At 36.2% G+C, this 144,179-nt stretch overlaps 2 protein-coding genes across 15 annotated transcripts in view; both read right to left on the bottom strand.

Moving 5' to 3' along the window:
* Positions 1 to 11,754, bottom strand: part of SLC38A11 (solute carrier family 38 member 11) — a 23,943-nt gene extending 12,189 nt beyond the window's left edge. Inside the window, exons 1-7 of the mRNA XM_065638079.1 lie at positions 11,710 to 11,754; positions 9,350 to 9,467; positions 8,819 to 8,893; positions 6,903 to 7,037; positions 5,169 to 5,234; positions 3,376 to 3,482; positions 2,922 to 3,001 (exon numbers count right to left, since the gene is read on the bottom strand). Of these exons, the coding sequence (XP_065494151.1) occupies positions 2,922 to 3,001; positions 3,376 to 3,482; positions 5,169 to 5,234; positions 6,903 to 7,037; positions 8,819 to 8,893; positions 9,350 to 9,467; positions 11,710 to 11,754 (626 nt within the window). The remainder of the gene's footprint in view (positions 1 to 2,921; positions 3,002 to 3,375; positions 3,483 to 5,168; positions 5,235 to 6,902; positions 7,038 to 8,818; positions 8,894 to 9,349; positions 9,468 to 11,709) is intronic.
* A 40,374-nt stretch (positions 11,755 to 52,128) lies between these two features.
* LOC135990081 (sodium channel protein type 3 subunit alpha) lies at positions 52,129 to 111,765 on the bottom strand. Of its 14 annotated transcripts, none has more exons than XM_065637428.1 (26): positions 111,499 to 111,765; positions 108,438 to 108,560; positions 107,461 to 107,555; positions 105,791 to 105,919; positions 105,012 to 105,103; positions 103,821 to 104,093; positions 103,455 to 103,518; positions 102,551 to 102,692; positions 102,192 to 102,398; positions 99,220 to 99,519; positions 94,447 to 94,794; positions 92,483 to 92,615; positions 89,650 to 89,888; positions 86,825 to 86,998; positions 85,128 to 85,484; positions 82,589 to 83,074; positions 72,362 to 72,482; positions 71,637 to 71,791; positions 70,462 to 70,635; positions 64,613 to 64,735; positions 62,449 to 62,730; positions 59,250 to 59,303; positions 57,834 to 57,971; positions 55,993 to 56,097; positions 54,617 to 54,887; positions 52,129 to 53,318 (listed from the first exon to the last, which is right to left on the bottom strand). In XM_065637428.1, exons 1-26 carry the CDS (start codon positions 111,763 to 111,765, stop codon positions 52,129 to 52,131), a joined length of 6,042 nt encoding a protein of 2,013 aa, XP_065493500.1. The 14 variants fall into 14 exon arrangements, with proteins under 14 accessions (XP_065493500.1, XP_065493499.1, XP_065493503.1 ...); XM_065637427.1 differs by lacking the exon at positions 105,012 to 105,103 and adding an exon at positions 105,200 to 105,291 and having other exon boundaries at positions 94,417 to 94,794; positions 107,461 to 107,550; positions 108,442 to 108,560; XM_065637431.1 differs by lacking the exon at positions 105,012 to 105,103 and adding an exon at positions 105,200 to 105,291 and having other exon boundaries at positions 107,461 to 107,550; positions 108,442 to 108,560.
* Positions 111,766 to 144,179: the final 32,414 nt, after the last annotated feature.

The following is a 144,179-nucleotide window of genomic DNA, read 5'->3' as shown; positions in this document are numbered from 1 at the left end:
AGTGTAACATTCCAAAGACTTATAATTGCCATTTTTCAGCCTACAGTTTCAAGTACATCAAAGCATTAAAACCAGCAACAATGTTGTTTCACTGATCATCTAACACATAATATTCTCTGTTGTCCAAATAATAGATACAATTTTCAACTACCAACATGAATTGCATTTAAGCAAAAAGGCAGTTTTATGATCCCCAGATAATCTTGTTGTACTTCTCAAAGGGAAGCAATCTTCTCTTTGAAAAATCTAAAGGTAAGCAAAAACTGATTACTACTCAGAGAGTAATTATCAAAGCAGGAAGATATCTGAACAGGATTCCACTGGAACCTGACCTGAGCCCAGCACTTTCTAATGCATGCAGCAGTAACTTGAATGATGGAACAAAAAGTGAGAAGCATCCTTAACAGAAAGCATGAAATGTGCAGTTATCACAAGCATGCTAGAGAACAGAGTGAAAAAAAGAAATATCATCTGAGAAAGTGGTATTAAATTCTGTAGTGACAAATTCTGCAGTTATGTAGGGGGAAAAAAGGCTTCATGAGAGCAGAGCAGGGGGCAAACAAGCAAAAAAACCCCAAAACTTCATGAGAACAGAGTAAAAGAAAGGAAAAATTGCCAGCTCACTGTTCTGTAGAGAAGGGCTTGATGCTTCTATTAGACTGCAAACCCAAGACACTTCCACAATGTCATGCTGTTTTCCAAAAAGGCAAACATCAAACTAGGTTACATAAACAGGAGCATGGCAATCTCCAAAATATACAGTTGAAAGGGTCCTCAAGACGCTTTGCACGTAAGATACTTCAATCTTTCTTCTCTGCTCCTCAGTGGGAATACCACTGGCAGGTGGGGCACCACGATCTCGCTTCAATTTGCAGAGAGCTTAAGGCAGCCATTGAGCATGATGGTAGCACAGGAAATCAGAAGAACACTAAAGGAACTGTCTTTGCTTAGTCTATAGAAAGGATCACCAAAGGGGGACAAGTTACAGCTCTTTACAAGTGTTTTTTAAGCATTTGAAAAAGAATGAACAGTTTGCTGTCAATTTCTGCTGTGGTTAGGCCAAGAAGCAACCAACACAAAATGCAGTAAAAGAGACATTTGATACACATTTAGGAAGAACTCATAAGAAAAGCCTAGTTAAGAAATGGAATGGGAAATCATGGCATCGCCAAGAAGAAACTAGGTAACCACCTGTTATCAATGACAGGCACGCCATCAGTTCTGCCATGTAACAATGGTAGGGATTAAACATTCTGTCTTTGCCCCATCAAGCCTTTATCTAGGATTGTACAAATTCTTTTCCCATATGACAGATCTGAGGACTGCATTTAATAATCATTATTTTTAAAAAAAGTCTTTGAAATCTCCAACTTCTACTGTACTGTAATAAGGATTCACAGTAAATGACATATTTACTTGGTTCACTTGTTATAATACTATGAGGGACCCACACTAAAGTATATTAGTGTTCTTTATTCTCATTGAAAAAAAAAGACATGGCATATCATTATACCATTAATGAAATACTAGCAGAAAGTTTTAATAATTAAAGCATATGTCTATTTCTAACTGTAAAATACAAATCGCAAAAACAGTAAAAACAGACTTTGACAGAATGTTTGTGAGGCAAAAAAAATTATCAAGTTTATCAACATGCTAGATGTATTTTTGAATACAAAAAGTATAAAGGCAAAATGGAAGTCTCTAAAGAATTAAAAAGTAAAACTTCAAGAATCACTCAAACCCCAGCTTTACTTATTGTAACAAAAAAACCCCACGCATTCCATAATTTTCAATACATCACAGCTGTTACCATACTATACAATACATAGCTTCTTCCTTTTTTAACAGGAGATTTTGAGATTACCCTGTCAAATACTCCTTTAACACACAGTATGAAAAACATGCTGCCTCAGAAAGATGGTGAGGGGGAAGTCCCACGCTGTCCCAAGTGCCTCATTTTATGTATGACAGACAACATCATCTGGTACAACTTTAGAAATTGCTATTCTAGTCATCTTCCTAGCATTAAACATGAATGCCCTGCAATTAACCCATGTATCACAGTAGTAAGACAAAGAATTATGCATAACGCTGCTGAAACAATCATGGTGGAAGAATCCACTACTTACAGAAACAGCAGAAATACTATATAAAACTACTGCAATAAATAAAAAAGCACATTCAGAAACAGAGTTTGTCATCTTCATTAATATATCTTCACATTTAAAAGATAAGGAAAAAGGCAGACCTTCTAGGTCATAAAGGAAATATAATAGATTTGTAACACTTTCTTGCAATATAGTTATAAAAATATTGCCACAATAAATGCTTGTGTGTACTAAATTGTCTAGAACACTCCAATGTCCAATGTTAAATACTACTTTCAGAGTAGGAGCACTGGAAAACAGTTCTGCATGCTTATATTGTTGTTTTCTCAAATGACAGAATAAAGTTTTTACTATTGTGTCCTCCATTTTCATTATTTTGAAAACAAATTTTATTATGAAATAGATATTAACAGAAAAAGAAATACTCCTAAGATACTATCTATTTTAAGATTGCTAATATAGGCCTTCTGATGATAATGGACAGAATTAAAGATACCTCAAATGACAGATAACCTCACATGCCCATTCAGAAGTCACTTGCTATTAGCCATATACCTGCAATTTCCAATTAATCGGTAGGTTTTTTGAGGCTTCTTCTACATTTGTTTATGTACAATAGAAGAAGAAAAAAAAGGATAAACTAGGTTTTAGCTGTTCAGTTTGTATTACTGTTAATACAGATTTATTTTTTCAATTATTTATCCCTCCGAAAACAGCCATGTTCCAAAACTGTGCAGATACAAGTAATAGCGAAATAGCAGATTCCCCATGATCAAAAATTCACTTTGTGGCAAGCATAAGAATACTCACACTTGTGGACTGAGTGTTACTGTTCTCACCATCACAATAATCAGTATGACGATGGTTAAAATCAGAGAAATAAGAGATACCTGTAAAGGTAAAAACACAAATTCAGTCAGTAAGCTGCTGAAAGGTTGTCCCTGATATTCCCATTTAAACATTTCTAATCAACAGAGCTCAGCATTTCAAGATCAGGCCTGTATCACCCAGTGCTTTACAACATTTGAGTTCTACCAGCAGTAGATGGAAAAATTCCAGCGATTCATATTGAGACCAAAGTTTTGCTTAAACTATTCCAACCTTTCTGATATTTCTTGGGACAGAAGACAGTCTGAACTTCCAAACTATTTAACGTGCTCTAGCCAGATGTAATTGAGTTCAAATACATTAAATTATGACTCGAACTTATTTTCTAGTGGCATATAGAAAAGTAGGCTAAAACTCAACCGCTATTGTGATTTACCTTTCCCAGTTTTGCTATGTCTCGATATAAAGACAGAGGCAAGGTAAAGATGATGGTGGTAAGAAGAATTATGAAGTGATGATCAGTAAGCACATTATCTGGTCCAACTAAATAAAAAAAGAAAATAATTTATTTCTCCAGGAGACTAACACGAGGAACAGATTATTAACTTTTTAAAGGCTAGGAGTAACAAACTCCAACATTGAGCAGGTTTTTATCCCCTTTATTCAAGCTAAGTAACACTGAAATAAAGACTAGGCCTTAACTAACTTTGAGAAAGCTATACATAGTGTGTACATAATCACAAGAATTATAGCAAAATTTGGACGTCTGGCATTTCTACAAATAGATTAGTATGAATTTAATTCATCATGCCAGGTTTGATGTTGGCAAACTGCAAGTAAAATATTCTACTACTTCTTTCAGCTATTTACTCTTCAGGATTTTTGACACTGTGTGTTGGCATCAATTACTGTGCTGTTGACAATAAGCAAATTCTTAAAGAACAATCCCAAAACAAATTAATGTTGAGGTTTCTTTTGAGCACCTTTTTTCTTGCCGTCAGCTGGCTTCCACTTGCAAAATACAGACTATCGTGTGAAGGCAACAATAATGTTATAATATTCCCTGCAATCAGTGGGAATTATTTGTACAACTGGTGTTTTTTTCAAGCCAATGACAACTTACAATAAAACATATCTCAGTTTCAAGTCAGACTACCACAAATCACGGGCTTGAAAGAAAGCTTGCTGCATAATTATGGCTGGAAAGTGGCAATTGACATGGGAAGTCTCCGTTCAGTTTCCTCTGTTCTTTGGGAGATCATAATGCTTTGCCACCTCTTTCCAGGCAGGCATTCTACCAGCCACTTGAAAAATATGTGCCGTGCCAGGGTTTCCTCCTATTACAGAAGTCATATTGTGTATAAATCATTGGATATTCACTGTCACTATCAACCTGATCAGGTATTCACAGAACAACAGAGTGTGACAGTTAAAACTGCATCCACACCTTGCAGGCTTCACCTACCAAAAATTATAGTCCTCCCGTGGAAATCAAACAGTTCACACAAATACTGATTTCCACTTCATTGCAGACACGTTCTTTTTAGTTTACTTTGCCAGTGAAGAATGTTTTAACTTAGTTGGCCTCCCGCTAAAGTAGATGGCAAACATGCACATAAATTGCTCCACTGATTCTGCTGTGAAAACTTAACAACAGAGGAAGTGTAACAAGTGCATGAGCTAAAAAGCTCAAAAAGCCACATCTGGCTTTGCAGTGAATATCCAAGAGAACTGAAAGTTACATATGCAGTTCGTGACCAACTATTACAGATATCCTTAAGTATTAAATCCATTATATTACAATATTTGCGAGCCATCCAGAATTATTCACTAGAAAAAGTGCCATTTCAGTATTCAAATGATAGAGGAAATATCTAAAAAAGATTACAAAATATTATGATCTTGTAAATATACCACTGTGGAAGACTCATTCTATTCGCTTAGTATTTCACTGAAACATGTGGTCTCTTCACTGACACTGAGTTCAATGATAACCAAGGACCAGGATTCATAGTATTTATTTGAGAAAGACTTATTAAAAAAAAATCCCCAAACCACATTCATATAAATTTACTTCACGTTCTCAACTGGAACTATATTTAAGAGTAATTTAGAAGCAAATTAACAGATAGAGCTTCAGATTCACACAGGATGCTAATCCCTTAATGCTTATGCTATATTCCTACCCAATACATTTTCCCTGTTCTGAATTTTTTAAATGCCTCTTACCTCCAGGAATTCTCTGAAAAACTTTAGTTAAAGTATCTCCTGCTATTATGTTGTAACTGATCATAGCTTGAAGAAAATAATATTTTTTGTTAGTACAAGTTGAATACGAAATATTTGATAAACATTTAATACACATATTTCATAGACTTCAGGATTATAGACCAGTATCCCTCTTGCATGAATTCTGGCTAGCACGAACAACTTCTAAGTTTCAGGTTTCAAACAAAATTTTAAAAAATTCTTTAACACTCCCTTTTTTTTTTTTTTTTTTTTTTTTTTTTTTTTTTTTAAACAGGTACAACCTAAGTAAGAATCCAGTGTGATAAGCAAGACTGTTGTGCTGCCCTGCCATCTACACTTACTTCAGAAGAGGAAAAAAGGCTTTTAAAAATTGTTTGTTTCTAACAGCAGTTCTTTGTAAGTTTATTTTCAAATTCTTGTTTCTATTTAGTAAACATCATGCTTTGTCTAATAACCCATCTCACAATCAATTGCACGGGACTTCCTAGTTCATGTAAAACGTTAGCAAAATCTTTAATCAAGAAGAAAGGAGGAGAAAATAGATGAAGACATCAGATATTGACACCCATTCCTTCTTCTCATTAATAAGAACTATGGCCATAACATTAATATTTCGTTCTTATCTTATTCTACACTAGAAATGTGTATATGTGTGCGTGTATACATACACACAAATTATATACATGTGGTCTTCACCATTTAGACAGCATACATATAGGTATTGACCTTAACTATTGCATAAATATTCACTGTTGTGAAATTTTAAGTCATCATCACTACTTATAGAAACAAGTTCAAGCACATATGTATAACTAGTTCCATGGCAAAGACTGAGATCTTTACAATTCTTTTTCATTTGATCTATGAAGTAGTAATTATACTGTTTTTAAGTCAACATATATAACATTGTTGCCTGCAGTAACAGTAACTCGACTCCCTTGAAAATCTCAGCTACCTGTAATAAATTCAGACTGATAATTACCAAAGTAGGAATTTTGGTCTGGGACTCTGTGGTCACTGAGTCCAGACTTGGTATCTCAAGTTACAACCTCTTGCAGCCCCATGTGTGAACATATCAAGCCTATTTAAGATTCGATTTCAGGCTATGAATTTATTTTAAACTTCTGGTCTAATTAATTCCTGCCCAGATTATACCTGTTTGTTCTTTTATTAGTTCTTCTTCAAAGGGGTCTTGACCGCCCAGTCTCCTAGTACCTCATTGTGCATAAGGCTGAATTAATGCTTTTAAAGAGCAATGACATCACATAATATTCAGGCAAGATCTGATGAGTGGCTTCTCCAAAGACAGCAATACTACATTTTTGGAAAAATATTAATTCAATATACTCCTAAGTCATATTTTTCTTTTGTTTCAGGAACATCAAATGTGTATTCTGTTCCTCATTCTAGAACAGAATCTCTTCTTTACTATTTCTCATAGCTACTTTTGTCACTAATTCTTAAGTGTGCAATCGCGAATTTCTCTGCTATGACATTTCAGTTCATTTCTATTATTCTGGTCCTCCAATTCATCGAATTCTTCCCCAGTCCTTCTTCAGAAAACACCAAATAATTTTTTCTTTTTTATAGGAAAGAGGCATATACAATGTATTCCTTACAGAGTTCTTAATATTTAATCAGTGAAAGAATGAGGTAATGTGAAAAAGCTCGCTATTTATAAAACTTAAACATTTTTATTTTATGTGATCTTACCAATAAATGGATATAAAAATTGAAGAGTTGAAAGAATCAGATAACCTACAAGACCATATGTTTTTCTGACCAGCTCTTGATAGGTGTTGGTACTGGAGAGGTTTCCTCCTTTAATCAGTAATATAATGGAATAATCTGTTAAAATATAAAATTACTGTTAAAGACAGTATGAACCAACTTCACTCTTTAAAAAAAGTCTGTAAAAACAATGACACTGAGAAGAGCAAGGATGAGAAATCTCAAAAAGGATCTCAATCCACCAACACCAGGAGTTATAGGCTCATATTCGGAGGACATTCCATCTTTCCCGGCTCCGGACAGAAGAAACAGACTCATTTTCATTGGTTTCCGGTATGGTCAAAGGGAATGAGAACTGTCACAAGCACCAGAGAATAAAAAATTAAATTAATAATGCAGAGGGCTCCAGAATGGATGGAGCATTTGTTTATATCCTGAAAGGGAGTAAAATGCGAGGACTGCCTGTGTCATGGTGCTAGAACTCTCAGTCACTTTACACAGCTATTTATCCAAGATTGTGAAAGATAAAGCCTGGTTAGTATTTTGTGTCTTCTTCATTGTTTACAATAAAGTGTTAAAAATATTTTTATTGGATACATTTAAAACAAAATACATGCAAAGTGATTTATCTGGAAAACCATGAAGCAATGTGCCTTGAAACAGATGATGTCGAGGCAGAATTAATTCCAGACTGAACCCCAAGATTTTATGAAAAACTGTTTGGAACACTGCTGTTATGTCAAACTATGCTTTAGTATTCATTCACAAAATTTGGAAAAGAGTTATCATTAAATGACCTAAAATTGTATTTGTCTGTCAATCCAGGGCTACACGCAGTAATATTCAAAAACATCCTCCAAAATGAAATGCAGTGAGAATTGTTAAATAACAGCTATTTGCCAATTATTCAGTAAAAACTAGGTAAACTAAACAGTAATGTTACATACTTAGCCTGTACTTTAAGTGCTACAAGTCATAAAGTTGTAACTAAAGTTATAATTTGATTGTGCAAGATATATTGAGCTACAGCTTTAACAATAAAATGCTGAGTTTAACTCGTGGGTTCTGGGCCTATGCCTATAAAGTCTTCAAAATACTTAGAAATGCAAAGGACAAATCAGATTCTTACTGAAAAGTAACTGAAATTTCTGAGCTATGTGTATGATGTGATTTCATTAATGTATAATCCCATCAAATCAAAATTTTACATTCATAAGGAACATATTGCTTATGTTATATTGCTCTCCAGTCAAACCTCGATCATTTATGAAGACTCCTAAATGATATTTTAAGCAATGAAAAGCATCAACTGCTGCACAGCATATGGGTAACAGAATTTATGCTATTCATGTTGACTTGGTTTGTCATTTTAAGACTTCAATCCACAGTCTTTACAAAAAAATCCCCCTTGATGACAATGGATTTATGTGATTTCAAAACTTCTCCCTTTCTGAAAGTAAATCTGTTATTTTTTTGATGAATGACAACTAAATATAATATTCAAAATCATAGTACAACAAAGGTTTTGATTCTGTGAGATATTTTTTTAAAGTGATATACAACCCACTCAAGGATCAGTCTCTTAATTAGGGTAGAAACAGTGGAATAAAACAGGTGATTATGAAGCACAAATAAGAGCTATTCTTCTAAATGTCACCTTGACCTAGTCTAAGAAACTGGGCTTTACAAAAATAAAATGCATACAAAAAGCAGCTTTATAGGTTGTACAGCATAATTCTCTACTTTCACTAATCTGCTCAAGGGATGAGTGAGGTAAGGAAAACATTTGTCATTTTTATTGTCATAGATATACTTGTTTAAGATATCATTAAGCTCAACATCAGCTAAACTTTGCAAGACTAATTTTCATTTTACAACAGAAACTGCTTTTAGAGTACCTGTGATATAGGCAACCACAAATAAAAGCAGTACTCCTAGCGGAAAACCGGCTTCCTTCATTGAATATGGCAATCCTGTAAATAAGAGGAGGAGAGATTATACAAGAACCTTTCCAAATACTTATTTGTGATCACAAAAACAAAGAAATATTCAGTTTTTTAAAAATCTGAATTTTTAAAAATCTTTAAATAGACTGGTGCTATCAATCTCTCAAATTGGGCCAGCATGCTTAACAACCTCGGAAAGACCATTTTTATTGGACAAAGTGTTGCCCAGATATGAAGTTCAGTGAGCATCTGCCCAACCAGTTCTCTCTGATCACTATGGCAAAGAGGCTGTAGGGTATTTATCACTGTGAGACATGATCTCAGCTGACACCTCTGCATTTCTGCATAGTAAGCAAATAAAAATAGAGAAAAATCATTAGGAACAGCAGCAGAAAGTAAGACAACAGTCTTATTCTTCAAAATGGATAGTCATCCATGTAGAAACATGGCTGAACACAGGACAGTGAAGAAAAGTGCACTTACCTATAATGCCTGATCCTATGATGGAGTTGATAATGTTAAATCCAGCTGATGCCAGATCACCGTTTCCTCCTTTATTCCTGGGCTTACCAACGAGGGCTGTTCGGTCATCTGTTTCTGCCTATTTCAGGAAGACAAAACCATTATACGTGAGAAACACAGGTGAGAACAACGATTTTACACATATTCTGTTCAAGATTTTAAAAGTTATAGACTCAGATTCATAGAGGTATTTTGATAACTCAATCTCATTTTTTTCAGTGAGAAATCAAAGGGGAATTAGGCATCTAATTCCTGTATAAGTCTGACCCATAATTAATTCTTCTCTGAAAAATATAAGTGGAAAGGCAGAAATGTATTTTAAATTAAGTCTTATAATTCAAAAGAGGAACATGCATTTAATGAAGAAAATGCCTGCCTGTGTTCTACAAAAGCAAAGCATTGTGTATTTACCATGAAAATAAAACCACTATTTCTGGATGCAGGAGCCTATTTAACATATATATTGGGTAGTACAAACTCAGATGCTTGTCACTAATACTGCTGGAACAAAAATTAAATGACTGATAAATTTGAGCCATCTGTAGACAAGCATAACGGTGCCTTGAGGAGGGCTACATAGATGACTGGAACCTTTAATCCTTAAGCAGTACTAACATAAGAAGAGTAATACTGGCTCAGATAAATGCCAGTGTAGCCTGGTATCCCATTTCTGAGAAAGGCTATGGAAAGCACCTAGGGAAGCCTATAAGAACATGAAAAATAGATAGTTAGTAAATAACTCTTCTGTTCCAGCTTTCATAACTTTCTATACTCTGGACTTCCCAAAGCGGATATGTTCTTGGTGCATCACATCCCTTAACGGATTGCTCCTTGAATTTGCTCTGTTTTGAAGCCACATGTATTTTTTAACATCTGCAATGTCATGTACCAATGAATGCCACATCTTAATAATGCAACATATGAAGAGATACATACTCTCCTTTGTTCTGAATCTACCATTAAATATTTCCACTTGGTGTCCCAAAAATGTTTGTATCATCACAGACAAACCAACCACAATTTCCTACTTATCCATATCACATGCAGTTTTATAGGTAACATTCTCCCTCGGCTGTTTCTCATCTAGACTTACAGTTGCTACATTTTATTTCACCACTGATTTGAGCAACAGAAGCATCACTGTCATTGTCTCCTGAAATTTTAATGCTCTCTGCTACTTACAGCACAGTACACGTGAAACTGCACTGAACTAGAACAGTCCAGTTGCCTCTACTCAGTTGGTACAAGAAAATGAGTACAATGTACACTCTACAGCTCAAAGCCTCTGTCATGAACCCTGGTCCCTTTCCCACTTGGAAGAGACACATTTGAATTGGCAAAAAGGACAAGAAACAGAAATTGTGACGGGGTGAAATGGCTCCTGTGTGAAGACTGGTGCTTTGAAGGTGCATTTGGACTGCAGATGGGGCTGGAATGCCTGTTGGGAGGCACGCTAGCGAGCTACGCAACACGGACCCAGGGACGAGCTGCGGGCCATGAGACAGCCTGGGCCACCCGATATCCTACTGACAGCGCTGGGCCCGCTGGGAGACCAGGTGCTCGAGTTCTGGTCCTCAAGCGAGACTGAATTTTAGCCGTGCCAATCAGCCACAGTTCCCCTACCTCACACGAACAAGGCGACTCTGATTGCACCTGTGAGTCTTTCTTCCCCATATTAGTTCGGGGAAAGCTGGACAGAACGGAAAAACCCCCTCACAGCCGCTGTCAGCCCCTCACAGCCGCCGTCAGCCCCTCACAGCCGCCGCCAGCCCCTCGCAGCCGCTGTCAGCCCCTCGCAGCCGCTGTCAGCCCCTCACAGCCGCTGTCAGCCCCTCACAGCCAGTGTCAGCCCCTCACAGCCAGTGTCAGCCCCTCACAGCCGCTGTCAGCCCCTCACCGCCAGTGTCAGTCTCTCGCAGCCGCTGTCAGCCCCTCACAGCCGCTGTCAGCCCCTCACAGCCGCCGTCAGCCCCTCGCAGCCGCTGTCAGCCCCTCGCAGCCGCCGTCAGCCCCTCACAGCCAGTGTCAGCCCCTCACAGCCGCTGTCAGCCCCTCACAGCCGCTGTCAGCCCCTCACAGCCGCCGTCAGCCCCTCGCAGCCGCTGTCAGCCCCTCACGCCGCCCAGCCGCCCGGGACGCCTCACGCGGCCGCTCGCGGTGAACCCGCCAAAACCGGCCGCGGCGCCCCCGACCGCCCGCAGCCCCATCCCGCCCAACGTCCCGCGACGACGGGCAGAGAGAAGCGAGGACAAGTCCGGTGCAGGCCGGCGGAGAGCCTGGCACCGCACCCCTCCTGCCGCCGCTGATCTCAGCCCCGGTACCTGGTGAGCAACAGCTGGCGGCGGCTCCGGCCCGCCGTGCTCCATCGCCGGCTGCCCCGAGGGACGTGCGGCTCTCCCCTCCCGGCGCTGCCGGGCTGCTGCGGGCCGCTCCTGCTGCCCCAGCCGCACGGGCCCTGGGGAGGCAGGGGAGGGAGCAGTGTGCGGCGGGCAGCTCCTCCCGGGCGGGCGGGGAGCGGCGCAGGCTGCTTTCACACGGCTCGGGAGGGTCCCGCGGCGCCTCCACGAGCTTTGCAAAGGCGGGAGCTTTCGGGCCTCAGTAGCCCGTGCCCGGCACCGTGTCCGCACGGAGCCCTGTCGAGCCGGGCTGAGGTGCTGCGGGGAGGGCCGGGCCCGGAGGGGGCGGGCGCCGCCTCGGGGCCGTGAGGCGTGAGGGGGGCGGCGGCCGCTCCTCCGGTCGGCCTTTGGAACTTTGGAGAAAGCGAGCACTTCTGCCTGGTGTTTGTGAGACCCCCAGTTTACAAAACGCTCATCTAGAATGAGCAAGGAAAGCTTTCCCCGTAGGGTGTTGCGAAAACCGGCTCCAATGTTCGTTGCTGCTTTTCAATATCGATGTTATTGACAAGGCTTCGCTACCCCAGTCGTCGTTTGTTCTTTTCAGGGACGGCGATCTCTCGCAAAGAGGGCTAGGTCATCAATACAGGGATAAGTCAGGTGGAGAACATAATGGGTTTACAGTGAAAATAAAGGAAGAAGCTGAACTAATTAAAAGATGTAAAACTATAGTGCTGAAACTTTGGAGTCTGTAGATTCCTCACTTAACTGAGACCAGGCAGTCTCCAGCAGAAGCATGCTTTGTAAGCATAGGACAAACCACACAAAGAAATATGCATCTTAAACAAAAGCATGTAGGAAGCAGTAAGCAATAATAAAAAATTAGAGGCAGTCATTAGGTTTGCAAAGCATTACTGGATGTGAAATTTAGGGCCTACAAGGGTCAAAAAATAACTTGGAGAACTTATTCCAATTAACTGGAGGGCCCTAGCAGTAGAATGCAGACCAAAAATTTTCAACAAGATTAAATCATCATGGGAAAAAAACCCTGAGAGATGGCAACTAAAGAACAGAAGAAAATAGAGCATGCTAATTTCCTTTCTACAGTCCTAAGAATTCTTATATTTGATAATTCTTTGCTATGGTAAACTGCAGTGGTTAAAGGAGTGCATATGCCGTGCATCAGTAATTTTGTCCTTAAAGATCTATGATGCATATGATTTAATATGGAGAACAAAGTGTACATAAAGAGCATATATGACATTTTTGTTCAATAGCTTAAGCACATTAGCTTCAACTCCTTCAAAAAAATCTCTGATCAACTCCGTGACAAGCTACAAGCTGACATGTATTCTTGTGTGACCAGTCAGATGACATGACTCAGCAGAGAAAATTTTAGAGGCCCAAGGTGCAGTGAAAGTTCCTGTGATTTAGAACAAGGGTTTTTTTTTCATAGACTGTACAAAGAGTTCTGTGTAAAAATAGGGAATTAATCTGTTTTAAAGCAGAGTGTAATAAAGCATATAGTAGGTTTTCATGACAGTATTCTACTAGACTCTGCATGTTTAAGTACTGTAGCAACTTCCTCACAAAGCCTTTTTATCGAACACCCACATGCTCTACAAAAGTCCCTCTGAGCTCTGCGATTTTGTTTTAATTCCAGTTTGGAGTATGCATTTGTTACCTCAGAAAATAATTTCTGGTTTGTGCAAATGCTTTCTCCTTCATGTCCGTGTTATTAATCAGATACATTCTTCAGGCATTTATTTGACACAAACTAAGTTAACCTCCCACTATGCAGTTGTTGATATGTGAGGGGGCTGGTGCCTGAATGTGGCACCCTCTTATTTAAGAGTCCAAGAATTTTACTTGTATCAGTCATACTGGCACCATGCTGAGCACTGTTTGTAAACTTGAAAGCTTTAATTCAGTATGCTAGCAGTGAGTTAGGGAAAGAAACTGACATTTCCCAAAAGGTTGTGTGGAGGGTCTTTTTTCCTGTACTATGAGAATAGTCTTTGATCACTTGGATTGCTCTGTGCTCTTTGCTGTGCGTTGGGATGTGGTGATTATGTGGAAAGCTTAATACTGGTTTTAATCTTAGCAATAAGGCAATTATAAAAAAACAGAAGGCATCTTCCAAAAAGAGATGATAAAACCAGAACAGAGAAAGTAAGGAGGTTTTTTTGTTTACTGGAGAGTATCTTGGGAAGATTTCCACAGCATAACTCTTCCTATATAGAGGACTAGACAGAGAATATGCTTTAAACTGAATTATCAATAGAGTGAACGGAAAAGATATGCAATGATGGTTTGAGATGATCAGATGAATTAATCTTAGAATCTTAAATTAACCTGCAGCTGGGGAAAGTGGAATGCTAATTTTTTGCTTGATATCAGTGGTACTAAATGGTATTGGAAAATGGCAAATGTACTGTATATGTGCCTGCCCAAAAGGACTCCAGGACTGATCCAGGAAACTACCAATATGTGTGAGAGTTCCACTGGGCAAGCTAGTAAAAACTATTAATATAATAAATGATGAGATGGCATTGAGTTGTGTTGGCAAAGCTTTGTGTGGAAGCCTGTGCTGTTACAGCTTTTGCTTTGCTAGTGATACTGCTTGAGAAGTAAATATCTGTATGCCAATAAAACCATCATCTTTCACAAGCATTGCGTATATTAAAGCAAGGCATTAAAAAAAACAGAGAAAACTCAATACTATAAGGTTTTTGTGTACTCCAAGGATGTGGTTTAGGTCATCTGAAAACATATGAGGTAAAACATGTAAGAAAGATTAGACACAAAGCAGGCCTAGAAAAGGACAGCCATATGATGTGAATTGACCTATATGAGAGATCTCATTTTCTTTTTTTTTTTTCCTTAAATGAATGTATAAAATGAAAAAAATTTTTTAAAGGGCATTTTTAATAGGGGATTATTGTTATAATCACATGACACTTTAATGTCAGACTTTTTAGTCTTTCCTGAAAAGGTCAGTAACCTTTAACTTTTTAATAGTGTCTTTGTCTGTGAGACAAACATTTAAAAAGAGCTACCGTTTTCAGCAGTAAATTAATTTAGCTGTAAGATAGCTAATAGTCTGGCAGGAAGAGTGATTATGGACAACTTTTAAAAAAAGATTTTGCTGAGAAGTGAGCTTTGGCAGTGTGTCTGAGAAAGATGGAGTGAAAACTGTCCAGTCTAATCAGGCACCTCTGCAAGGGTAGTCAGGACTACAGGGGAATGCAGCCGCCCAGTGTTACAGCTGTGAGCAGTCTGCTTGTGTTGCTTAGCTGGTGAGCTCAATAAACACTAAGCACCTTGTCTCCATGGGGAGTATATAGAGCATTACAAAAACTACTTAAAAGAATTACAGTTTGAGGAAAATGTTTGTTTACACTCTAAAAGTTCTAACCTGGCTTTAATAAGAACCTGTAGTCTTTGAAGTTCATGGACAAACACTAAACAACTGAGCTGGAGGTTATCAGTACAACTTTTCCTCTTCTCTGAGTTGTAGGCACCATAATCTGTTTTGGAGAAACATGGAGTCTTTAAACATATAGGTAGTAAATCTTGTGTAGGTAGTGTCAGTAACCTTTTGTTGATGGTCCTCATTGTGGATCCTGGGTCTTCACTCTTTTGTGGTAATGAAATTATCACATTATAACATGTCCTGCACAGTTATGGTCAAAAGAAACACCTGGAGGGAAAAAATATTGAACTACAACTGGATCTTCCTTAATAGTTGTTTGTGACAAATAATATACTATTTATTTAATTTACATCTCCCACAAACTCAGCTAAATAAGAGAATTTGAAGATTTACATGTGAATTTTTTTATGGCAGGTTTCAAATTTAAAATGATCATTTCTCTCCAACTCATTAATTCATCGAATCTGTATTCGGGAAAATGACAACCAAAATTCTTCTGGTTCAAAACAGCCCCAGTGAAGCCCAGAGGTCAGGCATGGTGGTATGGGAGAACTGCACTGTGATCTCTAGACTGTGAATTGGGAACTGCTTTGCTTTGTTACACCCCATAACCTTCCAGTGAAGTTGTGTACTTTTGACTCCCAGTAGCTAGACTGTATTTACCATAGACTATTTACTATAATTGAGAAAGAAAATAAGAGAACAAATGGTTGCTTCATATTCAGATGACTGTAAGTGAAGAGCATGTGAGTACAGCTAACTGTCCATGTGCTTAGCTGAGGGTTTAGGATTGAAGTTAATATCACACTTTTACCTGCTGTGCCACCTACATTGGGGAAAAAAAAAAAAAAGAGAAGCTGAAAACAGAAGCTATTTGATTGTTTACCTGAGTATGAGTTAGAATTTGAGTGATGAGGAAGCTCTAAAAATTGGGATTTACTCTTAAGTGTTGCTGTAGCAGATCTGGATATCTCCTTTTGTGCTGCTTGGACAGATTTTAAAGGGTAGTAGAAAGCAGATCAAGTATGGTCCTTCACCACTTGGAAAAAGTCTTTTGTCCTCAGTCCAAACAGATCTGACTTTCTTATAAATCATAACAATAGTAGTGAAATTGTTATACCAGGTGTTTCAAACTCATTCCTTATATAAAGATATAATATAGCATGGTTGTCAAAGTTGTTATTAATGTAGGTGTAAATCTTTCTTGAGGATCATTGCACCTGGCTAATTCCCTCTCCATCTGAGTGTTTGGCACGTAGATATATGTAAAACATGAGGAAGTTTAAAGATACTGCCTGGTCTACAAGAAACTTGGTTTCCATACCCCAACTCCATGGTCCTGAACATAGGATGGAGGGCACTGAGGGCACTGATTTAAGAGTGCAAAGAAGCTTGCAAACTTTAGTAGGGCTGTTGGATTATAGGAAACTTTGATATTTCGACAGTTCTAATATAGAACTTAATCTAAAAACTGCAATTGGGGGAGGGGGGAAACAACAAACAAATGAAAAACAAACAAACGTAAAAAAGAGTACTTAGAATTGTGAACTGATTGTGAAATTTTCACAAAAAGAACTTTTCAACAAATGCCTAAAACATTTTCTTACAGGAATGCAGAAAATATCTGGGGGAAGAAAAAGTATGAAAAAATCTTCCCCCAGGTTTGTAGAAAAGGATTGTTCTAGAGAAGACATTTACAGTTTCTCTGCAATGGTTTTGGGCTCTCAAAAGTCAAGGTAAGATTTTTTTCCAGTGTTTTCAGCCACATCTACCAAAAAAAGTATAAACAAACTGTCTCAATATACCTGATATTCAGTGGATAAATTTTTGTGCTGGTAGGTGGTGGGGTAAGTTAACTAGTTGTCAGGAAAAAATATTAAAACCATTTTAATTCATGAAGACATATAAGAACTGATTTAGGTAGCTGCCTGAAGCTGTCACCATAATAAAAACAGCTTACTCAGTTATGTCACTCTGTGCCCCTTCAGTTGCATTTGGCTACAGCTTTGGATTATTAAGTAGGCTGTCTCACCCTGCTTCTCCTTTAGAGGCTTTGGCTTTTAGTATCTACTATCTTTTTCCTCTTATCCTGCATCTTATAGTTTTATTTTTTAACAATCTCTGTTCTTCTTCATCCATGTTTATTTTACTGTAAGCCCTTCATGTCAGATTTTATTATTCCTAGATGGTAGAAATTGCTATCCTGATAATCTTTAAAGAAATTATAATATACAGTCTATATCATAGGTTGCTCAGTGAATGTGCAATAGCAGATAAATGGGTGTTGTCATGAGGAGCTTTTATTTAAAATTCTCTTCTGACTACAGGATTATAGACATAAAAACATAATATAATGGAATTGTTTTAGATGAAAGCATGTAGACATAATAAAGGTAAGCAGGAGTCCTGGAGGCAAGAGAGTAAGGTGCAAGCCTGCAGCCAGCCTGAGGGCTTTCAGTATTCAGAGAATGAAAGGTAAGGGTAGAGATATGTTTGGCGGGTATATATTTATGTATAAAGCGTGTTTTCATGAAGCGTGCTAAATTTGTTCGCTACATGCATAGTTTTGATTTATGCTGAGTGCAATGGCATTGTGGTTACCAGCTGGTTAGCTTAGTTGGTTCAATTATCTTTCTGAACAGCAGCAGAAGCTGGTGATACTGCAAGTGCTGCTATTCTGCTGGATGTTTGTGATTCACCGATGACATGTAGCTATGTGCAGTCCTAGCACTTTTACTATATCTCCAGTGCCTTAACAGGTCCTATACAGAAATAAAACAAGTTTCTTTGATTACTACTTACACGCTTTAGTTTTCAAATGATTAAAATTGGTGTTACTGTATCAATTTCTGTTACTAGCACTTGCAGTTTTGGCCGTGCTTTTCTGTGCTTTAGTGCTTTAATATCTTCAGAATGACTGCTAATCAATGGCATGATTCTTTTGCTTTTTAGGGAATATCTCTCTCTGTTTTTTGAAGTGGATGGTGCACTGAATGTACGCTTTTAGTAGCTTAAAAATGCTGCCTTCAGTATGATAAGCTATGGGCTCATTTGGAAAACTATGGTCAATTTACTCAGTATTTTTCTTCTAGTTAAAAGCAATCTACTTCGATATGCATATTTTGATATGCGTATCCCTTGTATCCCTAATACACAATATGAATTCTTTCCTGAAATTCTTTGCTGATGTTTTTAAGTGGTTCTTACTGGGGTATATACCCATACAGCTCGTTTCTGAGCTATGTTGTGATGGACTCACCCAGCAAGGGTTAAGGAGCACAGTGTTTGTTGGGCCTTGGAATGGCGCATCTTGACACCCCTCCGTGCTGCCGCTGCCAATTCCCCTTGAGAGACTCTGTGGTAGTTAAGGTGATGTCAAACAAGCCGTGAGGGACGTGCTTTGTGCTGCGGGCACTAGGGGGCAATACTTGACCGCTTTCGCTCCTGTGCTGCTGAGTCCCAACGAGCCCCTGTTGGGTATTGCTGTGTATAGCCCAGCCTGGCTGGTGTCTGGTAGGCGCTGAAACCCGTGTCAGGAGCCGCACTCACTCCAGTTCCTGCTTATACAGGCCGCAGTGGAAACGTTTTCTACAAACGCAACGGCAATGGGAAACAAATAGTGAAAACAGCACCTGAACTCAGAATCCATTGTGGGCATTTTGATACGCTCAGAAAGATTTGTCAGGGATGGAAAATGAAGTCAAGTAATACAGTTCGATTTTTTTTTTTTTCAAAAGAGAGTGTCATAAAAACATGACAAAAATTAAGCACAGTAAGTCATAATTGTGTCAGAGATTAGTCAATATCCTTCTTTCTTTTGTTGGCTTGTTCATAACAATCTTGCTAACTTGGCATTCCTTATAATTGTTTGTCCATTTATGAGTTTTGATCATTTTCAAGCTTATATTTCTCTTTGTTTCTATGTAGAGGGTGAGGAAATAAGATGTTGCAAATCTCATTTAAAAAGTTGGTGTTTGCTACATGAATATTTAAGATATTTACTGTGTAAAATGTTACAGGCAATAAACAGATTATTATTTATTTATTATGTACCAAGAGACTGAACACTTTTGCTATGCTTTTGGAAACTGTGAACTCCCCATAAGTTTTTGCTTGTTTATTATTTTAAAATCTGATTTAAGGATAGAATATTAATGATGAAAACTTGGACAAAGTGAAGTCAGTGGTGTAATTCTAAATGCTCTGTGGTACTGTATGAATACAGCATAAGAGCTAATCAATTACATACACCTGTAGAATGTAATGGATTATTTTGTTACGCTTCTTGTGTGTTTTTGTTACTTGTATATCTGGCAGAATTGTTTGCATGTGTAAAGTTCTATAGTAGTTCCCACACTAATGCAGGTCTGGAGTGCATTAGAAAGTGAAAGACTGATGTATTTTGAGAAGGAGTAGAAGAAAAAGTAGTTTTTGTTTTGCCAAAGGGACTAGCAAGGGGAAGGAGGAAAGAGGGAGAAAACAAGAAATGGACTGTGGGAGGTGATGATTTTAAAATGATAGGACAAAAATAAGTAGGAGACAATTGGGCTTGTTAAATGCTGTTTTACTAATGACTTCCCTGCCATTTAGTTTCTCTTCTGATTGTGTTTGCAGCCTCTCAGATTTTTCTTTCAGAAGTATTTTCTGATTTGCCACTTGTAACATTTTATCTTGGTTAGGTGATGAAGTGCTTCCCAATCACCGTTCAATTTGTAATCATATCTGGTTGCTCATTTTAACCCTAAATGAATACATTTCATTGTGAAAGGCAGCCAAGAAGTTTTTGGCAACAGTTCTGGATTTTCTTTTAGTGTGAGTTTGAAGAGCTGCATGCAAATATGGTTTCCTTATTTTTTCAGTATTATAAATAAAGAGAAGTGAAGAAAGAGGAAGAGTCTCAAGAGGAAGGAAAAAGAGAAGTCTAGCAGATTTCCAATGTTGTGTTGTCAATATGTCTGTTTAAAGTTCAGTGAAATAGTAAATCTCTTTTAAATATCTACTTGAGATGATCCAAGTGATTTGGTAAACACATAGAGAGCAATGTTTAGTCAAATATACCCCTACTGCTATGTAGCAGCTCCATAAAATCAAATACAGAGATTAGCTATATAACTTCTATTAGCTATAGCACATACAGCTATTTTCTATTAGTAGGATGTGGATGTGCATTATAAATGTGTCTTCTGTGTCAAAGTGTAAATGACAGATGGTATCAGTGACACCTTAGTTCTGTGTCCTGCTTCAAAATAGACTTGCTGTCAATTAATTCAGACTAGAAAAGAATTAGATTTGGTTATCTGTTTTTTTTGTTAGTCTATACTTAGTATTTTTAGCATTTTCAACTCTTTGATTTGTTAACATTTGGCAGAATGAATCCTGACCCATGACTGGGGCTCCTGCCTATTAAGGTAGTATAATGAATAAGATCAAATCAAAGGTTGCATTCAGCATTCCATTTAATTAGCATTATGGAACAGCAGTAAGAATATCTAGCAATATTTTCCCAAACACTGAAAGAATTAGGAATGAGAAAGATTGTATTTTCAGAAAGGTATTCCTGATTTCAGTATAATCTTCTCTCAGAACACGCAGTACGCTTTCTCTGTCCATGAGTTCCCTATTGCTAAAATGAGGATGATGATATTTTCCATTTTACAGAACTATTGTGAGGAAAATGCCATTATTTTTTTCCTCAGATATTAATGTGATAGATACTATAGAAAATGCTACAAGAAAAAAACAACCACAAAAATCTATTAGCTTTATTTGAATTTGAAAAAAAAGAAAAAAGTGTTTTCAATAATAAGTTAAAGAATAAATTCCCTTAGAGCAGTGAGCTGAATTTGTTTCACTTTTGTTCCGTTTGGAGAGTGACTTATGTAGGAAGAAATTTGAGCGAAGTTAGAAGTTGCTAATGTGGAGCCTGCATGAGGCTGCTAAAAAGGAAAGCTATGTAGGAAGAGCCTATAATTTTCATTTCTATCTTTGAACTTGGATTAATGCCCAGAATAGTGACAAATACATCATCACTGGAGAAAGGCTAAGAATCACCTCCATAGGCAATAACAACTAACTAAAAGAATGGGTAACTCCATACAATTAAAGCAATGAAGTATTTGCTAATAAAAACAATATTTTTCTATTTTTAGTACAGATAACTGACAAGAAAGAATTTTTTAACACTTAAAGTAGCATTTTCAATGGGGGAAGAAAAGGAAATGTTGATACCTGTGTGTGTCACTGTGTGAATATGTGCATGATATATATACACATATGTACAACAGAAAAATTTAGCTGAAGATATTACAAAATATCATCTCCCTCTCAAGGCCAAAACCATACTTTCTCTAGACGAGTTATTGAAGAGGTACCTTTTTGAAGAGCTTGACATAGAGGTGCATAATTTATCTGAGAACATCTCTTTGATAGAAGTAGGGGTGGCACGTAATATGATGGCTGTATTTATTTAATTTTTCCCCTCTGTCATTTAATATAAAAAAAATGTACATACAGACACTGGTTTAAGCGTTAAGTACTTCCCCACACATTTTAGTCCCATGGTGTTGTTGCCTGACTTTACCCTCTTCTCCTCAAGAAACACTGCCTGACCTTCTCCCCCATTTCTGCCGTTCTTCAGAAGACCTGCAGAAAACTTCCTTGTGCTGTCTGAGTTGATAATATCCTTGGAGAGAATGGGTAATGGACTTTTCTGGCCATCTTTGGAGCTTGAGGGAATAATAGTGTCCCTGTAGTTCTCACGTCTCTTATTCAAGAGTCAAATAGTTTTTCTGTCTGGTTTGGGGGTAAAGCATTTGTGACTGTAAGATGCAGTGGCTCTGTCTTTTGGAAGAGTTTAAGAAAGTAAGGCTCTCGCAAAGGAATAACAAAAAGAGGGCCAAATGGAGCAGAATGGTAGTATTTTGTAATGAATAACTGCATAAATTATTTTTAAAGTGTGTGGTGGGGGTTGTGTTTGGGTTTTGTTGTTGTTTTGTGGGGGTTTTTTGTTTTGATGATTTTGTTTGTTTGTTTGTTTAACATGGTTTTATATATGGAAAAGGGAAGCAAGTCATACCAGCTAGGTCTGTGTATGGAACAATTCATGCTATAGTACTGCATGAACAAAAGTTCCCCTTGCGTGCTGAGGTATTAATTTTATTAAATTTGGGGGGTTTTGCTTCCTTGTAGTGCTTTTGAAGCACGGTCAGTCTAAAAGGAATGTGGAATTGTAAGAAGTCTGCTCCTAATATTGGCCAAAAAACATCCAGAAAGAAGATGTGGGATTTGAACAATAGACATATTTTCCTTATGGAATGGAGGATTTACTTACAGAGATGTCAGCTGTTAAGTATTTCTGCTGCTGGAGTATTCTCTGACCTTATGACTTCCCTCATTTCTGAACATTGTTACTGTCTTAGGAAAGGGATAAATTGTAGATGATAGAGGGTCTATTCAGGTGGAGTCTATGTTGAAAGACCTGCTGACTTCACTGAATCTGCTTCATGCTTAAAGGTGGTCTTCCAACATTCCTCCCTTTATTATACCAAAGTATGCTAATGCAAACACCTGATTCTAAAGTTAGATATATTTCTTTAAGTCCTTGGATATCCTGCACCTTTTTCCTAGTGAATATAAAATTTGATTGCGACTATTGAAACAGTTTCATTTTCTGTAAAGAATTTCAGCCTTATCTCTTCTATTTGGAGTAAAAATGCATAAAATACAGTAAATATGGAGTTTTAAAATAAAAAAAGGAGCATATATGTTTACAGGAATAATTTTCACTGTGCAATTAAATATTTTAGGCATTTTAACATATCTGCCATGGTTTTAATTATAAAGAACAGTATTATTTAAGGCAAAACCAGAGATATATATGTATACTTTTACACTAGAACCAAGGCTTAATAGGTATGAGCTTAGTACTAGCTGGCAGAAAGATCAGCTTTTGCGCTGAAAGACTGCAGTAACACAAGCCAGTGACATTGCTGGGGAAGTAGTGACATGTTTTAAATATTAACTGGTATGAAATATTTTGTTGAAGGCTGTTGTTGACACGCATTCTTCTTCAACAACAAGAGTGTGTTTGCAAGCAGAATTAGGAACATGTGATGATACAGCTGAGCAAAATACAGTACTCCATATTATGTGCGGTTGCTAAGGATATAAACCTATCAGTGATATCTCATTTTAGGAGTTCAGGGAATGAATAATAGCTCTATGACTAATGATTAATGATATGGAGTGAAAAAGAAGCACCGTTGGATAACAGAAGGTAGAATCATTTTACTATATGCAGCAATGAACATTACCTTGCACAAACAGTACAGCCTTGAAGTAGGGTGGGTGGAGGTACAGCTGAGTGGGAGGCAGAAAAGAGGACTGAGAGAATAAAATTTATGGGTGAGAAATTCAATCCTGTAAATAAATTTTACCATTAGAAGTTTAACACGAGAGATGCTGCAGATTGGACTTCGAGTTTCCAGATGCTCTCTGCTTTCAATTTTGGGTTAATGACATCATTATTTCCACAGCAACCATTAGTGACAATGCAGAAAGGACTGCAGCTAGAGTTTTTGTTGTTAGATATATTATGGATTACTGCTATTGTAGTGTGAACTATTTAAGATGATCCTCCATCAATTCCTTTCCTCTTTTCCTCAATGTATGTTTTTAGTAACATAACATATGCAAATAAGCATCCAATTTGTATAATTGAAAACTAGCTGAACAGCCTTGCCCAGGCTTTCCAAATATTGTTTTCTTGGCATAGCAGTAGAGATATCATTTTATTTAAATACTTTTAAAAGTGATTTTAAGGTTACTGGTGGTACCTTAAAAACATAAGCACAACTGATTATAAAATTGGAAATGTTTTCATGATCCAAGTAATGGCAAGCAGGTTATTGGTACAGGTCACCAGATTCGGTTCAGAACTGCACTAATGTGGTCACAGTCATTATAGGCAGGAGAAGCATAAATCTGCTTAAAGCCAAGAAACACACATTTCTGTGAAGGAGTTGAATGTCTTGATTCCTGTTACAGCCAGGAGATGGAACTGCATAGTGAGTTTTCAACTTAAAATCAAAATACTTTTTTCACTATTGTTTTATGAATAGTTATTATTGAACCAAGTTATTATTGAACCATAATATCATATTAAAAGCTCGTCCGACTGCTTTCTCTTGTGTCAGTTTTATCTGCAAAATAAATATTTAGGGGTCCTGATCTACAGTGCCAGTTCAGAAAAGAACGCTTGCAGTTGTGTTAAATCTGTTGTGGTGTGTGTGTTCGTTCGTTTGTTCGTTCGTTCGTTTTGTGGTTTTGTTTGGGTTTGTTTTTCTGAGTCCTCCAGCAGCAGCAAATTAAGGCCAAGAAGCTCTCTCCCGTGCATGCAACTGCTATGTCACTCCCTTCCCATTGTGCATCTCTATTGAAGAAGCTGCACATTGTTGGAACAAGTCAGCTGGAGCTATTGCATTACCACAGCAGCTCACAAGAGCGCAGTGTAGGGGCAGCCTGAAAGGAGGTTGCAACCAAGAACTGAAACAACTGATGTAGTAAGTCTAATTTTAGGTGCAAGAGCCGCAACAGTTTCTTTACAAATAATGAGAAACAGACTTAAAACTATCTCAGTAGGTATTTATACATGAACAATGTTCTTTTCAGTGTTATATTTTAATCTGTGTCTGATTTGTATTTTGTGTATGTATTTGTATGCATTTTTTTAAAGTTTCTTCATTCCTTTCTTCTTCTCAAATTACAAGATATTTCAGTCACAATTTCCATAGACATTTTGCAGCTATTTGAGTTTTTTAATACATCCCACTGCATTACATTTTTAATTGGTGTTTAATAATGTAAGCAAATATCTATTATACTGAAGGTGAATATAATCTACAAAGCAAATATCTAACATAATACGTTTTTAAAACAGTAGTTTCTGAGAATTTTAATTCCTTTAAAATAGTGGCTTTTGTATGTACAGCATTTTAAGGTGTTAAATCATTAAATGAAGTACTGCAACACATCTAGTACATACATAGCTATAAATACTCTGAGTGGGCATAGAATAACACCCAGTGAGATACATGAGCAAAATGCATGCTCCTGGGTTGGTCAAATCACTTAACATCTATAAATAGCAAGGAATCAATTTATACAACATAAATCTAGTTATTGGGCAACCTTGGCTCCGGAAGTATAGCTCACGTTACTTTTACCCTGCTGCTTGCATACATTGAACTCAACTAAATGAAATTCTCTGTGCCTTGAGCTAGATGAGAGACCTTTTGAGGTGCTTGATAGTAGAACTCTGCTTAGTATTGTAGAAACTGACCCAGCGTAATTCAGTTTCCGAGTTTGGTCCTTCCTGAGCTGCCTGACAGCAATTGAAGCATGGAGGATTTAAAATATAGATATATTTTTTTTACGAGGATATTTCTTGCCTTGTTACTTCATTTCTCCCTCACATCCCCAACCTGAAGGACCAGTGAGTAGTGTTGGTGATTGTTCATGGTGGTGGTTTTGTGTAGTGTGGTTTTTTGTTTGTTTTCTTTTTTAATTGAGCTTACTTTCAGATCTATTTGGTCTAATGGGCACTCAATGGAATTAAAACTTGAGTGACATAGACCTTGATGGTGTTGGAACACCTGAATTTACTGCAGAAAATCCTGTTACCAGAAATGTGATACTAATACCTTCGAGTATTCTTCTCGATAATGGTCTTAAAAAACACATCAGTGACTGTGCGTGAACTAAAATGTGGGATTATGAATAGCAAGACTCTTTGGTCTCATGGCAAGGGTCCCGTAGCCTATAGAGTTGGAATTCAAGGATGTCCTCATGTGCTTTACTAGCAGTTCTAACTGGAAAAAGTGGTTCATGACAGAATTTAACAGCAGGTTTGCTTTCAGAAGAAAAGGGTCTCACAGTTTTGGCATCTTGTTTTGATACTTTTTGATACTATCAAAAAGAAAATCCAGAGTAATCTCCTTATATAATACAAGGCCAATAATGGTAAAAAACAATGATAATGTTTTAGCTTTTCTGTGCTGCCCAACATTTGAGATGTTTGCCTTCAAACACTTTTACTCTGTTTCCAGATCTGTACATGTTTATGGAGACCTAGTTCTGTCAAAAGGGAAATGGTGATAAAATATGCATAGTATTGTTAATAGTACAAAGATAACACAGTATAAAAACATCTTTAGAAATTAGTGCCACAGATTGAGGACACAGTGACTTAAACCTGTCTTTAGATAGTCTCTATTTTAAATCCATCTGCTCTTGGGCTTTGTAGTGCTCAGATTTCGTCTCCATTTTTCTGCAGAAGGTCAAATAGAAAAACTGTACCCACAAGTTATTTCATAGATAGCATGTGTATTCATATTAATGGAATTCGTTGAACCAAGAAAAAATATAAATAATGAATTGGAAGCAAACAAACCAAAGTTCTTATGTTAATTGCTGAAGAATAACGTTACAGCAGGAAGTTCAGTTGGAGGTGAGTCAGTAACTGGTGTGTACTCCAAGGACTGATACTGGGACCAGTACTGTTCAGCCTCTTTGTTAATAACCTGGTGATGGGACACAGGGCAACCTCAGCAAATTTGCAAACGACACGAAAATGGTGAGGAGTTACTACCCAATACTGTATGCCAAGAGGTTTTGCTGCCATTCAGGTGGACCTGGACTGGCTGGTGAACTGGGCAGAAAGGAATATAATGGTGTTCAACAAAGGGCGGTGCCAAGTCCTGCCAGTACATGCTGGGGGCCAAGTGGCTGGAGAGCAGCTCTGCAGAGTGGGATTTTGGGGTCCTGCTGGAAAATAAGTTGAACATGAGCCAGCGATGTGCCTTCACAGCAAAGAAAGCCAACAGTGTCCTGGGCTGCATTAGGAAGAGCATGGCCAGTAGGCTGAGGCAGGTGATCGTTTTATCAGTATTCAGCGTTGGTCATATCTGGAGTACCATGTCCACTTCTGGGCTCCCCAGTATGAGAAATATGTGGACTTTCTGGAGTGGGCGCATAGAAGGACCACCAAGGTTATCAAGGGATTGGAGCATTTGTTGTATGAAGAAGGACTGAGGGAACTGGGGCTTTCAGTCTGGAGAAGAGAAGGCTCAGGGAGATCCTGAATATGTATATAAGTACCTGCTGGGAGACAATGAAGAAGAGGGAGCTAGACCCATGTCAGTAGTGCCTACTGATAGGAGAAGGGACGATGGGCATAAATTAAAACACTTAAAATTCCCTCTGAACAAAAGAAAAACCTTTTTTACTGTGTGGATGGTCAAATTTTGGAACGGGTTTCCTAGAGAGGTTGTGGAGTCTCCATCTGTGGAGATAGTCAAAAGCTCCTGCACAACCTGTTCTGGGTAACCCTGCTTGCGCACGGGGGTTGAACTAGATGATCTCAAGAGGGCCCTTTGAACCGAAACGATTCTGTGATTTCTCTTACCTTCAGAAAATATGATGGAAAAAATTATCGCACTGCCTGTGTATGTACAGTTGCACTTAATGAGATGGAAATGTGGAAAGCAGCTGTGGTGGAAGCAGTGTTGGAGCAGCAATGCATCCTGTGCTTCTGTGCTTCCCCATAAACTTATTGAATTGTGCTTTAACCAGTGAATTCTGGTATCTTGCCCACCAGGACTTTACTGCTCCATACAGATCCATGAAATAAATTTTCCAGTTTCAGCTTTCACAGGTCCAGTCTGTCAGCAGGTAATGGGAAATGTTCGCCTGGCACTGAGGTCTGACAGTAAAAAGAAAGAATGGCCTAATAAAATGTTTGCACAACACAATTTTCACTTAGTATAAGCAGGTTTGATGATGGAAACATTTACAAACAATCTGAGTTATTTAATACATTGATAAATTAAAACCTGAGACCTATACTAGTCATAACAGCTAGGTGGCCACTATGAGATGGTTTCTTTGCTTTCAAGCCTATAGATCTCAGGTTCTCTCTTCTTCAGGTTTTAAAAATCTATCCTTATAGAGATAGGTTAAAAACCTTATTAAACATAATTTTGTTAAATGTTTTTATTCATCACCACCAACTCAGTGAGATAAGATTTTATGGTGTACGAAAATTTTTAATCTAAAACCTGACTTTTATAATGATATTTATTTAAAATGCTTTTATTCTTCTTTTTTACTAAGCTTTTCTGCCTAGTTGTAAGCATGTATAAAGTGTCAGTTTTCTGCTATAGTAGCTAGGAATTTTCTGCACTTGTAATCTACTGCCAGTGGTGCAGCTACTGGCAGTAGATAATGTTTTCAGCATTTGCATCAGTGAGCACATTTTACAGGCACTTTGAGCTATCCTGCCATGCGTTTGAAGGAAACATTGTGTCTCTTTTGACTGCAAATTGAATTTACTTGCAGGTCTCCATTTTCTAAAATATAAAAAGATGTTCGGTTTCTGCCAAATTCAGTTTTGTGTTTTAAAGTCTCTCTTCTTAAGCTGAAAGGTATTTTGAATTAGGAAAATCCTTCTCATTTTCCTGTCAAAAGGACAAATATGGGAGATGAATACTTGGGGTGGGGCGGGGGGAGAGGGTAGCAGGGAAGGAGCTGTAGAATTGTTTTTAAGTAAAAACCATGATATGCTGTAAAAGCTAAGAAATCAACTTAGTTTATGGAAGCATTTGAAAAGAATCATTTGTAGTGCAGTGGAACATCCACCTCTGCAGACAAAGAGAAGGTCCTCCAGGTATCAAATTCGCTATGTACCTTGGTGTAGCCTCGTGTTTAGTCTACTGGGATCCAGGTTCTTGTTGATTCTAGTTTCTGTTTGCCAGCAGTGATTAGCAAGGCTTTCAGAAACTAGAAACTTAGTGAACTACTGAGTAATAAATTCACCTTCGTAGTTTTGATCAATATGGAATTTAACTATTCAATAATGTCAGTAAGATTTCACTCATCTAGTTAGACAATACTTGTGTTCCATTTCAGCACAGTTAATTCTGAAATGTGTAGTGAATGAATCTTGCAGTTTCACCAGAAACAGTCTGTGTTCACAAACAGGTAGAGTTCAAACCTAGAAGTTGGTGGGAATCAAAAATTGCTTCACAAGATAATTTTGTCTCTTCCCCATTCTCCTTCGTTTTTTCTTTTTTTTTTTTTTTTGAATTAGATTATTCAAACAAGCTCTCTTCTACTGTCCCATTAGGTGCTGCATCATGAATAGTGAAGTTCTGGTTCATCCAGTGCTGAGTGCTGATCACCACGTTCTCCCATTAAAACTGAAAAGGAACAAATATCCTGAGAAAGGAGACATTTAAAGATTTGTAGAAGTGATGCAGCTCATGATGTGCATCAGCAGAGTAAGTTAATTTTGGTTTATTTTCAGAGGCTATCACTAATAACTTCTTTTTTTACAGAAACATTTTTAACTGTGTGCAAGCAGCACTTGTTCAGGTGTAAGAAACAGAGAAAAGGGAATGTTAGCCTAGAGAGGAGGAAGAGGGCATGTTGGAATTCAGTGAATTCCTGGTGTATGTTAAAATTTAGGCAGTGATTTTTATCTGAAGTATTAAGATGCTGCAGGATGGTTTTTTTGTTTGTTTTGGTTTTTTAACTATCCTTGCCAGACAAATCTGTATGCAAAATGATTCTTTTTGTTTATGATGATTTATTCTTTGATTAAAAAATGGCATATTATTTTGAGCATTGATTTGATTTTTGCTGTAAAATGGCCTAGCCGCCCTTTCAGTAAGTCAGCAGACAGAGAATGCTTCCTGTGGGTACTGATATGTATGTAAAAATCTTAGAATGGTTTGCTGTATATTCATGTAAATGGAGGGAAAAGGCACTTACCTTGGAGGAGGTCAAGTATATAAGCAGTCAAAACATCTCATGAAGAAACTGTTCTCCTTTTTAGTATTGAGTTCATTTAAATACCTTGAGTGAATACGTCTTGTGAACCTATTTACAGTGGGTAAACATCCTTCTTTCAGGAAACAGAATTTATATATAACAGAAATGAAACACTGGTATCAGTGTAGGTTTGTTTTATTTGCTGCAGTAGGATAACTAACTAAGACGTTAAGGGCATACCAGGACAATTCAAGTTGTAAGGACTTTTCAACATTTAATGATATTCATTTCTTTCCTTGTTAGTTTAATTATTTCGTAGATGATGTTGTATGAAAATATTTCATATAGGTTATTGTTTAATTCAGTAATTTAATGAAATGTTTTCATGCTATAAAATGCTAAACTTGCTGACCCTACCAAAAGGATTGTTTCTTAAAGGGGAGTGGCATTTTTTGATTCACGAAATCATGAACATAAAAATGCAGAATAAGAATGCAACAGAATATTTTATTTTTGCAGATGTCCCCACAGCAGAATAGAATTTAAATTTTTTTAAATGTACTAAAATTTATTCACACAAAATTCTGAAAATGTGCCTTAAATAGTGGCCAAATAGCATGAAGCTTTTATAAAATATCAGAAGTACTATAAAGTTCTACAAAGTTCTATAAAGTACCATAAAGTGATGATAATATAGATATTATACAAAGTTATAAAAAGTGCATTGTTTGTGTTGAAGTTGTGGAGGAGACAATTAGATTTTAAATCTTTGTAGAACTTCTGTACTAACCTAATTCAAATAATTATAAGGCCACAGAGTATCAACGTAGATTTTTAATTGTGTTTTGGTTTTAGGTTCTTTCCTCATCTTTCAATGAAGTAACTTAACCTAACTGGAAAATAAGGGATTTTTTTTTTCTCGTATGTGATTTAGGAATATTATAACGAAATATTTAATAGAACTACAAAAACTTTCTTCACTGCTTAATTAACTTCATTTTTATTTTGTCTTTATTATTCAGAGATGCAATAATAAGAAACACACTTTTGTGAAGTCTTGTTAATTCAGAATTGTTTCTCCTGATACTAAGGTATTCTATAATACCAAGTCAGTCAGACTTCTCACATATTTTCCCTGTAATGCTAAGCCATGGATGATTAGGTGGAGAAATCCTTCAAACTTTCTTCGTCCTCCATTTCAGGATATAATATTATTTATTCCAGCTCCTTCATCATGCCAAAAGAGAATGTACTTCTAATAAGGTTATAATACTATTCCAGCTCACTTAGGACCTTACTCAGATCTTGCAAAACTTGAATATTTTTGTAATTTTTTTCCACAAATCCATTTTCCCATACACCATATTTGCAACAGTCTCAGTTGAACTCCACTCAGATCCAGGTAAATCAGTGTGAGTCAAGGACACACCTTGCTGATGTATTATATCATGTGTGTATCTAAAGCGGTTCTCAAGGGAAACTTGTAAAAAAATACTCTTTTCTGCTGAATGAAAACATAAGCACCCTGGAGGCTAGAGAATGGGACCAAATAGTCATTCGGCCTTAGAAGTACTTAGTGTTTATTTCTACATGTAAATTTTCCAGCTTAGCATTTTTAAAGAAGCACTTCACATCAGCATTAAAAGAAATGTGAGCTGTGTCTGAGGGAGGCAACAGCAAAAAAAGCAGTGGGCAGAGCTCAAAGAGAAAAGTAGCTCATGGTGGTTGAAGGCAAAGAAGGGACAATCCAGAGCTAAATATCTTCTCAGCTTTTACCTTTAGAATGTATCACAGTAATTTAGAAATAATACGGTCATGATGCCAAGCGTAGTTGTTGGTTTTTAATTTTTTCATGAATATTAAAACTCAATTACAATTTAGTGAGTTTTTAGTAAATGACAACTAAACAAACTGCTTTCCACGTTTTTGTGTGCCCTGTAATATAGTCTAGTGTTGTTGCAAGTTTATGGGTGTGTGTCTTAGAGTGGTTAGTGGTTGCTTTCCCTGTTTCTTCGGGCAGTGGTGGTCTGTTTTTATTCTGTTAACTCTCTTTCTAAGCCTGTCCTCATTCTCTCTGTATCCTGTAGGGCTTGTTAAGTTCCAGTCTGAGGAAGTTTTATTTGTGTAATGCTATATACAGGTAAATTTTTTGTGTGTTGTACAGTTGAGCAGCCTCAAGATTAACATACTTAAAATCTATGGCTCTGCCAAGCATCATTAACATTTATAGCATATCTTTTTTCTATACCTAGATAGAACTTTTGGATCCCACCCTTACACTCCTGAAGTTACCTGTCAGTTTTTTGCTTTAAAAAGTTGCCTTTCCTTTTGGAAATTCTTTAGCTTATAGAATTTAACTGGAGGTCTGACTTTCTATGGAGCAAGACCTGTTCATAAGTGTTTTTTCAGTGCCTTAAGAACTCTTTGCAAAATCTTTTTCTTTCCTTGATAAATAACATCTGTATGTGAAATCAATATGTATCATATTGTTGTGATGCCTTTTTTATCAGGGCCTTCTAATTTTTTGTCACACTTAGTTTTGCAATGTAGATTTTTTAATGCACATGCTTAACTTATATACTCTGAAAATGAAAATACAGTAAAGTTGACTCCATGTGGTGTCTCCAGACTGTAGCAGAAAGTGAGTGTTCACCTACTAAAGCTCCCGACTCTAATGTAAAGAGAATAGGGAGAGAATAAAAGGATCATGTCAACAATCTGTCAGCTAACCCAGTAAACAGGGATGGAAATGTCAGCAGCTTATCTGCCAGGAGGGATGAATTGCTTTTCTCCCCATCTGGGGAGAAGCAGGACAGAGCGAACTGGCTTACCAGACTGTCTGCCCAGAAGTGCTGCCCGAGAAGGGAAACTGGCTGCTGGCTGAGAGGCTCCAGGATGCTCACCTGTGATCTTGCCTTGGGTGGTACTTGGAAGCCAATGAATTGCCTGAGAGAATGAGGGAATGGTAGAAAGAAGGAACCCAAACATAAGTCACACTAAGGCAGAATTCTTCATTAACAAGATGTATATGATTTAAAGAAATATCTTTTCAGATATACAGCTGTACTATTGGTGAAAAGGCTACTGGAATCAGACAATTTGAATTCCAATGTATGTGATCTCAGGTGCCTGATAGTACAGTGAATCTGAGGGGAAGTTTGTATGATTTTTTTTTTTAACTTCTAATTCTTCTTATTTCCAATTTCTTGAATGGGTTTACTTGTATTTTATCTAGTATCCTAGTAATAATTCTAATAACACCTCATGAGAGTAAAATAAGATACATAAATCATACTTTAAAAAAAGAAGTGATTTTACAGATCTGTAGCTCAAACTTTTTGTATGCAAGTATTCTACAAGAATTCTAAGATCCTGTATTAGGCTTTGCATCTATTTCTAGATTATTTTATTGAAAAGAATAGTGTGCAAACCATATTATCTCATAACACTTTACATTTTGAACATGTAAAAAGAATCTCCTCTGCGTATAAGAATATGCAGGTGCTAATCACATTGCCTCAGTATTCAGCTGGATAAAGTAATCAGTACATGGAGTACAGTTTTTACTCATCATTATTTAAGATCTAGTTGTTCCTTGACTCTATTTTTGTATAACCTTCAGTTTGTCAACTTTTTTTCTTTTCTTCTCAAGTGAGTATGTCAGAATGTGATGCAAGACCATGTTCCAGCCTGTGATAAAGGTGCCTGTGTTACTGTTGGCCAAAACCAGCCACGTGGGTTCTGCATGGGAATGCTCCCTTGTATTAGTAGCATCTCATGTACATTTACCTTTGGGTACCCATATTTTGCGTAGATATAACCCATTTCAGACCCTGTACAGTTTTTTTTTTTAAATAGTACTGACTTTTTTTTTTTGGTCTCAGACTGTCAGATAAGCCTATTAAAAGGCTTGTGCAAGGCAGTCTGTTCCCTAACAGTAAAAATAAAGAAATTGAGGCAATTCAAAGAGGAAATTTAAGAAAAAAATGGGCATCAGAAAGTACATAAATGTACAGTGAAGAAATAATAATATTAACGTTTCTGTAGTAACAGCAACCTCAGCCTCTATTATATGTTCCTTCATAGTACATGAGATCAAATATTTATATAATCAGATAATTTATTTGCATATTGAATAATTTTTGAGCTTTTAAAGGTAAGTTCACAAAGAATAGCAATGTATACTTAATTTTAGAGGAGGTTTGATTTTCCATCTACTCTATTTCCCATCTTTCATCTTTAATTTATCAGTTATTTCTTTTATGAATGTCATAGACTGTGGAAGCAGAAATCTTAAGCATTTATAGTATTGCGTGCTTGTCTGTAGGACGCCAGATTTTGTCATCTAAATATTTTGAATGTCTTACATAAAAAAGGAGTTTCATGGGAGAAGTCTAGAACACTTTTTAATGTAGATGTTAAAGTGAATTTTGTTAAGTGCTGACCTTTGAACTCTTAAAGCAGAATGAGGTAAAGAAAATATTGAACAGTCTTGGCCAAAGGCCTGAAGTTCTGTGGAGCAGCTGGTAACAGAATCGAGTCCTGCTGACCTCAGCATTTGTGCTTTAAGTAAAGAGACATCCTTTGGAGCAGTGACAGGCATGGAGCTGAATTTACTCAGAATAGTTTGTTAGTATAACATACAGTGAGTTCCAGCACCTTTGTCTTCCAGACTATTTTTCAGAACACTGAGAGGTATAAATTACTTGGATTCTTTAGCTTCCTTGAAAAATGGGTGCTGTAATGCCCCTTGGTTCTTTGACAGTTTTTCCTGTGTTTTCCTGTGTTTCCCTCATTTACAAATTCTTTGGAACAGAAATTGTTTTGGTTTTTGTATCACTTTTCAGCTTGTAATAAGTAACACATTCAATAAATGACAGTAAATCCATCCTGAAATGCATAGTCGAATAATAACAGACGCAATAAAAAAATTACAAGTAGAAGAAAACAGGAATAAGTTTGCCTGTGTAAATACTTACTGATGTTTAAAAATCACTTTTCATGTGAAATGTTTGTCTGTTGCAAGTTGAGTGCCTGGATTTTTAATTAATTCCATACAAAAATATACAGGTCACTTTGTTCATCAGCTCAGAGCATATTTCTTACTTGAAGAACGTTCTGTGGAATTACGCTTCCTTTACATGGTTTATGATTTGAAAGGAATTACCCAGCCAAGTCTCCTGAAATGTTTACCTCTACTGTTCTTGTATATTTCTGCATATGTTTCAGTATCCATCTGTGATTTTTTTTGTTCTCAAAGAATATGACTTAATTATCCTCTGTTATTTTGAATTCTGATGTGACTTTGTATTGAATATTAGTTAACGCAAAACTCTTTTATTCACTGAAATTCAAGGAAAAGAGTTTGTTCTTTCACACTTGTTTAAATTTTAATTGCCTTTTCAAGTAGCAAACAAGCTTCAAGCTAAGACTTGCAGATGTTGAAAACTAGGTCATCTTGTTTATGCACAAACTCGGCTTGCTGTACTGCAGAGCAATGGTCTATAAAAACAAAGTAGAAGGATTTTCCTAGGATTAGGCAAGTCAATAAGAATGTTAGGATATCTTTATTGTATCCTGCCATGAACTAACTACTGTTTTTTATTGGTTATTCATCTATTATAGGTTGCTTCTTTTTTTACTTGGATTTACTTTAACTATCAGACTCTGGATGAGTAATTTTTAAGGAGATTCTTTACTTTGATTCCATGGGTTATGTTTTCAGTAGGGCTGGTATTTAACCAGGTTTCATAGAATCATAGGATGTCCCGAGTTGGAAAGGACCCACAAGGATCATCCATTCTTGTTCGGAACAAAAATGCCGTTTCATGAGAAATGAGAGAAAATTGTTAATGTTTTATTAGTCTTAAGTTTTTCATACTATTTATCTCAGACTCTGTAAATGAGAGTAGAGTAGTCATGCTAAAATTCTAATTAATGCCAACCGGAGACTGAGCATTTGTCTCTGTGACATACCTTTCTTTTCAATTTGTCACCTTCTTATTACTGAGAAATAGTATAGGAATAGATACACTAGAATCTTACCACAGTGCTTGCTAGATTGAGCATGTTGTCCACATGAAAGGCTTAGGATCTCTTTCTGTTCCTCTGCCTCCTCCCGTTCTGCCTGCTGTCTTTCTGTCTGCTTCTGTTTTAGAAACACATGAATAGATGTGAATAGATGATCTTGTATAATTTGTGGTTTATTAGTGACTCCTTCTCTTTCTGCTAGTGTGTGAGGTTTACTCAAAACATTCACGCTTTAAACTCAGTGGAGTGACAGAACAGAAATGGAGGAAGTAGGCTTTGCTATTTAGAACATTGCTTCATTTGGAAATTTTTTATTATTATTTAAGATAAAATTTGCAAAAATGACTAGGCTAGGTTGCTAGTATTCTGTTTTTCACAGATGACTAGGTTTTTAACAAAATCTTTTCTTTATGGCAAATGGCTAGCTGGTTTAAATAACTAAAAACTGAAAAGCATCCTGTTTTCTTCTGAATTTTTCAGTGTTTCAATGTAATACTGTAGTAAGTAAGTAATTATCATTTTCAATACCACTGTTTTCACTTTTCATTGTACACTGGGTTCTTTGACTTCACTACATAGTCTGCTATCCATACTGAATCTTCTTCTCCCTTCTTTCCCCCACTTCATCTCATAAGGGAAGAAATAACATTTCCTAGTTATTTTATTCATCACTCCTTTACAGATGAAGACATATTACAAAGAAAAGCTTAAGGCTTGAGGCAAAGAACACATTCAATAGCAGCCATGTGACTCAGCTGTCCAAGGATTAAAACAGAATTTAACCCTTGCTAGCTTTTAATTGTAGTTTTAACCTGTAATGTCTTTTATTCATTTATGCACAAATCTCAGTTGCATCACTTGAGTAAATATGCAACGTAGACTGTACAAAGCCCATAAAGTAATTGGATGGGGTATGTAAAGCGGGGCGCTAATCTCTTCATTTCATTGTCTCATTCTGAATTGTTAAAGAAACTACACAGAAGTTGCTGATAATATTGGCTGCATATGTCTTACCTACCAGAGGCTTGACTGGAATTGTAGGTACACATGATATGTTTTATCAGAACAATTAGTAAAGTTGGCAAAGTGGCATTTGGTCATAGAAGCCTCTTTTTTGAAATGAAACAGAAACAACAAACTTCAAAATTAAATACTGTTGAGAGGAGTTAGCTGGTTCCTATGGAGTGAAGCAGGGAGGGAGGATATAAGCAGGGAAGAGAGGTGCCAAGGTGATCATTTACTTGGGAAGAGTGGTAGGTAAATTGGAGCCTGTGAGACAAGAATATGTTTCAATCAGAGTCAGTACAGAAGCCAGAAATAACTTAGCTTGACCTTCAAATTCTGTTTCTGGAATTTGAATTTGGAAGGGAAACAAACAGAACAACACAACTTAGTGTATGATTTACTTAAGTTGACTCGATTTACCATCCGAGCAAAAGTAATACATGAGAGAAGCACTGAAGCAACAATACTATTTTAGTGCAATTTTAAAGGCATTTTCTTCAGGGGAAGTTTGCAGTTGTTCAAGTTTTTCTGAAATGTCTTTTCATGTCTCATGTGTTAATTTTTTGCAAATAAAGTATGAGACTCTTGAATAGGCTGGGATTATTTTTTTTCCTTTTTACTATTCTAGCAGAGATATTCTTAATGGCATTTGTCCTCTTGTAATACAGTTTACTTACTTTAGAGACTATATATGTTTAGTATGTGTATCACAAACAGACACCCTGAATTCCTTTGAAATCAAAGTAGTTAATAGTTAATGAGAGTGTATTATGCATTATACTGTAATTCTTACTGTTGATTCTATTTGCAGAATGTCTGGTTTTTGGGCTAAAACTAGCTGACTGTATGAACCATCTTGATTTTTCCTTTCCAGCTGTAGTGGTATTATTTATTCCTTTTCTCAGACGTATTGTAAAAGGCATTAAATTACAAAGTCATTTACAGTGTTCTGGTTTTATACGGCTGTTTAGGTTTTACTAGTGTTGTTACACTGGCTCATTCATGAATAATTTGGTTTCCAAATATTTCGGCATCAGTTTCATATCTTTTCTCCTTTAAAAAAAAAAAAAAAAGAAAAAAAAATTGTGTGCCAGATGATGTCAAGCACATTATCTCTAGAATATGTCCACAATATTTAAGAAAACTGTTTGGGAGAGGGATCTGGTATTTTTGTAACTCATCAGTGTTAGGACTCACTGAAACTACAATATCTCTTGGTCAAAATGCATCTTTGAGGTATATGGTATAACTCGGTGATTTGTATAGTTCAATACTATTTGCAGAAGAACAAAAAATGACATAGTGTACAGAAGATGGTGCCTAGCTATTTTGGAGGTTATTTCTCTTCTTTTGATTCATACAAAACTGAATTTACTACCTGTTTGCCATGGCAACTATCTCTTGATAAACCTGTTGCCTTATCCGTATGAGTCACCCTTGACAGGTGTGATCTGGCTTGTCCGAAATGGCGGACTTCATTCTCTGGCATCCTTACATTCCCTGATGGGTAGGCATGAGGCATGCTCACATGCAAGTGGTAAGGAGAACAGAATCCCTATATTCAGGATACAGATTCAGATTTAATGTCTGTTTTGACTGTGTGAAGACATTAATATAATCTCTAGTACTCATAAATGAGAAATTGTTGGCACCTACGTCTGTGTGACACTGCTGAATCCTTGTATATGAAATTCTCTGAACTGCATTTTGTATTTGTTTATGTATATATAATACATGCACATAATAAGGAAAGACAAAGTTAGAGATGACTGAAGAAATCCATGTCTCAGTTTTGTGGCAGACTTCCATTTCTGTTGACATTTAATTGAAATCAAGCGATAGCCTGTAACTGATACAACACTCATAAAGTATAACAGAAACAATCCATGTGGATTGTACAACTAAATTACAAAATTATAAATTTTTTCCCGTATCTTTGTCATATCTGAATTTGTGTATCTCTTATAGTATTTTCTTTTTAGAAGTGGAAAAAGACATTCTCATCTTTGACCTGATGACTATAGTTGTTTTTTTGCATGGGTAGAGCAGAATTTTTACTCAACAGGCCACCAAGCTAGTCTGCCATGGAAATATTTAATGTCATCATTAAATTGAGCATATTATTACATTGGCCTATCCTGCCCCGCCCCCCAAATCAGCTACACTGGAGGTAAGAGGTGACTCAAAAGAGGTCTTCTGCTGATCTTCCCTGCGACACAGTTTTGTACCCAGCCACATTGATTCAAGGACTCAAAAACAGCAGCATACCTACTATGTCTTCTGTCTATCTGCTGCTAAGATTGCTTCCGTTGTCTGGGTAAACAGCCAAAAGCTCTCTAGACTTTTTTTCTCAGTCTGAAAACACATCCCAAATGTTCATTGCATTTTTTAAAAAATTATTATTTTATCTTTTTTTTTCATTTGAATAGCATTTTTTGTTTGGAGGGACACAATAAACTATCAAGCCATACTTTCTATTGCTGTTTCTTCAGCCTTTTCCTCACTTTCTTGAGTGAAGCTGGCTATTTTGCTTTAGACAGCCCAGAAAGATTCCAGGTTTCTAACCCAAGAATGAAGCCCATTCCGCAATCCTGCTTAAGAAAAAAGTGAACCTTTTTTACAACACTTATACAAGACACACATCATAGCTCTAACAATTATGGTTTAAAACGCTATTTGTCTGTACTTTGAATCCATTTCATTGTTTTTATTAAAGCACCCTAACTACTTTTTGCTAAGACATAACCATAGTTTTTACTTCAAATTTTTCAAAAAGTTAAATGTATTAGACATGTGACATCTCCATACTGGAGTATTACTCTTGTCTAGTAGAAATAGATAGAAGACTTTTAGCTTTGCAAATAGTCATTAGTCTTAATGAACAATTATATTGAAATAAATTGTCTGTATGTAAAGTAGAATCAATGTTTTACTGATAATTTTATAAAGAGTTTCCACAAATCATGACTAGAGAGAGATTTTCATTAGAATGAAAACAATAATGCACATTAAGTGTGATAGCAGTTTGGGAGTTCCTGCCAGGGACCAAGATTCCATGACACTATTGAAATTAGTCACTGATTAAACTAATGTAATTTCATTATTTTTTTTGTACTAACGTAACAATATTCCACACAGGAAGAAAATAAGGTCTGTTTGCATTTTAAAGAAGTATTTAAGCACATTTGAAAATTTTTTTTTCTTTGATAGTCATAATTTCCTGACAGTTCTATATATAGGCAAACCCTTTTGATATTTGCACTACTGCAGTGCCATTTGGACTTCCACTTTGCATGGATGCATGCTCTGTGTCACATCCAATTGAACTGGCAGCCAAAGCAGTAACAAAATTATTACTCAGCAACTCATGAAAGTGCACTTTACAACTTGTGCTAAGATCAAATGCAGAAGTAGTTCCAGGTGGATTTATTTTTTTTCTTTTATTGAATTATGCTAATTTATGACGTTGTTAAATCATGATTTATAACTGTATTGTTAATTTTTCAGAGTGTCCAAGAGTCTAGCCTAGACTGTCTGCTCAACTAGAATTAGTACTATATCTTGAGCACTGTTGCTCTGTGGTTACTACTTTAGGATGTACAATACTCATTGTGTATGTATTATCTGCCGGATGGGAGATTGTGTTTATATCTCCCATTTTTCATTCTGAAATCTTTTATTGTCTACTCTTAGGCATTTAATATAAATATAAGATACTAATTTGTCTGTAATAAAATGTATACTAGATATTAAAAAACAGTGTATTGTTGTATATACCCACAAGATGGCAGATTAACTTTAGCATATGTGACCTTCAGCATTTGCTGAGCTTTGTTTTTAGACATGAAGCCTTAATGTTTTATTGATGCCAAAAAGCCTCTGCCTGCCTGTAAGATGGGTATATGTTGGAAAGAGAGTGATTATAGGCAAAGTGCATAAGCACCTCCCCTTTGTGTGGCCATAAGGATTAGTCAAAATTGAACCAATAACATATCTGAGAGCACTGAACCACTCTTTCTATTCTTCCTAACTTCCTCAGAACTCCATCTTCTCTGCTAAGCATTTGAAAGATAAAATGTTTGCTGTTTACAAATCATGGAGTAAACGATGGAAGAACATCTAACCTGATCTGCTTCTATGACAAGGTGATGTGCTTAGTGGATGAGGGAAAGACTATGGATATTGTGTACCTAGACTTTAGTAAAGCCTTTGACACTGGTTCCCACAGCATTTTCCTGTACAAACTGGCTCCTCATGGCTTGGACAAGCATACTCTTTGCTGAGTAAAAAACTGGCTGGATTACCAGGTCGAAAAAGTTGTGGTGTGGAGAAAAGGAGGCTGAGAAGAGACCTTATTGCTCTTTACAGCTACCTGAAAGGAGGTTGTAGCATGGAGGGTGTTGGTCTCTTCTCCCAAGCCAACAAGTGATAGGACAAGAGGAAATGGCCTCAAGTTGCACCAGGGGAGGTTTAGATTGGATATTAGGAAAAAATTCTTCACGGAAAGGGTTGTCAGGCATTGGAACAGGCTGCTCAGGGAGGTGATGGAGTCTCCATCCCTGGAGGTACTTAAAGACGTGTATAGATGTGGTGCTTAGGGATGTAGTTTAGTGGTGGACTTGGCAGTGCTTAGGTAATGGTCGGACGTGATAATCTTAAAGGTCCTAAATGATTCTCTGATATTCCACACTGGAAGAAGTTGTTTGCAGTATTGGGAAAGCCAGTGCATGTGAATTGACCCATAAGAACTCTAGGTGTTCAGTAGCTCCTGCCCACTTAGGGAAGCAGAGGTCTAACCCAACTTAGCAGCGCAACCTCTGGAAAATCTATGTATGGTCTCTGATGATAAATCTAAACTGCAAGATGAAGAATTCTGCAGTTTGCCTTTTAGTCCTCGCCTTCCAGTTACCCATTTCAGGGAACTTGTTGAACATGAAAATCCCTGCCAGCCTGCGTTTCTTTCCTGGGGAAACCCAGTGTGCTGGGAAGAGACAGGAGATGCTCACTATGTCTTGCCCTGTATAAAGTCAGGCTGAGGTAGGGGCATGCACCCGCATCTGAGAGCCGTGAGGTGCTCCCTAATTCCACAATGTACACATAACCTGAGGGATAGACTAGATACATGGGTTAAGAAGGGTTACTCTGTTCCCGTTCTGTTTAGGTTGTCTCCTGTCTGTGCCGGGATGCATTTAGCGTGTTTATTTCATTATTTATACTGTTTAGTTCTTCCCTGCACTGAGTGGTACCATTACAGTAGCTTAGCCAGTTTCTCTGTGATTTTTGGTCAGCTGATGTTTAGAGTCGCATGAACTGGCAAAATTCTGCAAGCTGGACACTGTTAACTGCAGGCAAACAGTATCTAATGGTCTGTGCTCATTTCCCCTGGAATAAAAGCAATGTGCAGTAACAATTGCAGCCCATTGTACAATCTGTTTCTGTACTGCCTGCATTTTAGACTTTTGGATGTAAAGCATCCCTTTTATGATTTTATGTTCAAAATTGCATTTTGAAGAATTTGAAACATGTCAATTCATGTAAATTTTCAAGCCACTGTTTGTGTGAATGATTCATTTTCATAAGCCATTATTAATAAATCTGGAACTTTCTTCAGATTTGATACTTTGAAAACTGTTATGTTTTTGTTTTATCTTTGGCTTCTGTTAGGATTAGGTTATTTGGAAATGTACTGTTTGCATTCAGCAGCAGCAAAACAAAGCTTTGTATTCTGGCTCATCGCCTCCATTGCAGGGGCAGACAGGTGGCGATGTCCTGTCACCATGACTACATACAGCCCTTAGGGAGGGCTCTTGTAAGATGATAGTAATTCCTGAATGGGGGGAAGGGCATGAAGATATACTCCTTCTAGCTGTGGGTTCTTTTGTATGGGTTGCACTTGATGACATGCTTGCTCTGTCGCATGTGTATGTGCTCCCTGAAATGCAGGCATTGGAGAGCATACATCACTGCAGACAGTGCGACATGGGCTGCTCACATTTGCTATTTAAAGCCTTTACATGGATTAGAAAGGCAAAAGCACAATTACAGTCAGACTGCCTGAGCTTCTACATTGTATTGGCCATGGGTTTAGGCACTTCAGAAGGAAACATATACCTGTGCTGAGGTGAAAGCAGCTTAATATGGAAACGGTTTAGGGCAATGCCCTAATGGGAAGAGAGGGCTCTGTGACCACATCTAGTGACAGAAAGTAGACATGCCATGGTGGTAACTGGTAGTGAGAGTAAATGGGAAAAAGTCCTTCAGCTCTGTCTTCCCTCAGTATGTCCCAGCAATGTAGGCAAGTAGAACTGAGAAACTGGACTGAACCTAGCACACACAGACCACCAGCTCTGGTTTGTGAAAGGGGTCGAATAGCATTTTCAGTGATTAAACGTGGTTTGGCTTTGTTGATGTCATAGCTGAAAAAGGGAATTGCATCATCTTTGGCTTCAGATTCAACTGGCTCAAAAAGTGCCAGTATTTTCTCTCTACATGCTTTACTCTGGCCTGACCTAGCATGGCCTTGTTTAAACTTGAGATCTGCCAAGACCGCAGCTGGAGTTGATGTTGCTGCAGCGTACTTGTCCTTTCAATTCCACTCCTCCTTTGCAGCAGCATAGGTAGGTGTCTCTGCTACTGGGGGAAGTAATGTGTTTGAGTAAGGAGAGAGAAACTTTAGAGGAATGTCAGCAAGTTAAATAACATAAACTGAAAAATGGTAAAGGACCGTCAGACTTGAAGAGACAGAACAAATTAAATGAAAGCTGTCCTTGTGGTTCAGAAAGGATTTTTTTGTTGTAATTACATGCCTGAAATTTTACTCTAAGAACTGTGCAGCTCCCACTCTGTATGTCTGCATGTAATACCTGGTGAAGCTCAGTTGTGGAAAAGAGTCTGTAACCTGCGATGTTACTAATATTATTCAGTGTTGGAATTTTCAGCCTCAAGTTCAGCCAAGAGTGCTGTACATAGACAACACCAAAGTCTCCCTCATTCGAATTTTATGCGGGCTGACAGAAGGAGAGTATAGTGCATGAGGAGAGTAAGATGGGAAGAAGCCCTGCCTTTTTAATGGGGAATTAATTAGAAAGAATTGGCTAAATGGAAGAAAATACTCTAGCTAGTACTTGCTTGAAGTGCGTGAGTCCCCATGGTGAGTGAATGCGAGTTATCACCTGGATCCCAGTTTCCTGGGGAAGAGACTCTGTGTACATTTTCAGTGCTGTGGAGGAGCAGCGGTGAGCTGCAGAGAACGACTGGTCTCCTTTGTGCTCCATCTTCAGATGCAGCAGTTCCTTTGGTCTGCTGTTTGTTTCTATTGATTCAGGAACAGAAAGAAGCAGTGACCTAGAAAATATAGAAATATCATTTTACTGTAAAATATTTACAATCTCTAGCTTCAGCTAGACAAATTCTGCAGAATGATGAATTGGGAGCAGCCATGCTAGTAACTGCATTGTCTTCCAAAATTGTCAATTACATATTTTAATCTGAAGTACAAGGAGCATCCTTGTATATACCTACAATCTGTAAAATAGAATGGTTAGAACAAGAAATACAGGCTTGCAAAATCGCTTTGAAATTTTACTAACCCAGCCATTAAATTGCCCTGCCAGCTTCATTGACAATTAAATAGTATAAATCACCTAGCTAAAAATATTATTTGTTCTGGGCAAGTATTCTGAGACTAATAAAACAATGGGAGGCTTTGTATTTTAGTTACCTACTAAGTTTTAGGACTTGTTTTTGTTTGTCAATCATAAAGACATACAAGATGTCAACATCAGAGGTCTAATGAACTCGGATCATGGTATGCAAAAAGGCTATTGTCATGCTGAGTCTGGAAACTGAGAATTCTCCTGTAAGGCTGCCTGCTGGAGGTCAAGTACCCCTTACGGCTCTTTGCACTCAGTGTGTATTTCCATGTACATGGCCAGCAAGTGGGATGTTGCTTCGTACCCCCATTAGGAACTCTTGAAATTCTCCTGCTGTATATTAGAAACCTGGAGGGCACGGGCAAAGGATGCAGGTAATTTAAATACCACTGCTGCCTTTCCGCATTTCCTATTGCACAACTCGAATGAACAAGATAAATTGTTCTCATTCTTGGAAAAAAAATAAAATTAAAAAAAGTGTGCTAAATGGAGCAGTTAAAGGTTTTTATATCTAAAATATGTAATTGAAAATACAGGTGTAAATGAAGCATTTAAAAATATAGAGTCTGGGTTAAAATGCTGCATTATGAAATGAAGAAAACAGTAAAATAAAAATCATTGCTTGTCCTCATTTCTGCACCAACTCTGCAACACATGAATTAAGGATGTGCCTGGTGCAGATGAGAGATGTTAGTAACATCCTTTCTACCCAGCACCCATTCGTGGAAGTAACATATGCTCTGCCGGTTTTGTTCCTCCTCATTTTCTGAGTCTGAAAAGAATGTGCTGTTCCGTGGTGCCCAGAGATGCAGCAGCAAAATCCCATCCAAACAATAAATGATACCTATGATATGTGTCCTACATGTTAGGATCTGACTATGCCGATTAAAGCTACCATCCCTTATTTCTTCTGTATCATGTTTATGTATTTCATTTAATGTTTCTTAGTTGAGGGAGAGAATTTATACAGCTTTCCTGTTGCATACTTTCACATGCTTCTCAGATCTTTCTCTGCTTATTTGCATGAAGAGGTAGGATAAGGCCTTTGGTATTCAGCAGAGACAAAAAGCTGTTATTTTTTCTGGGTCAATCAATTTCCTTCCTCAGATCAGAGCTGGGATCTCTGAAGTGTATATCAGAACTGAGCTTCCCGCAGAGTCGTAAAATTAGACCCGTCACTGTCATCCCCCTGTAACAGCAACAAGAGAAAAAATGTGAAGAGGTGTAAATTTTTGTGGCTGTTGAACTCGGTCAATCCGTTCCAGTTCTCTGGGAAAGAAACACATAATACAACCATTTAGAGTGTTTGTACGGCATAATTAGAAAACCTGTGCATGTTATCTTTGAGTATAGCTGTTATTATATGGCATGTTGTTAAACTGCTTCTTTTGGTTTGCTGGATTTGATATCACCACATTAGATGAAGGGAGAAAATGGCATGACCCACTTTGATTTAGGATGGCCGATTTCACTCATTAAGACTGTACTTTGTACTTTGCAGTAAGCACTGACCTGGGGCTATGCCTTCTGAAAGCAAACCCAGCATTTCTACAGCAGGAGGCTGGTGGGGCAGTGTGATCCATGTACAGGCTATAAGCATTTTAGAATAAAGAGTAAATAACCATCTGATACTGAAATTCTCATGAGAGGCTTATCATTTTATAAAAACACCCAGGAATGCCATGTAAAGTCTGGTAGATGTTTTTTGTATTTTGATATGTGTTTCCTATAAGAACGAAGAATACCTTTTAGGGCTGATACCATTTTCCCCCTTACCCATTAATGTATGTTATGAAAAAAAAATTTAATGGCTTTTATTGTACAGGAAAAGTACTTGGAGTGTAGAATGCTTGGGAACTGATGCCTGCTTTACTGCTATAAATTGTTCATGATATGTCTTTTCTTATACACATCAAACACAGCACTTGCTGCAGAGATGCATGTGATTTGTCTTCTCCCCTGAGAGATGGTAATTGGCTTCAGTTTACTTAGGCTACTACAGTACAATTTATTTTCTGAACTTAGCTGAGGCTCATGTTGCAACATGTTTTCTTCTATGAAGGTGAAGTATTTAATTTGTAAAGTGTTGGAGAGTATGTGCTGCATTAAAAAGAAAAAGCACATCCCTGCTCTGTGGTGTTTAGTGGAAACAGATCACAGCACTCCACCATCCCCCTTTACTGTATCCTGTCTTGTTATTAAATTGTACATGAACTAATCATGATCTTTTAGTAAACATCCATTGTAACTAGCTCAGTAATTTGAACAAATGACTAATGAACTGTGGTTACTATTTGCTTTGTCTACTTATAATGAATTATTTCCGCAGTTTTTGGCCTCAGTCACATGGTATTATTTCTCTTTTCTGTGTCTTATCTCTGTCTGTATAACCAAACATTCTTCAAACAGTCAACCAATAGAAAATATTGAAAACTTATTTTAAGTATGAGGTCTTGTTCATTCAGTGATCTTTTTTCCTGCTCAGATTTCTTCATGGTTTTTCACATTTATCTGTCATCTAGGTGAAGAAATAAAGAGATGGAAATAAAAATCACAACAAATGGCACTTCATGAGAGTTAAGCTTTTCAACATAAAAATATTCATACAATTTTAACAATTCAAGTAGCAGTAATGATGATGTCACATGTAAGCCATATACTGGAGATGAGCCCTCTGAGCGAGGGCTTTCTTGATTTCATTAATTCCCATAATAATTTCACCTTTGAAATGATTGACTTTGTGTTGGTTTGTTTTGGTTTTTTGTTTGTTTTCAATAAAGTACAGTATGCAATTCATAACGGACTAAGAAGTGCTGAGTACTCACAATTTCTTCTAATAGATTAATGAATTTCTCCGTAAATACATTTGACTACTGGGGATCCTAACTTGCCATAATGACAGTCCTGATTATCATAATTGTGGCCAGTCTGCTCCTTCTTGGAGGAAATGGATTTATTTTTTGCCACCACACACTGAGCTTTCCTCCTTTGGTAATATTACTTCAGTGCTGAATTAGCTTCAGTTAATTCTGCAAGCTCATTACTCTTTTATGACTGTGCATATGTTAGTACTGCTGCATTAGCTCATGTGAGGCACTAGGACTTCTGGGAAAACTTGCTCGGGAACAGCATTAAGCTCTGCTGCCCTATGAATTAATTTGCAATGTACTGAATATGTCTCCTTTCTGGGCATCCGTGTGGAAATTTTTTAATCTAAAACCTCATTAAATAAAAGCAGCGAGTAATGAACTTAGAAGAGTGACCTAGCTCTACTGTCAGCATTACTAATACTCTGATTTTGGCGATAAGTGACAGATAAGAGGTTTAATACATAGTGGAAGGCATTTTTTCTGTGGTTGGACACATTGAAAATCTACCTGTTTATGGACATGGATCAGTATAGTCAATACAACGAGGATTTTAGTAGCATATAAGGAATCGTTTGCTGACTGGAAGCTGGGGAGAGGGACTACAAGCACAACATGTTAGGAATATAAACCTATGCTTGACTGGGGTAACCATCAGTACTGGCTGGCCTAATAGCATGGAGGGAGTTCTTTCAAGTGGCATTTCTGTTCAAATGTTCTGGAAGCACTGGAGAGGGGTGTGTAATGTCAGATTTAAATTATACAAACTCAATGGATTTCTCTGAAAAAAAGGAATAGGTAGAAGGAAAGAGGAAGGTAACAGAAGCAGCAAAGGGCAATTAGGAGGACATACGTGTCCTCAAAGCAGTGAGCCTATTTCCAGTCTAGGTTAAACGAAGACCCTCAGCCATTCCTGCTGGTCCGGGCCAAAAGCATTGCCAATGTTTTCTGAAATACAGTGTTTGCTAATGAAGCTGGGTATAGTAATGTTACTTTTACAGAGCACTGTAAGAGACTCCAGGTTCCTGAAAATGAATGATGAACTGTCATTCCTCATCAGAACACTTGCCAACCTGTTTGCAGAGAAGTTCTGCAGATTTCAGGTGCTGTTTAGAGCAGGTAGCATGAACAGGTATGAGTATAATACAATTGTTAGAAGTGAAGTGAGGGACCAAAGAATCAGAAGAGCTCCAAAAGTCTCTAGAGGTAAATGGAATCATTTATGAGGTTAGATAAGGTAGTCAGAGGAATGGTAGAATAAATAATGTTCATAACTTTGGCTTCAAGAGTTTGCATATTGACATTAACACAATGTGATTAGAGGATTCTCTAGTTCAAGTCTGGAGGCCAGGTACTCGTAAGGATGCCCAGACAACTGTGGAAGGCCATGTCTCAAGCTTTAACCCCATATTCTAAGAGCGTCAGGGACCAGCTCCAGGAAGGAATTGTATGAGCAGGGTAGACAATTCTGTGTGCTCTTGTTAAGGCATTTTTTCTGGTGTAGGTAAAGCCATTCCTGTAAGTAAATATGGCTTCCCTATATTGCATGCTGTACCAGCTTGGAGATTCTGCTGCAGCGATTGCTGATGCTCATCGCATAAGAGATTTTAATAGACTGTAGTGTTAGAATATTCCATCAGTTATGTCATGGCTATCCAAGCAATTTAATACTTGGCCAAAATATGGCTAATATGGCATAATATCCACAGATTAAGAAAACACTGAAAACATGCCCGTAAGGAAACTCCAGGAATATTCTATTTACTACTAATTTTGAAATATAATATTTTAAATTCGATAAACCAACATTGCGTTTCAATGTACTATATCTTTCTGCCCTTGAGCATCATGAAGACATCCATTATATGTCAAGAGTTACTGTATGGATGTTATGACTATGAACATTACTTAACAGAGCTGAATTTCAGTGCAATCTCTTTCTTGTGAGATCAAGTGAAATGACATTTATTACTTTTGAGAATTATTGGAATAAAAAGAATCACTGTACAATTATAAACAACTTTTATCTATTTGCAATGAGCCCTTTGGCTGAATGTTAGACAGGACCAAACAGAGGAACTTTGTTTGAGAGTTTGCATATTTAAGACTTGTAAAGCATGGGGAGCTTTGGTAGCAGCAATGTGGCAAACTAAAGTAATACCTTAGATACTGAGCTGTGCCTTTATGGTTTGAAAGGGCTCTTCAGGGTTGACAGAAAGACTGTAGGGGCAGAATGTGCAGGTGTCCTGTGTTTTCCCCAGACAGTATGCTGGTGACAAAAAAGTAGGAAGCAATGGAGTGTGGTCAAAGTTCTCAAATTTTTTTTTAATTGCTTTACATTAAAAAAAGCTAAAGTGTGAAGAATAAAGTATTTAGCTCTAGTGATAAAGAAAGCATTCTTTATTTGTACCCAGGCCAGTTTTTTTCTTGCTTTAACCAACAGAAGGACAGAGACAAAGAAAAAGAAATACAATAAAAAATGAAATCTTTATTTTTTTGGCTCATTTATAATATTGTTTACATTGTTTATGATAATAACAATTTCTTGCATGCATTTCACCAACACATTACAAGTCGAAAGCATTTGTAAAAGAAAGATTCTACATTTAATGTTAGCTTGTGTATGAAACACAAGATGTCCTGATGTCTTTGATAATACAAATGTGCCATTTTGTTCTTGGGAAATGTTGTGGATCCTATTTGTATAAGTCTAGTGCAGTGTGAATCAAAAAGAATAAGAATAGGCTATGTAAACATACACTGCAAGATAGCAAGGATTTAATGAACGATGAGACTATCTTGGAACTTCTGATGCAAATGGTGCTAGAAATTCGCACATTCTCCTAATACTTTCCTTGCTATGTCCTGTTACCAGATATAACTATTCGGAAGCAAGCTGGGCTCCAGATTTACACATTTTACTTCACATTGAAATATATGCAAATATAATATTAAAACGAGATAGTCTACAAGCACTCACTTTTTTTTTCTCATAGTGTGATGATGCCAGTTTGAAATTACTGTGGTTAGAAAGTAAGCCAAGTGAATGAGGAAAGAAATATAAGAAACAGTGATCTAAAGTTTAAAGACACTTTTCTTATATACAAAACTGTTGCCAAATGGTATTTCTTTACATCATTTATATATGCTAACCACATTTTCAACAGGTTAAACAGCTTGCAACATGGCCTGTACAGTCTGATTCTATACCATATAGTAGCCACTTCAAATTTAAAATGCAAAACTAAAGAAGCTCATAAATAGCTGCGAACTATTGCTTAATGATTTGCAAGAATGAGACAATTTGCTTCATTTTACCACTGACACGTGGCTTCCTGTAGTGGAGACTGTGGGCAGTGGAAGGAGCAAGATACAGCAGCAAAAGCAGTGACATGCACCAGTGATACTCTCCAAACTATCTATAATGACACAGAATACAACATATCCTGTTGAGCTCTTGCGAATTACCCATACTGTGGTACATATCTGATGCAATTCAATGTGGCAAAGCCATTTATTTCTATGCTTAAATATGCACGACAGTATACCATTAATATTTACATGAAGAAGGGTATTTTATTGATTCGTTGAATGTTGGCCATAGTGAGAGAAGACGGTAACTAAAGAACAGTCTAGGGAAAAAATTGAGCTGTTTAAAAAAACAAAACAAAACAAAACAAAAGAACTCTCAGGTATGTTTTAGTGAAGCTATTTTTTCCATTGCAGAAACCACATGATAATTTTTAAGCTGTGAACATTTTTTTAGAAACAAGTTGTTCATTTTTAGTGATTTGCATAAAAAAAAGTCATTGCAGATTCCTGTAAATTAGAGTAGGCTTTCCAGGCACATTAATCTGGGTGCACATAGTCTGGATGCAGCCATACAAGTAGTTAGAATGCCTCAAATTTAAGAGCAACCCTGAAACATGGATGTTCTTAAAATCTTTAGCTTTGTGCAATGTCATATTTTTATATACTCATGGTTGACAAGTGGAGCATGCCTATGCAAATCACTTCTATCTGTACATTATAGAGAATCTGAGAGTAGAACACCCGGTCCTCATGCCTCTTTTCCCAACATAAAACTTATTACAAAAATAGTCACATATAATAGTAAACAACTTGTGAATTAAAAAATGATAAATACATTAATACTGATTTTGTAAAAATATGACAAATGTAGCAGTTGCATTACAAACAGTGAAGAGAAGCACTGTTCTACGTGTTTGGCAGTATGTGAAACACAAAACAGTATCGCTTTGCACGTATTTCATGCTCCATGTTCTCTGTGGAGCCACTTTTTCTCTCTTTTTTAGCAGTGTCAGCTGTAGTGAAATCAGTAACCTCCTGTCAAGTTTGGTACCCCAATTCACAGAGTCACAGTTTGATGATGAAGGTTCACTGTTTTCTTATAGGCACTGGCCTTAAGTATGTACATAACGTATATATACGCACACACGCGCACACACACACACACTTTATATATGTGTAAAAACTGTCAGTTTGGCATAAACCTCCTGCAGGAGTCCAGTTGATGCTTCATTCTCAAAGGCTGTAAACAAGTCCCACAAGCAGAATTCTTAGATCTTTATTTTTTATTTTCCCTGACATCTTTACGTTTGTAGTTCTTTTCTGCTTTATCTTTTTCATATTTTTCTTTGTCTGGCTTTGTTACACTGTCATAAGAAGGTGGGGAAGTTGTAGAGGAACTCTCATCCATTTTTTCTGGAGTGGAGTTCCCATTTAGTTTATCAATAATTATTTCTTCTATAACGGGTCCATCTCCTTTGTTTTTATTTCTGTTATATATACTAGACACTTTTTTGACTTTTTGTCTTAAAAGATGACATCTGAAAGCACGCTGAATAATGAGAGCAGATACCTCCTCCTGTTTTCGTTTTAACGTGGTTGTAATTGGTTCATAGGAAGCTTTTGAAGGATTGGATGCCATAAACCGATCTTCCATCTGTATTCTGAGGGCGTCCATCTCCCCGCTTTCCCCCAAAACACGCTTTGTGAAAGCAAACAAGATGTCAAGGCAGTGAATTCTGTCACCACTCACCATGGGCAGATCCATTGCAATAAGCTGGACTTTGTTGGGTTTTGCTATTAGAAGAGGAGGATCTAACGAAGCAGCAAAATCTGACAGCTTACTGTATTCTATGAATTGTGTTGCATCAGGATCAAACTTCTCCCAGACTTCATAGAACATCTCAAAGTCATCCTCACTCAAGGGTTCAGCACTTTCTTCAGTAGCAACACTGAAGTTCTCCAGAATCACAGCAATGTACATGTTCACCACTACCAGAAATGAGATGATAATGTAGCTGACAAAGAAGAAAATCCCAACAGAAGGGTTGCCGCAGTCGCCTTTCACAGAGCTTCCTGGATGGTCTTTATGGGGGTCACAGTCTGGCTCTCCACTGTTAAGAATTGGGGCAAGCAAACCATCCCAGCCAGCCGATGTGGTAATTTGAAACAGGCAGATCATGCTGTTGCCAAACGTTTCAAAGTTGAACATGTCATCAATCCCAACTTCCCTCTTGACGTAGGCAAAGTTGGACATGCCAAATATCGCATAGATAAACATGACCAGGAACAGCAGCAGCCCAATGTTGAACAGAGCAGGAAGAGACATCATCAAAGCAAAAAGCAGAGTGCGGATTCCCTTAGCGCCTTTAATGAGACGCAGGATTCGACCGATTCTGGCAAGTCGGATGACTCTGAACAGTGTGGGGGACACAAAATATTTCTCAATCATCTCAGCTAAGAACATACCTAGAGAAAAAAAAGATAATATTTATAAGATAATTTTAAATTTATTCTTTGATTACCTATAGAAAGATTTATTTATTGCTGTCTCCAAAACAATCAGTATAGGGAGTCAATGTTATAGCAAAACCTCATACAAGTTATTACATTTTATTGAAAGCTGTTATAATAGCACCTTCCTTAAGTTGAAGCGTTATCTAGGAGAATGGAAATAAGTAAAAGAAAAATGACTGCTTGTGACAAGGTAGCTGGTGTCTGTCTAAGCTCTCATTTATTCCTAAAGCAGCCTGGAAAGAGAAGTTTCTGTCTTAGATATAATTATTTCATAGAATCACAGAAACCAGGTTGGAAGGAACCTCCAGTTCTGGTCCAACCTTTCTTGGCAAAAGCATGGTCTAGACAAGATGGCCCAGCACCATGTCCAGCTGAATCTTGAAAGTGCCCAATGTTGAGGAATCCACCATTTCCCTGGGGAGATTGTTCCAATGGCTGATCATTCTCATCATGAAAAAAATTCCATCTTGTGTCCAATTGGAGTCTCTCCAGGAGTAGCCTGTATGCATTCCACTGGTCTTTTCCATGTGACTCCCTGTAAAAAGGGAGTCTCCATCTTCTTTGTAGCCACCCTTTAGATGCTGGAACATGCTGATTAGGTCTCCCCTGAGCTTTCTTTTCTCAAGGCTGAACAAACCCAGTTCTCTCAGTTCTTCAAGCTGAGTCTGTTACCACTGTCTTTTATGAAGAACTCTATTGGCTTACTTTCTGCAAATGAGTGATTTTTATTTATTTTTTTTTTTAACCTGAAGATCTACACTGTATCAGCACAGCCTCTCTCAGGTGCATCACTCTTTAAGACTTAAGTTTTGTCACACAACTAGTTTGCACCTTGAAGAGTCATTAGCTTTTAGCTGACAAAAATCTAAATATTCACCAAGAATTTATTTAGCAAAAGCAATTAAAAATTGCATCCCCTTCAGGTACTTTTAAGTTTTAGTACTGAAAGCAAATTTGTGGTTACTTTGCATATACTACTAAACATTCCTCTATATTTGTGCATGTTAATCTAATATGCCAAATAGTTCCTTTACGTCTTGTGATGTGGGAGATGATAGTGACTCTAATGGAAGAGATAAAAATCTTACATGCAACATTGCATATATTGTATGCTGTCACGTATGAAGATCTGAATCAACATATAAATCATATAGTAAAACAGAAAATTTCATATTCAGTATCATAACATTCTCAAAACAAAGGTTCATTTTCCTCCCACTAGTTCGTTCCTGAAAGGGAATTGCTCTTACCTACTATGGAGAGAATCACAACAACAAAATCAAAAATATTCCAGCCTATAGTGAAGTAGTAATGGCGAAGTGAAATCAACTTCAGGACAAATTCTCCAGTGAAAAGGATAATGAACACAAGGTTAATCCGGGATAAAATTGTTTCCATTTCTTTACTCTGGTCATCTGTTTCTACCATCATTGTGACCATGTTAAGGCAGATGAGTATCATGATGCTGATGTCAAATACTTGTTTGGTTACAAAATCGAAGACCATGCCTTGGAATTTGTTCTGCAAGAACAAAGATGGCATACAGTTTATGCTTCTGAAAATATTTGTCTTTACACATGCCAAATGGGAAAGCAAGTCCCTGCAAGATTTAGGAGTGCAGAGCAAAACCCATTCACAATACATCTGTTAGTATTCATCAAACCTATGTTGGCTTCTTTCTCACCCTGTTAGAGGGGATCAGGAACTGTACCACTATTGCCTGAAGGGAAACAATGCAATAATAATAGTAATAACATTAAAAATTTATATTATTGGTGTTAAAAAGGTGGTATAACTTGATACCCAGCAAGAGTACCAGCCAAATAGAAACTCATTTTCTTATCTTTATTCTAAGCTATTTTTAGAATACTACCCCCCAGAGATGTGTCTCTTTTCCTGAAACTAATTGTGTTTGGTGAGATTGCTGGACTGCTGTAGTTGCATGTCTCGAACACACCACAACTGCAATATCCTAGTTTTCCCTTAGTACTTAGCTAAATGTTTATTGCTATATGTCTCTCCTTAGACTATTTTTAACCACTTAGTGCATAAGGTGCAACAAGTATTTTATTTTTTCCAAACACTGTAGAAGTTCAGTAAATAACAGAGTAGTTTCTTATTTTAGAGAAAAATTTATCCTAGTTTATGCTTTAATCCTTAGGGCATTCTTTTATTCTGTAAGATTATCTGTATCTGTCATTCTCTTTCACATTAGGTGACCACTGCCCCCTTCTGTCTTCAGCAGCAAGGGCCAGTGCATCCCCGTTTCCTACAAGTTCTCTGGGAGGAGAAAAACCAGAAAACGAAGTTTATCCATGAGCAACAAGAACCAATAAATGATCAACCAATCAACTGTACTTTTCTAGAACTTAGGCAGGGAATGATGAAATTTATCACATTAACCTTACTAAATCCTACAGTTCATACTTCAGAGTGTATGTTTTTAAATGAAACATGAATGATCTAGTCTACTGAATTTACAAAAGTGGAACAACAGTTTCTACCTTTACAAGAAAACAAATGGAAAAATATTTTCTTTCCAGATATATAAACTTCTCTTGTTGGTTAAACTCATATCCCAAATGAGTGTTTAATATTAGAGGTGTTAAAATCAAATAACTCTTACCACTGGCCTTGGTATAGGTTTCTGTGGCTTTTTGGATCCCAGTTTTTTCATTGCATTGTAATATTTCTTCTGTTCTTCTGTCATAAATATATCCTGACCTCCAAAGTAAAGAAATAATATCAAAACTAATTACTATCATGTCCACCAGACAACATTTAACTGAAGTATGGCTCTCTGTAATGTAATACATATAGTAATATATGTAATACATATATTACAAATATTTGATTTATGTAACAAAAGTAATTTTTTCAGGTATTTATAGTGTGGGTGCTCATACGGATTCCTAACACACAAAAAACTCCTTACCAGTGCCTTGCCAGGCTGACAGTTGAGTTTTTCCAGTGTCTTCGTACTCACTTTTGCTGATCTGGCTGAAATGGTTCTTACTGTACTGATACTGTTAAGAATCTTGCTCATTAGGATGTGTTTGGTGCAGAGGAGCCTAACTGGTGCCTTACATGTCCTGAAGTCTAGATAGACTTCTAGGATTATGGCTGGCCAGGTCTTAAAGTGAAGTAACTTTGAGGCATAAGTTGTGTCAACAGAGAGCATTTGGGTCTAATCTGAGGGTTTTGATGACAGCAGAAAAAAAGTACCTTTGATATAAACTTAAGAAAAGTAATCCAAATAATGCCGTAGCAAATTATTAATTAAAACACCACTGGAACTGTGACTAACTCAGATTAGCTTTTGTTTGCAGATGCAAATGCTTCCAGTCAGATGTGCAACAGATTGACTGAATTTCAGTATAAAGTAAATTGTGCTTATTGGTGAGTCTGAACTAAGTCAAATGGAAACACAATGTCAAAGTCACTGTCTGCTAAATTGGATTTCAAAGCTCAAAGCATGGCATAATTGATTGAAACTGAGGAAATAGCCCCAGATGTGTTTATGGCTCTCTTAAGAAGCTAAAGAATATTTTCACAAGGAAAAAATTTCTGTAGTTCACACTTAACTTCTACTATAGATTCTGTTTGGCACTGCTGGCTTTTTTTTGGTGATGGGATAAAACCAAATCATATGAAACTGCTTTTTCACAGCATGCAAAGATTTAGAATTATCCTTAGGTTCTAGTTTTTTTGGCAGTTGAAGGCTAAAAATTTTACGGCTTCAAAATATTTTAAATGTGATTATTTGTATTTTTAGATTTTTAAAGTTATTTTAAATAAAAGTATATGCATTATCAATGTAATTATTTTAAACATACCTGGATGTCAAATACATACAGAAAAAATATCCTTTCTTTCACACATTTGCTTTATTATTTCTAATAGATTACAGATTGTGACTAAGAAGTTCACCTAATTTCTCACAAAAGTGTTAGAAAAATAGTGGTCTTATGTACACATTTTTACTTGTATCTATATGCCTGTTCGTGTGAGGTCTATTTGACCTACTCTTAACCCACTGTTTAATCAGTTTGCAGAACTATTACCTGCTATATGAATACAGTGTCATATTGTATCTTCATTAAGTGTCAAAATTAATTTATCTTAGTTCTGGAAAGTTAATTAAAGAAAGAAACTCTTCCATGGCAGCCAGTACATCTAACAAAAAGAATAATGCGCATTTGCTTTTTGCATCTTCTTTTTAGCTCTGACACAATTTGAAAATTATTATGAACCTAAGCATGATTTGTTCCTCTTCTCTTGTCAAAATGCTGAAATGCAAAGGCCAAAATCGTATTTACAGATTTAACACTGATTATGTTTAAAAAATATATATATTTATTTGAGGACTTGAAATAACTTTTGATTGTTATTAGCTTTACACAAATAAGTTATTAATTCATTATAGCTAATAATTCGTAGCACGCAGAAAACATTTTAAATACTTATCTTCTTTTTTTGTTGGTTGAAGTTGTCTATAATGACACCAATGAAAAGGTTCAAGGTGAAGAATGATCCAAATATGATAAAGATGACAAAATAAAGATACATATACAAGTTATCCTCATACTTAGGTTGATCTTCTACCTACAAAATATTATAAATATTATTAGCCATGAGAATATTAGATATAAAAAGCACTGTATATAATTTATGAATAGGCATGTGCTATCTCAGCTAGAAAAGTTATAAAGTGCACGCAGTTATTGAAAAGACCCAGCATATGCATTCCAATCAATAACTGGAGAACCAGAAGCTGACAGAATGGTTACTCATATGAAGTTTTAAAGTAAATGTACACACCGATGTGTATGTATGTGCGTATACACAAAGTTCCTTGTATAGAAGAAAGAAGCAATGTGGGACTGGAAGCAGTCATTAGTAATTAAAATTTTAACAGCACAAATCTAAATATTTTGTGTTGTGTTTGGCGTATTTTCATGCAGAAGAATCAATCAATTTAACTATCACCTAAATCTCCCTAAAACTCTTTTGGTGTTACATGAGTGTTCTTTCATTCAGCTAAGAACAGATGCTTTGAATTAATTTCTAGTGACTATATGTTTTATGAAATCCATTAAGTTGAGGCAAATTTCTAAGGAGGACTTTGTTATTGTCTTGATTCTTCAGGATTCCACGTCTCAACACGTGCACCTCTGCCGCACAATGTGCTCGAGTGTAGAAATGCTGAGGTTAATGAAACAGGATATATTACTCTGGGAGATGAATTTCACTGTGTGATGATGAATATCAATAATGTGGCTATAACCAAGGTTGCATGGAACTAGTTCAGGCCTCTGCGTGGCACTTTTTTGTACAAAGTAAACATAGTTTTTAGCTTTGTAGCCAAAATAAAATTCTATTCCCTAGAAAACTTAATAGAGGATCTTTAACCTTAAAATCTTATCACACTTAAATAGCTAGATAACATAAATGTTCAATCTAATGAAACAATGAAATGCACAGTTTAAAAAAATCAAACAAGATTAATATATTCAAGATTTATAATTACATTATATAATCTTAAATTAATTCATACTCATGATTGCCAAAGGAAGTAGTTAAAAACTCTCTTCTTTTTTTTAATTAACATTAGCTTTTCAAAAAAAAAAAAAGTCCAGTTAAGTTATTTTAACTTATTTGACTAAACAGAAGGAAGAAGGAAGTGGGGTTAATTCTTCCCACTACAAATTCTAAGATTCATGAAATTACCTAGAAGTTCATTTCTAGACTAAATATATCTCATTAAAAATATGTATTGGTGCTGATTATAATTCTTAATATTATTGTATGTGTAGTTGTTTAAATTCTATATTCTATATCAGAATGTAACCAACAGATGATCTTTGAAAGTCTTACACTTACATCTCTTGAATCAACAGCAGCGTACATAATATCCATCCATCCTTTGAAAGTAGCCTAGAAATAAAATAGAGTTGTTCATCTCCCCTATATAAATTCATAATGTGGAAAATAACAAGGTCACAGAATTTGGACCTTAAGTTTTAATGAAATCGTATCTGAGTTTATAAACCACACAGGCATAATAAAATATTTCTCGTAGTGATACTATTTTTTGAAAAATTATTTTGTAGGTATTCTGAAAATATTAAAAATCAGTCTCTGAAGGTCTCAGCAAGGGCACAGTGTGTTTGGAGCTACAGATGCTTACTTTGTGGATGAATGGTAGATTCAGATAAACATTAATGCTGGAGATGTTCAGGTAGAATCTTCTGTAATCACTCATGGTCACAGCCATTTTATCAAGTTTACAGCATCAATTGATGGAGTCAGCAGTACAACTTCTGGACAGATACCAACATGCATCTGAATGCTTTTGCTATGACTGAACTGGCATGGTATTTTTAAGAATGTTTTAATCCCAAATACCTAAAGGGAATAGGCTCTGTTCATAACCAAATATATGTTGGTTCTTGAGGGCTAAGATTTATAGAAGACCAAAAAGGGAACTGTGAGAGAGCTGTGATTAACTTTTACAAGACTTTGGGTTGAGTTCCTATAGAGACTTTGTCTAAGTAGAATGAAGAGTAAAAAAGATCTGCCATCATTGCTCTGAGAAGGTGTTTTTCATGGACAGAGAATGTCCACTTTGTGAGGAACACCAAAGGGTTGGTGTGACATGCTAGTTGAAGGTGTGAGTGCCTGCTCATTAGCTAAGGTTACCAAGCTTATTCACAATAAAGAAAAAAAAAAAGAGCTAAAAAACTTGTGAAATGAACAGATACAGAGCATCTCTCCTGAGGAGATTCATGAGAGGGACCAGCCCGAGGAGTATATTTGCATCTGTCCTTGGCAGAAGTAGCTCTGGTACTTCGGTACAGCTGCTAGTTTTCACAGCAGAAAACTTGCACTCTATGAGTGTTCATATCCTCTTGAATCTTGCAGTGCAACACAAATTTACTAAGAAGGTGTGCTAGGAGCTAGGCTTCAGAGATGTTTCTGTGTCAGCTGACAATTGACAGCTATTTGGTGCACTTTGCACAGAATCATTAGAAGAGGAGCAGAGTTTCAGCAGAGCAATAAATACGGAAGAGTGGAGGGACAACGTTAGTGGAGACAATCAACTAAAGAGGTGACAGGATACATGCTCAATGATCCCATAATCTCTGCAGGAAAAGCAAAGGGCAGAAGGGAATATTTGAAAAGGAAAATAATGAAAAATCAGAACAAAAAGAAATAAAGAGAAGAAGAATGAAAGGTCCACAGTAGTGATGTAGTAATTAAAGACCAACTCTATCTGGATGGATGACACAGATGACACTCAGACGCAGCTTCAAGAGACTAGAAGTTTTCCTTATACAACTTCAGAGGCAACTATTGGTAGTACGACGGATCACTTTAATCTCAAGTACAAGGATAGCAACACAATCTGAAGTCAGAGAATTAGAATCATTCAGTACTACTACTCAGCACATGAGAGGCAAAACATTTTAAGCCAGGTAGTTAATTTGGGAATCAAGGTCAGCTATGGATACGGACCTGCTCCGGTATAGAAGGGACAAGCATATCATACTTAGATAACTTGGTGATATCAGGGCAGTAACAATCCCATGACATTTCTGATGTCTTTTCATACAGTGAAGCTGTTTGTCAAGTTATAGACAAGCCATTCTGCAGAACTCAATCATCTAAGCATAGATGCTTGCTTTCATGCTTGTGTTTTGGGTCAGATATTAGTTATCAGAAGCTCCATTCTAACCCAAGGAGCCTGTGAAAAGGTAAGGTCTTTATTCCTCTGGCATAAATAAAAGGTATGCTCAGTACTGTCATGGTTTAACCAGTATAAGTACCTAGAACAAAGACGTTTCTGTATCACAGTACACAGGAAAAGGAATTGAACAGGAAATATAATTTACAGACTTTGTATAAGTAGCAGTAATTCATAGAAGGAATATGCCATGTAATACAACAAAATCTAATACTTCGCAAGTATAATAAGTAGCATAATATTTATTTAGTATATTATAGTCACTCTTTAACAAGCACTAATGGAATATGATAGATATAAATCATGAGTATTTTCTTGTCATAAAAGTATTTTACATTTTCCTATTTTACCCACAGCTTAATGTCTCTGTAGTTTTATGTACTTCTTAATGTAGCAAGTGCTGTTCATCTGTCAACAGAAGGTGTTATATGATTAATCAGACCTAATACTCAATTAGGATCTGTCTGTCAGTAACTATCCGTATTCTTCCCATGGGTATCTACTTCTCTTGGAGGATTTCAGACCTCTTACACAAGTATTATGATAATAAAGAATTGGCTGCATGCTACATGAAACTTTCGGTGCATTATTTATGATTCCTTTCCCCAAACCTACTTCCAGGTCTGGAAAATCAAGCCTCTGTTAGAGAAATGTCTGCATTGGAGACACCAGGTTGATATATTTTTATTTTCACCATCTAACTTACAAAGTGGTTCCTTAAATGAATATAAATATGAAGAAAAATCCACTCTACCTTGGCCATGCCGTTGACAAAAGAAAAATTATTTCACAGTGCTGAAAGTGCCTAGATAATGGATTTTGACTGTGAAAGATGTTGCTATGGATGTGTAATGATACCTAGGAACAGATTATGTGGGAGGCATTGGCGGTGGTTGCTCACTTCAGACCAGACGCTGGTTAGGATGTCTGCCCTTTTTTAAGCTGCTGTCTGCCCTCTTGTCTTACAAGATAACTGAGCTCTCAAAGGAAAGGAGAGACCTTTTTAATGATTAGAGGGAACTCTGAGCTTTGTCCACCATGGCAAGACTCATGAAGTGCATTCCTGAAGTTTATATTGTGCAGCACTAAAAAGATTCTTGTACCTTTTTCGTTTATTTCCACATTATTACCATCATGATGAGACTGTATTCCCTAGCCTTGGAATGGAAAGTTACTATTACTAAGACAAAAATTACAGGTAAAAATGCAATACAGTTGTGTAAGCTGCACTTCATTGCTATGAAGAAATTATTCCACTACTTAACAGCCTTAACTTGCACATTTTTCCTAGACTTCTTTAAAAAGAACAGAAAGAAAATAAATAAATCTACTTACTACTTGAAGCAGAGCAAGATATCCAGCTCCTACATTATCAAAGTTCACTTTCACATTTTTCCATCGGGCACTTTGATTGTTTTTTATGAGTTCCTCACACTGAGTATAGTTGTTGACATCACTGACATCAAACATCTCACCAGTTGTGGTGTTGACACAGTGATAGAATTTGCCAGCAAACAGATTTACTCCCATGATGCTGAAGATGAGCCAGAATATGAGACAAACCAGCAACACATTCATGATGGATGGAATTGCTCCTACAAGGGCATTTACAACCACCTAGTATACAAATTAGACAAAATAGCCACTTATTTTATGAACAAAAAAAATAAAAATACTTTTAAAATGTTAAACCAGTATTTATATGGAATAGACAGTTAAAATATTGCATTAAAATTTAATGGGAAAACATTACGTAAAGTTCAATAAAAACACTAATGAGATTGCAAAAAGCAAGAAATAAAATTATATGGAAACCAAGACAATGCAAAAGTCTGAAAAAACTCCAAAAGCAAAAGAAAACCTGTTAGTAGCAAGATGGATTCTTAGAATTTGTGTGCTCTAAAGAAAAAGAGAGAAATAAATGTTAAATTCCAACAGTACAAATCAAAATCTATAAATAGAAAATAAACCAGAAAAAATCAAAGAATGATGATGTGGAAGACTGAATAAAAATGTCTGCATGTAAAACTATTATTACTAATGATTTTATTCTCAGAAACTTTATGTATATAATGACACTAATGTATTTTAGCATCTGCAAACAACATAAAATAATTAAGCACATCTTGTTTAGGTTTTATTAACAGCATCTGCTATAGGTCTTGGTTTTAAAATGCTATAGTTGCTCTTACACTTATCTGTTAGGTTTTGTTTTTTTCATTCACTGCATTAAAACAATTGAGCTACTCTATATCGGCAAGTGGCAGTACAAGATCAAATTAAATCCCTTTACCAAAATTTTCTATTACTCACTTATTGTGATTGAACTACAAGAAAGCTGCAGATACCCAGGCAATAATTTTCTGCCTAATCGGTAGAGACTGCAGTAGTTTTTTGTGTATGGTTTTGAAAATAGTAGTACTTCTCTAAATCACTCATTTGACTGAAAGTAGTCTAAGTTAAATAGAGGTTTTGCCCATTTGTCAGATAGGGATTCGCGTTTGCAATGCAGATCATGGGAAATGTGGCAGTGATGGTGATGTGCCACCACGCTCCCCTGTGCTGGCAAGTGAGGCCACCTCTGGAACATCAGCAGTCTCAACCCAGACAGGAACCACACTGTTTATTGGGAAGCCTGTGACCAGACAATAAAGTGTATTGCAGCATCTGGGTGTTTTGAGGTGAAAGATTAAAAGGAGATATGTCAATGACATTCACTTGTTAATTTTGTATCCATCAGTTTTTCCAGGAGATAGCATAGTCTGCATTTCCAGCAGACAGCTTGTAATAGTTTGCGGGGGGGTGGGAGAGGGTGTGTCAGTCTGGCAGAGTATGAAAATAATAATTTCCTTAACAGCAAGGGTTTAGCTGTGTAGGAGGAGAGGTAAGATGGCAGCAGATGCATTCTTGTGAAGAACACTAGCTGAGAAAATTATTTCCCACCTCTCTCCTTCTATACTTCTAATGCCATCCTTATTTCAGGTATCTGTTCAGAGAACCTTCCCCTAATACTACAGCATTTATTGTGGGATTTTTTTCCCCAGGCAGGTAGACAGGGAGCCACAGGGAGGCTTTAGTTTCTGGTGTGTCACTGTTGACAGCTTCTTCTCCTTGTTTTGTTTTGTTTTGTTTTCTGGCATACCTGCTCCACCCTGAACCAGTGACAATCCAAGAACAGAAGTTAGCTGCAGAAATTTATAAAATAAAGTCCCCAGCTAAACTGGAGGAAAAAACCCTCCAACATTCAGTTCTAAAATTTCTAATTTCCTTTTACTTTTGTATATAGGTCCACAAATCAATGGAAATATTAGCAGTCAGGGGGCTGGGATAACACAACTATGTAGCAGTGAGCAGGAAAATGGAGTGAGATCAAGGTCTCATTTAGAAATGTAAGCTGTACACAGCTGTATAGGGGTTCCCATTCTGGAGTTCTTTGCAACACGCATTACTGTCACGTTTGTCTGCAGACATTCATTGAGACTCATTCATTTTATCTCACCCTCATTCCTTCAAATCGTGACAAGGCTCTTAAAGGTCTTAAAGCTCTTAACGTCCGAAGCGATTTAATGGCACCAAGTTCAGAATAGCCCAAAGCATTGGCTATTAAACTAACCAATGAGACCTATAAAAATACAGAAAAAAATTATTAAAATTGTTCTACACTTTTTATTTAAAAAGAATACAGATTCAATCAGCAGAAAGATCAACAGTGACAAATGGAAGAACACTATTCTTGCTTGTGGAGACACTGGAGGCCCATTCCCACAATTTTCATACTTGCTGGAAAGGCGAGAGGTCACATGAAGACATGTTTGAAAAAGGAATATATGCTATTAAATGTTTGTTATAGCTGGACAGGATTTAACAGTCAGGTGGAAGCACACAGCTGGTGAAGGATAAAAGTTTCAGAAATACTTAAAGTCAAAATAGCCATGCTTTCAGTAACTTCATTCAGGTTCAACCTTCCAAGCAATTTAAATTTCTAAATACATTAGAATAATTTATTAACTACTGACAATATTATTAATATCTATAATCACTAATAATATGCTAAAATGTAGTGGTTAATTAGCTTTTATTATAGATATTAATTCTAAGTCAAACACTCAGTTCATAGCAACAATAGCCAGGGTATCTATGAAATATATATTGACAGAGGTGGTACTTTCTCACTTGCGCAACAACTCTTTCAATATTTATTTTTTTCTTTTCTAAGTATAGGAAGTATTATGGGATAAATATTAACAGATGCTAGCATTATAACAGGAAGTGCTTTATTATCTACAACACTAGTGAGATCCTGATTTTATTATACACCAGTCCACTTCAGGAAGGAACAAATAATTTGCTTCTCAAATGGATCTGAGTTTTAAACAGTGTCAATGTGAAAAAATTTAATTTACTTACTTTGAACAGTTTTTGAGACGGGAATGTGGAAAAAAAACCTTAGTCATATTTTATTCCGTTCTACCACCAAAAGCATAGAAGACACATAAATGAACGCAGGCATATTTCAGTCCTTGAAAAACCCCTCAAATGTTCATTTCTGTATGTCAGTCTAGAGCGTTCTTCAAATAATTGGCTGTACAGAAATAGGCATTCACTGATAAGAGTGGCAAGATTTTGCCCATTATACGAAGAGGTGCTTTCCTATGTTACTTGTATCCGTAAAGAACAATTAGATGATTCGCAAACACCAGAGTTACAAGTTCATATCTCAAAAGGACAATCTGAGAGCAGATAGAAATGGATTATTCATTACTATGTTGCTATGTAAATTAATCTAACAAGGTAGTATTTTGGTGAATCCGTATCACTGTACCTTTCAAGTAGATTATATGTCAGGCTGTAGTTCTTTCTATCAAAGTAAAGGCTTATTTTATTGCTGTAATGGATAAGTTTGTAAAGTAACTTGCTGTGATTTATAAGCATATTAAGAAGAAAATCTTAGTGATTTTCTGTAGTCTGTAACTGAAGTCTGTTCACTTACAAAAGATAACATTATTGTTTCTGCCATACATTAATTATCGTCATTAATTGTTATTAATCATTGTCATTAAGGGAGTTCTTTTTATCCTTAGCCACTCTTAATATATTACAGAGATAACAAGATGTGGAATTCTCTGTATTTTTTAATAGAATATTCATTGATTCACTCACATCAACAAGACAGCCAGACATGACAATAAACTTTAGTGTAAAGACAGCACATTTTACTAATTAAAAATTAACTATGAAATATATATTTTAAAAATATGTCTCTCACTGGGAGAGCAAGACATTTCTTTTAAAATCAAAGTCACATTAATGGCTCCTTCATTTTATACTTTTCTCTGCAAACTAGTGCTGTGTCTCAGCTATCTTTTGCAAACAAGTCACCATACAAGCTGTTTACACCACTGTAGCTCCTGTAACTTCAGTGGCACTGTGTCTGTTGGCAGTTTTTAGGTTCTGATTGTAAGTAATTTTCCAGTCTAGTTTGTGTTTTCCATTTCAACCTATTTGAGGTTTTCCTACCACGGTGCTAGCTCCCTTACATCATAAACTTGAAGTTATTTCACAGAGGAATACTTCATGTATTCTAAGCAAGATATTTTCCTCTGAAGGACAGTTCAAATGGGAGGCAAAGATTTGCTTAGAATTATTTGATATTAATTCTGTTTTACATATAGGATAAATATAGTACTGCTCTGGTTTTCTTAGCCTTAGATTGGTATTCTGTCATCTGTTCCACCTGTTTTGTTGATAGCAGGTGAGAAAATAAATGTCTCTGTACACTGAAAACCAGATAATTTCTTTTGAGATAAGAATGTACACAGAAGCAGTAATTTTAAGAAATGAAAATGAATTCATAATGGTAGAAAGAATTTTTACATTCATCTCCTACAGCTGGAGGGTTGTATGTCCACATTTTCATGTGCGAATCTTCTCATGTAGACTATCTGTTGCAAAAACTGCTTTGAAACTTAGTAGTCACAATTAGCCCTGCTCAGGAACTTCATTCAGGGTTTTCATCTGAGCCAGATCGCTGGTCATACAGCTCTGAATTGACTTGATTTCTACTTCGGCCTAAAATTTTGATACATATGAATTCTGTGTTACTTGCCGAAGTGGCAAATGTATGTGATTTGATTCCAGGTCCTCAGTGGCATTTGGCCCTCCTCACTTCCAACACTGCTTAACCTGTCTTTCATGCAGCTTAAGCGTTCAGATATTACACTTAACTAAGAATAAAAATAAACTACAATATTTGGGAAAAAAATCCAAATATTTTTCTTTCTGTTGAGTGATTAATGATTTTTCTTATTTCTGAAAGAGAGATACTATATTGTCATTTTCTAAGGCAGGCGTTTTATACTCTCTTGGAGACAGGACGTTGGACCCAATGTAGCCTTTCTTATGTCTTATCTCGCCTTTCTTATGTTATGGTCCTATGCTACAATAATATCACTTTTTCTTTATGTACTTGGTGAATAATTCTTAATTTATGGCATTTTACTGGCAAGTCCTCAAAATTCATTTTGTTTAGGGGCATAACTGCAAGCTAGGATTCTGTTCCATAACTTGCTGAACAAGAGCCTTTGGTTTCGTGCATATATCGTCTGAAAATCTCTTTGAATTAATTAATTAATTTCCCTACTTTCTGGATTATCCAATGTTATCATAGTGTATCATGTTAGGATACACATAAAGACATATGAGACTGTCTAGGAAGACAAAGTGATGTGTCTTTCTGTATCTAGCTTCCCAGCACATCAATATGCTCATCTTCTTATTTCTTCTTATTTTTATTATGAAGTTGTCATGGCAGCAGTGTCCTCCTATTCAGTGCATACAGCATTTAGTATAGTAGTATAATGTGACCATGATCTTTTTCAGAATGTTGCTGTTGAGTTAATTGTTCTGAAAAGCTAATATACAGATTGAGAGCACAGTTTAATTAAATTACTTTAACCGTTTTAACAAATACGCATGAAACACTTTTGCCTATATGAAGAAATATTATATAAGCCATCAATATGACCAGCTTTCAATGTACCATACAACGAGCCCAACTGAAGGGCTGTTTTGCTACATTTAATTGTTAAAAAACTGTACCCATTGGCGTTTTATTAGGCAAGAGCAATTTCATAAAGGTCAAAGATTTAATTCCACTTACAGATCCATTACTGCCCCACAGTATTTGGCAAATACCTGATTTGTTTCAAATGCTACATAGATCCAAGGTAGAGGATTACATGCTCCATAGCGTCTAGTTCTACTGGGTTAAGACATTGCTGTCTCAAGCCTTTACTGGATGCTTCTGCTAGAATTAGTCTCCCCCAAAAAAGTAAATGTGTCTCTGCTTCTCAGCTGCCTGCATGCAAAATTCAGTCTCTCACCTTAAACCACTGATAAATATGTCTGAATGAAATTACCAGATTGGGATTTTGGGTAGAAAAGGCACACCACCCAAATATTTGTTCCTTGCTACAGATATTATTGCATCCAGCAGAAGAGTGGGGCAGAGAGATGGCATGATAAGGTCTTAAACTGGGGTAGCCAGATGTACCAAGCGTCATCTGTCATGGCTGTAAACTGACAGAGCTGAAAATTGCCGTTTCTTTGTGTAATTGTTAAAATCTAATTTGGTCACAATCACTGAGAGCAACTATGGCTTTCTCACAGTGAGAGACTCAGGTATGTAAGATATTGAAGGTCAAAGCCCCAAAGGACTATCAGTGTTTACTCTTGAATAATTTTAGAGAATGGAATTAAACAATTTGATTAACTTCAGTCACTTCCAATGAAGAAGGGCTCACCAGTGTTCTCACTGGGAGCATGCCACTGAATCACACCTGTTTAAACTGCCTGTTAAAGCAGTGTAGATTCTCTGCTTTTCTATAGGAAGATAACATGAGTTCATATATTTCTTTCAAGTGCTGTCGGGTGGTGCTAAAGGAATTGCTGAATTAGCCTTGGGCACAGAAAGACATTTTTTACCACTTTCTGCAACATCGCATACAATTCAAAAGTAGAAGGTTCCAAACTCATTTAGTCATGCTTTTGTTTATAAAAGTAAAAATTATGGGAAGAAGGTTGGCAAAATAAACGGCTTTATTTATGATGATGTTCTTTAGAATTCTGAGAGCCTGTTCAGCTAACAGCATCTCTGACTCTAAACTATTATTAATAAACCATGGAGTATGGCTTTGAATAATCTGTTTATGTTACAAAAAGAATAATTAAAACGTGAGTTGTATTTTATATTAAAAAAAAGTCCATTCTTAATTCTGGAAAGGAGCATCTGTCTTCTGTTTTAACATTGTCTTAAGAAAACCATTCACACTGCTCCACCCTGGCAGATTTTCAGGACGGAGGTAGAGATTAACAGTGAGACAAAACTAACTTGAGCAGGTTAAAAAAAGAGAATGTCTGCCTTTGTGAGTTGTAGGCCAGTCTAGCTAGGTTTTTTTTCCCTCTGGGAGTCACAAATCCAATACATTTCTGTTATATGTTTGTAAAGAATAAGTATGGGACCAGGATTTATGCAAACTTCTCAAGAAATACTGTAGCTCAGGCAAAAAATTACTATAAATGCACATTTGCCCTGAGATGCCATCTCTGTTCCATGCTGAGGACATGTATAGCCGATGAACTGGGTCAGATAATGTGTGAAGGCAAGAGACCAAAATATTCTGGGAGTAAAACCAGCTTTGATCCCTTCTGACAACATAAGCAAGGCCTTTGCACAGAAGTATATCACAGCTGGGAACGCAGCCAAGAAACCTTGTATTCTTTCTGTAATAAACCCTGCCAAGTCAGAGCTGATTTAACTATTCCAGATTGTCAGCCCATTAAAACTAATTATTTTTTAGACCAAATAGCCACTGTCTTTCTATTCAACTAAAAATGATGACAGGATAGTTTTAGGTGACAAAGTTCTGAGAACTCAGATGAAATCTGGACCAAATGTATTGTTTCACTTTCAAAGCCACAATGTTTGCAGAAGAAACTTGTGCAATGTGTATTTGCAAAGGAATAAGGTAGTATGATCAGAGTCCATTAAAAATAGCATGTTTCAAAATTAGGGTTTTTTCCTCATAAAATCTCAAGTTTGATACATCCTGGCAAATAAATTATTAACCATGAAGAATGAACAAAATTATGGCCAGCCATTCTTTTCCTTCTGACGTATAAATGTACTCTAAATAACATGTCCAGATCACTGCAGGCTATTATTAATGCAGTATAACTATACAATGTGAATAATTTTTGCATGGTTATGAAAAGATTACTTAGTAGTAATAAGTTTTAAGACATAAAGGACTTTAGTGAATTTTACAATATGGAAAACTGTGTACTTACATCAACAATCAGGAAGTCCAGCCAGCACCAGGCATTAGTAAAATATATTTGAAAACCATATGCTACCCATTTTAAAAGCATTTCCAAAATGAAAATGTATGTAAAGACTTTGTCAGCATATTCCAGCATGGTCTTGATAGTTTTGCGCTGTTCAATATATATATCTTCAAAAGCCTATGAAAAAAATATATTCAGGTATTACTAACATTTCACAGAATATACATGTTACAGATGAGGAGTAAATGATAAAAAATAAGTAGATTAGAGCTAATCTTTCCACTTGTTCTTCTGCATCTTCTTATTTTACATATTTCCCATCTTTAACCATACTACAAATTGGAGCAACTTGATGTGTGCTCCCCTGTTTGGGAGTATCTTACTAATGAATAAAGAAATAAACCATGAATTTTCATCCACTGTAGTATCAAGAAACTTTCGCATACACAGACAAAACCGACCCTTGCTTATACAAAATCTGTTCCAGATATGTCTAGTCCATTCTAGAAGGCAGTTAGGCAGTTTACATTCCTATGCACCATCAATCAAACTTATGTCCAAAAGTAAAATTAAAGAGCAATGTATTTGCTAGAATGTACACTATGCACATTGATACTGTAGCAGATGTCCAACTTAAGTAAAGCTGGAAAGGTGGGTAATGTAAATCTTGTTGGAAAGTGGTTGTTAGCTTTAATTTGCTGTCACACTCTTCCCTATCCTGCCTCCAAAAAAGGAACAGAATGAAGTAATTATCCCATTTTTCAGTATAGTCTTTTGTAGCAGAATCCAAGAAGTGGCTGAGCCTGGAAGGAATTAAGGACTTCAAATCATACATTTAGCTATATATTCACAGTTAGCAGTAGTCCTTTGTACTCAAATCCCTTGATGAACCTGCTGAAAATCAGCATTCAATTTAAATCTTGAGTAGTTACACTGGCTGAAATAAAATTGTGCCAGCTTTACAGTGGCAAACCAGAAGTATCACTAAAAAAGTACACGTGAAATGTAACAAACTTTTTCAAGTTTGGGCCAAGTTTCACTCCATTCTGAAGTGATGGAATGCAGGTAGTTTTATACAGCTCCAAGCAAAACAAGTCTTTCTGAAGCAAATTTGAATTTTTCTGTTGCTTCTGAGGAGATATCTAAATATTTGAGCATCTGCATTTTTTTCTACTTACTAGTGCTCCACTGCTGAGGAGAATCATGAAGACAATGAAAGTCTCAAACCAGTTGTGCTCAACTATGCTGTAGCAGGTTTTTCTAAGATTCCACCAAATTTTTCCTTTGCCATCCTCTATACTTACTTGACAACATGGAAATTTCTGCACACAACCTGCATTAGATTGAGAGATATTAGTATCCAAATGCAAATTATTTCAAAGTCAATATTTACTGTGGCATCAACATTGTTAGAACGTTTAACAAATTTTATCATAATTTTTTAAATTAAACACTGAGATCCTCTTCTAAAGGATGCTGAATATCTGAATTCAGATAAGTAATTGACAGAGAAATCAGACAACAGTAGGCATAATTAATCAATCCAAAATATCGATAACATTAGTATTTTTGACAGTTGGTGTGTAACTTCCATTTGTTGTTGGAGTCTCACAAAAATTAATTTGTTCCAAATTTCAAGGGTCCTTTCAAACAAATGAAAAGCATTTTAAGAATAGAAAAGTCAATGAAGTTTCTTATTTACAAGATGTATGCAATGGCCAAGCAGATAAAGTTACTCAAAGCCTAAGGAAACCTTTTTTTGACATCCAATTTCCAGCAATCCAGGGTAAGAGTATTGAGTTCATCAAGATCCAACAGGTTTGAATGTCTCAAGAACTTAAATATGCCTAGTAATCATGCCATTTTACTAATACATCTCTTAAGTCAACAGTTATTCTACAACCTTCTGTAAAACAGGCTTCTGGTTCAAGAGCTTCTTCACTTTCAATTTCTGCTTGCTCGCCCTCTCCAGGAGGAGCAATATCAACTGTGCTGCCTTCTGATGAGCTGGATGCGTTTAGTTTCTGCAAGTAAAATTCCACAGAACAATTTTTTCTCGTTAGATACATATTCTGTAAGAAATTATACTGAATCAAATCATGCCAGTTTCTGACTTGTGAAGAACACTAAATTTATACTAACAAATACCCACCATCAGGAGTAAAAACATAGTATGACCAGTACACTGAATAGTTCTGTTTCCCAGTTTGTCTTCTCATAGGGAACAATTAAATATAATTTGGCTACTAACCTGATCCATGTATAAGACTTCTGAAGCATTCTCAGTAGTATTAAAACTGGAGAGCTTGCATGTACCACACTCTCGAGTTATTTCATTTTCTTTACTATAGAGGATAATACTGAAAATGTGTCTTAGTTTTCCCAGCAGAATGAACTAACAGAAAGCTCCACATGCCTCTTCATGTCCACTACAGATGGTGTTTTCACAAACATACACCATATCTGGATTAAAAAGTTGTAAATTTAATGGCATTTAATGGCATATTTCTGCACAATTTAATTTTTGCAGAAAGCACAAATCCAAATATCTTTGCATTCCAGTCTCCTGTGCATATTGAGAGACCACCTGAGGTTTTTTCCATCCCATTTTTTCTATCATTCTACCATTTTTGTGTACAGTGAAAAATATAGTCCTTACTACAGTACAAGCACTTCTAGAGCTGAAAACTGCAAGAACTGGAGAGTGATATGCAGCAACTGAAATTAAGTAACTTTTTACCAAGTACATTGAAATTTGGATCAGGTGAAGCTGTTTATCAGTCATGCAAGACTGCCCATAATTTTGTCCTTTTAAGAATGTATATTTTGAAAGGACAAACCTGCTAAAGATGTGCACAAATACCATTTTTGTCTTTAATTGCTTTAATCCAAAATGCATTCTCTTTTACTGTGAAACAAGGCATGTAATCAGAAAGCAACATTAAAAAAAGCATGGCAGTGAAATACTTCTGGTATATACCATGTAGCAGTAATAGGCAGGAATTTCAAGGAGGATGTAGAATGCACCTCTAACTTAAATATTTTAGACTGTACACTTACTGATATAACAAAAGGGCATTGGGTCACAGGCTGCGTTTGTGGTTTCAGCTAAGCAGATCTGGTCATGCCCTTTGACCGATGTGAAGACCTTTCTACACAAATTCTTTGAGAGAATGCTTAAGACCAATTACTTTTCATATTTAGTTTTAAAGATAGTGACATTTTTAGAATATAAAGAAAAACACTGTTCAGATGATTTGAATGATTTTGCATCATATAATAAACAACAACTTTTAAAAGAGTTGTTTCCATGTATTCTCTTCTTCAGAGACACTTCTGCGAATTTAAACTGGTTATGTACCACTTCATTTAAAACCCAGTCCCTTCAGGAAAATGCATTGGGAGCCAAGGGCTTTTTTCTGCCAGACATGAAATAAATGGCACATATATCTTTACATTGGTAAGCAATTCTTTCCTCATATTCAACTCTTTCATGAGATGAATGAAATTTTGAAAACATTTATTTTGGGTAATGGGTAATTTCAGGGTTAAGTTTCAAGAAGCTGCCCTTCACACACGCATGCAGATGTAGTTGATGTAGGGTCACTCAGACATCAGGTTGCATGGCTGATACTGCATTGTGCCCAAAAACAAAGGACTTGTCGCATAATAGAAAAGATTTCTGACAATCACAAATGGATGAGTTTGAAGAACATTCTTTCCCTTTTTAAATATCATGATTTGTCATACATGGAAAATCACATTGACAAATGTGAAAAGATTTGGATAAATTCATTGAGATTTGGATTTTTCCAGTGGTTAATTTTTGATTAGTAAACATGTTAAAATATAATGTTTCCCTTTTCATACTGCACTTCCTCTGGGATTTCCAAAATTTATATTTGTAAAACTGTTACAGCTGTATTACCTCTAAATGGAATAATTTTATTACTGGTCATGTAGATCAGTAAGTCTGAAAGAAAATGTTACGTACCTCACATAGGGAGAATATTTTAAACCTTGCTTTCTGTAATACCTTTACAGACCAAAATGCATATTAATGTACTCAGCATTATTAGCATACCACTTATTTATCCACACGTATGGCTCTCTTTCAAAAACGAAATAGGATTTGTGAATTAGCTCTCTTATTATACATCATAGTAATACAAAGAAATGAGAAGTCTGAAACCTGTCACTGAAATTATAGGCAATTTCTTCATTAAATAAAACCCAAATATTGTGAAAATAATAATCTGCGACATTCAAGTTAGGAAAATTAAAAGTAATTCATGGCCTGATCCATCATCATTAAATCAATTACTGATTTAATAGTAACAAGATAAAGGTTCATAGTAAGCATCAATTATTCATCTATATGAGTGCCAATTAAAAGACAATCAATTTTTTAGCTGCATCTTCCCATGTAAACTCTCTTGCATAGTCCTGTCAACATACTTGCTAAAACCAAGTGTCTGAGGTGCAATTTATAATCAGTACAAACAAAACCTACTATAATTCTCTTCATTATTTTTCACATAAAGCATTTTCCTCATTCTTTTTCAAATAATCTAAAACAATTGCACTATCCAAAAAAGTCATTAAGTTAATAGAACTTCTTTTCTTCACTTCAAGACACTAAATTAGGAACGAACCATTGCATTTTAAATAAGATGACTTTAACGATCTTTATTTTCTAGCAATAAAACTAATACAACTAATAGGAAGCTCAAGATACATGATGGATTAACACAATCTTTTTTTCACCTCAGAAGTGTGATTATCAGCCTCCAGAACATGCCACGCCCTGTAAATACTTATTTTTGTCTTCAGTGATATCACGTTTTCCTTTACAAGGAAACATTTGAAAGCAATTGCTTATGATGCAGCATTCTCAAGGCCTGAATCAGCAAAACAACATGCTTGACTAAAGCAGAAGCCTGAGCAATACTGTGGAAACCACATACAAAAATAAAACCCAAGACTACCTCATTAGGATTATATTTTTCTGAAAATAGTATTATAAATATTATTGTATAGCATATAGCATTAAAAAATGCTTCATCACCAAACCAAATACTTGGTTAATATATGTATAATCAGCCTCCATACTGTCCTTTCAGGGCAGTGCATCTCTTTTCAACAGCTTAGATCACTAAAACAAGCTTTGACCAACAGCATGTTAATGTGCCCATTTACAATTAAATGCATTCACTTAGGACCTGGTCTTGCTCTCATTTGATTTTATTCTAGATTTCAATAAGAGCAAGAGCAGGCTACTAAAATTTTAAGCTTTACAAACGGCTTCATGATTCAGGTGACAATAAAATAAAGGGATTCAGCCATTACAAATTGTCTTTGGTAATTCAGCCATGTGTTTTTATCCTTTGAATCTCGAAAGCTGCACTGTAATTGGGTGACAAAATATAAAATAATGGGGATCAATAACTACAAAGTGATTCTAAACTGACTTTAAATCTCAGATCACAGGATATTTGACTTTTATATAATATTAAGAAATCTACTTTAAAAATCTCTTTCCTTAAAGTTTTATTTGATGTTTGAAGCATATCTTGGTTTAAAATTTAATCAGTAGAGTCTGAGAATTTTCAGAATATTCACAAATATTGGGTTTTTTTGGCCTATCTGGAAAATTTATACTGTGATATAATATAGGTAGGTCGTACTACACTATAATCAATGGCACAAAACAAACTACTAGGTTATCCTTTTGAAGCCCATGACACTGTGCCTGAAGGAAGCAGCTTTGAATCCTGCTGTAGGACTGAAATCTCAATTCCAACAACATTCTAATGGCTAGTTTTACTAGGATAATTTGACCTCCTATGTTTCATGTAAATTTGGCTCCTGTGCCATATTGGCTCTGCCAGTTATCCATCAATTGCTTATAATGAAAAAAACCTAGGGTAAATATGCATGGGATTTTATAGAAATGATGCTGACTACTCCATAGTCTTTCTAATTTACACCAAGTAAAACCCCCAACTGAGTCACAGGCTGCTGTCGTGAAACACATTTCAAAATATCACTATTTATGAAGGAGTTTAAAGTTTAAGAAAAGAGTATTTTCAAAGTGCTTTACTCTGAGAGTTTTATAAGGGGGCTTATTTGCTAAGTAAAATATTAGCAATTACGAAACTGTTTGATCTGCTTACATTTTAGAAAACTCAAGATATGCACTGCCCAAATGAATACAGAAGGTAGTTTGTAGCACCTTGAAGATTTGCATTACAGTGCATTGTAGATTTAAAACTATAAGCATAATTTTTACGCAGTAGCTAGTGCAATAGTTTAAGTGTTAGTCATTAAGGAGCTGAAGTTGTGGCAGTAATCATTACATAAATCACTTCACACATTTCATTAAATATTTACATTTATAAGGGCTGAATCAAAAAGGGTTGTTTTTATTTTTTAAAAACTATGCATGCTCCCTTTTTCTTTGGCCTCTTTACCGTATAACATTCCAGTACTTTTATGAGCCATACTTCAAAACCTGCAGAGCATGCAGTTATTGCTAAAGATTGTATTAAAATATTCAGAAAAATCAGTAGCAGAGTTAAAAAATGTATGTTGGGGTTGCCAGTCCCACCTGACCATGCTGTGATGTGAGTCCCAAGACTCAGCAGAGAGCAGCTGTGCATGTTTCTACTGTCTTGCAATGGATAGGGAAGGTACATAGCTGAATAGCATGCAGGCCAGTCAAAGTCCATTTAAAAGTGATTATATATATGTACACATATATATGTATAACTTGCTTAGGTAACCTGTGTGAAAGTGGTGACACGTTGCTCTACCTGGTTAAAAAGCACCAGAGCTGCATTCTTGATTGCTCCAGCTTGGTTTTACCCCTGTGAGAAGTAAGAATGGTAGGTTGTGAAGTTCAAGACACAGGATCTTTAGTTTTCCTCTTTTTGGAATCTCTAATTCAAACATGGCTTTAACACAATTAAAACATAATTATTAAATATTTTATGATCAGTTGGCAAAAAGGGAAATACATACCACCTGAAATGTTCAGCAAACTTTTCTACAGAACTTGTTTATTTTAGAGAAATAAGAAATGCAGAAGCTCGACCTAATAATTCGCACTCTGAAACTGTAATTCATAAATAAAAATACAATGAATTAAATTAGTAAAGACATGGTTAGCAGATTTTGAAAGTACTCCAGTATTTATATAGTGCTTAATGCATATTAATGAAAATTTTAAGGGATTTTTGGTTTAATGTTCTAGTCTTCATTTAACTGACTATGTGATTATCTCTTTTATTTGCAAAAAGAGTACATAAAGGAAGCAAAATACTTTGAAGATAGATGTATGTCTTCCCATTCCTCCTTTCTCCTCTAATAATGGTGTTAGAACTTACAGATCTCAATGAAAACAAACCTCCTTATTTTCTCTTCAAATTAAATCTGATGAAATATTATATTGTGTAAGCTTTCTAATTTAGATTTAGTATGCTATATACTTCTGATGCCAGAATCTCTCTCTAATTGTTTCAAAAGCGGATTGGATTGGTGTGTGGACAGTGGCCCATTGGTGTACCCAGAGATACAGTGTCATTCATTAGTTATCTGCAGCTAGTCCAGTACTTAAAGAATCTGTGAATTTTGAAGATACTGTCCCAGAATTGGTCAGTTTTAGAAAACAGGAATTTAGATTGTTGGATATTTTAAAAGAAATGTGATAAAAACATCATCCAAAAAATGGATCGAATAACTACTGGGTATGTTTTGGCTAAGAAATGTGTTGAAGCCCAATGGCAATGCTTAGCTTTTGGGAATACAAGAACTGTGTTCCTGTCTTTTTAGTTACAAACAGTCACAAAAGCACTAGTGAAGCCAATCAGAAAACTGAACTTATTCCTTGTTTTGAAAATTCAGGTGATTAGATGATGAAGGGTATTTTTAAATTTATTAAAACTATCTGTTGTGTATTCAGAAGTTAATTGAGCAGCTTTACTTCTCCAAGCTGAATTTGTACTTAGTGTACATATACTGTAGATAGAAAGGTTTTTGGAATTCTGAATGATAAAGGCCTGTAGGTATTTCTTTAGTTGTGAAATAAGCTTTCCATAACTGATTAATATCTCTGAAATTACTTTTCTGTGTTGAAATCCAAAACTTTATTAATAAAGTTGTGACTCGGATATAATGAACAGTTGTGAAGTAGTACCGAAATACAATAGTTTGAAGGCTTATGTTTGGTAAGATAGATATAGTCCATTTATTCCACTGATTAGCAGGTATATTTTATAATAGAAACAGCATCCTCAGTATTAACTTTAAAAAGCACCAAATTATTCCTGTTAGTTACTTCTAATTTTCTTATTATTTTCAAAATTAATTATCTCAAGTATCTTATTTTCAGAGCAGAAATCTGTTATTTCTGATGGCTATTTCATTGGATATTTTCATTAGTTATTCATTGTCTATTTTCTGATAATAGATATTAAAGCAATCCTCTTTCGAAGTATCAATGAAATGTTCACTTCTTTCAGGTTCTTTCAGCCAACTATTACTCTAAAGTAGCAGATAACTTTTAAATCTGATAAATGTTATTGTTATGCTGCATCCAAACAGAGAGTTCCCTTAATTTCTAGTGGTGTATGTTAAAAAGATCTTCTTTAGTTCTGGAACTTGCAACCAGGTTCCAGAATAGATTCTGGTAGATTGGGAAGTTGTTAGCTAGCAAATTAATTAGAAAGTGTTTTTCTTAAATGGGAGAGGGAAAAAAAAAAAAGAGCCGGTCTTCCAAAAAGAAATTTGGTGGTTAGAGTTATTTTGCACCATAGTATATTTGATAATAAAAATAGGAAAAACTACGATTTGTTCTTCACTCACCCACAGTTACAGTTTCTATAGTAATTACCTGCTCTTGGCACACTCCTCAGGGGCACTGGCCCTGCCCCACTTCCAGCATGACCTGTTATTGCTGACAGACTTTAAATAATCATTCTGCTCTAACATCAGTGATAGTCAGTAAGACACCAGAAAAAAATGGCTTATTTTACAGTTCCTGTGTAGATCTAGCTTCCCACAGCTCTGTTGTTAAACAAAAAAGTTATTGAAGGGGATACCTCCTGAGGGTATTTTAAGTGCTGTGTACTGCCATGGTTCAGGCAGGAAAGGTCTGGCCTCTTACCCCTTGTTTTGCAGACCGGGCCTTCTCCTGGCAGGAATGCTGTCTCAGTGGTAACCCTCGAGAGGCAAAATAAAGCAAACAATGGTGTACTGTTCTAGAGAAGTAACTTAAACACTGCGCCAATATACTCTTTATCTTGCTCAAAAGACAATCAGAAGGCAGCAAAAGATTGAACAATACTGTTGACTTGATAGGAGAAGATTTGGCATCTTCACAAATGCCTGTCACACATCAGAGCATCTCTTCATGTATTACCAAAACAGGTGGATTTTTGTACACACAATAAGAAAAAACACTTTATCCTTTCCCTAAAATTCATCCCAAAGCAATGGAATAAGGAATCCAGGGCAGAAACTAGAGTTAATAGAGAATTCACAATTTTCAGAGCACTGGTAAGAAATTCCTGTCTTATTAGATACCATCCACAGTATGCACACTTGCACTGTATGAATACGTGTCAGACATTTAAACACTAAACAGTTGTGAGTGAGCAGAGCTTGAGGGACGCTCGATTGCTCCAGCTTCATAATGGTAGTGATTATTATATGCTATGGAAATACTGAGGCTCCACAGAAGTCCTAAACTTATCCTATCTCTGTTGAAAATTTATCCACAAGTTCTTAATACAGACACCATCCATTATTCACTGGTGGATTTCCCACAGTCATCTGAAATATTCACTTTCAAATTGCTTGTACAGACTTTTGGATTGGGTTTCTCTTCCTGAAGACGTATGGATACATCTGAAGTCCATTAAAAAAAAAAAAAAAAGTAAAATATCTTTCAATTTATTATGGTCCTGAAATTTGAGAATAGCCTTAGAAGAAAAAAAGCATGATGCCTGAACCAAGCAAAGATGGGAGTGAAAAGAGCAACTGGCTTGTGAAAGTCACCTTGCAATTGGTATCATTCGGAACTTCTCAGCACAACAAGGGCTTTTACTCTTTTTTCTTGGGGCGTATTTACATCACATATTCACTTGAAAGCGGAGGAGTTTCTGCCTTTGCATTGCATTTTGTTTTGTCCTCAGCTGTTCTGATAGAATATATGGCAGTACAGTGTAAACTGAACCCTTCAATCTATGTTAAAGAAGAAATAAACAAATAATAACTATGGAACAATCTTGTTTAACTGACATCACTCTGGTGACGTGCCTTATAATACAGACCCACAAGCCCTGTAGCAGAGAAAGTGGTAAAGACTGCCAGGGGACCGGGAGCCAGATGTGGACGGGAACTTCCCAAGCCAGCTCTGCTCCTGGGGCTGACGTGTCACAGAACCACACATTCAGCATCTGCAGAGCTTCTAAGCTTCCCCAGCTTCCTAATGCACAGTACAAACTTTTAAAAAAGTAACATATTTGGGAAATTTTTAGGCATGTAATTTCATAAGATGGAGTTACCAGGAAGGCACTCATCACTGTACTTATCAAAACTAACTGAAAGGAAAGCACAAAATTTGTAGTAAAACGTTGTTTTAAAGAACACCAGAATATAAGAAAATACTTAGAAGACTTTGCTGAAAGTTCATTGATCAGCTTACATGAAAAATACTTAACTCTCAGACCCAGAGTCACTCTGAAAGCTTTGTTTTTATACTAGTTAATCTCATAACTGTGTCTCTTATACTCTTAAATTGTCATGGATAAGCACTACTGCTATACTATCTTATACATCTGCATTGAAAATGTTTTTCTCATAACTGAGCAACTCAGTCAGATGATATAATATCTTGCTCTTAATCTTACAATTGTTATGCAGAGTAACCTTATTTGCAGTTGCAAATAAACACATGCTCTTTGTGTTCCTTTATGTTCTTTAGCAAAAAGACCATACTGTGATTAACCTGATCATGGCTATCCATTACTGTTATGTGGTGTAGTTTGGTATTGCTGAGGAATACAGTATTATTTGCAAATCTGGCAGCTTTACAGCTATGATACAGTCATGAATGTAGGGCTTCTTTATAGAAGAGCTTTATGGTAAACAAACCCTTGTGTATTAATGAATTATCACACAACATCATAGTTTCTAATCTAATTGAAAACATATTCATCCATCATTCCTGATCCCTTAAACCCCACAGTTCCTACATTTCTAATGTTATTGAATATAATTATATTCCGCTAAAACATTTATTAGCTTGTCATTGATCATTACTCCAACATAGGAAGTTTTCCTTGAATACCATTATCATCTGTTCGTGATCACTTCTGGTATCTGAGCCACTTATATTTTGAGGCACAGGGCTTCTGGTTTTCAGACCAACCTCTGTCTCTTTGCACAATAACAGTAGCATTAAGGCTTTCAAGTAAACCTTTTCCACGCGCATCTATATTACAGGATTATTCTGTTCTCCAGAGTAACCTGAGGTAGTGCTTTACCATGACATTGATTGGTATCTGGATTACTTCAATTCAGCCAGCCATAGTCTCTGAACCCAAAATTGGTATGAATATTAATCACAAAACATTTTAAATAGACAGAATACACCACTGTTTTATGATGTCTCAGGGTTCATGTTTAGAACTACCCTAAACAGAGAGAACGATATTTTTTCTGCACCTATATGTGAGTGGGTATGCAAAGCTGTATATGCTTGATTGTTCCTTAGCCATCTACAATGCTCTTATTTCATAAAACCTAGTCGCATTATTACTACAGAAAGAATGCCTTATGAGATGTGTGCTACTCCTAAAACCTCATAAAATTGTGAAAGAAATAATCATATTTAAAATGGTACATCTTCCAAATGCTAATAAACAGTATTCAAAATGTAATCTCTAAGGACTCTCTAGTGTATCATCACATAGGGTATTTTTTTTCTTGAATTATAATTACATAAAAAATAAAATATGAAATATATTTTCCTGCTGTGATAGTTTTTAAACAATTCTAAATATGTAATTAAGAAATATGTTAATGTATGACTTCAATTTATTTGTTAAGATACAAAAAATCCTACCTGTTTGCTTTCTTCCAAATCAGATTCACTGCTAAATTCTTCTGTATTTAAATTTTCAAAATCTGATTCTCCAACTGCAATTGGCACTGTCACAGTGAGGCCTGGATTGTTTATGAATGACATGTAATCATTTTCATCGATCACATATTTTTCCACACTGCTGCCTGTGCCTACACCACTGGTGGTTCCATTCCCATCTTTAAGACAATTCGGATCTTTGCTTATTTCCACGGCAGTATGATTGGAAATGCAGCTGTCTTTCTTGTTGTTTAACTCTTCAAGTGCTTTAATTTCCTCTAAAGCTTTCTGCTTTCTAACAAAAGCTTTTTGGATGAACTCCCGTATCTTCTTTTTAACATAATCTATTCCCTTCTGAATCCTTGCCACAGCAATCTGGAGATTGTTCATTTCATTATCATCATCAGTAGCAGCAAGGTTGTCTGAACTGAATGAGCTCAGCAGCAAGGCCAGAAACAGGTTCAATACCTAAAAGATGAGAGAATGCAGCTTTATAGTAAATACATACATACAAGAATTGAGTGTTTTTACAGAATGTTGTCAAATAGCATACATTGTTTTGAAAAGCAACATTCACTAATATAGCACCTTAAACTACAGAAGATCTCCTTACTTATTTTGATCAGTATTCACCCAGAAGAAAAAACAGACAAGCTAATACCTAAATATTTTAAATTTTTGATCTTTCTTTGAATCAGCATGGTTGCTTAGACTCTAAAATTCAAAAAAAAAAAGTTACAAAAATTCTAGCTCTACATATTCCTCAGAGGTTTGAGAAGCTGCTGTCCAGATCTCTTAAAATCACTTGGAATTTAAGTAGAATTAAATAAACATTATTTGTAAAATCAGATGCATTTTTGTGATGCAGATATTTTAGAAACTTATGTCAGTTAATGCTCTAATAACCTACTTAGACTTTCTAACTCCTATTTGGAAGATTATACCATGAGACTATGATTTTCTCTTAATTCTGAGCTTGTCTCTTAAATTCTATAAAGCTTGTCATAAAAGGATAAAAGGAATATTTTAAAAAAGAATTTTACACTTTAATCTCTATTATTTATAATAATACTATATTATTTGTAATTGGATTTTTTTCCTTTTTCACTAGGCAAAAAATGAATATTTTGTTTGCTCTTATGTAAGAATTTGAAATAAATGGACTTCTTTCATCAGCAGGCAAAAATCTCAGCCCCACTATTGCCTGAGAACTGTGATTTATTGCCTCAGAATTCAAACATCATTATTGTTATTTTAATATAATCTCCTATAAACTGTAAGTATTTCACTAAATCTTATAAGCAATTAATCATTTCATACTTTCAGTCCGATATACCAACAGGCATCGAAAGTTGCCATGATATGGCAAAATGGTATAAATAAGGTTCCCCACTGTTAAATGGGTTAGGCCTCTCATTTGGACTTTCTCTGAGATTCGATTCTGCAGACTTTCACAGTTCCAGAAAAGACTCCTGAAGGCAAAAAGGCACTTGGAAGAAAGAATAAAATGTGAATCTGAAACAGTATTTCTATGCTGAAGCTAATGCTAAAAAAAAACCCCAATAGTAGAGCAGGTTACTGATCATAACTTCTTTCTGGGCCTCTGCACATTTCTGCTGATATCATGTCGAGATTGTACGGCCATGTAAATCACTAGTATACAAACATTTTGAATTCTAATTTATAAAAAGTTCTATCAGTTAAAATACAACACTGAAAGAAGATAATTTTGACAGGTAGTGAAATACAGTTTTTAGACATATCAGAATGAACTGCAAAGATTAACAGCAAAAGAAACTTAAAAATAAAGTAAAACTGTAAATGGTACATTCCTCATATAATCCTGATTTCTAAGAAGTTCTCACCAATTCAATGCTTATCAATTGAACCTTTGGCGTTTTAACTTGTCAGACTGAATTAAAATTTTGATATAACTACTTTTTTCTATAATTTTGAGTTAGAAGCTTTTAAACACATTTTTAGGATAGACATCCAATTACTCTGTGTTTCATTTCTATTTTTTACACCTAAACAGGCCAAAAAGTTCATTCCTTAAATTCAAGATATTCTATATAACGACAGCTACATTATACTTTATTAAGTCAGAAGTATGAGTGCTGAAATTAGCTGTAATGGGTGTAAGGAAGCCCATCAGATTTTTTTTTCTCTGAAGAAGCAGCTGCCCAGGAGCTGGTGCAGCATCAGCTTTATTGTTTCAAGAGTAGTTAGAAAGACATTTGGATCTAAACAGCACTTCTAAATTAGCTGCAGCACTCCCATGATAGGGTGTTTGATTTGACATTTTGGTGTATTCCTGAATTCCTGGACCTATGGTGAGAGCACTCCAGTGTATGGAAATGAGTGAAAAGAGGGAGAAGAGGATCATCGTCTGTTTTTATGCAAACTCTAGCACATTCAGATTTATTTTTTAATTCTAAACTGAAATATGACAAACATTCTCATTGCCCAGCTGTAAATTACGTGCATTTTGCATCAATGTTCAGAAGTGTTCATCACATACCACTAGGTTTCCAATTACCATGACCAGCATGAAAACAATAAGGCACATGGTTTGGCCCGCAACCTCCATGCAGTCCCACATGGTTTCTATCCATTCCCCGCACAGCACTCGGAATACAATCAGGAAAGAGTGGAAAAAGTCATGCATGTGCCAGCGTGGAAGTTCGCAGTCACTGGAGATCTTGCAGACACATTCCTTGTAGCTTTTCCCAAACAGCTGCATCCCCACCACAGCGAAAATGAACACAATGATGGCCAGCACCAGGGTCAGATTTCCCAGAGCCCCCACTGAGTTGCCAATAATCTTAATCAGCATATTTAGAGTTGGCCAAGATTTTGCCAGTTTGAAAACTCGAAGCTGAAAAACAAAAACACAGAGGAAACATTGGCATTAGTTATAAACCAGAAGCTAGGTTGCAGTTGTTTAGCAGAGCATATCAGTTTCTGTAAATTAATTTGTTCTTCAGTAGGAACATATTATTATTTTAGTGGAAAGCAGGGTGCATGGTGTATTTGCCTAAACTGCAGTGTTCAGCATTTCATCGCAGAGATGTATATAGGAAAAAAAAAAACAAAACACATAATTTGTGTTTGTACCACATTTTATTTTAATATTTTGAAACACCCACTTACAGATGGTTACTGAACAATTCTTAAACACTTTTTCGAAGTTTGTGCTCTTTTCATCACCTTCACTACACCCTCTCTGCTGGCTTGGTTCCACATTTCCCTTAGCACCACATTAGGTCTTCCAGACTTAGTGAGAAGACAATTTTTGAAGCAACAATTTGATGCTGATACTGTCATGTCCATTCAAATTGTAAACACTAACTGAAAAATAATTTTCAGCAACCAAATCATGGTATGTGAAGTTGGGTACCATTGTGACTGGTGCTAATAAGCTAAGTCACTACTTCCTGCTCTATATATTAGGAAATAATCTAGGATTTCAGGTGATGTGGTAACTATTAGTAAGACAAACTTTTAAATAATCAATCTTGTGTCTCCAGTAAACATACCTATAAACTAGTTCATGTACAATACTAATTGCTATTAAAAATTATAACATATTAAAAATATATAAAATATATAAAAAATAAATATACAAAAATATATAAAATATATTAAATCTATTAAAAATTGCTGAATAATATTTCTGTTTAAGTGCCATCGTAGGGTCATATTGTGATGACTCTTTGTTACATGTAACTGAGTTACTGAATGTTTATTCTTGGTGCCCATTAAAATAAATGTTGTGAGAAGAGGATCTGCATAAGGGCTTTATGACTAGCACAAGGTACTGTTCACACTATAAAGATTAAATTTGTTATGATTCTTTATGTTGTGGCAAGATGTATATTTTTACAGATATTCAGCTTTGATGAATCTTAACGAAATCAGTATAAGTAAGATTTCCAAAATTCTCAAAAGGTAGCAGTTAGTCTTATGCTGGCAAAGGATATCAGTAGGATGGGATATCGATAGGATAATTTGGTACCATAAGATATCAAAGGATATCAATTGACAAACACCTTAAACTTGTACTTATCAAATATGGCTTGCAAATCGGGCATGTAGGAAAAACAGTGTGAGCCATTTAAGTATATATCTTCACAGTATTGGTAATTATTACAGACATCAGCACATTTTTTTGAGTGAGACAATTGCATGCAGATGTTTGATTATCAAGGTATTTACCAATCTGAATGACCGAAGAACAGATAATCCTTCAACATTTGCAAGACCAAGCTCCATTAAACTAAGGCTTACAATAATACCATCAAAAATATTCCAGCCTTCTTGGAAATAATAATAAGGGTCCATGGCAATTATCTTTAGTACCATTTCTGCAGTGAATATCCCAGTGAATACCTAAAACAAAATGCAAGTAATTAGTTGAGATGTTATGAGTAATTTAATTTACCGTTACATTTATACAGTCCTAAAATTATATTCGGCCCTTTGAAGGCAACCACAAGGCTGATGTGGGCCCCAGTGAAAATGAGTTTGACATCTCTTGTCTAGAGGAGAGTCCCAGTAAAGCAAAATAAGTCTTCACAGCACGTTTTTTTCTTGCTCACAGTCTAAAGGGAAGTGCTAGAAGAAACCCTTTGAGGTCAGACTCTCTAAGAACAGCCTCTCTAAGGTCTCTCTTTTAGGTCAGAGCTGAAGAGTATGGCTGAAACAGGGGAAGTTGGAGTTTCTTGCACTGAACTTCATGTAAGGATACAGAGGTTTCATGCACAGCCTCTATTCTGTGTGATGGCTATTGCCTTTTGGGAAGAAGAACTTCATGGTGATAATGTTCTTTGAAATATCTAGAAGCGCCAAGTGTGAAATTACCAATGCCCTTGGAGTACAATGCAAAAACACTAAAAACACATGAATGTTTTGCACAATGCTCAAAGGATATCCTGGATGATCCAAAAGTCTACTAAAGTGCACCAACATACTCTGCCATAGTCCTGTCATAGTATTTTACTCAGCTTATTCTCAGTACTTCTATGGCAAGTTTTATGGAAACAAAGCTGACTTTTTACGACACTGTAACTATACTCATGATTACCTTTTAATTTAAGAAGATTAGGAGGTGGATATAATGCTGTGGAAACATTCACCATTGGCAAAGTGTAAATATTACCATTTTTTAAAGTGTATACTTTTGAGAAACTAGAAATGCAGCAAGAAGCACTATACTATTAAATTGAGAGATGATAGATGTTACCATATAACAAGAAGAATGTAACAGGTGTGGTGAAGAGAACACAACAAAGATTATTCTGGACAAAACTGTCATATTTGTCAAAATAATTGAAAAAAAGAAAAATTAATTTTAAAATATTTCCTTCAAGAATAACCCAACCCATCCACAAACTACTTTTTCTTAGCATGACTGCATCTCCAAATACACAAAAATACATTTTAATGGAAGTAAGCTCAAGTTTTCTTATAGTTACTTAGGACTATTGAATACTGAATGAATTTTAGTATTATGAAAATGAATAATTGCATTTTAGAATTATTTCTTCCTTCTCATTAAAATGCTACAGAAAAGGCAGAGTCATATTTGTCGTATTTAATTTATCCTCAAACAGATCGTGATGTCACAAGCGAAGAGCAAATTAACATATTTTGAATGGAAATCACAAAATTAAGGTTAATAGATTAATACAGTAAGGAACAAAAAATTTAATTGAAAACAGCAGGAATAGCATTCACTGCATATATTTAGTCCTAATTAATGATACTAGATTGTTGTAAAGGTAGTTAAAAATATGACTGCTGCTAGCTTAGAGTAAAAAATTAATAATATGATATGGGAAAAGGCAGAAGAGCTTGTAAATATAAATGGTTGGGGAGAAATAATTCTAATACAACAGACCAAAATTTTAAAATACAATAGTCTGTAATCTCTGATGAATATAAGAATATGTCAGTAATAAAATCCTTGTCCAGGAGAAAGGAAACTGTAATGCACTCAAGAACAAACACATAGGTAGTAAGTTCACCATCAGTTCTATTCTTTAGAAAAGTCATAGAAGGACGTATTACCAGTATATATAAGGAGCATGTTTAGACTTTAAAACCTACTGTGACAGAGAAATCTATTACTGCTTCATTGAAATATTAGCAGACTTTTCAAAATGAATCTTTTTGAGTGATTAGTTCAGAACACTTGGTTGGTTTTGGTTTTCAGGACTGCATGCTGTGTGAGGCAATCCAGACCTCTCCTGTGTAAACTATTGGTAGTTATGTGAGCTGGCAAAAAAATTAAAAATGGATGAATCTTCTGAAACAAACACTTGCAAGGTTCAGTCCTCGACTTCCTGAGTATCAGAAGCAAAAGGAGAGATACAGACAAGAACATTGAAGTGTTATGCCACATTTAGGTATGTGCATAGAAAAGGAATTACATGTAACCCTAAATCTCTGGATCAGGCTAAAATTGGGAAAGGCATCACTAATAATCTTACAGATATGATGTGCTTTTTGTTAGAGAATAAATAATAATCTAGTTTTTAAAGTATTTTTAGCTACCTAAAGTGGCAAGGACTTGCTGCCAACTTACTGCCAAGAAATATGCCTTTCTTGGACGTGTACTTTCACTGTAGCATAACTGAAAAAAATTCAAAGAGAAATTCTGACATCTGAATACTTCACCAATTTCTTACAGAAGAAAAATACTTTCTATGGTGGAATATAAGTACTGTGGTAAAAATTAGATAATCTATCTTAACATTATAATGAAAAAAGCCAAAGTAGACCTCAAGAAATCTGACAATTCAGTGAAGACTGCACTTCCACACATATACAGTTATTTCATTATAGTAGTGACAAAATAGATTCATGAAAGTTAAAGGTTCCAGCAAAAATTGCTTTATCTGTGAAAATCATATATACAGTTTCTAAACTGATCATAAAAACCAACCTGGAATAAATTTAAAACCAATGCAATGCATCCGTGGATTTCTTCTTTTAGATAGGGTATTTTTACATCAAGTAGTGTGTGACAAACTACTTACCAGGTTCCCCACAGAAAGGACACTGCTAAACTGTTCTGTCATTGGGTAATGTTCCATGGCCATAAACAAGGTGTTTAAAACAATGCAAATAGTTATAGCAAGATCAACAAATGGATCCATCACAACTAAATTGACGACGTGTTTTACTTTTAACCACGGACTCCAGCAATCCCAGATCAAGAAAGTATTTGCAAATCTGTACCAGCATGGTGGGCATTTCTGTCTGGATTCTTCGAGCTCTGAAAAAAAAATTAAAAAAAACCCAAACAAAACAACCAAAACCACAAACCTTCCAATTACATCCTCTGGAAGTTCTTTAAAATATATAAAAAGATTAAATCATTCAAATAAATGGCTCACACTGACATGGGATTTCCCTCACCTATGTTTAGCCATCTTAAAGTTAAGCATCTAATTTATTTAAGCTCCTCTGCAGCCAATGGACAGTGAAGTTATCTCTAAAGAGTGAATCATCTCAGACATCTATCTAAAGAGAGAAATGTGTTTGTCTCTTTCCTATGACAGTAGGAAGAGTCTAGACATTTAGTTAGGTTGCTTACAGCAGATATCTTAATTTTGGATATTAAAAGTTAACATGACTCCATCAGCAGCGAGATGATGTATATAATTTGTATAAGCTTCATAAAACACAAAATTTTTGTGTTAGGTATGTAACATGTACATATTTTGATTTGAGCTACTAAAAATATGATATAATATTTGCCATTATGCTGAACCGCTACCGCTGTCATAACAGATAAATGACTCGGTGTGCATATCTATAATTTCTTATTTGAATCAATATTTCTAATATACAGAGTGCCTGTTCTCTTATTTTTAAAATTATCATTTGGCTTTGAAAATGTATAGTTGCAGTGTCTATAATTTGAATAACAGAACAGTGTTGGTATTAGCAGAACAACTCTGCCTTCAATAAGGATCTTTACAAACTATTTTTTCTTCCATTTCATTGCCAACATTGTCAAAGTTATAGATGAATAGTAACTTACTACTGAGTTAATAGCAAGATTAATGTCTAATGTGATGGGATATCTGAGGACAGGCCAGAAGGAAGACTGGTTAAGTGAGAAATACTTAGACTACAAAGTATGTAAGAAATGGCCACAATAATTTCAATAAAAATTTCTACCTAGTGGCATCAACTCAAATCTGAAATTTGCCAGTTTTCAGACAAGCCTTAGAGCACAGGGAGGTCTCTGTCATCATGACACTTATGGGTGATTTTGCTGTTTTACAGCATTTGCTAACAAGGATTTAGTGCTGAACTCCACACTTTGAGGAGCAGTGTCTTGATTTTAGCCTCTAACGTTGTCCTATATGGGTGGAATTAGGGGACATTAAAGGATCGGTTGCTACAGCACTCAAACTCAAAACTACCAATCTCTCCCATTACAGCAGCCTGTAACCTCCAGGCAGAAAAGGGTATCACAAGTAGTGAAAGTTTTCTGTAATCTTTATAAACCATAACAAAGACAGTGCTTCTGAAGGCATATATGGATTGGCTGGAATAATCACATTTCTGAACATGTAACACAGAATGCTGAAAGGTAGGATGGGACTGGCCTTGGACAAAAGTGGCCACTCACACTGGATGCTGAGTTGGCACAGAAGAATCCATTCCTTGCACTTCTGAAATAGTGGAAACCAGATGTGGGTAGGAGGTGACTATCAGGACAAAATAGTTTACATTGACATGTTTTTTCTGGCCACAAGAACTGAAGGACAAACTATTCAGTTGGAAGAAGAGAGCAGCTCCCTCTAAGGAGATATCCTCTCTACCTGGAAGGAGAACTAAGAATTGCACACTGAGAATCAAGAGGTACCAACCGTTCACATTTGCACTGAAGTAGGAAGATACAGTCAGAAAGATACATGCCTGTGAGAATGGTTTGTGAATACTTATAGAAGAAAATAGACAATATAAGCCTTATATTTCTGACTACAATTAGTTTAGGACCTGTTTGTTTATCTGAGAGCGAAGGGCTTCAGAACTCACTTTAAAAAGTATATTTCAATTCTGATTTAAAGTAATCTGAAGAACACTGTAAATTTTCCTGGTAATTTCTTGTCCTTCTAGAATATGTGTTGTAGGACCTGCACAGGTTTGTCTGACTATAACAGCTGTCACACTGTGCCAGTAGCCAGTAGATAGATCCTTTAAGCTTATAAAAATATTTTATTGGCATGTGTATGAAATGTGAGTGTACTCAGTTTCCACTAAATAAGCAAAACCATTCCAACAGTGTATATTTTTTCATATAGTCAAAATAATATTTTTTATCTTTGATGTCTTACCTAAGAAAGTTCGAGAAATGCTCAAGGAAGGCAGTTCATGTGTACTGGCATGGCTGATTATACTTGGTCGTTTTCTTTAAAACTATATTTTTCATTCAGTTTTCCTATTGTCTATCCTTGGATTTTAAGTCTAAAGGAAATGACTATTTTTGCACACCACTACCTTTATCATAGCATTCCTGTGTATCTTAATTGATTTTTCCTGTTGATGTCTTCTGGTAAGAAAATCCCTGTATTCTCTGTTTGGGGCTCTGGCATTCCCCTAGCTGTAATTATTTTGTCTCTGTTAGTCCACTCAATAGAGAAATATTTTGGAAGGTGTCATGAAAAATAAATGACTAAGCATTTAGACTGTGTAAATGATCTTAGAAATGCTCAAAAGCCTTTTGTACCTGATGTTCAGACATTTCACATGTCCAGTTTTACATTTACAAAGGAAATGATGTAAGTAATTTCTTTGTACATGTAGTTAGCAGAAAATCACTGAACTGCCTCTCAGATAAAATGCATCAAATACCTTCCATTGTATTTGTAAGTATGCTGGCTATACTCATGGCTCTTTGTCTTGCAGCAGAATCTTCCAGCATTTCCATGGAAATTTGATAAGAACTCAGTCTTCTTTTTCTTATTTCTGTTTCTGTAGTGGTGCCCTGTAAATAAAATACTGAGGAATTAAACCATCCTTTTCAAAAGCCAGTTAACACTATTTATATATATTGTAGGGATAATCAAAATCTGCTTCATGCAGCATACTAAATCTTCCTTACACACTGAAGGTTTCTGTCCCTGTAGGAATTTTGTTGTTCTTTATTGAGAAACTTGGTGGGAATTTTGTACAGTGCTACAAATATTCAGCTGGGGGACACAATACCAAGGTACTGTGGAACCAAAGGGGGTTCTCATATAAATGACTGTGAACAAAATTTTTGCTAGGTATCTTTTTGCTAGTGGTTATTATTATTCTTTTAAGAAAAAATGTTCAAAGTTGAAACCTGTCATCTTAATTTCCAGCAGCTAGTCATGTTAATTAATTAAAGAATGGGCTCAGAAAGAGGTGAGCTATTATTTAAGAAAGTAACTTTGATACAAGAAACGTGAGCTTAATTCTAGGAATTAATTATCTCTCTAATACTATGCACCGCATTCCTAGTCTGATACATGCTATTGGAAAATTTTATGAGAGAAAAATATAACATCTTATTTAATATTTCTTCTACCTTATTCTCACTCACCGCAATGCTCCTACAGGATTTGTGATCTGTTCTTGCAATGAATATGTAAGTCTTCTCTGTTTTGTAATGCTTCTAATTATCTTTTCAAAGCAATAATACTCAGCTCTGATTTAAATGTGCCTAATGTGTCACTACTCTGTACCATGTAGGTGTCCTTACAATTGCTTTTTCTTCTGGAGTGTGGCCTAGAGATCTAAATACAGGGTTGGGATTAAAAAGTTCTTAAATCTTGGTTGCTGCTCTACCACTGATTCTGTGATTCATGGAAACCACTCACTCTTTTTTTCATTATTCTGTCCCCATCCAGACAAAAAAAAAAAAAAAAAAAAGACAAAAAAAAAAAAGACTGCAGAACTTATAAGGGATTTCACGGTTATCTTAGTGTGAAGATGAAAAGCCATTTTTGAGCATACACTAGTACTATTTCTTTAGAGAAGACTCTTGAGTTAAAAGGCTAAATCTTTTTTTCAAATGAATGTATTTCTGGAATAGAACTATATACACATAACCTCTAAGGTAATCTGACTGAACTTCTGGTATGAAGGTCTATATCAAGGTAGCAGAGAAAGAGAAAGAAAAATAAAATAAATGTGTAATAGGAGTAATGAAATCTCAAGACTTATTTATAATGAAAATATTTTTCAGGTTAAATACAGTGCTATTATACCCACCAAAATAACTATAGAGAATGCATATTAAAATACTATGTATGAAAAAGTTTGCTTTTTTTTAAGTTTGAAAGAACATCTAAGCTTACAGAAGGCTGAAACTGAGACTGAAATGTACCATAATTGCAACAAATTTTATGTATTATTCTCACAAAAGTTATGAGAAAAATTTCTTTAAGGTAAATTAAGTAAGTGGTATTTCTATTCACTATCATGGGAGTAGTAACTGCATTCTGCTTAATTTTGTATGTGTTTTCCTATACATATTTCCATGTTGTATCCTTAGTTATAAACCAAATGTCTACCTTTGTTGATGAGGTGCAACTATATACAAATTGTCAAATTCAGTTTATGTTTTTTCTTTCTATATGGAGATATCTTGCTGAAGGCAAGGAGAATACTTTATTGAGGCTCAGACAAAGGAGGTTGAGGACTCTTTTTCCTCTATGTTCTGTTATTTAGAAACTGTTGCAAGTTATTTCTCACAGGTTTAAGAAATGATAAGGAATGCAGAGGTGAGCAGTAAAAAAAATTCTGTGCCTGAACCAAACTGTAATAATTGCTTGTTTACTTATAAGTACCTCTGGTAGAAGCTGACCAGTAGGTGAAGTTAGAGTTGAAGGTCCTCCAACCAAGGAAACAACTCCATTGCAATCCACAGTGCTGTGCATCTTCCCATTTACTGGAAGGGCTGGTACCATTCTAGATGACACACTCGTCTGGCTAATATTACTGTTGCGCCGTTCTCCATGTCGATTGGGAACAAAGAGAGAATCTCTTCTGCTCTCATTGTCTTCAAGAGTGCTGTGCTCATCATCAGCAAAGTCATTTTCAGATCCTATATCCTTTGCACGACCTCTGAAACTGAAAATGCTTGTTTTGCTGTTGCGCCTTGGTGAGAACAGGGAGCCACGAATGCTTAGCAAAGACTGTAAAAGATTTAAAACAAACAAAACCAGAACAGCATTAGAACTGAAGTTGTAAGTTCTTGGCTTTTTGAAGAATAGTTACAGTGCTGGAGGAAGGATAGTCACTTTTTTTCTTCAAAAGAATCAGTGTGTCAGTTTAAGCAATGTGCTTATTATGAGACCTGAAGTAGAGGGGGAAACTCTTTTTAAGGTAATGTAGCAGGACTGAGGAAAAGTTGTGCAGAAAACTTAGGTAACTTTGGACAGTTTTGAGCCAAGGTGGCAGATTGAATTGGTATAGACCCATGACTGTGCTGGAGACAGTTCTCAACATCATTATTGAGGTTTTGTAGCTATTTGTCTTTTATTCCTTCTTCTATTAGAGGAGAGAGCTAAAAGTCTTTGACTTTTCTTCCCTTCTTCATCACCTGTATTCCTAGGGATAACAATAATGCTCACCAGTCATTGTCTTCTGTTCTATTTGCTAGAGGCAGAAGTGGTCTTAAGTTTGGTATTCAATTCAGTCTAAGCTGATGTAAGGAACTTTTCTGCCCTCTTCACAATAGGCTCAATAGTGTGGGAACAACATACGCAGTGCTCTCAAACTAGAGGACAGAGGCAGCCGCTTGGGGCAGCTCTGGGGTGCAGTGTGACGGTGACCAGCAGCGCTCTTGGGCAGAGCCCTGTGGGGGCTGTAGTGGGTTGCACACCCACCGGGAGGGACCACCTGGCCATCAGGCAGCTCACAGCACGCATTCACTGAGGACACTGCTACACCAAGATATCCTCTTACCAGTGAGACAAATAAATCAGTGGTTGTTGGTAACTCATCTTTTAATTAGAGTAGAAGCTGGCTAATGGAATGTTCTTCTCCCTTGCTACATATTTTATTAACAGCATTCATGAATAAATAACATGAGTACTAATTGTGGAAAAAAGAAACCTTGCATTAAGGTTTCTTCAATTCTGCATTTGTACCAATCTTCACATCTTGGTATATCAAAAACCTGGTTTGAGATGATTCTCAATTTTTTTCTAGTTTTGCAGGTGGAAAGTGCTCATATGTCACAGCAGTGTTTGTAGTTTTGGTTTGGTTTTCGGGGGTTTTTTTGTGTTTTGGTTTGGTTTGGTTTTGTTTTTTTTCCCCAGGATACTTAAAGTGAAAACTGTACAATAATATATAAGCCTATATTAATACTATGAAAACCAAACACTGTATATATGCATATGTCAATCTATATGTATCTCTGTATATGCATACTCAGATTTATACATACACACACATCATGTGTGTGCAGAACTGGTAGTACTGCCGATTATAAAGGCTGGCAGGTGTTTACCATTGTGAGATGTATTTTTTCTGCTCCTACAGCTATACCAAATTTTAATAATTTGGGCTGAAATTTTCTATGCTGGCTGTCAGCCTCAGGCTGAGTTGAAGAATGTCAGCCAAATGGTTTTGCTAACCCATTTATATAAACTTGGCTGGAGAAAAAGTGCTATTTTGCTTATGCTGAAAGATAATTTTATCTAAAAAGCTCTAGCTGTTATAGAGCATTGCACTGAATTCTGACAAAGTGGTAAACTAATTACTGCACCCTTTCTACCTTTCTTTATAAAAGTATTTGGCCAAACTACAGTGCTTGAAAAAATCACATGCTCCCTAGGTTTTGTCTGACTACCACTGCTACCCCTGGTTTTTTTAGGCCATGTTTCCATGGCTGCTATGATGTACATATAGTCCAGACCTTCCAGTATGTGTGATCATGCTCTGAGCACAGCTAAATAGATCAGGCCCCCAAGGGATCTGGGAGGAGTAATGCCCACTCTGCAAGTCCCTGCTGGATTCAGACAAAAAATGGCTGAAATTCTAACACATGTAGAGGCAGAAATCTGTGCCTACCTGCTCCTGGAAAGTAAGGTCTGAAAGGAAAGTTTGGCTTTTCTTGCAGGCTGCATCACTCATTTGCACATGGAGTATTGTGTCAAAGGACAAAATCTCCACAGTAGGGGTGTCAAACTCATTTTCACCGGGGGCCACCTCAGCCTTGCAGTTGCCTTCGAAGGGCCGAATTTAATTTTAGGACTGTACATAGGAGTAGTTACATTTGTACAGTCCTGCTCTACAGAATCCGACTGGGCAGATTATCTCCCCTTACCATTCTACCGTGTTGTTTTATGCCCTGCGCCCGTTTCACCAGGACCTGACTAACCGTATGGCTAACAAGACAAAACAGCTCTTCCTCCACCGGTTCTACTGCCCATAATCCTTCCACTCTTGTGGCAGCTCAGTTTTATTTCAGTTATATGCAGGCAACATTTGCCCCAAAGCATTTTTACAACTGTAAAAACAATTACCAAGACAGTCTTTAATTAAGAAATTATCTTCAATTAGATTATTTGATTGATACAAGTCTCTCGGTCTTTTAAAATATTATTATTTTTAAAAAATATTTCAGATGATCACTTATTTCCTTCCTGCTCTGTAGTTCATGACATCTTAAGATGAGCTGTTTCCTGTCTATTGCACCATTTCCTTATTTCCTGTCAAATCTAAGACATATACAATATTTATTTCCCCTTGATTTTAATGAATTTTAATTATTTATTCTGCAACATGAATTCACATTTAATTTTAATGTTCTCAAAAGTCACTTGAAATGCCTTGCTTTCCTAAGCTGCTTAAGTTTCTGTGGAAGTTTCACAGTTCCTTCTGATAAGTGACAGGATGAAAGCTTTATGAGAGTTTCAGAGTATGATCTAATATATACAATGATGTTTTACTCTATAATAGTAGAGCTACAAAAGGTGTATTGTCTATGGAATCTCTTCATCTCAAATTCTCCTCACCTTAGTATACATGCTTCTGTATTAAGTATTTTTTCCATGCACTAAAAAAATGTATTTAGTCTAATCTAAACCTAATATATTCCTTAATCAGTCTCTTCACCAGAAGTATATAAAAGAGCATCAGGGAATTTAGACTAGACAATGGAAAGGCCTATGAAGCACAGGACTAGCAGCCAGAAATTCCTTTCGGCTCAGACTTTGTCAGTGACTCTTTAGTGTAGTCCAGTCACTCACCATCCTCATCTATGAGGTACAGACACTTACATAGATATATATATATTGAAGTGAGAGAAGACTGTACAGTCTAAGATGAGACCTTTGGCTGCAGCTCCTTTGTATCAGCCTGACTCAAAGCCCGCTCCAATTAATAACATATTTTTTGGAGCAGCTTTGGCCCAAAACTAATGCTCCATTTTATTAGACTGGAAATATGCTTTTACAATATTACTCTAAGGAGTTGAGATTGATTTAATAATTTGTTTTTCTTACATTTTAATTATTTCTTACCCAGAGAACAACCTGCTCATTCTTCTTAATCATAATAAGCATTACTTCAATTCCTTAGAAATGCATATATATTTTTTCAGACCAGGTATCATCCCTTATACTTGACTAATTACTGAGGCTTGGTCTCAAATTAAGCTTTCCTCCCCTCAGTGCATATATTTGAGTGTAAAGTACTTCTGCCACTGAATCTCATATTTTATGAGTCTGTAAAATAACACACTTGATATGAACATCAAATAAGATAAACATTGGTAGTTAAACATGGATAGTGTTGGTAGGTAAATGTCATCTATTGGCTGAGACCAGACATGATCATTTTGAAGAGATGCATTTTGAGTGATTTTTCTACAAATACCATAACTGTGTGTACACTTTAAATAAGCAAAGTTATCCTTAAGTGACAAAAGAGATCCTTTGATTTAAGATAGTAGAGTTTTGGAGTTTGGACTCAATTTCCAGAGGTCCTTCCTTAGCTATTTTTTTCTATGTTGTAATTATTCTCCATCTTGTATAATGAATTTCCAGTGCAAAAGAACGGTATGGCTAAAGTCTTATAAATATAAACCCAGACAATCCCTATATAGTTCGCCTTTATTGTGGAGTACTAGAGCTACTTTTGTCATTATCTACCATTTAAAGAAGCTAATTAAGGAAAACAATAGAAACTAATGCTAGCGTGGAATTTCCTATGCAGAGTATTTGGATAATGTGGCCTACCTAAAAAACCCACATATTTTTGTGGTTTTGAAAGGGATGCACAACAGAGAACCTATGGTTGATTAATGCAAATATATGAGTACTAATCACAGAGTCTTTGATTCTTTCTCTAATCTGCCAAACAAATCTTCAGAAATACATCTTCAGAAGTGTTTCAATTAAGTTTATAATTATCCTTGGTATGTTCTTTTTATCCCTTTGCTAATAGAATGGGTCAAACCATATCAAACTGTAACACTGTTAACAGTACTACCACTGGTTTTTCCCTTCACTCAGCTTTTATGTAACTTCCAATATCTAAAGCTGCTGTGATGTCAGTCAAAACCAAATTAGAGTAGACGTATATGATTTAACAAAAAAAGAGTGCTGTACCTGGTGAGGAGATGTGAATCTTTTTTCATATGTCAGTTGACTTCCTTCTGTGGAGAAGCGGAAACTTTTCCTTCTGATGCTGTCTTCTGACTCGGACTTGGGGAACTTATCAGTGTCTCCTTTATCCTCTGCTTCAGACATTTCTTTCTGTCTTCTTTTCTTCCTTCTGTTTCTTCTTTCTTTAGCACTCTTTGAACTCAACTTTGATGCTTCTGAAGAACTTTCCAAGAGTTCTCCTAATCCCCCTACACCACTGAAATCTCTTGATGCAACTGACGCTGCTGCTACTGCTGCTGTTGCCTGTCAGGTTACAAAGCAATGGATTTTTAGTAGGCAAAAAAGGAACAATTTTATAGGCTTTTATCAACTGTTTTTATTATCACTGTAGTAATACTGCTGGTTGAGCATTCTTGAGTATGCAAATATACACAAACAAACTGAACTGAGGAGAAACGATTGAGTTGTATGGCTAATCATTGTTTAGTTGCATGAGCTACTTGAAGCATGAAGTTCAGCAGAATAATAGCATCAATGTTCCTTAAAGATTTGCAGCACAAGACACTGGTCTAAAATTAAGGTAGTAAAAAAAGTATAAACACGGTGCTTTTTCATGTATTTTGGACCTGCTTCCTCATTGTTTCTTGAGAAAAGGTCCACATCATACTCTAATTCAGCTAAGTCCTTACAGAAAAAATTAAGCCCTAACATCCAACATACGAGTTAATGTATCACAACTCAATTAGCAGTCTGCAAGTAGCTGAATCCAGCTTTTCCTCACTGCCTTCCCAGCAAGGACACTCCCTCACTTTCTTTCTACCTTCACTGGCAGCAGGCACACCCCCTAGATGTGTCTTCAAGCCCCCATCCCTCCCTCTTCATGTTTCCCCTCCCACATTTCCCACTGTAACAGCACTCCAGGTCTTTGTTATAGATCCACAAGGCTACATTTATTGCCTATTGCTGCTGTGGCCAGAGAGAAGAAAAAGTTTAGGTTTCTTCTCTGATGGAAGGGGATGAAATGACTTACTGGCATGAGCAGCCATCCCAAAACTCGGGACCAGTGTCTTCAACTACAGTAGTCAGCCTACCTGATTTGGTTCATTAGGGAAACCAGTTAATTTAGTCATCAAATAAATGAAGAATTGAGAGTGTGTCCAGTACTCTTCCTAGAAAGAACTGTCTGGGAGATTGCTATGAAATTCTGCAGTGGAAAATATGTTTGGGAAGATGATAGGCTGCTTTGAGCTTACAAAAAAAGATAGTGTGATAAATGGAAAGAGCCTAGGGTTATATAACAAAGATGAGTAGTAATTATCTGGCAAAACATACTATATTCAATGCCAAGTGTTTCAGAAAAGGTGAGATATCTCTTTACAGCAGGAAAGGATAGTTTGAAAGCTCATAGTATGAATGAACAGCTTTCTGCACTGCAATATACAACCCATACTATACAAAGGTCAAACCAGTGGAGCAACCCAAAGGCCACTGTCATGCCTTAGGTTAGTGGATGAACAGGTTCAGTGTCAAGCGAGTGCAGAGGTGGGCCCTACGCTCATTTCTGTCTCAGCAACCAATTCAGCAGCTCGGAGATCCACCTTGTAATGCATATTTTCTGCTAATATTTTCACATACAAAAGGGATCTTGACTTCAATACTGCTTTTCTTATAATGACTTGAGTTGTCATTCATTTGAAAAAGCAATGACTTTCCAGGGCCTTTATCCAACCTTCCTTGTAGTCTCTGTTTCATGTGATTCTATTATTCTTCCTAATTCTGGATTAGCTTCATCTCTGTCCCCACTCTCAAACACACTAACATCTAGAGGACCCTCCTGATACCTTTTGATATAATGTGATTTAGTGCCTTTCATGGACTAAAATATCAGGATTTAAAAAAAAAAAAAAAGGTACTCTGTGCTGATATTTAACTTTTTTAAAAATTAATTTGAATTTTGCAGGATTCTGCTGTTTCTTTCGCAATTTGGAAGTAATAAGGTTTAATGACTAAAATAGAGATATGCTACTTAGATTTCGCAGGCCACGTATAAAGTTTAGTTTTCAAGAAGAAGATGGAGAGTTTCACTTTCAATTAGCACTTTATAGAACCATTCTGAACTAGTAAAAATAGTTGTAAAATACTATCAAAACTATAGTTTCATAGAAGATTCTCATTTGCTAGCATTTTATAAACACTGTCCTGTTGAAAATGTTTATATGCTAGATGAAAAGCAATAGAAAGTCCAGAAATTACACAGATGTCTGACTCATGGAACTGAATTCCTGCATATATTTTACTTTAGATAAGAAAACCTCACACAAAAGTATCTATCAAAATGTCTTTTTCTCAAAAAACTTTGAATAATTTTCTTCTCTTTTCAAAGAAAACAAAGATTATTTCAAAATAATTCTGAAGTAATACCTCTGTTGCAAATATTGCTAGTCTGTTCTAAGGTTATATAAACTTCTGATTGACTTAGTGTGCTTGAATTAGGGGAATGCTTAAATCCTTGCTGAATAGAAACATAAAAGGACACTGATCACAATCCTTCTCTCTATTTTCTGAACATTGGGGAAGAACTATTAAGTACAGCAAGCCTGTCAGTTCTCACCCAGACCGTAAATCAGAAGCAATGTCACTAGGCTTTTTTCGTGCTGCTCTTAAGATCTGTAACATAAAAGCATCATGAACTATGACTACTTAAATTCAGGTTTCTAGGACAATGTTATCACAAATATTTTGCTTTTACAGCCTTTTGGTGAACTTAGTAGCTTTCTTTTCTGTACCATTAGTTTGGGGGTTTTGCTGTTTGGTTAGTTCCTGATTTTCATTTCCACTTTTTGAACTTGTATGGTAAACAAAACTTTTTTCTTTTTGTAATTCATTGCATAATTTATAGATGTTCTAATTCCTAAAATATTATTATCCTTGCCTTAAGAACAGGGCTGTTCAGAAAATACAATTTCCATCATTACCTGAGCTTCTTCTTGTTGCTTCTTCAGTTGTTCCAGCATTTGTTGAAATTCTGCCTCTTTCTGTTCTGCTTCTTCCATGGTTGCTTGATTCTGTTCTTCATAGGCCATGGCAACCACAGCCAAGATCAAATTGATCAGATAGAAAGAGCCCAGAAAAATCACCAGAACAAAAAATATCATGTATGTCTTCCCAGCAGCACGGAGTGTCTAGGGATTTGAAAGCATATCTGTATATTATTCCACCACTTCTCTTGGTTACTGCAAGAGCATTATGCTTTCAGCTCATGTACAAATAAGCCTATTTTTATAATTTTGTATATCAACTACAGTTTACTTTTTATGTCATAAAAATTTCTTACCAGCTGATACAGGTTTTCCCAGAAGTCCTGAGTCATTAGCCGAAAGAGTGACAAAAAGGCCCAACTGAAGGTGTCAAAACTTGTGTAACCATAGTTGGGGTTTCTACCAGCTTTCACACATATATATCCCTCTGGACACTGCCTATGTGAAAACCAAACAGGAGGTACTTGGTCATAACTTTTATGTCCTTCTACAACATATTTGTTATAGTTTGGAACAACAGGCATTATTTTTCTGTGGGAAATCCATGAGTTTTTATACAATTTAATTCATCCAGAAAAGAAAGTCCTAAAAAAAGGAACTAATAAGAGAGTAAATGAAAGATACGCTTTCCATCCTTTCACTGGATGAAATGACCTATGTTTTTAAATCCTCCTCAGTCACATTTTGCAAATAGAATTTTTATTCCAAATGAATCATTTCCTGGCAGAAATAATTGCTGAAATGTTAAGGTTACAGACACATTAAACAATATTATTATCTAAATCCAAGTGTACTGTTAGGGATCTCCCACATAATGCTGAGATATGTTTTTTAATAAGCTTCTTCACTGTTGCCAGTTAAGTATCGGAGTTCAGCTAACAATTCTAGGCTCATAAGTGGGCACATGTGGAAGGCAGAATTTTCCAGTAATGAAAAAGAGCTAGGCTTGAAAAAAAGATTCAGTCTTGAACAATGAAGTTACTAGTGTGCTTTCTTAATATTTTACATATTTTCTTTCCCAGTTCTAACCTTTGCTTTCATCTGACTTTCTTCAATTGGTACATCTCCAAAACAGACTTTATGAGAGTTTGTATTTCATTGTTAACACCAACATCATTTTCCAATCAAGCAGGAAGAAAGGCTGTTAATGAGTATTTTGTTTAGCCAGAACATAACGGAGAATTTTTGAAGGGGTCTTACCCTGCATCAGAGCTGTTACCACAAAGTAGGGCATCTCTTTGTCCTTCCAAAATGTAAAAATGAGCTGTGTAAAAAGCATTAGAAATATATGTGAATAAAACAAATGAACCTGAAAGTACTACAAAGTAAAAAAAAAAAGAATTTTAATAAAATCAAAGTGGCTAGCTGCTGATCACTTTGTAGTGTGTTTAGGAACCTTTCTGGTAATTGTACTTGCTTATTGTGTGTATTTGATCTCTGTCAGTCAGTCACTGTAAGCAGTTCTAAATAAGGCAGAAATATAAACTGTTCAATGTTCTTTGATCACAAATAGTTACATACTATAGCCACAATTTGATTAAAAATAGTTATATCAGACATTCTTACTTTGATCCTCAATGTAATCCTTCCAGTTGAATGTGCTCACTGTCATATTAACAAATGTACCATTTTCATTCATTGTGCTGTTAAAGTAGGAAATAACATTTATTTCAAAAGTTGAATTGTCTGGAGGCCACTGCAGGCATTTATTCCTCAAGTTGCCCATGAAGAGCTGCAGCCCTATTAGTGCAAATACACTCAGGCAAAACACAGTCAGGATCATAACATCCGAGAGCTTCTTCACAGACTGAATTAGGGCTCCCACAATAGTCTTTAGGCCTGCAAAGAGGAAAGATCCATAGATTTATCAAAGACTATCTTTGCCCTCCGCATATAATTAAGATTTCATGCAGACACTTAAAAAGAAATTATTTTTTATTTTTCAAAAGTAAAGCTTCATGAGCAGCCTCAGAGCTTGTGAAAATGAATGAAAGAAAAAGATTCTTTTTTATGAATAGGCAATGTACACATATTCCAATAAATGGAATATATAATGTTCTCTCAAGCAGGAAATTTTATCAATCAGGCTTTCCTGTTATGGATTTGATTTTATTTCTTAATTTTTCTCTGCATTTACTATTCTGCCAATAATTCAGTTTCCAGTTAATATTAAATATGACTACACAATAGTATGAAAATAGAATTAGATAGAATGGCAGGTAATTTTGAGAAAAAAATAATATTAAATATGACTTTACAACAGTATGAAGATAGTATGCAATAGAATTGCAAGTATTTTTGAGGAAGAAAAATCATTCGTGTTTGATAAATTTTCCTGTGCAATATTTGTCTTCATTTTGGTAGCTTTCTTCATTGTTGCTCAGTAGTTTGTAGGACCAATGTCAATTTTGAGTGGTAAAATAAAGGAAAAAATTCAAAATCAAGAAAGCCATAGCGCTAAAGCTTTTTAAATGTAAATGAGACAACTTGTCATAATAAAATGCAGAAAAACAAAGCAAAATAACCCATAGGCCTCATATCTTATGTTTCATGCAAGAATCAGTTAAACTCAAAGGCTGATTTTGCAACATAAAAGAAGCTAATGCTGAAAAGGCAAAGAATCATAATCCAGGTTTATGGTCCATGCCTTTTTTTTTTTAGCAACATGAGCAGCAAACAGCAAGACTTATGCTCAAAAGAAGTGAATTCAACTTCAATGGAATGAAAGTCAGCCTCAGTGTTTAACCTAGCTCTCACCTGGAATGACTGATATTGTTTTCAAAGCTCGGAGAACTCTGAATGTTCTCAACGCTGAGACATTGCCCAGGTCCACAAACTCTGTCACATATCTGTAATAGGGGAGTTCACACACAAACACAATGACAGCACACAAATAACAGTTGGAGATACGAGGGGCCTAACACCTTACATCAACTCCTTCTTACCTGGAATTACAGAAATAGTTTTCAAAGCTCTCAATACTCTGAAAGTTCGAAGAGCTGAAACATTGCCTAGGTTTACAAATTCTGTTACATACCTGTAGGATTAAATCACAGTTATTCAGAATTGAGGCAGAGCTTATACTAATTATGTGGGTCTTCAAAACCTCTGTGGCAATATTAGCAATCATACTTCAAAATTTACCTGTCTCTTCAGTACACCTCACTTTTATAATTATTTATTTTCATCAATTTCATTGATGTGAAACTCACTGAATTGTATTTGAACAACTAATTAAACTAATTAGCTTGTAACGGGACAGTGACATGAAATCAAAGGGATGGCTTCCATTCTGGTGAGTGGAAAAAGGTAGGACATGAAATTAGTGTCCCTCAGCAGTAATTACACTAGCAGCTGACACTCCGTGCTGGCTCCTGCCATATTTTACTTTGATTTATGAGTACTAAAATGTGTGATACAGTACCTAAACTTTGCAGGTTGCATAAATGAAATACTTTTAAATCAATATATTTATTATAATAACATTTGCCACTAATTTCATGCCCTAAAAGCTTAAAACTTCTTGAACCACTTACGCCATTAAAATGACACTGAAGTCAAGCCAGTTCCATGGGTCTCGCAGAAAAGTAAAACCTTCTAAGCAGAAGCCCCTTGCAAGAATTTTGATAAGTGATTCAAAGGTATAAATTCCGGTGAAAGTGTACCTGAAAAGCATCAGAGCAGGAGTAATACAGTTTTGCATACTTATGCTTATAGACAGCGCCATTCTTTATCAAAGATGAATTAGAAGAAAAGAAAATAGAAAGTATTTAGAAGTGAAAATAGGAAATAATTAACTTGCCCCAAGCACTTAAGAATGGAATTGTTGTTCAGAAGATGAAATTTGAAGCTCACACATATATACTATTAACTTTCTAAAAGGTTGATTTAATCTCAGTTTTTGTGCTTGCAAATAATTTCAGTCTCTAGTATTTATAGATATTTGACACTTTGATATTTATATATACATTCTCTGGCACTCACAGGGCTGTCTCTTTCCTTGAATTCACAAATCAGGTAGAGATCTAAGTGTTACAAAGAATGAAGATTTTTTTTTTTCTGTCAAAATCAGAGTTTTGTGAAAATCAGTTCTGGATAACTATACTCATGCCTATAATATAGTTTTATTTCATAAATAATCATTAAATGTAAGAAAGCATGCCCAGACTGTTTTTCTTGAAGATGTGGATCATGATTACCAATTTACCTGGTGTGAGAACAGCCATTCAATTTAAAAACACAGAATAATCAGTTGTAACCAGCGTAATGCAGGGACTTCCTGAGCCGCAGGTGGGTCTGTGTGGACCTTGAGAATCAAGGAAATCTGCCTGCAGACCCCACTGCTCTCCGTTCAGACTCAGCAATCCTAACAAGCCACTGTCACAAGTGAGCATACTGGGAATGGGCGAATACTAGTGCAGTTTCTAAATATAGCATTCAGAGAAAGTTTCCTTAATGCAGTGAAATAAAGAAACAGAAATCGATAATGGCAATTGGAGAGCAGGAGGAAATGAAAGAAACCACAAGTGGTTAGAACCAGGTTTTCATGAGTAGGATTATTTCAAAGAAAAACATAATATTTCAAAGGAAAATGTGTATCTGTATTTTGTTAGAGAACAAACATGCACATTTAACCATGAACAAGAAAGAGAAACAGAGATACTGTGTCGTTTCCTTACTTCTGCCAGCAATATGTTATTCCTCCATAGGTAAAGCCCTTTGCTCAGCAGTTTGAATTTGGTGTGGTTTGGGTGTTGTGTGTGCTTGTTGGGGCTGGCACTCAAGTCCACATCAGTGAGCCACGATGAATGTCCCACTGTGCTAAGGTCATGGATACTCAAGCAATATGTAGCTGGCCTCACTGATGGCATGCGACGATTTTACAGGCACATTTGAAGTTCTGGAGCTCCTTTTCCAATTTACAGCTCAGAATACCCAAGGGCAAGAGCTTGTGTTTGTACTTCACTGTAGAAGTTCGGATATTCCTTACACATAATTTTAAAGAACAAACCGTTTAAATTATCTTAAACCATTTAAATTATTCAGGAGGAATCCAGAAAGATACTTATCATCCCATGGAATCTGATTCTTCATGACTCTGGAAAAGCCCGTTCTGGCATGCAGCTTTCCATAAATGCCACTTGTTTGGAGTCACACAAAAAACCGCAAACACATAAAAATAAGGAAGTAAAAATGTTTAACTTACTCTACATTCTTTGTCCAGTCTGGAGGGTTACTCATGGTCATAAACACACAGTTGGTCAAAATAGTGCACATGATAAGCATGCTGAATAATGTAGATTATAGTCAAGGCACGTAAGTCAAAAAAGTATGACAATTTTATAACACTGAAGTAATTAAAAATATTAAGTATAAAAATATGTACGAATAACATGACATTCTAAATAAAAGCTGAAAATAAAGCTTTGCACGTAATTTTACCTATTTTAAATGGTATGCCATCTGGCATGTAATGGTGCACTTACTGTAAAACAGTGCATTACTTTTATAATTATGGCAGGTTTGGGATTTAAATGAAATTTAAACACATCCTTAAGTCTGTAAAAATATGAAATGAGTGCCCAAACATGATTACTTATTGAAGCCAGGGGGATCATGCTAAAAGATCTTTAGGCAGAGGTTGGTTGTTTACGCCCAGCTTGTTCTTTGGACATGATTGAAATATATTTGAAAATATTCTCCTTTATTCTGGCCTGGATCTTTTATAGGACATCTACTCCAGTGCTGGAAACACAATGCTGAAAAAATGTGCCTGAAAAAGCAGCTCTTTGCGAGTGCTTTTTTGTCCTTGCTAAGTGAGTCTGGTTCATGAATAGTACTACTGGTCTTGGTAAAAGTGTGACCTTAGATATGTTCAAGTGCAATGGTTTGTTACTAATGTGGCCTTAGCTGCAGGGCTTAGTATGAGATTAGGTCTGCTTTTGTATATAAAGCCTGATATTTAAACCTGACAGCTTTAGGTGTTTCAGTAGAGAATTCTCTCAGTAGGACTGAAGATCATACTGCAATTCACATGTGATATTGCTGCTTTTTAAGTGTGATCAGCATATGTTTAGTTAGCATAGCACACCTACATGTACACAATTTGTATACACATATGAAAAGTGTTATTCCAGTAATTAAATAGTTTTAAACACTTAGACCAACATTAAGAAAAAAAGGATATGAATGTACCAAAATCTTGATAGCAATTTTTCTGATGGGATTAAAAGGAGTTAAAATGTACAAGGCAGATGTGGCACTGAATCGGAAAATTGCCTTTCCCTTATTCAACACTATGAAAGTCTGCAAAAAAGAAATACAAAATTAAAATGCATTGTTGACTACATAAATATATTTACTTCCTCCTAAAGGATTCCATTCTCCATCTGGGAGGTTCAAGTTCCATTCTACTGTCTGCCTGTGGTAGGAAAATAACTGATTTCTGTGAATACAGTGGGCTAAGCCTTCCACAGACAGTTCTCCAATTCGCTAAATTTCCCGGCATGTGGACTGAATTCTGATATTATTAAAATTGGTGGGAATTATCAACACCAACGTCAGTTTAGAAATAATAGCAAAATGCAGGATTTCATCATAAAATATTTTCAGTTTTATTTCTAACAAAGTCTTTGATTAAAATCAGAGTTTCAAATTAATCCAATACATTCTACCTTATGAGCAAACACAAGCAAAACCAAAACAGCAAAAGTGCAATTCTAAACACCAGTTTGTGTTTGGAGCAAATACTTGACAGAATTATATACACATATATATGGTGACAAGGGCAAACACCTGTCACTAAACAATTAACAGTACTTTTAAAATAATTTTGCTTTCATCTTAGAATTTTAAGTACTACCAATATCAATTATATGTATCTTCTAAAGATATATCTGTGAAAAAATAAAGGGCATTAATAAATTGCCAGCTGACATCATTCTGAGCAGTCTGAGACAAATGTATGCCAGAATTTGGCATCCTATAACAACAAATATTTTCTTAAAAAAATGCTGGTTTTGTTTTTAATAACATGCTCTTATTTTCCCTATACGTGGGCAGCAAATTTAGGTAGTTATTATCTTTCAAAATTTGACCTGATAAACCTATGGTTCATGTTTGTTTCATTCTGTTCCTGTTGGCGGACATCGCCTAAGTGTTTGCATTTTTATTCCAAGTGTATTTGTGTGTGAGGTTTACTTGCATCTTTGGTGCTGTTTGAAATTTCTTCAGGACATGACCGTTCTTCATTCCTTTTGCTCTTTGTTGATGGTAATGGCTCTGCTTTGTGTTACCTCAAAAGAGTCTTTGTTATGCCCTCAGCAGAGTTATATAGTATCATTATTCTCCATGTGGATTTCCATTCTCTGTAAAAACTTGGCTGTGACCAGAAAACTGCTGCCCTCTCTGTGGCCTTTACTGCCTATCTGGTCTGCCATCTCTGGGAGAAAAAGCAAACCTCTCTACAGCAGGGAAGAAAACAGGTAAAGGAGTGTTGCCGGGGCCTCTTCACAGAATAACATCGAGTGTATCATTGAGGATGACAGAGGATGAACTCGCACTCATCGATTGGCATTTCTCTCTGCCCTGCAGCCCTTCATCCAGCGAGAAATGCGAGAAAGATGTTGCCTGTCCCAAGGTCAGTGCTGCAGCAGAGCCTGAAGACAGACTACAATTCACACGTGATTTTCTCTGCATTGACAACTCTGTGATTAAGAGTAGTTTCTGCTATAAACTGGAGGAGCGATGACTAATAGTAGTTCATCAAGACGGCCATGTGTTTTCTGTTGAGCACACCAGCCTGGTATGTAACATAAATATAGATGTCGCCTGTGACAAGATTCTGCAGGTTACTGATTGCTCTCATAGACTAACAAGTCCATCAGTAGTCTGACTTTTTCAGATCTGGGGGTAAGAAGGTATACCTTTGTACTTCTCAGAATTTGTGATATTTCATTCGTAGAAGAATTGTTTAGAAAACTTTATTCCTGCATTTATATATGCAGCATTATTCCTGATTTCTTTTGCAGCTAGTCAAGGAAAGGGATTAGTGCACACAGTTATAAGAATCTGTCAGCTGTACTTTTTATTAATACTAATCTGTGCAGGCCAGAAGGTATTTTTAACTATTCCCTGGCAGGACTGATTCAGATCCTGAAGGAGTTTAACACAATCTGCACCTGATCCCAGCTACAGCAATAAACTTGTTTGTTCGTTGTCTTTCTCTTAAGTCACATAATGGCAATCTGTTTCCAGACCATATGCATCATTGCAAAAACCATATACTCTACTGGAGATCCTAACTTTTAAAAAGGTCAAAGGGCAAACTCTTTAATACAATGGCTCTGTCTGGACTAGCCTTTCTGTCTCCAAGTCCCTGGCTTGTGGGTCATGTGAACGAGGACTTTGCATGACTGTGCAAATGGGAAGGGAGGTACATCTCTTTCAGGAGTTTACATTCTTCATGGAGCACATCTGTGCTGTTGATGGTCCGGTTGTGTTGCAGCCTCACACATGTAACTCAGGCACACCACTTTTCTCTCACAATATGTAACGCTTCACTCTGCTCTTTCTGTATGAAAAGTCTCAATTAGTCTTCAGAATAACATAACTGTCTTTTTTTGATTCGTTCCTCAAAACTCTGCTTTTCTGTGGTGTCTGCCACAGACTTCTAATTGACAACTGAGCAGCAGAGATCTACCCAAGCACCTCACACAACAGCTTTCATTGTGGTAGTTTTATATGACCCAAGATTTACATGGAGTCTCTATATGCTGCGTAAATAGAGATGGATATATTTTATACATACATATATAGATATATGTTTACATATGTTATATAGCTATAACAGAAACAAATAATACAGTTACAGTCCTTTATTTCACTAACTTGGATGGATGCTACCTGGTTATCTACAACCATCTCCACTGCAAAATCGTGCCTGGAACACCTCATTTGTCAGATATAGTCTTAGTACTACATTGAAATCAGGAACATTCAGTCATGTTCTCAAGTTCAGGCAAGCTCAAGGAAGCTATATCTTCCTTACAATGAAGTAAAGAACAGAATAGCTCAACAGAAGTTGAAGGAGTCACAATATAGAAGACCATAAATCAATCCTGTTAAATGAAAGGATGTTTCTGTATATTTAGTGACTTGATGGCTCTAACCATCATATTTTATGATTAAACTTTTCTAGTGTAGAAAATTATATTATATTTTCTGCAAAAGATTATTCACTCACTTTTTTATTGATATAATATGGGTCCAGGTCTTCTAAAGGTTCAGATACCATTCCTGGAGGTATGTCACCGTAAATAAATGGCAGCGTCTTTCCTGCCTCCAGGTCACTGTTTGGTTTTGGACCATTTTCATCATCATCATCTGTATGTTCTTGTTTGGGCTTTTTAGCTTTTTCTTCTGCAGAACGCTTTTCAATAGCTGCGAGAGAATCTCTAGTAAAATAGCGGAAGCTTTCAGGTCCTGGTGGTACCAGCAGTGCCTGTGCCATGTTTTCATCCTGCAAATTTAATTACTTTTAGCCTCTCACATAAGAATGACCTATAAAAGAAAATTAGATAATTTAGGAAAACTGTACCAATAGAAAAAAAAATATTGCTCAGAAACCCTTTCCAGGCCTGAAATGGAAGCAGCATATTTCAAGGCTGAATTAAAGTTAAAAGCAACTTATCAGAATTTATTTAGATATTTTTAAAATTATTTTTTCAGCATTTTCCTGCTGGTCTAGAAAAAGACATTACTTCTGCCCACAAACATTGCTTTGCCTATGTCCTGAGACTCTCACAGTTACAGCAAAATATTGATACAAATATTTTAACAGCGTATGTTTTTTTAACAGCAAGTGTAAATGCATATTCCATGAAGTACTCTTGAATATTGTAAACCTGTATTTTACTAGTTGATACCTTTTATCTTCCCATATTTTTTCAAGTATCAGTAATCCAACTTTAACAAACATAAATACTTCCATTAAATGAATAATAAGTTTTTGTATGATTAATGATGTTTAAATGACTGCAACTGAATTACTGGAGGAACAAGCATAATTCTTTCTTACTGACAGTTTACTGTGCTGAAGGTTAACGTTAGATACCAAAGCAGGTCAGGTTGCATATATTGACTGTCTGTGAGCTGTGAATCAAACCCACAGGCCTTTTATAGTAAAAGGAAACAGGATGTAAGATCAAGACTATGTGGGAAAAGAATGCTGTTCCTGATTTTTTGCAAGGCCAGTGTCGTAATATTACTTCAGACTAAAACTAATTTGAAATCTAAGACTCTGGTTCCCTTCAAATGTCTTTGGTGCCAGTGCTGGATGATGTAGTCCCTGCTGCTCTTTCCACCTGACATGGTGGGTAAATCTGCTCCTGTGCCACCTCAAGTCTTTATCTCTGGAGTTCACAGCACAGCATCAGTGTGTACAATTAGCACTGAGATCGCTGAAATAATTTAGTTGGTAGATTATAGCGCCAAGCATCTCAGTAACACAAGACCAGAACTGAGGTACCTGACTGTACTGCAATGTAGACGTGGAGAAAGCTTTTCTCAAGGAAGAGCCTGGACAAACATGAGTTCATGTAATGTGTGGAATCACAGAGATCCTGGAAGGCTGGAGGTACCGATGTAGTGTAAATTGAAAAATAAATTGTTAAGCCAGCCAGAGTGTCCATCAGACACCTTTATCCCACGTTGCTATACTGAAACCTCTGCTGCTAATTTTTAGCTTATACAGGATGGAAGCCTTTGCTGATACCTGCATTTTATTAATTTAACTCCCAATTATAAGGATCCTAAACTGAAAATTGTCCTTTATTTGAGAACCAAAAGCACACGCATTCTCTGGATACAGTCCATACTCCTTTGATTATTGCTTTTGCCCATGCAGGTTTAATAAACTAAGATGTTTGAGGTTTCCCTTTGGTTTTTCTGAATAATTGATTCCTTTATTCCACATTTTACAGGTCCGTGATTCAAATTGTTGACCTAGGTGCCTTTTCTATTAAACTAGTCTTAAAAGGTGTACCCTCCTAGAGTCATCAGTGGGTCTGTCTTCTCTTCAGAGTTCAGTGCATTTAGTTAGGCTGCTTTTCATCCGTTGACAGTTATGGTTATGAATGCTATAACAAAGACCTTGTCCTCACTAGAAATATATGTATTTGTATAGCTAGAACTCCACAAAGGGGCCAATGGATAACTGGGATAAGTAATATTAGCAGACTTCAGGTTTCATTCTATTTCTCAGATGGTCGTAAAACATGCTTTAAAAAAGTTTTCTTGACAAGTTGGAAGCATTACTTGAGTCCTGTCTCCACTGCTGTCCAGTGCAGTTATTAGACCTTTCCTGGCTGCTGCTATTACACAAGGTTTTTCCTATACTAAATATGCCCCACGTGTTTTCACTCAGATTACAGAGCTTGATAGAATAACACACAAATATAGATTTGATTATTATTGCTATACATGCAGTACTTTAATAGAACAATGAACAAAAGTGATTCTGTTCCCTGCACTGAGCCCCGAAGAAGCTCTAAGCAATCCTTGAGCCATGAACAACTCGTTTGTCAGTGACAGCTTCCCTCTTCTTCCTTCACTGGTTTTAAAATCGCTTGTTATCCGGTAACCAAACTGTCAGGACATGAATGATGCTGGGCAGAATTCAGGCAAAGAATTCTATATATCTAATCATTTCAGAATAGTTTTCATTAAAAACAGTATTTAAAGGAACGGTCTCAAAAATGCATGTGGTCCAAGCCCCTCAGTACCTGATACTGCTCAGCAAAAAGAATTTCAAGTATTTGAATACAATTTGGGCCTAGATACTGTATGTATAATGGTCTACAATTCAATAGATTTCATCAGAAAAAATAAGCTCCAATTTATTAGAGACATGCTTTTGCCAAATAAATCCATTTAGTTGTATTTGAGCATTTCTTTCCATAAATCTTTCTCCAGTTTTCCTTCGTTCCCTTCCTTTAAATAATAAGATTGAGCAATAAACAGTATCCATATGTTCTTAATTTTCTGCATATTTCAGTTAATTATATTATGTCCATGGATAACTTGTTAAATTTTATTTTTGAATGTAATTATCTTCTCACCATTTACACAGATGACTCAGAAAGTAAGTGAAATATCTGTGCTAAGGATGCCAAATTAATTTGTGTGTCTCTCTGAAAAAGCCAGAAGAAGTGGCCTGAAGGTGTCTATTTTTATGATATCTTAAATCAGGCAAATGGTAAAAGTATCATTGTAAGAACCAGATGGATACTATGATAATTTATTAAAATAATTTTATCTAACAGTTATTTGCATTAAAACAAATCAAGGTAGAGAAATAGCAAACCTTGCAGTGTTTCTTATGGGATGTATTTTTGCTTTTAGAGCACTGGCATTAGAAAAGCTGACTACTGAGATTTTCATTCCGTTAAAACTGAAACACTGGCACACAAACATGCATTTGATTAGGATTGGAATAAGTGCAAAGATAGGAAATGGAATCTGTAAAATGACCCACTCTTATAATTTTCTCATACTAATCTTCTATTTGAGAGGCAGTAATTTGAGAATATCTTCCTCCGTGCCAAGCACAGCAATAGCCTCTCAGATGCTAAAACCTGGATGAAAAACTCTGCTATAAATCACAAATGTTGATAAGACTAGCTGTCTCACGTTAGGCCAGTGAAGATATTTGTCCAAAACAAAAAGTTGGGGCTCCCATGATGGGAGAAATGGAAACAATAGGGTGAGTGGGACCACTTCAGAATCTGCTAGAGATTATGTTCTGCAGCTTTAGAAGTAAAAATGTAGCAGTTGTGTGCTGGTGTCATCAAACCATCACCTCAACTCAAACTACCACTGTGCTGAGGACAGGAGTACAGAGAGAGAGTATGCAGGAAGAGTCTAAAGAAATGAGTCTTCTTAATTTCTACTCTTAGTGTTTGGGAAGTTATTTTGCAAAATTCAGATATAACTTTTCTGGAAGCGAAGATAAGTTAGGTTGAAGTTACTATGCTCTGATCAAATTCCAATTTGGGTAATGCTGCATTCAATTGATCCTAAAACCAAAAGGATAGGTAAATATTAGATTGTTGTGAAGATGACCTAAAGTCAAATATTTTTTTAAAATTTCTCATGGCATTTGTGGACAGAGGCTAATTTCACAAAGAAAAACCTATCCCCTTATCTGCCAAAGTACTTTGAAGAATTTTTTTTCTTACAGTTATAGATTATTATCTTTTCATAACTGATATTTACTTCATCTTTCCCGGCATCTTTACACTATTTTTTACTGCTTTATAAATATTTCAATAAGAAACAGAACTCCAAAAAGATAAAAAGAGCTGCAAAATGTCACTGCTGTGATTCAAAGTGGTAAATGCAATGCAGTGCAACGTTAATTGAGATATCTAGAAAGACAGCTGGCCAAAACTATCCATGGCTCCTAAGCCAAGGAATCGATGAATGTCGGTTGCACTAACGTAGGTATTCTGAAGGAATGGAGTGACTTCCTCAAAGCTGAAAACAGCCTCCAGCATTCAGCACCTGCTCAAAACCTGCCTCTTCTTTAAACTATAATCTACTGATTTAAAATATCATAATTTGTGTTTACAGGTCCTGACTAATATGTAGGATTTGTTTTCCTTTTTCCAATTCCTTCCAACCTTTATCATTCATCTATTGTGTCATTTTCCTTAGACTATAATTTTTGCCTGGATTTGTACAGTCAGTGTCAGTAGCCTATAGGCATTAGTGTTACATAAGTATTCAAAATAAAAATAATAAAATCACCACCAGGTATTTATTAATAAAATTAGTAAGTCACAGAAGACAAAAATACTTGTTACAAGAATATGAAATCAACTAATAAGCATATGTAACAGAAATAGTATTTCCTTAATAAAGCCTTACTTTAAAAGGATTTAGAATAGAGTAGTGATAAGTGGCTCAATATGAATTCACATTGAATATGAGTTCACATTGGCTGAAACCTGACCAAAGAACAGTAAATACAGAAAATACCGATGAATTATACTAATGTGGTGCTTCAGGGATGTTACATGCAGTTTTATTGAATATCTTCAGTAATGACTTGCAATAAACTGTAAAAGCACTAAATCTTAAGAACCCCAACCTCAACAAAAGAAAGGACTGTAAGAGTTGGGAAATCTGGGTAGAATATAATACATAAGGTTCAATCTGACTGGTGAAAGACTAGGCAGATGGGAAAACACTGAAAACAGATTAGATTAGAGACCAGAAAGCAATCTCAGACCTGTCTCAAACATCCAGAAGCTGCTTTGTGGGAAGATATCATTGGTCACTGTTCTCTCTCACCAAGACGTTTGCTATGGACAGTCTTTCCCCCTGCTTATTTGCTTGTTTGTGTCCACTGCCATTCCACACTCACCTCTTTTCTTCCCTCTCTACCTCACTGCAACATTCACTTTTGAATTAATTTGTTCCTATTGCTTCTCTCCTCCTGCCTAGGAATGGAAATAGTGGATTAATATTCTTACATCAGGGCCAATATATGCTGTACTTAGTAAACTCAAGTAACCCAAGATAGTTTATGTAAAGAAATGAACCTGGATTCCTCAGATATGTACCTACAAGTTGTAGAACCCCCAAAATATAGTTGTTTGACCCTTTTACTTATAAAAATTGACCAAAACCTCTGGAAATTCTTAAAATGCAGGCCTGCCTTATATTTAACACCATGAATTGCCTCTGAGAAGGTGTGAAAAGAGATCAGGTGTGAATACTTGAAGTATTGGAGAAACCTGAAAAAGGCCAAATGAAAACCATATGCAATTTAGGAGGAAGAGGAAGGGTCTCTTTCTTAGCCCATCAACCTGGTTGGAATACAGCCCTTGATTGGTATTTTGCAAATTCCTTCCAATGTTAAAGATCCTTACATTCTAATGGAAAATAGCAACAATACAGGTAACACAGATTTCTACAGCTAGATCTCATTTAAGATGTTTGTTTCATTTTCCCACTAATATATTAGTGAAGATATGTAGTGCTATAACAAATGGCCATCTTATGAAGTGAAACATTATTTCTGACTGAGAATAAAAGATACTCTTACCTTATTTCTCTAACAGGTGCCAAATATCAGAGTTTAGCCACTGGATCTTTTGCCATCATGAAAACAAAAAGGCTACATTTCTAGCAAAAAAAATGAGTTGTTAAGAAAAGTTTCTCCTTAGGAGCTGAAGCTTCTTGAAGACTGAAGTTTCTTCAAGATTTTCTCATTCTTTGTTCCTTGGTCCAAAGCTTCTCAAAATTAATTGCGGTAGGCAAAGATAAGTCTAAATGTTCACATAGAAACATTTTTTCAACCTAAGAGCAAAGAGATGTAGGAAAACCAGGATGGAACATGGGTTAGTCCACAAAACCTAACACAGACTGAAAGTGTTTTTAAAAATATTCTTTAAGTGATATGAGTTTCAAAAATTCCAGTAATTCTTTTACCTGCATGCTTTAACTAAAAGGGAAAAATGGGTCTCGTTGACATTCCTGCATGACTAGTGCGGTCTTGATAGATATGGGATAACTGTGCCCAGGCTAATAGGAGTGTTCTCATCTGTGTATCATTACTTCTCACTGGATTGACCATCTTTAACCAGGAATAGAAGTTAATTCAGTCCATATTTGCATGAACATGTGGATACTTCATAATATTTATCTTAGAGAACGTTAGTATAAGTGTTTTTCATTGTGTGACAAAAATTTCCTTCCATCTCAAGTAATGGAATAGCAGAAAAAGACAATTTCTTCTCCAGGTTCTTTGATTTAAAGATTGCATCATTACCAAAGGTTGTCTATGGCTTCCTCAGTCATTAAAGGTTTAGTAATCTGAGTACATAGTTCATTAAATTTAAATAGTCTACTTACAGCTTGCAAACTTTAGTCTTCAGCCATTGAGATGATATGTCTTTGAGACATTCTCATTTGAGCTAGATATATTTCTGGCTCTTTTCGTACTTTTTAAGTTTTGTTGTTATTTTGTCTTTATTCCTAGAGAAGAAAAGAAAAATAACCCATCCCTCTCTTTTAGGTCTTTGCTCCTGCCAAAGCAGCCCTTAATAATACTTTTGTCCAAATAAAGTGAGAATGAGCAGCCACTGTAGAAATGCTATAGATAAAATAAAGAAAATCTGTGTAGACACAATCAAGTCAAAGAGAACACAGAATATGGGAAAACAGAAAGTGAAAACTTTCAACTAGACCACTGCTTCTCCTGTTTTTAAAGATCAAAGATCTCCAGGTACTCCTACGAAAAATATATTTCAAAAACTAACCTAGAATTTACCTAGTACTAGTTACTTTAATCTGGAATTGAATTTTCCCAAAGATACAATAAGTGGTACCAAAATTAGAGCTTCTGTTTGTTTAACAATGTGACATAAATCATTCCGATGATTGCGAACAGCAAACTTTTTCAATGTCCTGGTCTTTTTGACTAAGGCACTGATTCAGCACATCCTACTGTGGTGAGTCACTACTGGAGAGGCTGCACTGAAGACATCTAAAAGCTGTGTCTCCAGTACTAACCTCAGGGAATCATGACTCTCATACTGCCACCAATGATACTTATCCACCAATGCGTATTTTCCACTGAATGCAGCTTTCCCTCGAGGTACATAGTGGGGTTCCCCATTCTTCTGCCTATTGAGTGCATCTGGATTCTGTCTGTGAAGTAGCATTGTGGCTGAAATCTGATCTCATGGTCAGATACAGAGCAAAAAAGTGAAACGTGTAAGTGCTGTTGCTTGCAAGTTTTAAAATCATATGAAAGGGATAGTATATCTTCCTAATAAAAGAGGAATCATTAATACACATGACATTTATTTTCAAAAGAGGGGATGTAACTTCCATCCAGTTGTTAAAATATTTGCCAGTTTGCAAAATGTTGAGGAATTAATCTTTAATGTGAAAATTGTTAATAACACTGGCAGCACAGTTAATCTCACTAAATCTGTATTCTGCATTAGAGCAGAAGGAAAAGGACCTTTTTCACATGTAACCCTATCACCTAGTCTCCATCTCCCTATTTATTATGTCTTATATATGTTTGTACTGGCTGTATCTCCAATGAGTAAGAGGTGCAGCTTTGTATCTACTAATGCTAAACATCATGACAGTATAGTAGTATAAATGATAGGAAAAGCAAAAATCGAAGGAAGGAGGTTGGCAGAACTGTGAGCCCTTTCTAGAATAGGCCTAGGCCATGTCAGAGTAATTTCATTACAGAATTTCAATGAATAACTCTTCTCGTACAGTTTTTAGCATTTTTTCTGTATAATGCGGAAATTTGCAATACATTTTAAAAAATACTTTGGTTTTATTTTTTTTTAATCTAATGTCTTTGGTTCTCACCCCGAGACTAGAAATTTTCATAGGCAGGTCCAGATCATACAGTTTTACTGTACTTGAAGGTGATTGTAGATAATTATTTTGGCTGATGTCATGTTGACCAAAATAATTTTTATTTGGGGTAGATTATCCTGATTCAGCTTCCAAGAGTGAATCATAGGTAAAACCTCAGGCCTAGTCAGGGGTGATTGCTGCTAGACAGATTATATATGTTCTTTCCTGTGGGACTCTTTCCTGAACTCCTTTGCCTGTGTGGCATCAACATTTATTTTAAGATTGGTTGAAGCAGTTTGATACTGCTTCAATGAGCTCCCTTTCAATGTAAGGATGAACTGGGAAAGATGGTTGCATATTATTGTCACGTCCCATAGCAAAATGTGTGATTCTGTCTGGAATGTGATTTAGAAAAGAAACAGAGTTATTCAAAATTAGATACTCTTACAAAGACCATCATAGGACAATATGTCAGTGGTGGCTTCAACAAGTGAAATCTCGTGTTAGAGACAAATGCCAGACAATAAACAGAAATCATGGGCAACCATATGGACATTCCAAGTGTTAAGTGATTATAAAAATGATAACCCAGTTTTAGATTAACAAGAAATGCAGTTATCCACAAAATTAGTTGTCCAGATTCAGTATTATTTCTTGCATGATCTCCATGATCTAGATTCAACTAATTCCTAATATTTTTTATACTCAAAATTTAAATGTGCTGACAAGTGAAACACTGGAACATGAACCAGTATCCGCTGTGGAGATGCATCAGTTAGCAACATCTAAATACATCATAGTATCCATTTTGCTTTGTAAAAAAACCAGAAAGCTCTGTTTGTAAAGTAATACACTCTTCTAAATTTTTATAGGGAAACTTAAGAAAATGTATTTGAAACAGAAAATATTGCTTATGAACCTAAAAAGAAATAGCAAACTGAACTCAGAAAATTAACTGAATCATTAAGAACCATGCAGCTGGAACACTCACTTTCCTAGTCTTACTAAGCCCCAGAAACTAATCGAGACAAAATATGAAAGAATAAACTTTGTATAGCACAAGATTAATGGATTGTATTTAGACTTTGACAGTTGTCTAGGAAACTGAAAGGGAAAAAAATTGAATTTCTGGCTGAGAGGCTTACAGACAATTCTAGGCTGAATTTGGTAGTTACTACACAAGGAGGAAAACGCACAGAAAGTCAACATGAAAATAGAGTGCTTTATACCTGTAGTTTAACACAGCATATGAAAAATGTACATGGATTTCTTCAAGGTGTTCATTCAGGTATCATGCAAGTTCCAAATAAAACTTATCCAAGCCCTAAGTTTGGAATGTTTTCCAAATTGATTATGGAAGTACGACTTTGATCTAGTCACTGCCTGTATGTGATGAATCCAAAGGAGTGAAGCGTGTGAGTTACAGGTTCTGCCACCTCTGTAAAGGTGTCTCATGTAATGTTGAAATTTAGGTATATGAATGAAATTTAGGACTAATTAGAGGTCTGTAGCTTTAAGTAATATACACTGCAGAATGATGGCCAGTGTTATAACAGCTACTAGAATCCTAGTATTCTTCCTATTATAACACAAAATAAAGCAAATTGATATGTAGGAAATACATGGCAAGTAACTTAAACTGGTGTTAGTAAAAACCTTTCAGGAGGACCCCTTTAATATTCACAGCTTCACTCAGTAGGAAGAAATTCCTTCCTAACACAGGTTGAATTTTTTTTATATTGCTTTTGGTCAGAACCTCTGTCTCGGGTCAGACATTTTCATATGGTCATTTTGGCCTTAAATATTAGTGACAGGCTTTTCTTCAGACATTTCATCTGAATGGAAGTAAACATTAGGATTGCCGTCTTTCATTTCAGTCTGACCTTGGACTCTTTGGCCCTTTTGAGATTAACCACTTGTTTCTATCATCAAATTTATTCCACTCAGACCTAAAATAACTTTATAGATCGCCTTTCTTATTGTAAACCCTAGGAATTTTGCTTTCTTCTGTCATACACAAGTTTTACAGATGATTGGACTTCAAGTTAAAATAAAGTCAAACAGAATTTTTAAAAAATATTCAAAGCTGTTTCTGTTGAGTGGAATTTGCTTTGCTCCTTGACAGGGTGCAAGACTGCAAGTTAGGCCTATTCCTTCTCTCATCATTTAAAAGTGCACATTCTCTCTCTGGGTAACATAAAAGTTATCACAGAAAATCTGAATTTTTGGACACGGTTTAGATTTAGGGAATTCTTTCCCTCAAAAGTGCTTTTCAATGGAAAACACACTCAAGTATCTGTTCAAATAAGAACAATTCATCTGTGGTCAAAAATGTTTCACTTCGACTGTCACTGTGGAATTAGGTTAACTTTTCTGAAATGCGTAGGGCTTCTTCGTTCCTATGGCTTAATACTCTAATTTTGTAGTCTACCAGCTTGATCCTTACTACTTAACCACTGCACAATCACATATACATTCAAAAGTAAACACTCTTAACAATAGTAACTGGAGAGAAATTTCAGTGCTCAAGGAAATCAAGTTGGCAAGTTAACTGCATCTGAGAAAAAAAAATCCTGTGTTTTTAGGTGGGACAGAGGTGAATTTACCCTCAGGTTTCCAAGATCACCATACATATATTTCAAATATTAATAAAAAGGGATAAAAATATTCTCATATCAAAGTCTTGGTATAGTTACACAGTTGTACTGTGTGACTGGCTTTTGAGAAGGCAGTGAGAGTTGTTTGCTAAGAAAGTGCATTCAGTTTACCATCTGAAAACTTCTAATTTGGACATATTTAAAACCAGACCAAGAACTTTGGTTTTCTGAGAGTATACTTCTGACCAACACAAATTTGGAATCCCTCAGTGTGTCCAAATATTAAAAGATAGTGCAATAGCATATGAGAAAGGGCAGACTTTTCAGGATACTCGAACCAATGTAGGCAAGAATTCAGGACACATGGGCACAAATTCAGGCTACATGGGTTCAGGAAATGTCTACTCCTATCCCAGGACAGCCAGACAGTGAAAGGCCATGATTTATGAGAAATGATGGCGAGGTTTTTTCCTCAGTTAATACAGTAGCCAGGCCACATAGTGCTATGTTGCTCTATATAAAAGGAACTACTGTTCCTGTGAACAATTAATTCCCTTTTATTACTTGCTCATTTTAATTCTTCATCTGCATTTCTGTAGTTATTTTGAATAGAAACTTGTAACTTCTTAGAAACTTGTATATAATTATACATAATAATACTTAATGGTTAAGCAGAGCATGCAACAATTTGTGCTAGTCGCAAATTTCACACACACATAAAGGAAGTTTCTCACTTCATATTGTTCTTAAAATAAAATATGTTAAAAGACAAAAAACACTGCTCCCCTCTCATAGCAAAAAGAGAGCCTAATATTAAATAAGCAATGTCTAATTTAAGCATAGATAATCTATAAATGGAAATGGCCTGCTCTGTATCTCTGTCCCAAGATCTTCCTGTTAAGCGGTTATATTGGGGTATAGTAAAGGGGACCACAGAGCCAACAGAACTGATACGCTTCCCAGCCAATTTCCATACTGGCATCTGCAATATCCCTTCAGGTTTACTAGTGTCCTTCATACTTTCATTCAGGAAATCCTGCAAAAAAATACATGGATGTGCCTGATCCAGTGCAGGTGCAGGGAGTCAGCTGTATGTGCTGTTCAGCTGATCTATGTGTATATAGTTACTTCAACACATGTGAAACATCAGCTTTGCTGAGTGGGTTGCTCAACAGTACATATATGCAATCAATATATCTGGGTTGTGCCAGACTCACTGCATATGGACTACAGAGTCAATATATGTGGTCGTTTGATAAGAATATATGGCATCCAGCAAGTTGACAGATCAAGTTAGGAATCAAGTAGCAGGAAAAACAACTCCAGGTTGAAAGAGACACCTCTGCACGTGGTAGCTCTATGATTACACTTGCATAAGTAAAACTACTCAGTAAGAAGAGATCAATAACAATAAAGAATTAATAACTAGACAAATAATTAATGTGAGTTTAAATAACCTTTTCCTTAACATTTTTACATGTGAAAGAGCCCCATAAAAGCTTAAGCTCTTTAATCAAATTTTAATTTTTTTAGTTGCATTTTTTACAGTAAACCACATTCCATTATCTGTCTTAATTGGTAGAGTAAGTGAACAGTAATTTTTTGTAGGAACGCTTACCAAGACTGTTGACCAATTTAAATTTTAGCAACAATTTGAAGTGACAGTTTTGGAGTGGGCTGGCTGGTGCATTTCGTTTGGTTTATTTGGGTTTTTTGCTTGGTTGGTTTTTTGGGAGGTTTTGGTTTTTTGGGTATTTTTGTGGTTTTTATGGTTTGGTTTGATTTGATTTGGATTTTTTTGTAGTGGAAATAAATCATTTTGGGATGTATAATGAACAAATCAGAGACTAGATACTTTTGTGACCTGGAATTTAACTTGCTTATTCTTGTTTAGGATTACAGTGGTAGTATACACACATCATAGTTACTCAAGAGCATATGGCGCTCCTACTCTATGTTTTGAAGTAATATAGTCCTTGCCTGAGCTGCTCTTATCCCAAGTGCCGGTGCTCCACCTCATCATAAGACAGGGAAAATCAAGCAATAACACTATCACAGTAATTTAGTAGGGATAACAGTTTTTCATAAAGAAAATATTGATGAAAGCAGACTAACTGGTTGCAGGATGCCAGCTCCAATATCAAGGTCCTATGAGAGAGCAGTCAATACCAAACCTAGAGAGATAAACCATTGGCAATGTGCTTCAGAGCTTTTAATCAGGACTAGTAGCTGTAATGAGTAACAGCAGCTTTCCAATGAAGAGGATGCAGTTTCCTGTAGATGGATTTTATGGTGATTGACACTTGATTTGATGGACTCACTGAAGCCACAGCTCAGTGTGTGTATTTGTTCTATAAGCAGGCTGAACTAGTGAGCATCAATTATATGATGATATTTTAAACCTTTTATTTTTTCAAGTGAGGATGAAAAAATAATACTCCTTGCAAATGACAACAGTCTATATTGGAGATGAACGGCTATAAGGTAAAAAATTATAAAGAGTTACACTGAGTGGCAAATAAGCTAATTAGACTTTTGAAAGTTAAGTTTCTAACTTACTAGAATTTTGTGATAAAGAACAGAGTAAATGTAACCTCCTGAAACTTACTTTGAGTAGTCATTTTCAGAGTTCAACGAATAGATCATCTTAACAAATAAAGTACCAAATATCAGAAACTTGCATTTATTTTGCCTTAGGTTTAACTCAAGCAGAGTTCAAGCAATTTTTTCATTTGTCACCTTATGGCAAGAATAGCACATGGGTAGAAAGGGCCAGGATTTGCACGCTAGAGAACAAAGTCACAATTTTCTTCCCTCGTACAAAAATCTCTCTTAGTATCTGCTGTTCTCTGGTCAACCTAAAGTTGTGGGAATCCAGCAATGTAATTAGTACATAGCATATACATAACAAATTTTGCAGGGCTGAGAATGTGCTCAGCAGAAGGAAACGGATACCATCAGTCAGAACATTCCATCTTCCATCCCACCATACTTTTTGCTTCTAAAATCCTTACACTTCTGAGGGCACATAAATTTATCTCCATGCCTAATCTTCACAAGGTACAAGTTAACTCATCTAATGCTATGTGATGAAGAAAAAGAGGTGAAAACACGAAATGTGTCATCAGCATATTGATTAAAAACCCCGTATTTTCTATACTTTCACCTTTCACTTGATCATTCCCCACTTCAGGTTACCTGATAATACAGGGAAATGACCAAACTACCACTCTGACAGAATTTGAGGGCACTGGGGAATTGTTGCATGTTCTCCAATGAAAATGTGAAAGTCTCTACCCCTGCTAGCATCTAGTGTTATCTAAACAGAACTTTACAATGCTGAGCTCAACTGGCACAGCTAAAAAAATCAGGACGGGCACTTCTGTTCATTAGAGGGAAAAATCATAAGCTCGCAACACAAGCATAATTTCTATAAATATCAAGGCCTAATAAACAACACATCTCTTTAATAGGTGCTATAAAGCTTCAAATGACTGTACCAGCTCACATTCTATTATTTAAAAATATTTCTTCCCAAAATGGAGATGTGCAACAGAGCAAAAATTAAATATTAATCTGTTAGAGTTAAGTCTTCTGCTGAAACTTTTATTGATGAATCAATTATGAAAGCACATACATATGTTTTTGAAAAAAAACCATAATCATTATTATGTGTTTATTTATTTTGAAGTAACACAAGGACACCACAGGCACATTGATTTGGCACCATAAAAATACAAATTAAAAACTTGATTCTTTCATATCACTCCCTCAGGTACAGGCCTCACTTGCTACTCTGAGTACCACCTGAGACCCAATCCTGCTTTCTTATGTGGATTGAGATGGTGATTTGTAAACAGTGGGCTCCTTATTCTGTTGTACGGTTTTGGGGTTGGTTTTTTTTTTTCTTTAATTTCTGCTGTTTGCTCTTGGTAATAATTTCCAAATTAATACTATGATAACGTACATAGTTTTAATGTGAATGTGTGTCTATAGACCACTACTTAAAAATTCACATATCAAAGTGATCTTGAATAGATATTTTCCTTTTACCTTTAGTAACTGATGGCTTTAATTATTACTGATAACAATGAATGAGACAATAGATAAATGGACAATCACATGAAGAAATATAAAAATTATTGTGCTGATTTCTACAAACAGTCCTATTAAGGAGCATGTATTAAGCTAGACAGCAATGTTACAGACAAAATCTGAACTGTGAACCTCTGGTTAATTAACAGTTGGTGAGCCCATTCTCTTATACACACAGACACATAACCATGCAAAAAAATGGCACAGAAAGAAAATATTTTCTTATATTTCTTCAAATACCACATATATATCGAAAATATCAGTAACAAACCACCTAGATTGTATTCCTGGATCATCAGAATCTGAGATGCTCAGAATCTTATGAGACCTGCTGTTCCTGAGCCTGAATATCACCAGATTTTTCTTCTTAGGAAACAAGGTCACTTTTATGAAATGCTACAAATTAATTTAGTATACCTTGATTATAAAATGATCTGATTTTGCAAGTAAGACTATTGCATCACAACGTCACATTAAGAGTAAGAGGCCAGATATATTTAACAAGGTTAAAACGAAAAAAATCACACCATCATCACAATCAGTCAGCACAAAATGGCTTTGAATTCCCCATTCCATCTTTGGCTCTACCTTAACAGTAAATCAGAGGGTACAATCCAATTCTGAAATGTGAAAAATATCATATTGCTAAGATTTATTTTGAGTACAATTAAATGTTTTGCCGTCTTACCTGATTGAAAGAGAATGACAAATCACTGCAAATCCCAGCATCCAAAAATAATGTGATAATATATGTCTCCTCTTGAAATAGTCCAGATTTCCATCCACAAAGCCTTACTAATTAATTATAATTTCTGTATTCTCAGTGGAAAAGAAAACACAGAGACCTTTCCAGAATCCTCTCTGATTCTGCCTCCGCTTCCTGTTCTCAGTCTCACTCTATGGTACCCAACATATATCAGAAAACAGCTTATTAGGAGAAGTGGGGGTGGGGGTGGGGGAATGGAGGGGGAGAAGTGAAAAAAATGCAGCACCTAACGTGGCAGCTCCACCTACTGGTAAAGATAATGAACACGTACAAAGCGTCGGTTTATGAGGCGTCTTTATCCCAGTTTATTCTGCCCTACACTTCAAACAGCTCCTGTGCAGTAAGTTCCTCCAGGCAGGAAGCAGAACAGACCAACAAAACCACACCGATTATTGAATGACCCTTTTAAAGACTTTTTCTTAAAATAATTAAATTTTAAAACAGTTGGCTAAATACATTCAGCAGAGCATTTAGTTTTAAATGTGCTGTTTCCTTTAAAAATCCATGGGAAAGAGGACCGTGTAAATAGAGAGCACAGACACTGACTGCATCCCTAACTGGTGTGTGCTGAACTTGCTGATTCTCTTGATACTGTCTTATTCATTAAATACTAGTATGCATTTTTGGCATCATGTTAATTTCTTTTATGTGCGTGAAACGCACTATGCTTATGTCAAAAGCATAGCTCAAACTTTTCCCCTTTGACAGAATTCCTGGGCGTGTGCAGATTTACATCTGCTTACCTATGATTCCTCTGGCCATCCTGGGAAGAATTATCAGAGCAGTGGCTCCAACACCGCCTGGTCCACGGGCAACAGTGTTGAGTGAATAATGCGCTTCAGGCAACATATTATTTTGTCCTGCATGTCAGTTTGAAGAGTATTGTGTCTGTGGAAAGCAAGATGTAGAAACGCTGAGCAATGTCAGCAAGTGTGTGCAATGTATCGACTCATAGCCTTGGGTCAGAGACCACTACAGTTCCCAACTAATTTAAAATCAAGCTACCAGCTTTATTCAGTCATGTGGGATTTAATGAACAAATGTTATTCCACAAAACAAGAAAAAAAAGGATATAAGACACAATGAATATTTTGCTCTCTGGTAGCTCCTGTATTTTCTTTAAGTACTGCTTCAGTAGTGGCTAGAGGTAGCCCCGTTCTCTGTCCCGCTGGTCACATACTTGGTTTTGGAAGCGAGGACTCCAGGGCAGCCAGGACATATCCAGCCTGACGGGCACTACCAAATCACAACTACACAAAGCAGCAGTAGTGGTGACAACTGCCTACAGCTTATGTTCCTCATCTGTAATATCATACAGATATCCTTGTTTAAATTAGCATACTTAAACCACAATCCCTAAGCATTTGTGACACTTTGTGAGTAGTCCTTTCGATTTCAGTCGTGCTTGCTGTGTACTCGACAGATATAAATACCAAATTCCTGAATCTGGCTAAGAACAGTAAACAGAAGTAAATTTTCAAGGGATGTACGTATTCTGTATGTACAGAATAGTCTCTGTATGTTAAGTGAAACAGATATGCCCCCAGCTTCCAAATGCAGCTGTATTACTTGTTTTTGTAAAACTGGGGTACACGGGGACGTCCCTGATCACTCTGTTTAAGCAAATTCCCCCTTTTATTTCAAAGAAACTTTGAGGGTGTGAACATATACCACAATTTTATATGAAAAAAAAATTGTTCTCCCCTTGATTTTACTATTTACATTTTAAAAATTCCAGAAGTTAAGAAGTAATGTATTTTTGATTAAAAAATGTTTATTGTCTCTAAAGCATTGGTTTTGCTTTCATAGGATTATGTTAATTTAGCAAACGCAAGTCCTGCTTTTTTGTGATAGTGTCCTTATATTGATTGCAATATTTTCTGATATACCAGTTGACACAATGACTATACATAGTGTATTAGTCTACACCAAGACAGCCTTCTCATAGGTGTAGATCTGATACTAGAGAAATGTTGTGTCACTGATTTAAACAGTTCAATCACCAACCTTCACACTAAAAAAAAAAATCCGTAAAGTTTTGTTTGTAGAAATGATCATGCCACACAAAGTCATGGTTAATATTTGTTTATGAATATGTCTCATATATGGCCCTTATTCTTCTTTAATCAATGTACAGGGTTGCCTGTATACTGGTTCAAATTCATTGGAACCAATCAGTGTCTTTGATTTACTGAAACAGAGTTTGAATCATGTTCTGAAGAATTCCTTAGAAGTTTTTTAATGTATCAGTAGAACAACATGGCAGAAACAAATAACTATGCAATACAAGTAAATATACATTTCTACTATAAAATCATCAAGCCATCCATATGGAACAACCCCCACACATGCCTGAATTTTTAAACATGAAAATTTCGGTTTTAAAAGTGATCTTTCACCACAGATCTATATAAAATGTATAGTATATAGGCAATACATATTGTGTACATCAAATGTATACATACTATGTATACAAAATCTCTCTCCCTCCTTGCCTCTGCTCCACTAAATTTCACTGAACAGCTGACTGCCAGATCTGAAAATGACAGATCTGAAAATCAGAAGTGGTCATTCAAAAGACAACAGCAAATAGACTGCTTTGACAAAAATAATTTATAACAATACCAGCCTGGCAGTTGTTTCAATTTAAATTATTAGTACAACTTATCATGAATCATCACTGAAAGTTCATTTCAGAAATTACATTAAAAAATATAACTTGAAAAGCCCTGACATTTCTAAATAATTTTTTGTCTGAGAATCCTGCCCCAGGTGCATTTATGCTCTCAGTAATGAGTGAATAAATGCAAAGCTATTCAGTCACTTTTAACTAAACAGCTGAAATAGAAATGTTGAAGTATCTTAGTTGCAAAGAGAAAAATAGTTTTGGAGTGTTAAACATGAATGAATACATTTCCTGTATGAGGTTTCGTAGAAGGGCAAGCCCTGTACACGGCTCACATGTAACTTCTCAGCAATGCAGGCATCAGCTTGTTTTAACATCAATTATTTTGTTTGATTAATACCATTATTTTTAGCCAATAACTCTCTTTGTTAGTTCTCAGGGACTATTGGGAACATTAACATGTACTTAAAGGCACCAAAATATTAGACATGCTGTCATATCTATTCCTTCAACTACTTACCTATATTAGCCTTTGAAAGTGACCTAAAGTGCAGTATTTAGCTAAGTGTGATGGATCTGACTTTAATTCAAGTTCAAGACTGGCTGATGTAAGTGTATAAACTTTATTTCTCTACCTTTGGTTTCTTTCTTTTTTCCTCCTTTTTGTCTCTAGAGTGCAGAATCAAAAAAAAAAAAAAAACAACCAACCACCAAACCAACAACAACAAAAAACCCACATGAAAAATTAATTAAAAACAAGTCTTAAGGCATAAACCACCCCAACCACCTTCCATGTGTGCCTAAGTGCTTCCAAAATATTGACCTCTAGCTACAACTTTCCCGTCATTCAGGTAAACTACAATCACGGTTATAAAATTATTGTTAGCCAAAAAAAATGCACACAACAATCACAAATTAAAGACGTCTTAAAATATTCACATTATATAAATAGTGTATATATATATATGCACAGATATTTTGTGTATATATATAGAAAGAGAGCGATCTTGTTTATCTACATTTTGAATAAGTAAGTTCATCATGTGAGACTGATATCTGTTTAGTCTAGTGGTCTATCAGTGGTTTCAGGTTTCGAAGTTCAAGATAATTAGCAGCAAGCAATTATAAAATAACTGGTCAATAAAATGTTTTTTCTTCTGCCAGTGATCCTCAAGCTAGAGGTGAGTCCATGGGGCACACTACCTGATTGCAGGAGCTTCACAGCTGCCTTCACTGCGCATTGTTCATTACTTAGTGAAAGAGCTGGTGAAAAGTTCCATAGGTTGGCTGGAACAATGGAGATTTCCCATTAGACGTGTGCTAGATGTTTCTGCCCTCCAGCACATGGCAGGCACTGCATCTGCTGCCACTACAGAAGTAATTTAGGAATTTCTGAGTGCTAGAAGAAATATTCCTTCTAATCTTGTTAATCTTCCTTGATAAGACTTTTTATTTTATGTCTGTTTCAGCACAACACAGGAGAGTCAGAGAAGGCAACTAATTCGTAAGGTAATACTCTTTTTTGCATGGCATATAATATACCTTAAGAACTTAGAGATATACAGGCCAAGAGCTTAAAAGAATTCTGAAAACCACTAGATATTTATATGAGTAATAATAGTTAAAACAGGGAGCGAGCACTGACTCAGATAATAAAGATGCAGTATCTGAGGCTTGCAAGCTTCTTGTGTAACTTGCAGAACATAATGTACGTTTGTGTCTCAGTTCCTCACCTATGGAATCGAGATAATAATTTCTGACTTCGGAAGGGGATATAGGATAAATTAATTTTATTAGCCAACCATACTGTAGAGAACAAGACCGAAGAAGAATTTTTAAATTCCTTGTAATGTCCAAAGAGGCCAGCCAGGCCTAGGAAGCTGTTGTTTAGGCACTATATATTCACAGGACACAGACCATGTTCCAAAGAGTCTACTTTATATATATGACAAGATCAATAAACAAAGGTGAAATGCAAGCAAGCAGTTTCAGAGTGACCAAATGCAATTTCAGGTAGACAGATTTTAAGAGATGGACAAATGAATTAAATGATACCTCAGCAACAAGTGCACTAGTGCTCTCAGAGCTAGTAACAAAATCTAATAATGTTCTCCCAGGACACCTATAAACAGAGAGATTGCATTCATATGTTTTCATTCCATTTATTGCTACTGAGTCATGTGGTTTAATTGGTCAGATGAAAGGTAATCATCACTTGGAGAGAGGGGAAGTTTTGTTAAGCAAACCTCAAGTTATGATTTATTTATTTCCTAGTCTTTAAAAGCTGAAATGCCTAGAAGAATTGCTCTGTTTAATATAATAATATATGCTTGCCAAGTTGATTTTGCATTAGAAAGTTTCTCTCCATCTCACAGTATGCCTAGCAGTTATCCACACTAAAAATAGTACCTTTGTAATTAAACCATGAAAATATACTACACTGAGAGAGATGATACAAAATTTTAAACATTTGATTCTAATATGTTAAAGAAAAATAACATTTTTGGCCAAGAATGATAAGGATACAGAACACGTAAACTGCTTGGTGCACAGAATTGTGAAGTAAGCAAAAGTTAATGCCTTAGTGGTTCTGACTATAGGCATACTAATGTCTCAGAGAGCAAAGATGGAAGTGAAAGGTACTTTCAAGAACTGTTGTACACACTCCTTTTCAAATCTGTCTTCACCATTGGTCATTAAAAGTTACTTCAGTGTTAGCCCTAAGCAGCCAAAAAATGACTGGCTTTACATTTTGAAAACATTAGGAATGTGATTTAAAATACTCCCTTCTTCAAAAGTAATTATCAAGACCAAATAGTTTTCATTCCATGGAAAAATTCTCAGAAATCTTTTAAATTCTAAACCTGTCTCTCTTAGGCAGAGGTAAAAAACTGGCAGCCTGCACTAATACATCTCAGATGCCAAGATTTTAAATATGAAAGTAATGTAACAAAATTAAAAGATTGCTGATGTTTAGTAGTCACCAGGGTAATTTCTGTTAAAGGAACTCTGAAACAGAGAAAAAATATGCTTCGTATTTAGAATCACCTTAAAGTTCAGTTTCACTTCAATGAGTAATTTGTAAAGGTGATTCTCAGGCTTTACAGGCAAGAATGATAAGCTTTATGATTTCATCGGAACTAAATAACAAAGGCTGATAACTTTCAATTGAGATTAATTTATGTCTTTTATTAAGATGACACATCAGGAACCATGAAACTGTTCACTCTATAGACCTGTCTTTTGCCTTAGCAATTTACAGATTCAGGTCTAGAGTTTGAAAGATAAGAGATTTACGGATAAAAAAGACAAAAATGAAAAGTAAAGGTTCTAAGTACGTGAAATAGCTATTTCTCTAAGGCATTTAAAGGACAGGCGTAGATAAGTGTCTGTTGGCCAGAATGGCTACTGGCATTGCTCCTTAGGCTTAGCATCCCATGCGCTGTGGAAGCTGAAATTTGACCTTTTGCTCCATCTCTTCTGGGTAAATGTTTTTGCATGATTTAATAGAATGGTTATTTTTTTATGCAGATGACTGTTAGCCATGCTCTGAGAGGCAAAGAGAAATTTCTGATAGAAATGAGCACTATCAGCATGGTTGAATAAGCAGAAAGATTCTTCTAGCTATCCTAGTTTTAAGACACTTATATTTAAAAAAAAAATCAGAAAATGAGATTTGTTGAATGGATAATTGTTTTCATTTATATATAATTACTATCGATATGATTAATAAAACCATGAATAAACCATGTTTGTAGGTGTTGTTAGAGAGCTTTACTAGATTTAGAATCAGCTCTGAAAGATTTGCTGGAATTTGTTGATTCTCAGAGTGCTCTTCTGAATTTTTCATAGAAAACCTCTTTTTTTCTCACATACTTGTAACTGGGCAAGTTTGCGTCACTGACAATTGCAGTTTTTATAAGTGGTGTATGTGAGATATTTTTTTTTTTACTGTGGTGTATGTGAGATATTATCATATCTCATTTTCATTGTACTTTTCCCAGAGATCACAGAAAAGCAAAGCTAGCTTTGCCAATGAGCTTTACCATTAAGATATAATTGTCATATGCATGCAGATTATAGAATTGAGAGAGTGTTAGGCTGTAGAAGGATTAGGATTACAGAATATAAAAAAGAAAAGAAGTTTCTCTGAGTTTGGGAGAGAGAGAGAATAGTGTTTCTAATGGACCTGAAATGCATGTTTCTTCCTAGTACTCCTTTAACTAACTGGTTACTGTACACTTACAAAATACATACTTGTGTTACTATAAGTAATAAAGATTCAATCTCCAAATATCTTGTAACACTAACCCCACTTTTAATATTTCAGTTTTTATTAATTCAAATGATCTTTGTTTTTTAGATAGCATAGAAATTTTTATTTGGTTTAGAAACTAGGTTGAATTAATACTCAAAATGTAAATGTTGCATTTTCCAATGAAATGACTGTTTTGTGAAAAGTACATTCAATAAGTGACTTAATTAAAGTAGACTTCAGAATACCAGCTTCACCGGTTTAAGCCTATAGGAGGCCTATATTCATTCCTGGTGCATTTGCACATCGATCCCAACCTGTCGGAGGGTACTCAGAAGTATGTAACGCCATGTGCCCTGGGGGCTCTGGCGCTCTCAAGGGGCGCGCTCCGCGGAATGCCGAGGCTGCTGCAGCACCACGGACAGCGCCGCCACGCCCACCCTTAAACTCCTCTGGACACGTCAGTCAAAATTGCCTGCACTTTTTTTTAATATATTAAAACAAGGTCAAATTAGAGTGTACTTTTTTGTGAGAACAGAATGTCTAAGACGCGCAGTCCATGCTCACACAATAGGTGTTTTGATCTATTATTGTCATTACTTGAACTATTTTAGTACTTTGGAGTTCTTTCATGGTCCAAGATCCCATTGTAGGGATTGAACAAGCATAGAAATCTGTATTTTTCCTGAAGAACTGACAGTGCAAGGGTTTGTGATAACAGTGATGAATGGTTTAAGCTGCTCTCCAGCAGGTTCCCTGTGTTGACATTAGTGATTTTTGTGATGAGTTAGATCATGGATCCTAATTAAAAGATCTATGGGTTTCATGTAGATCCATTCCTAGTTAACTCTTCCACTTTTTGGTCCCCTATCACCCATGTTTCAGTGCAATGACATTTTCCTCCACAGCTGAGAGTTGTTGAGCCAGCCCTGCATGCAGGTGGCTGTCAGCTGTTTGATGGGACAGAGCAGGGCTAAGTGATAGAAAACTTTTAAAGAAATAGACAAAAGTAGACACACTCAGCTATACAGCATTCCAGTATAAGGCATCCTTTAGTAATAGTAAATCCAACATTGCTATCATAGGGATCGTGGCTAGAGAGCACTGGGGTGAGGCAGTCAACTCGTATGTTATTCTTTTATAACTAAGATTATAGCAGTTTTGAGATGCTATAAAATACAGATGAGAACCTTGGATGAAAATAAGTAAAACAGATCGCCATAAAAACTCTTTCCTGAGCAATAGTGTAAATCCACTCATCTGTTCCTTTTGTCTTACGTAACTTTCTTTTTTCCTCTGGCTTTCAGTAAAGATACAAATGTGATTTATATTTTGCAGAATCAATCAAAGTGGAAAAAAGCAGGCACTCTTATTTTCTACTATTTTGTAGTGGTGGGTTCTGGATGAAGAATGACTTCTTTATTTTTAAACATAACGTGCATTAGTACATGGTAAAATAAAGATACCTGGCAGAACCTTGAGTTTTCTGCAATTATTTATATGGAGACATTCGCAAATATTTCATTAAAAAAAAAAAAAAAGAGTTGTGCAGACTAAATCTCAAACCAATTTGTAAAAATATGTAAGCATTCATTAGTCCTAACCTACTTACTTTATTTTAAAGCCGTATAATCAAGGGCTAATACGGGATTTAAAACTGAAGCACAGTTGTTTTGCCAGAGAGTTGAAAATCCCCCGCGCTCCTCTGCTGGCCAGGAGGTGGAGCCCGCACGGACCAGGCGGCTCCTGGTTCCCTCCCCCGCATCTCCAACCACCGCCCGCCCCTCCCGCCCCCCGCTCTTTTTTCCCCACAACCAATTTTCTGATCGATGCTGGGATTCAAAGAGTGAATCTCAGAGCAGGAAGCAGGAGAAGAGACTACAGAATACTGCAGAGGTTCCTTTGTTGCTTTGATGGGGAGGTTCTTTCCTCATTTCTTTCCTTTTTCATTTCAGTGAAATTAAGAGTTTACAAGCTGCTTTGCCCAGGAACCTGAACCTGCAGTAGAAGGAGCCTCATCATCTACAAGTGTATGGATATTTCTTATGCCATGATTTGTAATTCTCTTTTAATCAGGTAAGGCAACATGATATTTAATCAAAATGCTTGGGCAACAAATTCCAGTTGTTTTGTACCAGGATCCTTCTCTTGTGGTGCCACACCTAATTCTCAATTAATATTAATAGAGCAAGAGGAAAGGAAATAATAGCCATCTTTGCCACTGCATGGATTTTTCATAGTATTTAATTAGGTCTTAGTGCAATAATAAAAAATGTTGTTCTTCTGAGTTCTCTGGTCCTATGGGTTTTTAAGATTGTATCTTTATAATTAGAATTACTTTTGAGTTTCTATTTTTCACCCTAATTGTGATGATTTGTTGCTGTTGTTCTGAAGTGGTCATCCACAAGTGTTTTCTTTTTCTACTAGAGGTTATATCGGTGCTGTATCCAGAATACAAATTGGAATGTATTTTAAAGCATATGAATGTATCTTTGGAATTGCCTAGTTTTAATGTGGAAATGTGCTGTTGTTCCTTTATACCACCTTCAGTCAGAGGCTTTCTTTGCTTCCTAAATCCATCTTTTTTTTTTTTTTTTTTTTTTTTTTTTAAAATGAGGTATAGGAGATTTACAGCATTCTCCCCTCCCTCATCTCCCAAAACAGCCTCTCCCTGATACAAGACAGAATGGAGGATTTGTCTGTGACTAAACATGGTTTTGCATTGCTGCAAATATCATATGAAATACATGTGTTTTGTGAATCATTTGGTATATATATATAAATGAATTATTTTTTTATTTTAAAATTTTCATTCCATATTGCGTGAGAAAGAAAAATATCATTTTCATTATTTTTTTAGATGCATGGGTACACACTGGGAGAGACAGCAGAATGACTCAGGAGGTGGGAAGCTCATGCAGCACCCCCTGACTCTTCTTTCAAATCTTCTGATTTTTTTCTTACCTTCCCTTAATTACAGCTATAATTTTTTTAGTCAAGGAAAAACAACATAGATATGTATTGACTTACACAGTCACAGATCAGAGAAAGGACTTGGTAACCAGTATGCGAGAAAAAAGAATGTGCGAATAATTTAAATGCATTTTGCTTTCTATTATAAGTTGGTGAGTAGGAAAGCACTGAATCAAAATTTTCACGCACCTGTGTAAAGGTAAACTTTTTTTTTAGCAGTGATTAGGGCAGCAACAGAAAATGGGTTGTTGGGATTTGAATGCTAGATGCTGCCTTGGTTTTAAATGATTCCTTAGGTATATGGGAAATGTTAAGAAGGCTCACACACATTCTTGCCATCTATGCATGTTGCCTGCTCAGTTGTATTTTTCTGATCAATGTTTACAATATGTATATATGGGTACGGCTCAGCCATGTGGTGTCTGAAGATATCTTCACTAGATAGTAAAGGATCATCCATTCTTAACTAGATCTGGAGAAAAGGTGAATAATTGTGTCCAAATGATCTGCCATTTCCTCCAGTGACAAATGCCTTAAATAAAGGATGCTCTCTTATGTCTATAGGCCCCAAATCAGCAACAAACAGACATGTCAGTGAGATGACTCACATTCTTAATATTAGGCAAGTGGATAAGTACCTGGCTCTGTTTTCTTGGTGTTTAAACTGCACCCATGTTCAGGGAGAGAATAACTTTTTTTTAATCACAGAGATTTTGCTGTGTTCATAAAATGCAGTTAGTAGGCCAGACTAGCATATGCATTCAAGACAAGACATAGATTTACTCTTACATTGTAAAAATAAAAGAAAAAAAAAAATCCACTGGGTTGTTACAAGCCTTGAAGGAAAATATTGAAGATGAATTCTTACAGATTTTGAGTACATCAGTTGTGAATGTTAGTCTTTGGGAAATACAAACACATGATTGGCCATGTCCTATCAAAGCACAATCCAGTTACTTTTCAGTAGCAATAGCTAAAGTCAGATGTTTCTGGAGGAGTTCCAAGAGAAAGTTGACCCTAAGAGAAAGCTGGTCCTCCTTACCTTTTGTGAAACTTAATTTTAGGGGATATTTAATCCTTCTTGTTATTTTTTGTTCATCTGAATTACTGTAACTGAAGTGTACTCTGTACACATATGAGCAGCAGAGACCAGCATCCCCATTCTGCAGCAAGAGCCCAGCAGTAGTGATGCTGCCAGAGCTTCTTGCTTGATTTCTTCATCGCAGACCTCAATGAATGGAATTGCTGGGTTACTACCTGCAGCCTCGTGCTACCTCTGAGTAGCCCCGAAACCAGCGATGTCCAAATCATTTTCACTCTTCAAAGGTGAAAATTTAACTACTCCTACATTTATACAGCCCTAAAATTACATTTGGTCTTTGAAGGCAACCACAAGGTCAATGTGGCCCCCAGTGAAAATGAGTTTGACACCCCTGCCCTAAACTCTCCTCTCGAGGGGACGGAGAGGACACAGAAATCTAATATAGCTTACCTGCTTGACACGTGCCAGGCACCAACAAATGCAGCTGCAATCCCTCCTTACACATGCAATTCTTGGCTGGAGCACGAAAATGGCAAACAAGCTTTTTACTGTGTTGCTTCCATTGTTTCAAGGGCAAGCACACACTCACACCAGCTGCTCCAGAGGACAACATGGATCCTTTGCAGTGGCAGACCCTGGTCCTGTATTGCCCCAGGGAGGGAGGTCCCCTGTTCCTCTCTTTTCCCTCGGCCCCAGCTTGCTGAGCAGGCATCAGGGAACCTGGAGGCCTCCTCCTTTCTAGAAGCTTCCTGAAGCCACTCGAAAGAATTCATTTCTTGTCCCTCCTCTCTTGCCAACACCTACCAGTCTGAAAAGTGCTGGGTTAAAAGACATTTCTGCTAATGGTGACCAGAATCTCCTATTCTTCTGTTATTGTCTTTGAAAGACAAATAATGTACCTGATTTCAGAGAGGTGTTAATGGGGGGAGGCATATGATGTTGTGAAACACTAAATACTATAAGGGTAAGAATAATTTTAAAAGCTAAGGATGAAATTAATAATTCTGTAACCACTGCATGTTTGGGAAGATATGCAGCAAAGAAGGTTTGGGACCAAAATACTGAAAGAGGACTTTTAAGGAACATTGAATAACTACATTCGTGTTACTCAGTTCAAGTTCCTATTATTTCCTAGCTTGCAACTTTACCTCTCATTTGTGCTCCTGAACCTACTATAGTTCCTTTTTCTACCTGTTAGGCTGCTTCCTCTTGCTGCCTCTTACAGGTTTGGGACCTGCAGAAGGGCTTTGCTTCTGCTCCTCATTTCAGCATTTGATGCCTCAGCAGCTATCGTTATCAATGGCGCTGACAGGGCTGCTAACGCTAGGCAGAAGCACAGTCAACACGTGGCAGCTCTGTAAGTATTCATTGGAAGCAGCTAAGAAGCTTTTTCTGAGCATATTTAGAAATTATTTTAGAGAAGTGCTGAATGGCCAGATTTCAATAAATTTAAACAGGAGCAACAAAATGCAAACTCTCGCCTGAGCAGCCTGCTTGACGAACTTCAGAGTAAAGAGATTGTAGCAAAAGTTCTCAAAAAAAAAAAAACCAAAAAAACCCCACAAACCAAAAACAACACACCAGTGAAACAATACTCTAAAACTTTTCCCAATAAGCAGACTACAAATGTACTTTTTCTTTTAAATGGTGAAGTTTTTGCTTTTATAAGCATTCAAGTTGAAAGAAATAAGAAGTATCATGAAGACACATGGATCTGCATTGTCAAGTTAAGCTTTTCTTTCTAACTTCATTGAAAGAACTATTGCACCATTTATAGCATCATTAAAGAAAGAAATCAGGATGAGGCCAACAGCATAACTAAATTCAGTCTCAATAATTAAGGTCTGGCAAAGCTGAAGGCATTGGAAAGAGATTCTCATGATGGAAACTGCTAAGTAGACAATACTGCAGTTCTGTTCACACTATATAGAAAAAAGGTGAAAAAATATTAAACAATCAGCAATAAATTATTTTTTAGGTTTATCTGAGGTTCAGTGATTGTTCCTCTATGAAGTTTTCTTAGGCTTTGTGTAATTGTGATTGCAGTTGCTTCATGATTCTTAGCTTGGTTTCCTTTAAGCATGGGCAGCATCTGATTTTGGCCAGATAAATCTTCTTTTGACCTGCGAATGCTAGCCAGTTCTGACTAACCTTCTTTCCAGAGATCCTCACACGTACATGGCAAAAGAGCAGACCTCCCCCATCAAGAAAGAGGATCATGTTCCATAAGTTAATGATTGCTCCATGCAGTGTATATTTCCCTTACTTGGACAAACTGATAACATGTAACATTATCAGACGTGCATTTGAGGATGATGGATGTCCAGGTTTTGAATATACCACAAGTGATCTCCTCATGGTCTAACATGGGCCTGTCAAATGACAGGGAATGCCTGATTTTTATGCCATATGGTGCTGCTGGTCTTAAACGGAGTTGTAATGTACAGATTTTGAGTATGTTTAAAAGATGTCAAATAACCCACTCCAGCCAAAAATAATTGGGTACCATTCAACCCTGCAGTAAAAATCTCTCAGCTTAGTAGGTTGGTTTCAAAGGCAGTGTATGTGCTCTGTGGAACTGTACAAACCCACACGGTTATTTTGGCTCCTCGTTCGGCCTGCTAGCCTATTGCTCAATAGCTTGCCAGTCCCTAGTACTGAGCTAGCTAAATTAAAGCTACAATATTTCCACATCTAATGCTGTCATTCCTCTGACAGCAGAGTGAATTTTGCTTTAGTTAAATTATTAACAGCAGGCTTGTAGAGTGGGGCAGAAACAGTCTTCCTGTTTGAATGGGTGTTATTTATACATTAATTTTTTTCTATACCATCCTCACCATTTCTCACCCTCCTCGGTGTAACTACAAACTCCTCAGCAGAATTTGACCCCAGTGTAGTTTTGTTTGATGATAAATGTAAATGACTCACTCTGAAATTAGGAGTCTGACTCAAGTTCTCTAAAGCAATACACCATGTTCTGGACTCACCCATTTGTCTCGGTAGGATCACAGATATATTAGGAGCCAGATTCCACATATGTAAACAAAATGGAGTCAGATGCACACAGAAAAATTTGACAGTCTGTGGTCTCAAGAAGTTGATGTTTAATGCATCGTAAACTGCATAGAGCAAGGCCAGAAAGAAGTATCCTTTCCCTAGACACCGTGGTCTGAATTTGCCATCTAAAAATGAGTTCCATAAACAGGTGCCAACAAAAAGAAGGCTGAAGTACCACCCAAGTATCTGAATGTACCCGGTGCTCATAAGGAAGTGTATGGCAAATTTCTGTACAACCACAACTACCATGATGCAAGAACTCTGCCCAGTATTTGAAATTTGACAGCCTATCTCTAAGTATACTTACTGTATTTTGTTTATTAGCAAATATTTTTACCAAATGCAAGCCATTGGAAAATCCTACCTCTTGGGCCATGAGGCAAGCTTTGTTAGATCAGTTTTCCCCACTGGAAGTCTCTGGAGAAGTTTTTTTTAACTGGGACTGTGGCACACAAGGTGATATCACAAGAATGTAACAGGTGTATTTGTAGCATGTGTGAGCTCCATATGTTTTTTCTTTACTGAGAGTCAATGATGAAACCATGGAAACAAAACATAAGTACTGATACCAGGCAGAATGGAAAAAAATCTTCCATCTGTATTTGCTCCATGTCAGCTTTCAGGTTAACACAAACACTGCACGATTGTTTCCAGATTGAGACTTGGTGATGGCTGCACAAACATCCTGATGGCAAATGCATTTTGCACAGGTTAGATTTTGCAGTGCAGGCCCAGGTTTCCATTTTGTAGAATGGGAAGCACCAGAAAAGTGCTGACAGTAGACAGCCTCCTAGGTACCACTGTAATACTGCTGAAAAATTCTCCTAGTAAAGCAATGAGAATATGCTTTGAAAATAGCGGGGTGCAGGATGAGCTAATGTTTTATTTTAATTTGGCTTCTGGAAAATGACAAAATGGAAAGCGGCCAGTTTTCCTGTCAGTAGATGCGAATCTTAAAGTTATTATGGAAATTAATTTGACTAGGAAGGAGTAGAATCCAAGTATTACTGGGCCACATTCATGAGAGTCACTTTTCAATTGAATAACATTTTACATCTTGCAAACAATTTGCTTTTGGAGCTTTGTTGGCTAAACATATGCGATAGTCACAGAACATTTTCAAGAGTCATTGTTTCAAATTATTTTTTTTTTTACAATATTTTCAGTTAGAGTTAACACTGAAAGCACTCCACAGCCTTTTACAACATTTGTGACTGCAAAAAGATCTTTGTGCTTTTGCCAGCTGTAGTTTTTATGAATTACATGATCTTTGATCTGAAGCAAAGCTTCGGCCCTCTAAGCCAAGCTGCAGGCAGGTTAGCCTTCGTACAGAGAGAAATCTGTTATTCTACTCCACCAGTACCCTTCAGAAAAAAATGAAGTACTAGATTTGAATGTAAGCCTCAGGGTATGAAGATGGTGACCTTTAATATTATATAGGACACTTGGGTGCTATTACTCATGCTGATACCTTGCTCTGTGGAACGGCAGAGGCTGGGAACTCAGAAGCATTCTCCATTGCTGCGAAAGGGATTATATTGCTTTTCTCAGTATTGACCTCACTTCCAAATTAGTTTAAGGATTCACACGTTCTCAAAATAATCTGTCCTTGGTGAGAAAGATGATGGATATGATGCAGAAATTGAGTGAGCTGGTATAAATATTGTGGAGATGGGCAAACAGCCCTGAAACTGTGATAAAGAAAGGAAATATCTCCTGGAAATCTAGAGAAGAGAGATTGATGGCTAGAAAGCAATCAAATGTAGGGGGAAAGAAGGGAAATTTTAGGAGGGTACACAAGTTCAGTTCATGTGAGAAAAAAGAATCCATTGTAAAGCCACCATTGAAATGTGTATCTGTGTTCCTGTAGGGAGGTGAGCAGCGGGGTGGGCAGGGCTGCAGAGGGAAGATCTCTCCACAGTGGCACAGCTCCAGGTCACAGGTGAGATGGCAAGCAAGGAACGCTTGTGCCAGCTCTTTGGGGAGCTCTTGTATTCCCTCTAATCAGAACCTGTTTTGCTGGCTCAAACATAGTGGGAAAGCAAGAAATCTCCTGAGGAGGTTTTCAACATCTGCTCCCTTGCTTTATTTGCATGTACCAACAAATGCAAATGGAATATACTCAAAGAAAATTTACAGTTAGGAAATGATCTCGAACTGGAGCAAATTGTCAAACTCCACTGAACAAATCTCAGTTCTAAATCGCCCAGCTATAATGGCTTGCAGTTGCATTTTAGCCTAAACTTTTGTAGATTATCCTGAGCAACCCTTATGTTCCTCATAGTTACAAAATGATATTATAATGAGCAAGTCTTGCCTACCTTTTTTAAAGTTACTTTGAAACTGAACCTGCTTTTTCAAAGACAGTGACTGAAATTTACAGCTGTCAGTTATTTGTGGTTTGCGTCATTATTTTTTCCCTCTCAGAGGGAAATCAGAGCAAAAATAGATTAGTTTTGGACAGATATATGGTGTAACTGTTCGGCTTTCCATTTCTGACACATTCCCATACTTAAAAAGAAAAGTGGCACAGAAGTTTTCTTTACTCTGTACCGAAGAAACTGCTGTCTGAGTATAAAATAAGGCACTCATTTTATTGCAATAACACTTTGCCATCAGGTAGCTTACTAAGGGATTCTCATGAATTTAGCTCTCTAAAAAGGTGTGTTCCAGCCAAGGCTCATGTTAAATCAGGGGACTGTTATAAGCCATACTGTGCAGAATGTCAGAATAAACACTCTTAATGACCTCCCCTGATCCTACACTTATGAATCTGTGTTGCTCCCTCAGGCCTTTCAAGTTTCTTGATGGAATAGTGATATTACCTTTCTGCTCTTGCTTAACTGCATATGTCTGCCATATGCACTTTGTCCCTCACGATAACTTGATCTATAAAGTTGTTTTTATAGTGTTCAGAATATTCTCAATTAATGTCTTGATATGACAGGTTATCAGGACACTATAAAAGGCAAGCAGAAACTGGGCCTGGAAAGCTGTTTCAGGGGTTTTTTTTAATGGCATTTCTATTTAATTGCGGGTCAATTAACTACTCAGTTTCCTTTCAGATAAAAAAAATCTTCTCAATTCAATACAGAGTTGTTTAATGCTTCCTAATGT

This window comes from Caloenas nicobarica, chromosome 6 (genome assembly GCF_036013445.1).
Source record: "Caloenas nicobarica isolate bCalNic1 chromosome 6, bCalNic1.hap1, whole genome shotgun sequence".
Lineage (NCBI taxonomy): Eukaryota > Metazoa > Chordata > Aves > Columbiformes > Columbidae > Caloenas > Caloenas nicobarica.
This window is presented reverse-complemented; position numbering and strand designations above follow the sequence as displayed.

Bases quoted from the DNA above. Each gene is read 5' to 3' on its own strand.
- LOC135990081 (XM_065637427.1), bottom strand. From the start codon at position 111,765: ATGGCACAGGCACTGCTGGTACCACCAGGACCTGAAAGCTTCCGCTAT. The intron at 83,075-85,127 runs GTATGTGATGAA...CTCATCTTTTAG, and splicing joins TGGTAATTGGAAACCTAGTG to GTATTGAACCTGTTTCTGGC. The intron at 64,736-70,461 runs GTAAGTACACAG...GTATTTTTATAG, and splicing joins TGGACTTCCTGATTGTTGAT to GTCTCATTGGTTAGTTTAAT.